This window comes from Salmo salar, chromosome ssa14 (genome assembly GCF_905237065.1).
Source record: "Salmo salar chromosome ssa14, Ssal_v3.1, whole genome shotgun sequence".
Taxonomy (NCBI): Eukaryota; Metazoa; Chordata; class Actinopteri; order Salmoniformes; family Salmonidae; genus Salmo; species Salmo salar.
In genome coordinates this window covers 57,388,852-57,533,030 of record NC_059455.1, presented here as the reverse complement: position 1 = coordinate 57,533,030, position 144,179 = coordinate 57,388,852, and the positions used below count along the sequence as shown (strand labels likewise).

The 144,179-nt window shown below is 42.6% G+C and overlaps 1 protein-coding gene across 1 annotated transcript; it reads right to left on the bottom strand.

Moving 5' to 3' along the window:
• Nucleotides 1-30,489: 30,489 nt before the first annotated feature.
• LOC106570106 (ephrin-A3) lies at nt 30,490-125,939 on the bottom strand. Its single transcript, XM_014142114.2, has 5 exons — nt 125,185-125,939; nt 49,546-49,847; nt 45,565-45,630; nt 40,927-41,001; nt 30,490-32,837 (listed from the first exon to the last, which is right to left on the bottom strand). The coding sequence occupies exons 1-5, from the start codon at nt 125,289-125,291 to the stop codon at nt 32,719-32,721; spliced, it is 669 nt and encodes a 222-aa protein (XP_013997589.1). The 5' UTR covers nt 125,292-125,939; the 3' UTR covers nt 30,490-32,718.
• Nucleotides 125,940-144,179: the final 18,240 nt, after the last annotated feature.

Genomic DNA, 144,179 nt, shown 5'->3' with positions numbered 1-144,179 from the left:
TCCAGTTTTGACTCATCTGTCCAAAGAACATTCTCCCAGAATGATTGTGGCTTGTCAATATGCTTTTTAGCAAATTCTAGTCTGGCTTTTTTATGTTTTTCTTTCAAAAGGATCTTCTTCCATTGAGCCCACTTTCGCTCAAAAAAGCGACGGATGGTGCGATCAGAAACTGACGTACCGTCACCTTGGACTTCAACTTCTATCTCTTTGGCTGTTATCCTTGGTTCTTTTTCTACCATTCACACTATCCTTCTGTTCAATCTGGGGTCGATTTTCCTCTTGCGGCCGTGCCCAGGGAGGTTGGCTATAGTTCAATGGACCTTAAACTTCTTAATAACATTTGCAACTGTTGTCACAGGAACATCAAGCTGCTTGGGGATGGTCTTGTAGCCTTTACCTTTACCACGCTCATCTATTATTTTCTTTCTAATCTCCTCAGACAAATCTCTCCTTTGCTTTCTCTGGTCCATGTTCAGTGTGGTGCACACAATGATACCAAACAGCACAGTGAATACTTTTCTCCATTAAATAGACTGAATGACTGATTATAAGATTGGAGACGTGTGATACTAATTAAAGAAACAAATTAGTTTGAAATATCACTATAATCCAATGATTTATTATCTTTTGTAAGGGGTACCAACAAATGTGACAATATCTTTGTAGAATAAGCAATAATTAATCTCTTTTCACAGCTTCTTTGCTTTATTCTATGACATACCAAAGGTGGCAAGTATACATGATAAAATAGCTTTTAATTTAATCACTTTTCAGGAGGAATGAAGCATTATTTCAATGAGCTGTAAGGGTACCCAACAAATTTGAGCATGTCTGTATGTTACCACTAGGCTTGTCATTTTCTACCGAGCGCTGATCTTGAATCAGTCTCTGATAGACATGTTTGAGTAAGTCAAACTCCCATGAGCACAGTTTTAATGCTAAGTAGCTTTCCTTTTCTCATTTTCTCTTGTCGTTTCCCTTTATCACAACTTTGGACTACCTTCCATTTATTTCCGCTCTACTTCAATCTTAACCTTCTTTTTTCATTTCTGTCTCTGGCTTCCTTTCTCACATCGCATCACTTCTTTCTCTCTCCTTTCATCTTTGCCACTTGCAAAATCATTCCCTTTAACCTTTCTCACTTTTCCATAACGTTTTTGGGCTCTCACCCTCTTTGTCTGTAATCATCTCTGCTTCTTTCCATATTCCCTTTCCCATCTATTTCCCTTTTCCACTCTCCCATCGCTGCCTTTTCTCTCGCAAACTCTGCCTTTCTCCCTCCCTCTCTGGGTTGCTGTGTGAAAGGGGGCTTTATCAGTGTGGCTGAATGGTGCAGGTCCAGTGTAGGCTGGGACAATACGTCCATCATCAGAGGAGAGCAGAGCACATGAATGAGGAACAAAGACCCCCAGCCCTAGAGAGGCCCCACGTTCTACCTCACACAACTACACATCAGCCCCAACTGAACCCTGCTCTGTACACAGTACTGCACACCCTGCTCCATTGTGTGGTTGTAGTGTGTGTGTGTGTGTGTGTGTGTGTGTGTGTGTGTGTGTGTGTGTGTGTGTGTGTGTGTGTGTGTGTGTGTGTGTGTGTGTGTGTGTGTTTGCATGTGTAAGTGTGTCTGTGAGCAGGTGTTAAATTGAGATTGAGGGAACTGTTCCCAAAATGTATTGTCTCTCAGGTTCAGCTATCCATTTTTTAAACAGGCACTTTGATATTCACTGATGGCACTATGCACATATTATTGTCTCGATCCATCATTTGACTGCATTACCTCCAGTGTATTCGTACCACTATGCATTATGTACTATTGTTTGTCAGTGTGCATATGCCACTGCACTTTGCCTGATGTCTGTGTGGATATGCGATTTCAAGTGACAGCCGTGATAATGCAAGTGACAGCCATGAATATGCATACTACGCTTTGTGACTTCGTGGCTGCCTAGCAGCAGGAAAGAAAGGGAGCACTTCAAAACAAATTTGTTTGTGCATAGAAAGCAGCATGTGTGTGACTGGAATTTGACATGTACTACAGTGTGTGTGTGTGTGTGTGTGTGTGTGTGTGTGTGTGTGTGTGTGTGTGTGTGTGTGTGTGTGTGTGTGTGTGTGTGTGTGTGTGTAGCAATGGTATTCAAAATTGTTAAAGGTTTTAAAAACAACTAATATATGCAATAGTTGGACAATGGATGAAGATGCTCCAAACGTTTTGAATTTGTATAATCCATCAGATATTGACTGAATTATAGAACATAAAACGTTTTACTGGCACAGACAGTTCAGGGATTTGTGGGAATTCAGGTATTTGATTTATTTTCAAATATCACTTTTCTTATTTAGAATTCCCTTTGCTTGTGGACTTCAGTGCACAACACATCAGCTGTCTGTGACCAAGCAACAACAAAAAAAAACTTTGCAAGCCAAACCTTCAAATCATAACCGCTAACCACTACACACAGCCTACATCGTTGTCACCATATTAGCTAATGTCATAGTCAACATAGCTACTAGAACTACGTGTTAGTAAACCCGCTACAATCATGCAGTACAGTGTACAGTCAACAAGCAGTTTAGCAGTTAGTGAAAGTGAAAAGCTTTGTGAAAGTGAAAAAATACAAAATATAGCTAGTTCTCTCGCTCTCTTGCTTCTCCTTCATTTTTAAAGAAAATAATTTGTTCAAAACTGTTAAACTATTGTCTTTCTCAACTATTCACCACATTTTATGCCCTGCAGTGCTAGCTAGCTGTAGCTTATGCTTTCAGTACTAGATTCATTCTCTGATCCTTTGATTGGGTGGACAACATGTCAGTTCATGCTTTTTATGAAATTCACGGAGGAGTATAGTTCTCCCCTTCCTCCTCCGAGGAGCCTCCACTGATATACTTTACATACTTTACATTGTTTGCGAGATCAGACATAATTTCACTATAATCCAAGTGTTCATTTTTTAAGTTGCTTTCATTTCAGCTAATCTAATTTGTAAACATTTCAACTGTATTGAATTGCTACTTTTTAAAATTACACAAAAAAATGAACTCCCATCAATATAAAGTTATCTTTTTTCTCTTTCTTGTGATGTACAGTTGAAGTCGGAAGTTTACATACATAAATACATTTAACTCAGTTTTTCACAATTCCTGACATTTAATCCTAGTAAAAATTCCCTGTTTTAGGTCAGTTAGGATATCCACTTTATTTTAAGAATGTGAAATGTCTGAATATTATATTTCCAGTGGGTCAGAAGTTTACATACATTCAATTAGTATTTGGTAGCATTGCCTTTAAATTATTTAACTTGGGTCAAATGTTTCGGGTAGCCTTCCACAAGCTTCCCACAATAAGTTGGGTGAATTTTGGCCCATTCCTCCTGACAGAGCTGGTGTAACTGAGTCAGGTTTGTAGGCCTTCTTGCTCGCACACGGTTTTTCAGTTCTGCCCACACATTTTCTATAGGATTGAGGTCAGGGCTTTGTGATGGCCACTCCAATACCTTGACTTTTTTTGTCCTTAAGCCATTTTGCCACAACTTTGGAAGTATGCTTGGGGTCATTGTCCATTTGGAAGACCCATTTGCGACCAAGCCTTAACTTCCTGACTGATGTCTTGAGAAGTTGCTTCAATATATCCACATAATTTTCCTTCTCGTGAAGCCATCTATTTCGTGAAGTGCACAAGCACCCCCACAACATGATACTGCCACCCCCGTGCTTCATGGTTGGGATGGTGTTCTTCGGCTTGCAAGCCTCCCCCTTTTTCCTCCAAACATAAAGATGGTCATTATGGCCAAACAGTTCTATTTTTGTTTCATCAGACAAGAGGACATTTCTCCAAAAAGTATGATCTTTGTCCCCATGTGCAATTGCAAACCGTAGTCTGGCTTTTTATGGTGGTTTTGGAGCAGTGGCTTCTTCCTTGCTGAGCGGCCTTTCAGGTTATGTCGATATAGGACTCGTTTTACTGTGAATATAGATACTTTTGTACCTGTTTCCTCCAGCATCTTCACAAGGGCATTTGCTGTTGTTCTGGGATTGATTTGCACGTTTCGCACCAAAGTACGTTCATCTCTAGGAGACAAAACGCGTCTCCTTCCTGAGCGGTATGACGGCTGCGTGGTCCCATGGTGTTTATTATTGCGTACTATTGTTTGTACAGATGAACGTGGTATCTTCAGGCGTTTGGAAATTGCTCCCAAGGATGAACCAGACTTGTGGAGGTCTACAATTTTTTTCTGAGGTCTTGGCTGATTTCTTTAGATTTCCCATGATGTCAAGCAAAGAGGCACGGAGTTTGAAGGTAGGCCTTGAAATACATCCACAGGCACACCTCCAATTTACTCAAATCATGTCAATTAGCCTATCAGAAGCTGCAAAAGCCATGACACCATTTTCTGGAATTTTCCAAGCTGTTTAAAGGCACAGTCAACTTAGTGTATGTAAACTTCTGACCCACTGGAATTGTGATACAGTGAATTATAAGTGAAATAATCTGTCTGTAAACAATTGTTGGAAAAACTACTTGTGTCATGCACAAAGTAGATGTCCTAACTGACTTGCCAAAACTATAGTTTGTTAACATGAAATGTGTGGAGTGGATGAAAAACGACTTTTAATGACTCCAACCTAAGTGTATGTAAACTTCTGATTTGAACTGTATGTGTCGAGACGGTGCATTAAATCCCAGACGAAGCTTTATCATTCTTATATATTCAACGGAAAGCCAATGTATCCCATTGAGCCCATTTCAGCCATTACCGGGTTGTGTTTGACAGGTCATTAGAATCATTTCCGCGGTGGTAACGTTAATGGGGAAAAACGCAGGCACAAGAACGAGTATGAAAGAGTCACAGGAGTAAAATGAAAGCAATCAATCCAGCGAGATTTAAGTGACAAGTGGGTTTTGTACCTCTCAAACACAGAAAATACGTCTGAAAAAGTCAGATTCTCAGGTGGGTGGGGCATGGCGCGTTGCTAGTGTGTGTGTGTGTGTGTGTGTGTGTGTGTGTGTGTGTGTGTGTGTGTGTGTGTGTGTGTGTGTGTGTGTGTGTGTGTGTGTGTGTGTGTGTGTGTGTGTGTGTGTGTGTGTGTGTGTGTGTGTCTGGGCTCTTATTAGAGAAAGACCGTTGCTGTAAGAAACAACGGAGCCCATCTGTTCATAAATTTGTCATCATTTACTTTTCACGTCTCCCCAGACATCAAAAGCACAGCGATCAAACCCAAAGCGACTTAACATATGACAAAAACTAAGAATACATATAATGCGCTTAATAGCAAAAGAACATCTAATGCGTGCTCTAAGCCTGTATTCCACATATTAATGTTGTGCAATACTGTAGCTGTTATATATCCGAGGTGAAGCCAGTTCATATTAACCTGACCTTAAAGAATCAACTGTAGTTATGAGTTGATGAAACAAAATGTCTGCTCATTAAATCCCATTACACTTGCAGTAGCCTCTGCTGAGTCCCCAACAACCGGATGTTCCGGTTTTTAGGGGAAATGGAAAGAGAGCCTGTGATGGATGTTAATAAGGCGACACTGCATCTTAACCTTTCCACCACATTTATTGGATTGGTTGAACAGTGCAGAAGAGAACCTCCCCTGCCAGGAGTGTATTGGGATTGTGTAACTGAGTTGTCAGGTAACCCATGTTGAGACTTGTTTACATGCACTGCAGTTGGACAACATATCGTGACCTGAGCATGACACGTATACACACATGCACGTCCGCATGCACCAACACACACATGCATGCACGCACGCACTCATGCACAAACCCTACATACTCAAGACCAGTATGTAGGGGATCTAGTTTCAGGTGTTTCTTTATGCCTGCTAAGTTAGGTTACACCTGCGGAGACCTGGGATGACCTAGTGTGAATATACATTCTATGAAGCTCTTAAGAGTGGCTCAGTTGGTAGAGCATGGCGCTTTGAATGCCTGGGTCGTGGGTTTGATTCCCATGGGGACCAGTATGAAAATAGATGCACTCACTACTGTAAGTCGCTCGGGATAAGATTGAAATGGATGTGTGGTGGTTGTGCTGTTTAAGGTTAGGGAGGACAATTTTTTTAATGATTATGGCTTATTTCTATTACAGCATATTTGATGTCATTCATATTCCATTCAACCTGCTCAATGTAACATTGATAGGTTTAAGCTACTACATGAAACAAAAATGTTCTCTTACCCATCATGAATTGCTACAACCTAGCCTATGAATAACGTAGGTGCACAGGTCAAGAGACAAATTGGAGTAATCAAGGTGACAGACAGTGACACAACAAATCAATTCTAAAAGCTTTAACAAGAGCAAGGTATTGTGTTTCATTTTAAAACAGCATCACATTTTGTAAAAGCAGAATATTTGGCTCGTGGCTGCATCTAGCTGATCTAGGGTTTAATCATTAGTCCAACAGTTGCAAACAAGAGTTTCTATTAGAGAAATTCAGGTAGGTTTCTCCCCGTTTCGTTCACTCACATTTAAGACACATTTTTCAACAGAATCGGCAGAATGAATCCACCCCTGATCACCCGCACATACAGTTCACTTCCATAGCAGCCACATACAAATGGCATTGTCACTTTGCTCATTGTATAATTCCTTCTTGCGTCTATGTGCTCGACTCCTTTCACCTTTCCTTTAGCTTGTGGACTTCAGTGCACAACACAACAGCTTCTGTGACCAGACGAAAAAAACCATCCCAAGCCAAACCTTCACACCATAACCGCTAACCACTACACACAGCCTACATCGTTGTCACCATATTAGCTAACATAGACAACATAGGCACTAGAACTACTATGTTAGTAATCCCACTCCAATCACGCAGTACAGTGTACAGCAAGCAGTTTATCACCGGCAGGCCCCAGTGGCAATAAAAAAATGTAATTGCTTACCTTGACTTGGTAGAGTGCCAGTGTTGGATAGCTTTAGCCAGCTCGCTAACATAAATAGCATTCCTCTCTGTTTGAGCCGGGAGGTTGAGTAGGCTAAATTAGCTAGCTGCATTAGCTAGCTAAGTAAGTGAGAAAAAAACGAAATATAGATCTCGAAATATAGCTCTCTCTATCTATCTGCTGCTTCTCCTTAATTTTATAAGAAATGTATTTGTTCAAAACTGTTCAACTATTGCCTTAGTACCTCTTTTATGTCAATTACTCACCACATTTTATGCACTGCAGTGCTAGCTGGCTGTAGTTTATGCTTTCAGTACTAGATTAATTCTCTGATCCTTTGATTGGTTGGACAACATGTCAGTTCATGCTGGCAAGAGCTCTGACAGGTTGGAGGACGTCCTCCAGAAGTCATCATAATTACTGTGTAAGTCTATGGAAGGGGGTGAGAACCATGAGCCTCCTAGGTTTGTATTGAAGTCAATGTACCCAGAGGAGGACAGAAGCTAGCTGTCCTCTGGCTACACCATGGTGCTACCCTACAGAGTGCTGTTGAGGCTACTGTAGACCTTCATTGCAAAACAGTGTGTTTTAATCTATTATTTGGTGACCTGAATATATTTAGTATAGTTTTATCTAAAAAGGATAGATTTTTTAATGTTTCACTATTTTTATGAAATTCACTGAGTAGGATGGTTCTCTTCTGAGGAACCTCCACTGGTGCTCGCATACATGGACATACGTAAGCATGTTTGCACGTATGCCCTCTCCATTAGTCCTGTGTGACAGTGTACACTTAGAAGTCAACACACACAGACAGATTAGAAGGGAACTCTATTCACATTGGCCGGAAAGGGGAACATATTGCAGTCCACAGGACAGGGCACAAGCAATCAACCTCTGACCTCTCTTCCATTAGAAATCATTATCTCTGAGCTTAAGAGCACAGGGAGGACTAATCCTACACTGTAAAAAATATAGTGCTATTTCTTACTTAAAGAAAATTGAACTATTTGCATCAAGTTTTTATTTGTATTTCCAACCTGAGGTATTCTTATGTATAGTAAACATAACTTTTGGTGTTTCACAAACACTAATACGGTGTAAGTCCAGCATCTACAAAATGGCTTAGATTCAACTTAATTTAATCCATTCCAAACCTATTATTATTCATTAGATCTACTTCCTCGTTTTGATTAGTTAATGTCAGTGAACGTTTCTTATTGTTTAACATAGTTTATGTTGATTATTAGCTTAATCCACTACCAGTAGCCTAAGTGGAGGTAGAGCTGCAAGCATTGTATGTTGCTGCATTTATCTTGGCACAACACGCTTCTTAATACTACCGTAATTTCCGGACTATTAAGCGCACCTGAATATAAGCCGCACCCACTGAATTAAAAAATATATATTATTTTGAACATAAATAAGCCGCACATGTCTATAAGCCGCAGGTGCCTACCGGTACATTGAAACAAATGAACTTTACACAGGCTTTAACGAAACACGGCTTGTAACAAAAATAAATAGGCTTTAACGAAACACGGCTTGTAACAACAACAAAAAAATTTGCAGTAAGCTTTAGTTGTCTTTTTGCACTGAGTCAATTCCTCACGCTGCTGTTTCCAACGTCTTATCATCGACTCATTAAGACCAAGCTCCCGTGCAGCAGCTCTATTTCCTTTTCCAACAGCCAGATCAATCGCCTTCAACTTGAAAGCTGCATCATATGCATTTCTCTGTGTCTTTGCCATGAGGGTGACAAAATGACTACCGTAATCAGAATGATGGGAAGTTTGAGAGCGCTCGATTTAATCTAAACAGTAAACAAAAAAGTTGTTTGACCTTAACCCGTTCGGCAATTTCATTGGTCTAATGAAAGCTTCATGCCGCCAAAAAACTGAGCACGTCACAGAATGTGTTTTTTTGGAGAAAAAAAGTTTTTAAGTGGGAAAAATCCATATATTAGCCGCGTTATTGTTTAAGCCGCGAGGTTCAAAGCTGGGAAAAAAGTTGCGGCTTATAGTCCGGAATTTACGGTAATATAGAAATGTAATTGTCTTTCTTCAAGCAATGTATAAAAGTATCATAAAGTCAGAACATACCACAATCCCCCCCAAAAAACAGAGCCACATGGCAAGTTGTTGAATTTGCATTTGAATGTCATACTTTTTGAACACATAAAAATTAAGTAATGTAAGAGTCTGTCTGTCTGCCTGCGTGTGTCTGAGTCTTTCACCAATTTACCCATTGCAGCTTTATCACCAACTGTTTTATCTTTTCACATTGAATGCAATGTATTGACTTATGCGTCACGTTTCATCATCCATATCATTCATCATTCATATCCAAAAGCATACCAGACGGATGCTTAGTCATCTTATTATGTTGTTTTGCCCTAGCACACACGTGATATTTAACTAATCAATATTGATTAGTGGAATAAGGGTTTATAGTGCTAGGGCCAAAACAAAACCATTTTAATTTTTTATTTCACCTTTATTTAACCAGATAGGCCAGTTGAGAACAAGTTCTCATTTAAAACTGCGACCTGGCCAAGATAAAGCAAAGCAGTGTGACACAAACAACAACACAGTGACACATGGAATAAACAAACATACAGTCAATAATATAATAGAAAAGGTCTATATACTGTGTGTGCAAATGCGGTAGGATAAGGGAGGTAAGGCAATAAATAGGCCATGGTGGCGAAATAATTACAATATAGCAATTAAACACTGGAGTGATAGATGTGCAGAAGATGAATGTGAAAGTAGAGATACTGGGGTGCAAAGGAGCAAAATAAATAAATAACAGTATGGGGATGAGGTAGTTGGATGGGCTATTTACAGATGGGCTATGTACAGGTGCAGTGATCTGTGAGCTGCTCTGACTGCTGGTGCTTAAAGCTAGTGAGGGAGATATGAGTCTCCAGCTTCAGTGATTTTTGTAGTTCGTTCCAGTCACTCGCAGCAGAAAACACGAAGGAAAGGCGGCCAAAGAGGAATTGGCTTTGGGGGTGACCAGTGAAATATACCTGCTGGAGCGCGTGCTACGGGTGGGTGCTGCTATGGTAACCAGTGAGCTGAGATAAGGCGGGGCTTTACCTATCAAAGACTTATAGATGACCTGGAGCCAGTGGGTTTGGCGACAAATATGAAGCGAGGGCCAGCCAACGAGAGCATACAGGTGGCAGTGGTGGGTAGTATATGGGGCTTTGGTGACAAAACGGATAGCACTGTGATAGACTGCATCCAATTTGCTGAGTAGAGTGTTGGAGGCTATTTTGTAAATGACACCGCCGAAGTCAAGGATGGGTAGGATGGTCAGTTTTACGAGGGTATGTTTGGCAGCATTGAGTGAAGGATGCTTTGTTGTGGAATAGGAAGCCAATTCTAAATTTAATTTTGGATTGGAGATGCTTAATGTGAGTCTGGAAGGAGAGTTTACAGTCTAACAAGACACCTAGGTATTTGTAGTTGTCCACATATTCTAAGTCAGAACCGTCCAGAGTATTGATGCTGGATGGGCAGGCAGGTGCAGGCAGCGATCTGTTGAAGAACATGCATTTAGTTTTACTTGCATTTAAGAGCAGTTGGAGGTCACGGAAGGAGAGTTGTATGGCATTGAAGCTCGTCTGGAGGTTAGTTAACACAGTGTCCAAAGAAGGGCCAGATGTATACAGAATGGTGTCGTCTGTGTAGAGGTGGATCAGAGAATCACCAGCAGCAAGAACGACATCATTGATGTATACAGAGAAGCGAGTCGGCCCGAGAATTGAACCCTGTGGCACCCCCATAGAGACTGCCAGAGGTCCGGACAACAGGCCCTCCGAAAAAAGTGCAACCCTTTGGGTCCCCAGGACTAGGATTGGGAAACACTCATCTATTTGAATGCTCACTACACTGACTATTACCATTAGAGAGCAGACATCTCCCTAATTTTCCTGTGTAGCATGAACTTTACCAGTCCAAACCCAGAATCTGTACCTTACCCACAACAATACTTAAAAGTCCATGTCAATAATATCCACAAAATTCCTGAAGAACTTCAGGTCTTTGGGAAGGTGAGTTCACTGTGTGAGGTCTAAGCTAGCTTTGAATAGCGCCCATGCACAACACCTGTACTAATAATAGATCAGTGTGTGCGTCCCAAATGACACTGGTCTCTGGTCACCAAGGTTCTGGTCAAAAGGGAATAGGATGCCATTTGGGACATTTACCCGTTGTTTGATCACTCTGTCCCTTTTTTATAGTGTGTGAGAGTATTGTCTGTGTTTTGTTTTGGAGTGTATTGGGATTGTGTACCTGAGTTGTCAGGTAACCCATGTAGAAACTTGTTTACATGCACTGCAGTTGGACAATATACCGCGCCCTGAGCATAACACACATACATATACGCATGCACCAACACATACATGCACGCACTCACTCATGTATATACCAACACACACACACACGCACTCCAATATATAATTTCCTGTCCGGCTTTTGTCTGCGTCTGTCCGTCTCTCTATCTCTGTCTGTCTGTGAGTGGATATGTCTGTCTCTTTTTTCAATATCCATTTATGAGACAATCTATCTATAGCACAGATGAGCACTTTTGTATTTATCCCACTCCAAATATACAGTACAATCCTATTTCATAATGTGTTGGTCTACTACAGTAAGTGGGCTTAGGCTAGTCTGGACAAGGGCCAGTATTGGTGTCCTCGCAAATGGCACCCTATTACCTACATAGTGCACTGTTTGACCAGCGCTCTATGGGCCCTGGTCAAAAGCAGAGCACTATATAGGGAAGAGGTTTCTATTTGGGACATGGACCTTGTTGAAAAAAAGACAGCCAAGGTCTCGTAATGGTACTGATTACAACCAGGCTTTTATTTATAAAGTCAGGAGGTTTTGGCCTTGTTATGTGAGGGCAGGTAAGGATAGCTAGCTGCCATCACAGAATGAGTACGTGCCCACTGTTCAATACCAGAACAATGACACTTTACCGCATTACACAGGTGTGATATCCTTTTTTGGGGCCCTAGGGTATGAATGATGCGATGGAGAGAGTCTAAGAACACACATGCACACACATATTATGTGATTTCATTTGTATCCATTGCGATTGCTGCAAAATGAATTGGTTCATTGAGGACAAAAATCGGAATTGCACGCACGCACATACACACACACACTCCGAGGCCCTCCCTCCTGTCAATAGGTCTACATAGGGACGGACAGCCGTCAATATCTAGGCTTGTTAAATCTCCTATTATGACCATGGAATTAATAGACCACTAACATGGAACACAGAGTGTGTGAGGGAGGGAGAATAAACCTAATGGAGAGATTATTTGAGATCATTTGAATGGGTACATATATGGATATAACACCGATAGAGGGCATGGCCTCTGTCCTGCCATCACCATGTTTACTAATGGATGCAAAGCCAATCCAGGACACAGACAAAAGGCTCTCTCTATTCAATCCGTATCGTGGAAGTTAAGCTTTACAACGTGATTGAAATGTAAAGGCAATGTTCCTACGTTAGCGGAGACTGCATTCACGGTAAACGCTGTATATGTTGGCTCAATCACAAATTACCTTTACATTTCTATTGCACAATCCGTAACGCTTCAGCAATCCAGACTGAATACAGCCCAGATACTCAATCTGTGTCCCAAATAGCACACTATTCCTTATGTAGTCCACTACTTATGACCAAAGCCCTATTGGCCCTGGTCAAAAGTAGTGCACTATATAGGGACTAGGGTGCCACTTGGGATGTCACAGTCAGACACTCCGATATGGGTTTGCCCATTTGACCATGTGGGTCTAATCCTGCATTTTCGATCTACTTCTCCATCTGCATTAGCAACTCATCTGTAACCAGTCTTGACCATTAATACCACAATCTGTGCTATAGGCTTGGTTTTATATAAAACTCTCAGTATGTGCTATATGTTGTCTACATCCCAAATGACACCCTATTTCCTATATAGTGCACTACTTTTGACCAGAGTCCTATGGGCACACACTACAGATGAGGAATCTTAATTTTTCCAGTTTCGATTTGATTATATAAAAAAGAAAAGTGACCATTTCTAAAGAGAAAATAGTTTTGATAGGCTACGGTAGGCTATAGTTTAGGTGTGAGATCTAGTGAGAGAACAAACTGTGGTTTTTCAGCGAATTTATGTCAATCACAAGGCTCATTTAAATTTCCGGCAGCGCAGGGAAATCCTCTGTGACAACAGAGAGATCAAATTAAGATACCATATCTGTACGTAGGCTTCGACTATAGGATTATATAGGCATTATGGATCATTACAGGGCAGTTTTTCAAAGGTCAAGGAGAGTTTAATGGCATTTCTAATGAGTCCAGCCAGCTGACTCGGATGTGATGATAGTGAAAGTCTGGTGAATATTTATAGTTTGTTTAACTTGTGTGGCTCATGACTTCTTTAATGATATGCTTTTGTTTCTGGATGACGTGTGTTTATGGCTGATGTGTATATTACGGCAATACTTATAGGTTTTCACATAAAATTCAATTATTTATAATTTTAATTAAATGTGCTACAAAGTGGAAAGTTCTTACTTTAGGTCCACTGTCTGTAACTTTTATTTTGTGTGCTACAAAGCTTTTGTGTTCGTCTGTTAGAGGCATTGACAGACTGGAACTGCTTCTTTGATCAGAATGATGACAAGTAGCAATGCGCAACCTCCAATGGAGATTATAGTTCAATTAATGCTTTAATAGCCACTTTCACTATCAGTCACATAAATTAAGTTAAGGATTACCCCCCAAATTAATAATTGAATCAATCAACAAATCCTTTCCCATCACTGATTAACAGGGGATTAGTTACCTGATGATATACAAAGGTCAGGTGAGGTGCTGTTTGTTGGGTTAAGTGGATTTGACACATGAAAACTGATTCACACAATAAAGCAAAACAATAAGCAGCAACACAACGTATTGTGTTCAGTGGAGCCCGGGTTAAGGAAATGTATATTTTGGGTAGGTCATTGTCAACCATTGACTCACAGTTGTCTAAAGTGAGGGCTATTTATACTTTATAAATACTTAATAAATGTTTTGAGTGTGTTATTTCTCACAAAAATACATGAAACATTTTATTCACAAAAACTGTTGTAAAACAACTGCTGCATGGACGTTTGGAAGAGTTGTAATGTGAATGTTTTGCTAATATTGTCGACCTAATTATAACTCGAACTAATCAGTACTAATCCTAAAACAGAGAGATCTAGCCTAGACACAACAGCTGGCTGGACCGGCAAGTTTTTCTTTAGTGGATTTTTATTCCTTCCTTACTACTGATATGTGATTGAGGTAGAAATGATTTGCAGGTAGAAATCAGCATTAGATTAAACAGCACCACTGGTCACCCCAGGCACATTTGTTATTGCTTTTGTTATGTTTATGAAAATAGGAGAGGAGCATCCAGAATCTTGGTAAAACAAATTTGTACTACATACTCTGCTGCTCTATTGTGCGTTCAATGATGTGCAAAAATGGTCAGAAGGGAAAAAACTATATTTATTGTTTTAAGTAACGTCTTTGTTGTTGTAATATCGCAAATAACATGGCAGTTTCAACGCTACGGATTCCAGCTTCAAGTGCTTCAGTCTTCTAGTGCAGAAAATAGTGCAGACTATTTTCACACTTTGCTTTGTTTGGTGACCCATTTAAAGGGTCAATTAAGGTAGTATCTCTTTAAAATATAATGGAAAAGTTCAGCAAAATTATGTATTCAGATATTTGTTTTCTTACCTTGTAAGTAGACTGCTCTAAGGAGTGACTGCAATCCACATTGGTTTTGGTAGAAAAATCACTGCCAAGAAACACTAATGTTTGAATTTTAGGACGGAAAACATTACTTTAATCAGTATATAGTGTTTCTGAAGTTACACATCACACTATTACAACAGTGTGGCTGTTTTGGAATAAAATGGTCAATATTTTTTCATAAACATCCTCTGTATTGTGCGCTTATTGTTTTAACCATTGATTATGTTCTAGGGGCTATTTTGAGACCTTAAAGTGATAGTTCGGGTCTTTGGCAATGATGCCCTTTATCTACTTTCCTAGAGTCAGATGAACTCGTGGATACCATTTTTATGTCTCTGCGTTCAGTTTGAAGGAAGTTGCCAACTAGCGTTAGCGCAATTGCTGACTTCCAGTCATTGCGCTAACGCTAGTTAGCATTGGTTCACAAAACCACCTCTAACTTCCTTCATACTGGACGCAGAAACATAACAATGGTATAAACAAGTACATCTGACTCTGGGGAAGTCAAAATCCCAAACTAACGTACGCTAACCCCATTCCGTACAAATGTGCTCACCGCGACATTCAAACGGGGCTGCAAAGAAAACGAATGGGACTGTAGCAACTGTGTTGACATCAAAATCTGGGGTGTGAACTACATTTCTATTCAAGCGTTGATTGACATGGTAATGGCTCTATAGTATTGGAGAAAAGTTTAAAAAACTGACCCCGCCGATGCTGTATGTTAAATCGTGACGTGTCATGGTGTAACGTACAGCACGCATGAAGCAACTAATGTCTTACAGCCTCTCTCCACCAGGTGTAGCACTTCTCTCACTGTTTAAAAACAAGAAAGGGACAGGGTAAGGGGGATACCTAGTCATTTTTTGCATCATCGCGGCAAGCTATCATTACTCTCAAAAGCCGCTGTTTACTTCTGAAGATTACTTTAGCACCACCCTAAAAACCTGATTCAAATTCGACACAAACCTTCAAATAGGTATGCAATGACACATTATATAAACTCTTTATAGTGTCCTATTTACATTTTAGAAGCGATAAGGTAATAAGTTGGACAGATCATCCTATTTTTCCAACTTAATTGAGGAAAATAAGAACAATCCGAAATGTATTTTTGATACTGTCGGAAAGCTAACTAAAAAGCAGCATTCCCCAAGAGAGGATGGCTTTCACTTCAGCAGTAATAATTAATGAACTTCTTTGAGGAAAAGATCATGATCATTAGAAAGAAAATTATGGACTCTTTAAATCTGCGTATTCCTCCAAAGCTCAGTTGTCCTGAGTCTGCACAACTCTGCCAGGACCAAAGATCAAGGGAGACACTCAAGTGTTTTAGTACTATATCTCTTGACACAATGATGACAATAATCATGGCCTCTAAACCTTCAAGCTGCATACTGGACCCTATTCCAACTAAACTACTGAAAGAGCTGCTTCCTGTGCTTGGCCCTCCTATGTTGAACATAATAAACGGCTCTCTATCCACCGGATGTGTACCAAACTCACTAAAAGTGGCAGTAATAAAGCCTCTCTTGAAAAAGCCAAACCTTGACCCAGAAAATATAAAAAACTATCGGCCTATATCGGATCTGTCATTCCTCTCAATTTTTTGGGAAAAAGCTGTTGCGCAGCAACTCACTGCCTTCCTGAAGACAAACAATGTAAACGAAATGCTTCAGTCTGGTTTTAGACCACATCATAGCACTGAGACTGCACTTGTGAAGGTGGTAAATGACCTTTTAATGACGTCAGACCGAGGCTCTGCATCTGTCCTCGTGCTCCTAGACCTTAGTGCTGCTTTTGATACCATCGATCATCACATTCTTTTGGAGAGATTGGAAACCCAAATTGGTCTACACGGACAAGTTCTGGCCTGGTTTAGATCTTATCTGTTGGAAAGATATCAGTTTGTCTCTGTGAATGGTTTGTCCTCTGACAAATCAACTGTACATTTCGGTGTTCGTCAAGGTTCCGTTTTAGGACCACTATTGTTTTCACTATATATTTTACCTTTTGGGGATGTCATTCGAAAACATAATGTTAACTTTCACTGCTATGCGGATGACACACAGCTGTACATTTGAATAAAACATGGTGAAGCCCCAAAATTGCCCTCGCTGGAAGCCTGTGTTTCAGACATAAGGAAGTGGATGGCTGCAAACTTTCTACTTTTAAACTCGGACAAAACAGAGATGCTTTTTCTAGGTCCCAAGAAACAAAGAGATCTTCTGTTGAATCTGACAATTAATCTTGATGGTTGTACAGTCGTCTCAAATAAAACTGTGAAGGACCTCGGTGTGACTCTGGATCCTGATCTCGCTTTTGACAAACATATCAAGACTGTTTCAAGGACAGCTTTTTTTCCATATGCGTAACATTGCAAAGATCAGAAATGTTCTGTCCAAAATTGATGCAGAAAAATTAATTCATGCTTTTGTTACTTCTTGGTTAGACTACTGCAATGCTCTACTTTCCGGCTACCCGGATAAAGCACTAAATAAACTTCAGTTAGTGCTAAATACAGCTGCTAGAATCCTGACTAGAACCAAAAGATTTGATCATATTACTCCAGTGCTAGCCTCCCTACACTGGCTTCCTGTTAAGGCAAGGGCTGATTTCAAGGTTTTACTGCTAACCTACAAAGCATTACATGGGCTTGCACCTACCTACTGTATCTTTCTGATTTGGTCCTGCCGTACACACCTACACGTACGCTACGGCCACAAGACGCAGGCCTCCTAATTGTCCCTATAATTTCTAAGCAAACAGCTGGAGGCAGGGCTTTCTCCTATAGAGCTCCATTTTTATGGAATGGTCTGCCTACCCATGTGAGAGACGTAGATTCGGTCTCAACCTTTAAGTCTTTATTGAAGACTCATCTCTTTAGTAGGTCCTATGATTGAGTGTAGTCTGGCCCAGGAGTGTGAAGGTGAACGGAAAGGCACTGGAGCAAATAACCGCCCTTGCTGTCTCTGCCTAGCCGGTTCCCCTCTCTCCACTGGGATTCTCTGCCTCTAATCCTATTACAGGGGCCGAGTCACTGGCTTACTGGTGTTCTTCCATGCCGTCCCTAGGAGGGGTACGTCACTTGATTGGGTTGAGTCACTGACGTGGTCTTCCTGTCTGGGTTAGCGCCCCCCCTTGGGTTGTGCCGTGGCGGAGATCTTTGTGGGCTATACTCGGCCTTGTCTCTGGATGGTAAGTTGGTGGTTGAAGATATCCCTCTAGTGGTGTGGGGGCTGTCATTTGGCAAAATGGGTGGGGTTATATCCTGCCTGTTTGGCCCTGTCTGGGGGTATCATCGGATGGGGCCACAGTGTCTCCTGACCCCTCCTGTCTCAGCCTCCAGTATTTATGCTGCAGTAGTTCATGTGTCGGGGGGCTAGGGTCAGTCTGTTATATCTGGAGTATTTCTCCAGTGTCCTGTGTGAATTTAAGTATGCTCTCTCTAATTCTCTCTTTCTCTCTTTCTCTCTCTTGGGGGACCTGAGCCCTAGGACCCTGCCTCAGGACTACCTGGCATGATGACTCCTTGCTGACCCCAGTCCACCTGGTCGTGTTGCTGCTCCAATTTCAACTGTTCTGCCTGCGGCTATGGAACCCTGACCTGTTCACCGGACGTGCTACCTGTCACAGACCTGCTGTTTTCAACTCTCTAGAGACAGCAGGAGCGGTAGAGATACTCTCAATGATCGGCTATGAAAAGCCAACTGACATTTACTCCTGAGGTGCTGACCTGTTGCACCCTTGACAACTACTGTGATTATTATTATTTGACCATGCTGGTCATTTATGAACATTTGAACATCTTGGCCATGTTCTGTTATAATCTCCACCCGGCACAGCCAGAAGAGGACTGGCCACCCCTCATAGCCTGGTTCCTCTCTAAGTTTCTTCCTAGGTTTTGGCCTTTCTAGGGAGTTTTTCCTAGGGAGTTTTTCCTAGCCACTGTGCTTCTACACCTGCATTGCTTGCTGTTTGGGGTTTTAGGCTGGGTTTCTGTACAGCACTTTGAGATTTCAGCTGATGTAAGAAGGGCTATATAAATACATTTGATTTGATCGAGTGAAAAATGACGTTTCCCCACACGACATCACTCCTTCTCACTATCACGCAATAGGTTTTGCTTCCCCACCTGCAATTTTTAAAAAGACCCTACCGAGCTCATTGCCTTCTGGAATCATGCAGAGACAGGCATCATGAAGGTCTCGTCATTGATTTTGTTGGAAAGGGGAGAAATTGTGCTTTACAATCGTATTGATATTACAGTTGACCTGGAAGTATTACGTTTTTTGGGCGCTAAAATAAGGTCAATTGTACGGACCAGCGCGATGTACAAAAGTGAGTTAGTTGACGTTATCTCTTTAAGGAGCGTCAGGGTACTTCTGCAATGTCTACAAATGGCATGTCCATCTTTTTGTGAGAAAAAGCATTGGTCACTCACAACATTTATAAATTATAAATAGCCCTCACTTTACATTAGGCCATGCAAAAAGACTGAACTAATGATTAGTGAATGGTTTATAAGGACCTAAATTAAACATTATGGTTGATCTTATGAACTATTAAATACTTGAAAAGTTGTTTATACATGTGTGAATAATTAGCCTACTAACATTTACACATGTGGGCTGTTTATGGGCTGTTTGTGTAAATATATCCTGAGCTGTTGAGTGTTTTGCAGATGCAGTACCCAGAAAAAGGGGAATACAACTAAATATAGAGTGAGGGAGAGAGAGACCAAGAGAGGGATGGGGAGTAAGGGAGATGAGTGGGGGACAGTGCCTACTGAAAAGCAGGGGAAAAACAGGCTGGAAGTAAATTGGCAAGGGTTAAAGGGGACAGACCGCATAAAACCAACGTGATTAAGGAGAGATTCTAAATAAATTAGAGTAAACAACAGACTGACAGGAAGAGAAATGAATAAAATTTGTGTGAGAGATAGAGAACACGACAGAGAGACAGAGAGAGAGAGCGAGCGATTGAGAGAGATAAATACAAGGTGACAGATGGACAGACTTCTAATAATTGATTTACAGCTGGAGTGAGAAGAATAAAAAGAGATATACTGTAGTCTGAGTTAAAAAAAAGGAATGATCAAAAAAAAATATTTATTTTGCACTGGCTGTTACACAAACAATGTTTTTATTACATTTTTAGGTATGCTTGCAAAGCAAAGGACTATATATTTCTACGTACTCATATTATTATTTGATTTCTTTAGGGCACGTAGAAATGTCATGTTTTAGGTCATTAAAATGTACTGCGACTGGATAATCCCTATTAAATGTCCATGTGGGCTCTGCTATGTCGGTAAGACATCCCGCTCTCTCAAACAGAGAATTAGTGAACATAAAAGTTCAATCAGGCGAAACGACAGGGATTATCCAGTCGCAGTACATTTTAATGACCTAAAACATGACATTTCTACCTTTAAATTTTGTGGCATAGAGAAAGTCAAGATATCAGACAGGGGAGGTGATATTAATAATACTCTGAGCAAAAGAGAATGTTTTTGGATTTTCACCCTCCAGACATTATTTCCTAAAGGACTTAATGATGAAATGCCTACGTATATGTTATGTTGTGAATTTGAACATGAATTATGTGCCTATTTAAGATAATTCTGATGTTTTTTGTACGATGTACCCAATGATTAATGAAAACTTGCTATGTCCTCATTGTGGTTTTATGGACGTGTTTAATGCGTCTTATTTATACACGTTTGTAGTGTTTGTGAAATGCATATTTTTATGTTTGGTAGCACTTATTTATTTTTCCTTTGCCTCCAATCCCTTTCCATGCGTGGAACGGATGTGGGTGGGGCTAGGTCTACATAGAGGTGCTGTTTTCAGAAAATTCACAAAAGCTCTGACGAAGGCCGTTGGGCCGATACGTAAAGCTTATTAAATATCAGTGATACTATCAAGAGCAGTGTGCGGTTTCCTTTTTCCTTCAATAATTAGCTTTTAAAAATGTTACTGGGCTCATAGAGTCTGCATCTGACACTGACCAAAAAGGGATACCGACTTCAAGATGATGGCGAAACTCAAGTCAGACCGCATTATTTCTGCCTCATGCACAAATGAATGTTGTTACTCCTATGACCAGAGAAAGTGAAAGATTCCTTGATATTAAAATTACCCAAGCTGTTAATAATCACAATAACACAAGCCTATCGAAACACTTTCCTAAACTCATTCATTACAGCTGCAGTGCTGGTTGGTTTTAGCGTGAGTGGAAGTAGGGAGAACGCGCATTTTATGGTTTACATAAAAAGTGTTGACAGCGCTGAATTAAAACACGAACTCACTCATAAAAACAGCAGCTCTTTGCTGTATTTGTTGACAGTCTCTCTCTAGTCATGGTTTTAAAAATGTAGAAATCTCACAGTATCAACTTCGCTGTAGCTTTCTTTTACACATGCTACGTTACTGCAGACACTGAAATCTGAGGCATCCAATTGGTCAGTGGTAAGCCTATAGTGAACTTGATTTGATCCCCCGGGCCCACCGGCAAGGCAGTTTGTACCTTTAGAAATATGAAATGGTTCAAACTGGGAACACGTCGCCTAACTATATAAATTGGCATACATTTGCGTAATATAACTCACCAAAAGTAACTCTTGAACTGTTCAATCTAGACAACCAAACCAACTTCATCATGTTCAGGTTATCCTAAATTCAAAATCTTAAAAACTTTTATCAACTATAACTATAAAAAAGTTGTATCAATTAGCACAAATTGACTCACCAACAGTAACTCTTGAACCGTTCAAGCTAGAAACACCAAACCAACTCTCACGTTCGAGCTATCCTAACCTATTTTCTACGTTCTAGAATAATTGTGAAGACATTGGTATTTTGTATTTTTATTAAGATCCCCATTAGCTGTTGCAAAATCGGCAGCTACTCTTCCTGGGGTCCACACAAAACATGAAACATAATACAGAACATCAATAGACAAGAACAGCTGAAGGACAGAACTACATGTATTTTTAAAAAGGCACACGTAGCCTAAATATCAATGCATACACTATCTAGGTCAAGTAGGGGAGAGGCGTTGTGCCATGAGGTGTTGATTAATCTGTTTTTTGAAACCAGGTTTGCTGTTTATTTGAGCAATATGAGATGGAATGGAGTTCCATGCAATGATGGTTCTACATAACACTGTACTCTTTCTTGAATTCGTTCTGGATTTGTGGACTCCGAAAAGACCCATGGTGGCATGTCTGGTGGGGTAAGTGTGTGGGTCAGAGCTGTGTGTAAATTGACTTTGCAAACAATTTGGGATTTTCAACACATGAATGTTTCTTATAAAAAGAAGAAGTGATTGTGACGTGGTGAGGTTGGATCCAGGTGCAGAGAAGAGACCAGACAGGGAATCACAGGTTAAGGATAAACATAACACTTTCTTGAGAAACGGTAGCCCCAGGATCACAGTACACTTGCAAAACAACAAATACTTAGTCTTGAAACCTCATTCAGGAAATGACTGCACACGGTAAACAATTCAAGCTTCTGCAAAGCACAACATAAAAACACACCTCTTTTAACAGGGAAATCATAATGAGTAAATAGGACACACCTGAGTGTCGTTAATGTCTCTAGGACGGTCTCTGCCACCCTCTGGTGACAGGTGGAACTTCGACAGTGATGCGGTCAGTCTCTCCTCATCTCTTAGCCAAGAGAGACTGGTATGCATAGTATTTATATCACCCCTCTGATTACAATGAAATAACAAATATGGAATCATGTAGTAACCAAAAGTGTTAAACAAATCTAAATATATTTTCTATTTGAGATTAGCCAACCTTTGACTTGATGACAGCTTTGAACACTCTTGGCATTCTCTCAACCAGCTTCATGAGGCAGTCACATGAAATGCATTTCAATTAACAGGTGTGCCTTCTTAAAAGTTAATTTGTGGAATTTCTTTCCTTCTTAATGCGTTTGAGCCAATCAGTTGTGTTGTGACAATGTAGGGGTGGTATACAGAAGATAGCCCTATTTGGTAAAATACCAAGTCCACATTATGGCAAGAACAGCTCAAATAAGCAAAGAGGAACAACAGTCCATCATTACTTTAAGACATGAAGGTCAGTAAATCGGAAAATGTCAAGAACTTTGAAAGTTTCTTCAAGTGCAGTCGCAAACACCATCAAGCTCTATGATGAAAATGGCTCTCATGAGGACCGCCACAGGAATGGAAGACCCAGAGTTACCTCTGCTGCAGAGGATAAGTTCATTAGAATAACTGCACCTCAGATTGCAGGCAAATAAATGCTTCACAGAGTTCAAGTAACAGACATATCAACATCTACTGTTCAGAGGAGACTGGATGAATCAGGCCTTCATGGTCGAATTGCTGCAAAAAAAACACTACTTAAGGACACCAATAATAAGAAGAGAATTGCTTGGGCCAAGAAACACGAGCAATAGCTTGGGCCAGCAAACACGAGCAATTTAAAATGTATGAAAACTTTTGTCAACTATAACTATATAAATAACCCAGAAATTATCATGAAATAACTCCCCAAAAGTAACTATTGAACCATTCAAGCCAGAGACTATAGTGGTAATTAGCATAAATTAGTATGGAACTTCATGGATTCACTGGCAAAAATAAGAACACAGTGGGACATTGTTTATGCTACCGCTCTTTAACCATTTCAGCTACAAACTTCAAAAAACATTAAGGTTTTCAAAACCATAAATACTTTAAAACAAGCTAGCAAGCACACCACATTTTCTTCGGGAAATGTACATTTCCAGTTATTATTATTAGTATTATTATATTTATTCCGCCCAGTCTAGAGCATTAAATGATTTAAGCTATTAAATGAAACCAACTTCCAAATGTCCATACTACCCCAACTTAAATTGCTTGAGAAAATATTTTTGATATAGTTTAAAAACTATAAATGCTAACAATATTTAAATGAGATCTCAAATATGTTTTAATGGGGGGAAAAGGGCCATAGACTTGAATGTAAAAAAAAATAGCAACAATTATACAACTCTCCCCTCTTTTACCATTTCAGCTATCAACTCCAAACCAAAGTTGAAATGTTCAGAATGGCCCAACTTAGATTGCTTGACAAAGAATTTTTGATACTATTTATACTTTTTGACTATAGTGGTAATTAGCATAAATGTGTATAAAACGTCATGGATTCAATGCCAAAAATAAGAACACAGAGAAAAAAAATGTATGCTACCGCTCTTAACCATTTCAGCTAAAATCATTAAAACAACATTAAGATTTTCAAAACCATAAATACCTTAAACAAGCTAGCAAGCATACCACATTTTCTTCAGTAAATGTACTTTTCTAGTTATTATTATTATATTCTGCCCACTCTAGAGCTTCAACGATTTAAGCTATTCAATGAAACCAACTTCCAAATGCCCAGACTACCCCAACTTAGATTTCCTTGAGAATTTTTTTAAATAGAATTTATACTTTTTAAACTATAACAATATTTAAATGAGATCAAAATCTGTTTTAATGGTCAAAAAAGGGCCATAGACTTGAATGCTAAAAAAACTCTTTCACCCTTTCAGCTATCAACTCCAAACCAACGTTGAGATGTTCAGAATGGCCCAACTTAGATTGCTTGTCAAAGGATTTTTGATACTTTTTGAACTATACCCATTTTAAATATACATAATTTGAAAGAGAGATATAGGAATACAGTGTTAGCCTTTCAACATGATCCTGCTCCCTGGCCAACTAATCTACAAGACGAACTTTAAAACATTCAGCCTATCCTAATTTCAAAATCTTGAAAATCTTTATAAACTATAACTATATAAATGTGCATACATTAGCATAATACAACCCACCAACAATAACCCTTCAACCGTTCAAGCGAGAGACACTAATTCTACTTTCACATTTTCATGCTATTCTAACTTCACATTGTTAAAGACTTTGATCAACTATAACTATACACATTCCAATAAATGTGAATAAAATAACTCACCAACAGTAACTCTTGTACGGTTCAAGCTAGAGACACCAAACTAACTTTCACATGTTCAGGCTATCCTAACTTCAAATTCTTAAAAACATTTATCAACTACAGCTATATAAATCTGCAGAAATTAGCATAATATAACTCACCAACAGTGACTCTTGAACCGGTCAAGCTAGAGACACCAAACTAACTTTCACATGTTCAGGCTATCCTATCCTATCCTATCCAAGCAATCAATCAGCCAATCAATCAATACATGTTTAAATAAAGCTGGATAAAGCATACTTACTTTCATTTATATATTCACAAGGGGGAAGTATTTTCTTATTATGAGAGGAAATAGGGGTCTTTCAGAAATGTTGAAATGTGTTTGTCTTTAATTTATAAGGTGCTTTGGCCACACAAATGGGGACATATTATGTATTATATTCTAAAAAGGAGGTGATCCATGTGAGAGACCCTTTAATGATCAATTATCCCTGTTTTCAGAGAGCTGAAGAGACATCTGATTTGATGAGTTGTGAAGGTGTGAAAAGCCCCCACTCTCGTTTAAACAAAGACTTAAGGCGATTCACTGTTTTATATGTTGATTTCGAACATTATGGACATAATCATAGCAAACTGTAGTTGGTGGCTGGTGACAGTAGTTCCATTTGATATTCTGTGATAAGGGTCTTCCGCTTTTCAACACATTGGGATCAACTGATCCAGAGAGGATTGTCAGGAACCCAAATTAATGCGCACAAAAGCCATCGAGGAATTGAGCTTAACGCCTTTCTAATTAAGATACACATTGATATTTCCCCGCTCCGAGCTTCCAGACGATAGGCACTTTACAGCAGCATTTCCTTTAAGAACCTAGCTCTACAAATAAAGCCCTAAGTTTAGCAACAGATGCCATGCCTACCTGGCTGCTTCCGCCATGTCAGCTGTTCTTGTAGTCCACTGCCTCCATCATCCATTCATCCTGAATTGTGCCACTCAGAGGATTGGTATCTGTCCAAAGGGTCAGGCACCTCAGTCTGTGACCATGTGTGTGAACTAGCTAACAAGGAAACGAGCATTAGACAAAGCATGAAAAACATGATCATCCAAACATGATAACCCCCACCATTCCTACACATGTATTGTGTGAAAAGACTCAAGAATTAGCAAGTGTCCTTTTTCTGTTTTGAAAGTGCTTTTGAAATTGAGTGTGTTGTCACTCTCTATAATAGCCTACTGGTATGGTTTAAGATTGATGCTCGAGGTTGAACAGCCAAAACATTATAAGGTTTTACCTCAAAGCGTTTGTCATGTAGATGGATGTTTGCTTTGATAAGCGACTCATGCTTCCTGACGGACTATGGGCGGGAAGCACGAGTCGCGTAGCCTAGGCCAACATGTAAAATAAATGAGAGGGATGATGGAGGCTGATTTTTGACAGTTAGGTTCTAAATTCTGTCCAGTTGACAATATATTATCACAACAGTGATACAGTAGGCTAGGGCTATTTGGTTAACCACCTATGAATAATTAGCACATTTTTCCTGTTATAAAAAAGAAATACATTTGAGCAGTTGCCAAATAAACAACAGGCCTACCTACAGCTGGAACCAGCCTTCCATCCGACCATCCACATTCTGAAGCATGCTGACGAGATTCTTCATTGATGTCATACGCTCTTACAAGTTCTCAGTGGAACTAGAGTCGGCATCTGTTCCATTGTCGGGACCAGACGGTGCAGGTTGTCTAGGGAATTCTACCCGGCGTCCGCCATGCACCCAGTAGGCTAGGTTACAGATGGTTCATTTCACAATAAATGACTCAGAAAACAATAAATGTGTCCAATCACCTAAAGGTTATCTCCCTTTACTAATGGAATACCCTTCTTTTAAGGAGGAGAATGTCAATGGATTAGGCTATAGCACTCCCTTGGTAAGCTTTTTTGAAAATCAAACTAACATTAATCATCATTTCCAACATTGTCCAAACATGCAATCCTCAGGCTAATGTCAAGCAATAACTGATGGTGGCACACACATGAGCTATCATGTTACTTACTCGCAGATGGCGATATTGAGTCGTTTCATCTTACTGTCCAAAGGGAATGTATGCAGCCGGCTATACACTCGTATCCCACGTGGATCGGTTTGTACATCTCCATTCAGGCTGCAAAGGCATCGATGTCCTCTTTAATTAGATTTAATGGCAAAAAGGTGGAAAGAAACTGAGGAAATATGCATAATTTCTCTGGCTAATGCTACTTCCTGACATTGCGTACAGCGTTCAGACCAAGGGTAAACAACAGACTGTTGCAACTTGACTGGCTGAACGCGATACACAACATCCAGGACTAGCATTTAGACGTTAGCATGGTGGAGGAAAATGGTGTTTCATAAAGATAGCATGGATAGTTTCCATGTTTTTTTCCGCCTTCTCACTATTAAATTGAGTTAAGGAGGAAATCGACACCTTTGCAGCCTGAATGGGGAATGTTTTCTGTACGAACCGGTCCACGGGGGATATGAGTGTAAAGCCGGCTGCATACATTCCCTTTGGATGGTAAGATGAGGCATTTATTCATGAAGTGATGATTTATCTTATAACCCGTTTAGCCCAAAGAGCTACAGCACATCCTACCTCTACCCCCAGAAAACATAAATAAATCATACAAAATGTAAGTATTAAATTAATGTACAAGTCTAAAGGAGACTGACTAAGATCCCAAAAGCCTGTGCATGCAGAGAGCCAAGGTGACAACTATCTATCTTTTAATTATACCCATAAATGCCAGATATAATCAGGTTTTAATATCTATAATTGCCACGAGACACCAGTTAATGTTCCTCTGCACCTCTTTCACCTCCAGCTAAACAGCTTTGTTATTGGAGTGAAAAGCAGGAGAGAAAGAGAAAGAGAGAAAGAAAGCTAGAAGCACAATCATTCCCAATCCTCATCCTGAGGACACAAAGGGGTGCACTTAGCACTAAGTAACACTTGATTCAACGAATAAACTTATCATCAAGCCTTTAGTTGAATCAGGTGTGTTACAGTAGTCCTAGGGAAAAAAACAAACATGCACCTTTTTGGGTCCCCAGGACCTGGATTGGGATGCAGTGACGTAAAACATGAAAGAGAAATCTAACTTGCCCTCTTTTCTCTCTGATGTGGACATTACTGCATCTGATATACAGTTGAAGTCGGAAGTTTACATACACCTTAGCCAAATACATTTAAACTCAGTTTTTCACAATTCCTGACATTTAATCCCAGCAAAAATTCTAGCAAAAACAAAAACAGTTAGGATCATCACTTTATTTTAAGAATGTGAAATGTCAGAATAATACTAGAGAATGATTTATTTCAGCTTTTATTTCTTTCATCACATTCCCAGTGGGTCAGAAGTTTACATACATTCAATTAGTATTTGGTAGCATTGCCTTTAAATTGTTAAACTTGGGTCAAACATTTCGGGTACCCTTCCACAAGCTTCCCACAATAAGTTGGGTAAAATTTGGCCGATTCCTCCTGACTTTGCTGGTGTAACTGAGTCAGGTTTATAGGCCTCCTTGCACGCACACGCTTTTTCGGTTCTGCAAACAAATGTTCTATAGGATTGAGGTCAGGGCTTTGTGATGGCCACTCCAATACCTTGACTTTTTTGTCCTTAAGCCATTTTGCCACAACTTTGAAGTATGCTTGGTGTCATTGTCCATTTGGAAGACCCATTTGCGACCAAGCTTTAACTTCCTGACTGATGTCTTGAGATGTTGCTTCAATATATCCACATCATTTTCCTTCCTCATGACGCCATCTATTTCGTGAAGTGCACCAGTCCCTCCTGCAGCAAAGCACCCCCACAACATGATGCTGCCACCCCCATGCTTCATGGTTGGGATGGTGTTCTTCGGCTTGCGAGCTTCCCCATTTTTCCTCCAAACATAACGATGGTCATTATGGCCAAACAGCTCTATTTTTGTTTCATCAGACCAGAGGACATTTCTCCAAAAAGTACGATCTTTGTCCCCATGTGCAGTTGCAAACCGTAGTCTGGCTTTTTCATGGAGATTTTGGAGCAGTGGCTTCTTCCTTGCTGAGCGGCCTTTTAGGTTATGTCGATGTAGGACTCGTTTTACTGTGGATATAGATACTTGTGATCCTGTTTCCTCCAGCATATTCACAAGGTCCTTTGCTGTTGTTCTGGGATTGATTTGCACTTTTTGCACCAAAGTACGTTCATCTCTAGGAGACAGAACGCGTCTCCTTCCTGAGCGGTATGACGGCTGCGTGGTCCCATGGTGTTTATACCTGCGTACTATTGTTTGTACAGATGAACGTGGTACCTTCAGGCGTTTGGAAATTGCTCCCAAGGATGAACTTGGCTGAGGTCTTGGCTGACTTTTTTTGATTTTCCCATGATGTCAAGCAAAGAAGCACTGCGTTTGAAGGTAGGCCTTGAAATACATCCACAGGTACACCTCCAATTGACTCAAATGATGTCAATTAGCCTATCAGAAGCTTCAAAAGCCATGACATAATTTTCAGCAATTTTCCAAGCTGTTTAAAGGCACAGTCAACTTAGTGTATGTAAACTTCTGACCCACTGGAATTGTGATACAGTGAATTATAAGTGAAATAATCTGTGTGTAAACAATTGTTGGAAAAATTACTTGTGTCATGCACAAAGTAGATGTCCTAACCGACTTGCCAAAACTATAGTTTGTTAACAAGAAATTTGTGGACTGGTTGAAAACCGAGTTTTAATGACTCCAACATAGGTGTATGTAAACTTCCGACTTCAACTGTATGTGTCAGTCCCTTTGGTAGACTTCTCCAGTTAGCGTACCAAGATTAGAGAGAACCTGATAGGGGCACAGGGAGCGAGGGGTGGAGGGACGGGGAGAAAGACTGAGGGAGATAGATGTGTGGAGACATGAATGGCTTGCAGGTGTTTTGTGGAGAGCAGAGCGAGAGAATGGGGGATGGAGAGAGAGACAGAGAGATGGAGCAGTAGGTTGGTTTTCCCCACGTTGTCATTATGTTTTATGGGTGCTGCGTTTGTGCTCTCAAGTGGAGATATATTACTGTAAGCACAGGCCATGTGATGAAGGTGTTAGTGTGGATGAGTGGGTTGTGCGTGTCAGTATGTAGGATGGAAATAGTTCAAATGAGTATGAGAGAGGGAATGGGGGAGCAAGATCTTAACAGGAAAAGACAAGGACCAAACAGAAAGGGAAGATAAACACACAAACTGTAAGAGAAAGAGAAAGTTTAGGGCAAGGTAAGGTGGAGGTGAGATAGAAGATCAAAGAAGAAAAAGAAACATAAATGGAGACCGAAAGGTCGTGCTAAATCCAACAAGCTCTCACAGTCTCATGTCAGAATTAGACATTCATCCCTGTTTCTCAAACGTCAAGTGTTTAGTAACTTCTCCGTATCATTCCAAGGTTAAGTTTAGGCATTAACTCATAATTCTTAAGGTTAGGCATTAACTACAAATCGTTAAGGTAAGGGTTAAGGTTAGGGATAGGCTTAAAACAATAATATATAAACAACTTTCTATCGCTGGATTCGAACATGGAACCTTTGGAACCGCCCTAGCAAAACCAAAGCCTCCTTGAAGGTAACAACACTTACTGCTGCTCCTAGGGGCCGGTTTCCACGTCATCTCCCGACGTCCTCAGACATGGATGGACATCGAATACTGACTTGTATCACGGGTGACGTGCCTGGCTAAATCATTCTTATAAAGAACGTTCCTGACAAAACAACTTAGCAACTGAATAATTTAACTTAGGATATAGATGTATAAAGACTTTTGCTAAAAGTATGATTTTTATTGTCATCATTTTAATCATTGTCATTCTTAGTTCAATTTACATGTTTTTAAATTGATTCTTGTCAAAGGTAAACACAATTCTTGTTGTTGTCTCCAACATTAGTAAATGCTTTTTTTAATCCCCCCGGCCCCTAACATAAACTAACATTACTGAAGCACATACTCTCTATCTATCTCTCATACACTCCTGCATATTCAGATCCTACAAACAAGTCCCTCAACAAATACGAAAAGTCTAAAATGCACACATACTCGAAAGCGCAGACAAGCACACTCCTAATACATACATACACACAATAATGTGCACGCATATGCCTTTTATCTCTCACTCTCTCTGACACACACACACACACACACGAATTCAGCCCCTACCAGCATGTTTATAAAGTTATATTACAATGCACTATCGTCATTTCTCGTGTCAAGAATTTTAAGTGCAGCACTGGAGGAGTGATGTTTTTTATCCAGTCTCACCTCTCCTCTTATTTCCCCTGTGCTGCTGGCATAAATGCTATGGTTAAATGTAATGCTTTATAACATGTGAGAAGAATAGTTACACCTCTCCTCAAAAGTCTTAACTGGCATACATCCATGTACTGTACTTAACAGAAGCAAATGCTTTAGCAAAAATAAAAAAGTAAAAATAATTTGGTACAATAGCTTAATGAAATAATACTTTGAAATGTACACGAATAAACAAGCAAATCAATAAATAATGTAAACAAATGTGTAAATAAATGTTAATAAACCATACAGCATTGTCATCGAAAATGCAATCCTAATATTGTCAGACTTTATAGTATAAAACAGTAAATCTGTGGACTGCTGTCTGTTTGCACATTCACCCATGTTTACAAAATGGCGACTAAAGTAATCTGTGACACAAATCACAGTTTCCTCAGGCACTGTGACTACTGTATTTGGTAGTTACCACAGTGACTGAGATTGCAATAATAAACAGCCCTGATTCGGTAACCTTTGAAAGTGATGGGGAAAAAATAATAATAATCAGGTCTGGATTTGTAGGGTATTTGTTGTTATGAAATGTTTAATATTGTAATTTGTGGCAATAGAAACCATTCTGTTGACTATTGATACAAGATTGCTACCTGGAACCCAGACAAAGTGTTATGGGTAGATGCATCAGGCAAAAACAGATCTGTGCTTCTGGAAATGCCCTCAAAGCACAGGTGCAGAGTCTCTTTTATTCCAGTTAATAAGGTTTGAAGGCAGATATGAAAACAGATCTAGGACCAGTTCTTGAAGGGCACTGTCTATTTTGTCCTTGACATGTGGGCTTTGGACCTTTTTATGCACCACAAAGCCACAGTTAGAGAACATCTAGAGGAGATGGATAAGGGCTCTCAAAAGCCTTATAGAGATTCTCTTAAAATATTTCTGTCTTCCGGTCAACACCATCAACACCTGGGCCTTGGTGTGACCAACTCGTATCTATGACAGTAAAAGATGGGTTAACATCCGGTAGAATGGCAGCAGTGTAGAAAAATGACTGCAAGTATATGGCACAGCACAGTACAGTGAATCTTGTCAGAGTTCAGCATGGTCCACAGTACTGCAGCACCGCCAAGTCCAGTTGAGTCCCGTCCATCAAAGCCCATTCGACAGTCCATTGGTCAGGCTCAGTGGAGCCCAGTCCAGTTATGTCCATCCTACTCCACAGAGCTCAAAGGTCCTCCATATTGGGACTAGCTGAAGACAATGTCATGCGAGTTCCTTCGCAGATAGACAGGCAGCCATACTCCCATTACAAATCCCACTGCACATGTCCTACTTTAACGGTGTGTGTGTAGCCAGAGGCAGCCTAGGCATGATGGCAGTATCATGCCTAGGCTGAATGCCATTTTCTGCTTTTGGTCTGTGTGGTGGCACACCAAATGCATGAAATGCAGTGGCACATATGCAAGTAGTGTATGTCCGACAATGCATGAACCAAAGACGTCATGTCGCACAAACTGTGTATCAACAGTGACTACAGGTGAGTTAAGATAGAATTGAGTGAGTACGATTTGAGAGTAAGTCCTGTTTTTTATGGTTGTGTCAAATTGATTGTAATTCTGGCTTTTGATTGGTTGAATTGTGTGACCTTTACTTGGGTCCCTCTCACTTTCTAATTGAACCTAGGGTCAATGGATACAGAGCCCTTCAGTCCAAGCGGTTCAGGTATCCATGTGATGTCACTCGGGGACACAGTCGCTAGGAAACCAGGAGGGCGGAGATGAGCAGTGTTGCCACGGTGAGCAGAAGGCGATCGCGTGATCGGCTGCTGCCACTGACGCTCTTCTCCAGTTTGGGAATTTCAGGGTTAAATTCATCTGTGGAGAGAGAGAAAAAGAGAGAGAGAGAGACAGAGGGAGTGAGAGAGACAGACAGAGACAGACCGAGAGAGTGCGAGAGAGAGAGAGAGAGTGAGAGAAACCATCAAATGACACATTAACTCAATAAATCTACAGCCGATGTTGTGCAATGCATACAAATAATGCACATCCACATGTAGAGAACAAACAGAGAAATGTAACAAAAAAATCGGCAATTATCACCGGTGCTGCTACATATGATGCCGTATTCCCTCTTAGGAGGAGGAATAAACACACTTTGTTGTTCATCTTTTAAAATGTACGCATATTTTTATTCTAATGATTCGGCTTCATCTAGCAGGATTTGCAATTAAATGAAATTAACATAGAACAAACCCATTGATTAGGCACAATCCTGCATTAGCTGGAGAGCAAGAGAAAGAGAGAACAGGGAAAAAATACATCTCGTTCTCAAAGTAAGCTTGGGATGTGTGACCAGAATCCTGAGCCTCCCTATAGGTGATAGATTGTGGCTTGGGGTGGCAGGTAGCCTAGTGGTTAGAGCGTTGGGCCAGTAACTGAAAGGTTGCTGGATCGAATCCCCGAGCTGACAAGGTAAAAATCTGTCGTTCTGCCCCTGAACAACACTTTAACCCACTGTTCCCTGGTAGGCCGTCATTATCAATAAGAATTTGTTCTAAATTGACTTGACTAGTTAAATAAAGGTGAAAAAATAAAGAAATAGGCCCCTATGGGGACAGACACTGAAGAGAGACACACACACAAGATATGACACTTGGCGGCAGATTCCCCCCCGTTGACTCAAGAGAAAGAACAACATCTAACTCGACCGGTTTGTCTGTGCTTCTGCCACGTCAAAACCATTCTTAGAAATATTAGGAAACCTGTCTGTCGGCTACGACGATGACACAACACTGACATCTACACCAGTGACATGGTCAAATAAGTCTAGTTGAGTACATGTGGTAAACTGAGACTGTTCCAGCTGACAGCCCATAAAGTTAGATAGAGGACTCCAGATGGATATAACCCATTTTACCATGCCATTGAGGGCCTCTACCATTTTAAAGCAGTCAACTGGGTGGGGATTCCTATGGGTTTTGAGCGATCAGCCAATGATCAGAGCATGGTCTTCTTGAAATTGGATGGCCTATGGTCAGTTAATGGCTTTAAGCTAAATCACCACCATCTAGTCTCAATAATAAACACACAAGATTTGATTCAGGACTCCAGCACTGCAGGTGGTGGTAAATCACTAATATTAGCTTTACACTTCTTTGAAACACAAAAGAAAAAGAACATTGGCTACTTGGAGATAGCGTCAATAGCAATGCCCATGCTGTCACAGATGCCATAATTGCACAAATACAAAGATGAGTTCTTTATTGAACTCTATGAGAATGACAAGGTATTCATCAGTACGTTATCTCAGACAGGGAGGGGCGTTGAGTGAGTTTGTTTCATAGAAACTGTGAGTGTTAACCTGAACAGGAAGTTAGTATGCTGCAAAGTTAGAGAATATTGACACTGTATTAGGTGGAATAGTGTCCCTGATTGAGTAAAGCAGTGTTTAAAACATTTTTTTTACAGGGTAGATCAGCTTTAATATTGAAGATAGATTGTGACTTCTATCAATGTAATTCTCTGCATCACTTCCAATACCCCACATATGTTTTTGTAAATATATATTGAACAAAAACATAAAACGCAAAACGCAGCAATTTCAAAGATTTTACTGAGTTCATATAAGGAAATCAGTCAAATGAAATAAATTCATTAGGCCGTTATCTATGGATTTCACATGCCACAGATATGCATCTGTTGGTCACAGATAACTTTAAAAGAAAAGGTTGTGGTGTGATCAGAAAACCAGTCAGTATCTGGTGTGACCACCATTTGCCTCATGCAGGGCAGCACATCTCCTTCTCATAGAGTTGATCAGGCTGTTGATTGTGGCTTGTGGAATGTTGTCTCACTCCTCTTCAATGGCTGTGCAAAGTTGCTAGATATTGTCGGGAAATGGTACATTGAGTATGCCGGCCATTGAAGAACTGGGACATTTTGAGCTTACAGGAAATGTGTACAGATCCTTGCGACATGGGGCCGTGCATTATCATGCTGAAACATGAGGTGATGGTGGCGGATGAATGGCACAACAATGGGCCTCAGGATCTCGCCACGTTATCTCTATTGACATCGATAAAATGCAATTGTGTTGTCCGTAGCTTATGCCTGCCCATACCACAACCCCCACCGCCACCAAGGGGCACTCTGTTCACAACATTGACGTCAGCAAACTGCTAGCCCACACGACGCGGTTGTGAGGCCGGTTCTCCAAAACGATGCTTATGGTAGAGAAATTAACATTCAATTATCTGGAAACAGCTCTGGTGGACATTTGCACGCTCCCTCAAAACTTGAGACATCTGTGGCAAGGCTTCTACTTCCAGCTTATACATACCATATACATTTTATGGACACAATATATTTTACATTAGTTATATTTTTTGTTTGTTTTTAGTCCCACCCTCCAGCTACCCTCAACCCCTCCCATTTATCTCTGAAGGCCATCCAGTTTTGATTTATAATTGCAATATATTTTTCCACGGTGCTGTGATGTTTCACAACATTTGTGAACCTTTCTATTCTCATAGTTTCTACAGATTGTAAATTAAAGACAAACATTTTTTTTTCTAAGAGTATTCTTATGTTATTGATCAATTGACTATGACTTTTCAAATCACGCAGCAGTGCTATATGCAGAGTTAGCTCCAGGTAAATGCTACAATTCTTCAGCCATTCCTGAACCTGCGACCAAAAACAAGCTACATATGGGCAGTACCAAAACAAGTGACCTAATGATTCCATCTTGTCGCAGCAAAATCTGCAGAGCTGGGATGATTGTATCCCCCATATACATACAGTGCATTCGGATAGTATTCAGATCCCTTGACTTTTTCCACATTTTGTTACGTTCCAGCCTTAATAAAACATTTTCTCATCAATCTACACACAATATCCAATAATGTCAAAGCAAAAACAGGTTTTTAGAAATTTTAGCAAATGTATTAATAATAAAACAGAAATACCTTAAGTATTCAGATCCTTTGCTATGAGATTCGAAATTGAGCTCATGTGCATCCTGTTTCCATTGATCATCCTTGAGATGTTTCTACAATTGATTGGACATGATTTGGAAAGGCCCACATCTGTCTCTATAAAGGTCCCACTGTTGACAGTGCATGTCAGAGCAAAAAACAAGCCACGAGGTCGAAGGAACTGTCCGTAGAGCTCTGAGACAGGATTGTGTCAAGGCACAGATCTGGGGAAGGGTATCAAAAACTGTCTACAGCATTGAATGTCCCCAAGAACACAGTAGCCTCCATCATTCTTAAATGGAAGAAGCTTAGAACCACCAAGACTCTTCCTAGAGCTGGCCGCCCAGTCAAACTGAGCAATCGGGGGAGAAGGGCCTTGGTCAGAGAGATGACCAAGATCCCAATGGTCACTCTGACAGAGCTCCAGAGTTCCTCTGTGGAGATGGGAGAACCTTCTAGAAGGACAACCATCTCTGCAGCACTCCACCAATCAGGGCTTTATGGTGGAGTGGCTAGACTGAAGCCACTCCTCAGTAAAAGGCACAAGCTTGGAGTTTGCCAAAAGGAACCTAAAGGACTCTCAGACCATGGGAAACAAGATTCCCTGGTCTGATGAAACTAAGATTGAACTCTTTGGCCTGAATGCCATGCGTCACATCTGGAGGAAACCTGGCACTATCCCTACGGGGAAGCATGGTGGTGGCAGCATCATGCTGTGAGGATGTTTTTCAGCAGCTGGGACTGGGAGACTTGTCAGGATGGAAGGAAAGATGAACCAAGCAAAGTACAGAGAGATCCTTGATACAAACCTGTTCCAGAGCGCTCAAGACCTCAGACTGGGGCGAAGGTTCACCTTCCAACAGGACAACTACCCTAAGCACACAGCCAATACAATGCAGGAGTGGCTTTGGGACAATGCTCTGAAAGTCATTGAGTGGCCCAGCCAGAGCCCAGACTTGAACTCAATCGAACAGCTCTGGAGAGACCTGAAAATAGCCGTGCAGCGATGCTCCCCATCCAACCTGACAGAGCTTGAGAGGATCTGCAGAGAAGAATGGGAGAAACTCCGCAAATACAGCCGTGCCAAGATTGTAGCGTCATACCCAAGAACACTCGAGCCTGTAATCACTTCCAAAGGTGCTTCAACAAAGTACTGAGTAAAGGGTCTGAAGACTTAGGTAAATGTGACATATGTTTTTTATTTTTTAATAAATGTGCAAAATGTCTAAATACTTTTGCTTTGCCATTATGGGGTACTGTGTGTAGACTGATGAGGGATAAAAAAAAAAATCTATTTTAGAATGTGGAAATGTGGAAATAGTCAAGGGGTCTGTCACGCCTACTCCCACTCCCCCGCTCGATGTCGCCGGTGTACTACTAACCACCAGTCCTGGCAATCCTCATTACGCACACCTGCTCCCCATCGTTACACACACCTGGACCTCATACTCACCTTGATTACTCTCCCTTTATTTTGCCCTCAGTAGCCTCAGTCATCAGGCAGTATTGGTTTTGTTCACATTCAGTACACTCCTGTTTTGTTTATCTGCCTTTTCTTATCATTAAACTTACCTTCTGCACCTGCTTCCTGACTCCCAGCGTATACTTTACAGGGTCTGAATAATTTCCAAATGCACTGCATACACATATATACACTGCTCAAAAAAATAAAGGGAACACTTAAACAACACAATGTAACTCCAAGTCAATCACACTTCTGTGAAATCAAACTGTCCACTTAGGAAGCAACACTGATTGACAATAAATTCCACATGCTGTTGTGCAAATGGAATAGACAACAGGTGGAAATTATAGGCAATTAGCAAGACACCCCCAATAAAGGAGTGGTTCTGCAGGTGGGGACCACAGACCACTTCTCAGTTCCTATGCTTCCTGGCTGATGTTTTGGTCACTTTTGAATGCTGGCGGTGCTTTCACTCTAGTGGTAGCATGAGACGATGTCTACAACCCACACAAGTGGCTCAGGTAGGGCAGCTCATCCAGGATGGCACATCAATGCGAGCTGTGGCAAGAAGGTTTGCTGTGTCTGTCAGCGTAGTGTCCAGAGCATGGAGGCGCTACCAGGAGACAGGCCAGTACATCAGGAGACGTGGAGGAGGCCGTAGGAGGGCAACAACCCAGCAGCAGGACCGCTACCTCCGCCTTTGTGCAAGGAGGAGCAGGAGAAGCACTGCCAGAGCCCTGCAAAATGACCTCCAGCAGGCCACAAGTGTGCATGTGTCTGCTCAAACGGTCAGAAACAGACTCCATGAGGGTGGTATGAGGGCCCGACGTCCACAGGTGGGAGATGTGCTTACAGCCCAACACCGTGCAGGACGTTTGGCATTTGCCAGAGAACACCAAGATTGGCAAATTCGCCACTGGCGCCCTGTGCTCTTCACAGATGAAAGCAGGTTCACACTGAGCACGTGACAGACGTGACAGAGTCTGGAGACGCCGTGGAGAACGTTCTGCTGCCTGCAACATCCTCCAGCATGACCGGTTTGGCGGTGGGTCAGTCATGGTGTGGGGTGGCATTTTTTGGGGGGGCCGCACAGCTCTCCATGTGCTTGCCAGAGGTAGCCTGACTGCCATTAGGTACCGAGATGAGATCCTCAGACCCCTTGTGAGACCATATGCTGGTGCGGTTGGCCCTGGGTTCCTCCTAATGCAAGACAATGCTAGACCTCATGAGGCTGGAGTGTGTCAGCAGTTCCTGCAACAGGAAGGCATTGATGCTATGGACTGGCCCGCCCGTTCCCCAGACCTGAATCCAATTGAGCACATCTGGGACATCATGTCTCGCTCCATCCACTAACGCCACGTTGCACCACAGACTGTCCAGGAGTTGGCGGATGCTTTAGTCCAGGTCTGGGAGGAGATCCCTCAAGAGACCATCCGCCACCTCATCAGGAGCATGCCCAGGCGTTGTAGGGAGGTCATACAGGCACGTGGAGGCCACACACACTACTGAGCCTCATTTTGACTTGTTTTAAGGACATTACATCAAAGTTGGATCAGCCTGTAGTGTGGTTTTCCACTTTAATTTTGAGTGTGACTCCAAATCCAGACCTCCATGGGTTGATAAATTGGATTTCCATTGATTATTTTTGTGTGATTTTGTTGTCAGCACATTCAACTATGTAAAGAAAAAAGTATTTAATAAGATTATTTCTTTCATTCAGATCTAGGATGTGTTGTTTAAGTGTTCCCTTTATTTTTTTGAGCAGTATATATATATATATATAAAACATTCTATTGTTTGCAAGTTTAGAGTCAGGCGTCGTTTTGTGTATCAGCAATGTGCCATGGAATCGGTCAATCGAAAATCTCTTCCCAACTATTTTTCAACCTGTTTGGCGCAGCTGTCGTTTTTTTGGTCCTTAAATGCTATACTTTTTTATTTATCACAATTTTCTTTAACCAATTTTGGTCTTTAATGCAGGGCCAACAGACAAGTTCATTACCGCCTCCCCCTTCCATTGCGGTAATGCTGCAATGAGTTGGTTGTAATTTTAGATAGAGCAGACTGTTCAAAAGTTTGGGGTCATTTAGAAATGTCCTTGTTTTTGAAAGAAAAAAAGAAAATAGTACATTAAAATAACATAAAACTTATCAGAAATACAGTGTAGACATTGTTAATGTTGTAAATGACTATTGTAGCTTGAAATGGCTGATATTTAACGGAATATCTACATCGGCATACAGACCCACATTATCAGCAACCATCACTCCTGTGTTCCAATGGCACGTTGTGTTAGCTAATCCAAGTTTATAATTTTAAAAGGCTAATTGATCATTAGAAAACCCTTTTGCAATTGTTAGCGCAGCTGAAACTGTTGCCTGATTAAAGAAGCAATAAAACTGGCATCCTTTAGACTGGTTGAGTATCTGGAGCGTCAGCATTTGTGGGTTTGACTACAGGCTCAAAATGGCCAAAAACAAGGTACTTTCTTCTGAAACTCATCAGTCTATTCTTGTTCTGAGAAATGAAGGCTATTCCTTGCGAGAAATTGCCAAGAAACTGAAGATCTCGTACAACGTTGTGTACTACTCCCTTCACAGAACAGTGCAAATGCTGATGCTCCAGATACTCAACTAGTCTAAAGGCGGCCGGTTTTATTGCTTCCTTAATCAGAACAACAGTTTTCAGCTGTGATAACAATTGCAATAGGGTTTTCTAATGATCAATTAGCCGTTTAAAATGATACACTTGGATTAGCTAACACAACGTGCCATTGGAACGCAGGAGTGATGGTTGCTGATAATGGGCTTCTGTACGCCTATGTAGATATTCCATAAAAAATCTGCCGTTTCCCACTACAATAGTCATTTACAACATTATCAATGGCTACACTGTATTTCTGATCAATTTGATGTTATTTTAATGGACAAAAATGTGCTTTTCTTTCAAAAACAAGGACATTTCGAAGTGACCCTAAACTTTTGAACGGTAGTGTACCTCCACAAGTCCTATTTCTTTTTTAATGTTGAAAACAATTATGCTTTTCTTCAACCAATTTGTTAATTCTGGAGCTTAAACTGAAATTGCAACCAGATTTCTATAGCTTCAACATGGCCAGCGAGGCAATCAGGGTTACACAAGTGTTTATGGGTTATGACTTCTATTTTGTCCTCTTTCTGTTGATGCCACTAATCCATAAAGTACAGATGCATCAGGAGGCCCCAAGGCATTTGGGTTGTTTGGACTATGTGCGTTTACTTTATTTATTAATTTATTTTCCTCCATAAACTCGGTCATGAGCCATCCGGCCACCATTGAACAACTGTGTATGTGTGTGTGTGTGGTTGTATGGGTTTGTGACAGAGAGAAAGAAAGATAAATATAATGATGTGTGTGAGTGTGTACCTAGCAAGGTGGTATTTAGAACCCATATAAATAATATTATGCCATTACTAAGAGAGAAAAAGAGAGGGGGGGGGGGGGGGCAGCAAGATCGGGGGAAAGCGTCAGAGAGAGCACTCACCAATGTTGTGTATTTTGATATTGGGCCTGACTGTGTAGTCAGGTGGAGTCTGACTGGAATCATCACCATGGGAGACTTAGAGAGAGAGGAACACAAATACGCAAAGTCATTAAAATGCCCACACTACTTATTTTACACAGAATCTTCCCTATAAAGTGCACTACTTTTGACCAGAGAGCGGGTTCCGTATCAAATGGCATCCTATTCCCTATATAGTGCACTACTTACAGTGCCTTCAGAAAGTATTCACACCACTTTACTTTTTCCCAATTTTATTGTGTTACAAAGTGGGATTAAAATGGATTTAATTGTCATTTTTTTGTAAACAACTTACACAAAACTCTGTAATGTCAAAGTGAAAGAAAAATGTATACATTTGTAAAAAATGTATGAAAAATAAAACACTAATACATCTTGATTAGATAAGTATTCAAGTCAATACATGTTAGATTCACCTTTGGCAGCGATTACAGTTGTAATCAGTCTCTCTGATTACAGTCTTTCTGGGTAAGTCTCTAAGAGCTTTCCACACCTGGATTGTGCAACATTTTCCCATTACTCTTTTCAAAATTCTTCAGGCTCTGTCACATTGGTTGTTGATCATTGATAAACAACTATTTTGAGGTATTGCCAACTCCAACGTAGTTGGCCTTGTGTTTTAGGTTATTGTCCTGCTGAAAGGTGAATTCATCTCCCAGTGTCTGGTGGAAAGCAGACTAAACCAGGTTTTCCTCTGGGATTTTGCCTGTGCTTAGCTCCATTTAATTAATGTTTTATCCTGAAAAACTGCCCAGTCCTTAAGGATTATAAGCATACCCATAATATGATGCAGCCACCACTATGATTGAAAATATGGAGAGTGGTAAGCAGTAATGTGTTATATTGGATTTGCCCCAAACACAACACTTTGTATACAGGACAAAAAGTGAATTGCTTTGCCAAATGTTTTGCAGTACTTTAGTACCTTGTTGCAACATTTTTATTCTGTACAAGCTTCTTTCTATTTATTCTGTCAATTAGGTTAGTATAGTGGAGTGACGACAATGTTGTTGATCCATCCTCAGTTTTCTCCTATCACAGCCATTAAACTTTGTAACTATTTTAAAGTCCCCATTGGCCTCATGGTGAAATCACTGAGTGTTTTTTAAATTTGTATTTATTTAACTAGGCAAGTCAGATAAATTTACAAAGAAGACTTACCCCGGCCAATCCCGGACGACGCTGGGCCACTTGTGCGCCGCCCTATGGGACTCCCAATCACGGCCGGATGTGATAAAGCCTGGATTCAAACCAGGTACTGCAGTGACGCCTCTTGCACTGAAATGCAGTGTATTAGACCACTGCGCCATTCAGGAGCCCACTTCATTATTTATTTACTTATTTATGCTTGCCATAACAAAGGATTTTGTTTTACATACATTTTTACAAATGTCAAAAAACAATTCCACTTTGACATTATGGGTTATTGTGTGTAGGCCAGGGACATTTTAAATTCAGGTTGTTCCACAACAAATGTGGAATAAGTCAAGGGGTTTGAATACTTTCTGAAGGCACTGTAAAGTATTCAGACCCCTTGACTTTTTCCACATTTTGTTAAGTTACAGCCTTATTCTAAAATGTATTAAATTGTTTTTTTCCCCTCATAAATCTACACACAACACTCCATAATGACCAAGCAAAAACAGGTTTTTAGAAATTCTTTCTAATTTAAAAAAATAAAAACCGGAAATCTCACATTTACATAAGTATTCAGACCCTTTACTCAGTACTTTGTTGAAGCCCCTTTGGCAGCGATTACAGCCTTGAGTCTTCTTGGGTATGACGCTACAAGCTTGGCACACCTGTATTTGGGGAGTTTCTCCCATTCTTCTTTGCAGATCCTCTCAAGCTCTGTCAGGTTGGATGGGGAGCATCACTGCACAGCTATTTTCAGGTCTCTCCAGAGATGTTTGATTGAGTTCAAGTCCGTGCTCTGGCAGGGCCACTCAACAACATTTAGAGACTTGTTCCGAAGCCACTCCTCCGTTGTCTTGGCTGTGTGCTTAGGGTGGTTGTCCTGTTGGAAGGTAAACCTTCACCCCAGTCTGAGGTCCTGAGCGCTCTGGAGCAAGTTTTCATCAAGGATCTCTCTGTACTTTGCTCCGTTCATCTTTCAGTCTATCCTGACTAGTCTCCCAGTCCCTGCCACTGAAAAACATCCTCACAGCATGATGCTGCCACCACCATGCTTCACAGTAGGGATGGTGCCAGGTTTCCTCCAGATGTGACACTTGGCATTCAGGCCAAATAGTTAAATCTTGGTTTCATCAGATGAGAATTTTGTTTCCCATGGTCTGAGAGTCCTTTAGGTTCTTTTTGGCAAACTCCAAGCAGGCTGTCATGTGCCTTTTACTGAGGAGTGGCTTCTGTCTGCCCACTCTACCACAAAGGCCTGATTAGTGGAGTGCTGCAGATCTCGTTGTCCTTCTGGAAGGTACTCCCATCTCCACAGAGGAACTCTGGAGCTCTGTCAGAGTGACCATTGGGTTCTTGGTCACCTCCCTGACCAAGGCCCTTCTCCCTCGATTGCTCAGTTTGACTGGGCAGCCAGCTCTAGGAAGAGTATTGGTGGTTCCAAACTTCTTCCATTTAAGAATGATGGAGGCCACTGTGTTCTTGGGGACCTTCAATGCGGCAGACATTTTTGTTACCCTTCCCCAGATCTGTTCTTCAACACAATCCTGTCTCGGAGCTCTACGGACAATTCCTTCAACCTCATGGCTTGGTTTTTGCTCTGACATGCACTGTCAACTGTGGGATCTCACATAGACAGGTCTTTCCAAGTCCATTTAATTGAATTTACCACGTGGACTCCAATCAAGTTGAAGAAACATCTCAGGATGATCAATGGAAACAGGATGCACCTGAGCTCAATTTTGAGTCTCATAGCAATGGGTCTGAATACTTATGTAAATAAGATGTGTTTTTATTTTGATTAAATTTGCAAAAAAATCTAAAAACCTGTTTTCGCTTTGTCATTATGGGGTGTAGATTGATGAGGAAAATGTTTTATTTAATCAATTTTACAATAAGGCTGTAACATAAGAAAAATGTGGAAAAAGGGAAGGGGTCTGAATTCTCTCCGAATGCACTTTATATAGTGCTACAGTTTATAGCACACTGTATAGGCCTAGGTCAGATGTAGTGCACTATAAAAGGAATACGTGCCATTTGGGACACATCTTGTGTGAATGCCAGGATACTCCAGTCCAGTACATAAAGATGTACTATGAGGTGAAGCTATCGAGCAGAAGATGAAGGCATATTTACTGAGAGGGAAAGTATTACACACACTGATAGTCTAGACTTGGCATTACATTAACATCAGCTCAGTGAGATTTTAAATGAGAATGCACATTGCTTATCTATATTCTATTGCACTGCAAAGAGGGATGTAACATATGGCATAAGATACGAGGCATATGGTAAGTATGTGTATTTTTAGAGATAAATGGTCTCAAAACAAAAGGGATAGGGCATAGATAAAATGGAATGAAAATAGCAGATAGCAATTGGGTTCAGATGATAGCTAGGCTATTAAGCAGACCGTGCAGAGTAATGGTTGTCGTTTGTAAAGGTAACACTATCACACATTGGAAAACACACGGACACGGAGACACTTTATATCCACTTTATACCCCAAAACACACACACACACACACACACACACACACACACACACACACACACACACACACACACACACACACACACACACACACACACACACACACACACACACACCCCAAGTGGACACTTCAATAGATTAGCCCTGACACTCAGAGAGGAGGTTAAGGTGATGTGTACACAGAAGCTGACACTGGCCTGAGTGTGGGATGTATTAATGCTGACAAGGTTAGAGAAGTAGGGAGAGCTTTCAGCACAGGGCTTTGATCAAAGGCCTGCAGGGGAGAGAGGCTACTGGAGTAAAAATAACACAGAATGTCACTATCAGAGAGAGAATCAACTATCAGAGAGATGGGGAGAGGAGAGGGGGGCAAGAGAGGAGAGAGCGAGAAACCGAGAGAGAGAGAGAGGGGAGTGGGGGAGAGAGAGAAAGACATAGAGAGAGATAGAGAGGGAAGTTGAAGAGAGAGGCAGAGAGAGAGGATAGAGAGGGAAGTTGAAGAGAGAGGCAGAGAGAGAGGATAGAGAGGGAGAGAACGAGAGAGAGAGAGAAAGCAGAGCGGCTGAGAAAGGGGGAAAGCATCAGAGGGAGAGAGCACATCAGGATAGAAGAGAGATTTCCTATCAAACACTTTTAGAGCACTGAGACCCAGAATAACACTGTACATTACTACCAATGCCCTGGAACACAGACTAACATAGATCATCATACAACCCTGGAACACAGTGAGATAGAAATAACCTCACTATAAGAACACTGGGAAATCACTGTCAAAACCTGTAGCCTCAGGTCTCCAGTGTCAACTGTGTGTGTGTGTGTGCATGTGACTGAGTGTGTGTATACCTGAGAGAGGGAGAGACAGAGAGATAGAGGGAGAGAAAAAGAAAGAAAGAAAAAAAAAAGGCAGAACATCAGAGAGAGAGAGAGAGAGAGAGAGAGAGAGAGAGCGAGAGCGAGAGAGCGAGACCCACCCGTGGAGCAGCAGACGTAGACTCTCAGTCTCAGGCAGCTGTGGCCGTGGTGATGGGTGGGCGTGGCTTCAACAGAACACAGATACAGGTCAGCCATGTGCCATCTAGAGGCCAGTCTATGAACTAACATGACTTTGGCTTTTTTGGCACAATATGGTTTTGTCCCATATGGCACCATATTCCCTACATACTGCACTACTTTGACATATATGCCCTGGACAAAAGAAGTGCAGTACATAAGGAATAGGGTGCCAAATGGGATGCAACCAAAGTGAAATGGTCATTATAGTTTATTACAGCAGTTTAACACAGTTACTGTATAGTGGTACATTTAAGCAAACAACAAAGTATATTTAGGAGTGTGGTGTAAGAGTTAAATGACCTAAAGTAGTTTAATGACTCACAAATTGAATGCTGTAATAGTCCAACTCTAACTTACTAAGCGAATTCCCACTTACGATGTAAAGTACCTGCACTTGGGAAAGCGCTATATAGATAGCCCATGCAACCTGTTGTCATTACTCGACTATAACACTATGTAGAGAACGAGTATCTCAGCTCCTTACAAATGTAGTAGTACAATCATCATTACATAGTTATTATACACTACCGGTCAACATTTTTAGAACACCTACTAATTCAAAGGTTTTCCTTTCTTTTTACTATTTTCTACATTGTAGAATAATAGTGAAGACATCAAAACTATGAAATAACACATATGGAATCATGTAGTAACCAAAAAAGTGTTAAACAAATTAAAATAGATTTTAGATTCTTCAAAGTAGCCACCATTTGCCTTGATGACAGCTTTGCACACTCTTGGCATTCTCTCAACCAGCTTCACCTGGAATGCTGTTCAAACAGTCTTGAAGGAGTTTCCACATATGCTGAGCACTTGTTGGCTGCGTTTCCTTCACTCTGCGGTCCGACTCATCCCAAACCATCTCAATTTCGTTGAGGTCAGTGGATTGTGGAGGCCAGGTCATCTGATGCAGTCTAGGACACTGCATCTTAGTGAAAGAGGCATCAATACAGTCCCTGGTTCGTATCCAGGCTGTATCACATCCGGCCGTGATTGGGAGTCCCATAGGGCAGCGCACAACTGGCCATCATTGTAAATAATAATTTGTTCTTAACTGACTTGCCAAGTAAAATAAAGGTACAAAAAAAAATGCAGCACTCCATCACCCTCCTTGGTAAAATAGCCCTTCCACAGCCTGGAGGTGTCCTGGGTCATTGTCCTGTTGAAAAACAAATTATAGTCCCACTAAGCCCAAACCAGATGGGATGGCGTAACACTGCAGAATGCTGTGGTAGCCATGCTGGTTAAGTGTGCCTTGAATTCTAAATAAATCAGACAGTGTCACCAGCAAAGCACCCCCACACCATAACATCTCCTCCTCCATGCTTTACGGTGGGAAATACACATGCGGAGATCATTCGTTCACCCACACCACATCTCACAAAGACACAGCGGTTGGAACTAAAAATCTCAAATTTGGACTCCAGACCAAAGGACACATTTCCACCGGTCTAATGTCCATTGTTCTTGTTTCTTGGCCCAAGAAAGTCTCTTCTTATTATTGGTTCCCTTTAAAACCTGTTGGGGCTAGGGGGCAGTATTTGCACGGCCGGATAAAAAACGTACCCGATTTAATCTGGTTACTACTCCTGCCCAGTAACTAGAATATGCATATAATTAGTAGATTTGGATAGAAAACACTCTAAAGTTTCTAAAACTGTTTGAATGGTGTCTGTGAGTATAACAGAACTCATATGGCAGGCAAAAACCTGAGAAGATTCCATGCAGGAAGTGGAAATCTGATTTGTGGAATCACCTTCAACACTTTGCCTATGAAACAGTTAGGATTCATTTAGCACTTCCTAAGGCTTCCACTAGATGTCAACAGTCTTTACAAAGTGGTTTGAGTCTTCTCCGGTAAAAACTGACCGAAAGAGAGGCTTGGAAAGTTGGTCATAGGGGGAGAGCCATTACTACTATGACGCGGGCGCCCATGGGTACTCTTTCATTCTGAAACGTTTAGTAAGACAATGCAATCGTCCACCTTGAATATTATTGAAGCTCTGATTGAAAAAGGCCCTAAAGATTTATGTTATACAACGTTTGACATGTTTGAACGAACGTAAACATTCATGACGACAAGTCCCGTGCGCCTCGTACATTATGAGTAGCCTTCGGAATGCGCTAACAAGAAGAAGCTATTGGGACATAAATTATTAACTTTTTCGAACAAAACTACATTTGTTGTGGACCTGGGATTCCTTGAAGTGCCTTCTGATGAAGATAATCAAAGGTAAGGGAATATTTACAATAGTATATTTGATTTTAGATGGTTCCAAGATGGCGCTAACCTGGATCGCCTAGCCTATTTTTCTGAGCATAGCACCTCGTTTATTGCAAAGTGTGATTTCCCAGTAAAGTTATTTTTAAATCTGGCAATGCGGTTGCATTCACGAGATGTTAATCTATAATTCTTTGAATGACAATATTCAATTTTAACAATGTTTTCGAATAGTAATTTTGTAAATTGTAGCGCTGATTCACCGGAAGCATTCGAGGGAAAATATTTTCTGAACGTCACGCGCCAATGTAAAATGCTGTTTTTATATATAAATATGAACTTTATCGAACAACAAATGTATGTATTGTGTAACATGATGTCCTAGGAGTGTCATCTGATGAAGATTGTCAAAGGTTAGTGCTGCATTTAGCTGTGTTTTGGGTATTTGTGATGCATGCTAGTTGCTTTGAAAATGGCAGTGTGATTATTTCTGGCTGGGTACTCTCCTAACATAATCTAATGTTTTGCTTTTGCTGTAAAGCCTTTTTGAAATCGGACAACGTGGTTCGATTCAGGAGAGGTGTATCTATAAAATGGTGTAAAATAGTCATATGTTTGAGAAATTGAAGGTATTGAGGTATTTGTATTTCGCGCGACGCGATTCCACTGGCTGTTGACTAGGGTGGGACGCAACCGTCCCAGGTTCCCAGACAGGTTAATAGTGGTTACTTTGCAGCAATTTGACCATGAAGGCCTGATTCACGCAGTCTCCTCTAAACAGTTGATGTTGAGATGTGTCTGTTACTAGAAGTCCGTGAAGCAATTATTTGGGCTGCAATTTGAGGTTGGTAACTCTAATGAACTTATCCTCTGCAGCAGAGGTAACTCTGGGTCTTCCATTCCTGTGGCAGTCCTCATGAGAGCCAGTTTCATCAAAGCACTTGATGGTTTTTGCGACTGCACTTGAAGAAACTTTAAAAGTTCTTGAAATGTTCCGTATTGACTGACCTTCATGTCTTAAAGTAATGATGGACTGTTGTTTCTCTTTGCTTATATGAGCTGTTCTTGCCATAATATGGACTTTGTCTTTTACCAAATAGGGCTATCTTCTGAATACCAACCCTACCTTGTCACAATACAACTGATTAGCTCAAATGCATTAAGGAAAGAAATTCCACAAATTAACTTTTAAGAAGGCACACCTGTTAATTGAAATGCATTCCAGGTGACCACCTCATGAAGCAGGTTAAGAGAATGCCAAGAGTGTGCAAAGCTGTCATCGAGGGAAAGGGTGGCTATTTGAAGAATCTCAAATATAAAATATATTTTGATTTGTTTAACACTTTTTTGGTTACTACATCTTCCCTGTGGCTCAGTTGGTAGAGCATGGTGTTTGCAACGCCAGCATGGTGTGTGCAACGCCAGGGTTGTGGGTTCGATTCCCACAGGGGGCCAGTACAAAAAAAAAAATCTATATATATATATGAAATGTATGCATTCACTACTGTAAGTCGCTCTGGATAAGAGCGTCTGCTAAATGACTAAGATGTAAATGTAATTTCATAGTTTGTCTTCACTAATATTCTACAATGTATAAAGAATGAATGAGACGGTGTTCTAAATCTTTTGACCGGTAGTGGACTTCTATACAAACTTAGAATAGAAATATTCCACTCACATATGTAGTAGTACTCGTGGCCCACGTTGAACTCGTAGCCCAGGGAGAAGGCGCTGTAGCGCTGGAACTTCTCAGAGAATTTGATGGGTGCGTGGGGTGCGTGTGGCCGGTTGCACTCCCAGCGCTTGAAGCCCATCTGGGGGTCGCAGGTGCGGTAGCCGCGGTAGCTGACCATGTAGAGGACGTACTGCTCGGCCACAGTGCGCTCCAGTGTCCCCCGCTGGCTGGTGTTGTAGTGTGGGCAGTAGATGTCCAGGTAGTCGTTCACCGCCACCTGCACCGTGTAGCCCTCCCTCCGTAGACTGGCGAGAGAGAGAGAGAGGGGGGAGAGGAGACAGTAGGATGGAGGGAAGGACAGAGAGAGGGAGAGCGAGTGGGGGAGGGAGGGGGAGAGGAAGGAGAGAAAGGTGGAGGGAGATGGAGGAAGAAGAAATAAAGACAAAAAGAAGGAAAAAGAGAGGAAATACAATGATGAGTAACAGCATAGTATAAAACTCTTATCAGGGAGGGACTACTTTACAAATAGTAATGTTCTCACTCTATTCACAGTCCCAAAACCAACCAGGGTTGCTGCAGAAAATAATACCCAATCCTTCAAGCCTACTGTCATTCCCATGAGCATGACATAGTCTGGGTCAGTGAGGCAGAAGGAGAACATGTCATTGGAGACATGTAGCTCATGTAGCTCTCCTACCACAGGAAGGAGAGATACACTGACATGTGAAGGGTCCCATGCACCCACGGCGACCGAACACAGTGTACCAGTGTGTTAGCAGGTACCGAAGGTTAGTCTAGGGTTGGGACATGTGAAGTGTGTGTGTGCGTGCGTGCGTATACAGTCAAAGCTTTAGCCTTAGGTGAGGAAATGAGGTGACATGATTTAACATCCTACCCAATAACATCATACTATGTACAGTTGAAGTCGGAAGTTTACCTACTCTTAGGTTGAATTCATTAAAACTTGACTTTTCAACCACTCCACAAATTTCTTGTTAACAAACTATAGTTTTGGCAAGTCAGTTAGGACATCTACTTTGTGCATGACACAAGTAATTTTTCCAACACTTGTTTACAGACAGATTATTTCACTGTATCACAATTCCAGTGGGTCAGAAGTTACCATACACTAAGTTGACTGTGCCTTTAAACAGCTTGGAAAATTTCAGAAAATGATGTCATGAGGGTACCACGTTCATCTGTACAAACAATAGTACGCAAGTATAAACACCATGGGACCAAGCAGCCGTCATACCGCTCAGGAAGGAGATGCATTCTGTCTCCTAGAAATGAACGTACTTTGGTGTGAAAAGTGCAAATCAATCCCAGAACAACAGCACAGGACCTTGTGAAGATGCTGGAGGAAACAGGTACAAAAGTATCTATATCCACAGTAAAACGAGTCCTATATTGACATAACCTGAAAGGCAGCTCAGCAAGGAAGAAGCCACTGCTCCAAAACCGCCATAAAAAAGCCAGACTACGGTTTGCAACTACACATGGGGACAAAGATCATACTTTTTGGAGAAATGTCCTCTGGTCTGATGAAACAAAAATAGAGCTGTTTGGCCAAAATGACCATTGTTATGTTTGGAGGAAATAGGGGGAGGTTTGCAAGCCGAAGAACACCATCCCAACTGTGAAGCACTGGGGTGGCAGCATCATGTTGTGGGGATGCTTTGCTGCAGGAGGGACTGGTGCACTTCACAAAGTAGATGGCATCATGAGGAAGGGAAATTATGTGGATATATTGAAGCAGCATCTCAAGACATCAGTCAGGAAGTTAAAGCTTGGTCGCAAATGGGTCTTCCAAATGGACAATGACCCCATGCATACTTCCAAAGTTGTGGCAAAATGGCTTAAGGACAACAAATTCAAGGTATTGGAGTGGCCATCACAAAGCCCTGACCTCAATCCTGTAGAAAATTTGTTGGCAGAACTGAAAAAGTGTATGCGGGCAACGAGGCCTACAAACCTGACTCAGTTACACCAGCTCTGTCAGGAGCAATGGGCCAAAATTCAACCAACTTATTGTGGGAAGCTTGTGGAAGGCTACCCCAAACGTTTGACCCAAGTTAAACAATTTGAAGGCAATGCTACCAAATACTAATTGATTGTATGTACACTTCTGACCCACTGGGAATGTGATGAAAGAAATAAAAGCTGAAATAAATCATTCTCTCTGCTATTATTCTGGCATTTCACATTCTTAAAATAAAGTGGTGATCCTAACTGACCTAAAACAGGGAATTGTTACTTGGATTAAATGTCAGGAATTGTGAAAAACTGAGTTTAAATGTAATTGGATAAGGTGTATGTAAACTTCTGACTTCAACTGTATACTCATTATCATAATTGTACAAAGAATTATTATACAAACTTATTATGCTTATCTTGAAGGGATGGAAAGGACAATTGATGAGATGTGAGGTATCCTTAGCTGTGTCAGGATAAATGGCAGGGGAAATCTGCAACTGGAGCGGTATTTACTACTTTGTACCATTAGGCGGCAGTATTGCGTTGCATTCAGCCCTAGGGTTTCCTCTCTCACCCTCTTCTTTCTCGCACTCTTTCTCTCAATTACAATCTCTCACACACACACACACACACACACACACACATACACACATACACACACACACACACACACACACACACACACACACACACACACACACACACAGGGAAAATGAGCAAACGCACACGAGTGAACGGTCACACACATGCACGCACGCACAGACACAATACTAGGTCAGATCTCAAGGGAGATTATTATTCAATTACAAAATGAGGATCACCTCGCTCTCTCTCTCTCTCCCACTCTCATTATAGTGTAGTAACATTGCTCCTTTTCTGGGTATTTTTCTCTACCACAATCGATACCTCTGTCTTTTCCCTTCTCTTTGTTTGCATTACACACATGTAGAGACAGAAGAATATCATATCCCTTAACCACTGTTCTTTTCCTGGCATCAATCTTATCTCATCGCTCATACCCCACTCCTTTCTCAGATGTTGGATGACAGATTTTTGTCTCACAGTGTTGTAAAAAGAAACACAGCCATGCTTCAAAGGGACTACATTTAGAGAGAGTGGGAGAGATGGGAGGGAAGAAAACGAGAGGGGAAAGAGAGAGAAAGAGGGAACGAGATGGAGAGAGGGGGGGAGGAGAGAGAGGAGAATAGAGTAAGAGATAGTAAAAGAGGGAAAGGTAGAGGAATGATGGAGAATGTGATGATGGGGAAGCTTGGATGCAAATGGGATATAAATACAAAGGGAAAGGAGCTTCTGTCATTGAGAGAGTAGGCGGAAAGGAATGAGTGAGGGTGTGCATTTACAAGTGGGTGTGTATATTATGTGTGCACGTGGGTGTGTGTGAGTGAGTGTTGAACACTGAGGCTTTAGTAGCACACTCTACGCATAATACATAACACGAGGACAGAATGTTAGATCACAGTTCCGTCATAAAGGCACAGAAAGTGTCAGAGGAGGATGCTCTGTAGGTGTGTGAAATCATAGACTTATATACAAAACAAAAATATGAACGCAACAATTTTATAGATTTTACTGAGTAACAGTTCATATGATGATATCAGTCAATTGAAAAATTCATTAGGCCCTGATTTCACATGACTGGGAATACAGATATGCATCTGTTGGTCACAGTTACCTTAAAAAAAAAATTATCCTCACAATGGGCCTCAAGATCTCATCACGGTATTGTTATTCAATCGATAAAATGCAATTGTGTTTGTTGTCCGTAGTTTATGCCTGCCCATACCATAACCCCACCGCTCACCCACACAACGCCATGCACGTGGTCTGCGGTTGTAAGGTCGGTTGAACGTACTGACAAATTCTCTAAAACGACGTTGGAGCCGGTTTATGGTAGAAAAATTAACATTCAGTTATCTGGCAACATCTCTGGTGGACATTCCTGCAGTCAGCATGCCAATTAGACGCTCCCTCAAAACTTGAGACCTCTGTGGCATTGTGCTGTGTGACAAAATTGCACATTTTAGAGTGTTCTTTTATTGTCCCCAGCACAAGGTGCACCTGTGTAATGATCATTCTATTTAATCAGCTTCTTGATATGTCACACCTGTCAGGTGGATGGATTATCTTGGCAATGCTCACTAACAGGGATATAAACAAATTTGTGCACAACATTTGAGAGAAATAATCTTTATGTGCATATGGAACATTTCTGGGGATCTTTTATTTCAGCTCATGAAACATGGGACCTACATATTTTATATTTTTGTTCAGTGTATAAGCAGTCCACTTAGTGACCCATGACACATTAGGTGGTGGGGCAAGGAAGGGTGGGGAGAAGGGAGGAAGATTTAACAACAGAGAAAGGGAGAAAAGGAGGAAGAGGAGGAGGGCTAGTGGGGGAATCTAAGCAGGACAAAGAGAGGAAAACACAGTGAATGATGACAAACAAGTGAATAAAATGGAGAGTAAGTGAGGCAGAGGGAGAGACAAAGATGTAGTGCACCCCAGGGATACACATATATGTAGTAGTGCAGGGAAAAAAGAGTGATGGTGCCTTTCTTTCTCATCCTGTCTCGCTCTCTCTCTCCCCGCTGTGCATTGTCTCTGTGTCGTTTCTGCTGTATCATCATCATTTTCCTATGAGTGGGAAAGCACTGCTCGTTAGTACAGCCAGCAGAAGCTGGTGAAGACAGCCTAGCAAGGGGGGAGCGAGGGAGAGAGAGGAGTGACAAAGACAAAGATAGCACCACTGTACCTTGCACCACAAAAACAAGTATTTTGAGAATACAGCCGCTATCAATAAATAACAAAGATACTGTAAAAGAGACCGTGGACAGAAACTAGCGGTCTGTTCTGCAGTGGAAGATCTAAACAAAATCCAATTTCCAACCAAACCAACCACCATTGTGAATGAGCATAAACAAAATGTCCATTACCGTTACATCACAGACAATAATACTGTTAGAGTAACAGCATTGACTGTTAGTAATAGTAGATCTACATGCTGTTTACATGCAGGCTGCTGTCTGACCATCATATCCAACCAATCCTCTCCATTGTGGATGAGTATAAGCAATATGGTCATTACCTTTACATCACTGTCAATACCATCACAGTTAAAGCATTGACTGTTAGTAATAGTAGATCTCTAGATCTACACGCTGTTTACATGCACGATGCTGTCTGACCTAGCCTGACAACTCACACTAAATTATTCCGCTGCTCTATAATTCACTTCATACTTTAGTCTGAGATTGCCATCGCACACATAAAATGGTCAATACCGTTACATGATTCATTATGTTACATGGTTCATTATAGTTACATTCATGTCCCTGCTGTTACAGTAACAGCATCGACTGTATTAGTAGTGTTAGTGTATCTACACTGTACAAAAATATAAAGGCAACATGTAAAGTGTAAAGTGAGCTGAAATAAAAGATCCAAGAAATGAAAGAAATGTCCCACAAAAAGCTTATTTCTCTTAAATGCTGTGCACAAATTTGATTACATCCCTGTTAGTGAGCTTTTCTCCTATGCCAAGATAATCCATCCACCTGACAGGTGTGGCATATAAGGAAGCTGATTCAACAGCATGACCATTACACAGGTGCACCTTGTGCTGGGGATAATAAAAGGCCACTTTAAAATGTTCAGTTTTGTCACACAACATAATGCCATACATGCCTCAAATTGAGGGAGCGTGCAGTTGACATGCTGACTGCAGGAATGTCCACCAGAGCTGTTGCCAGAGAATTTAATGTTAATTTCTCTACCATAAGCCGCAGCCAACATCATTTAAGAGAATTTGGCAGTACGTCCATACCATTCCTGCCAAAATATGATCAAAGAACAGAACAAGACCATGTTTTGGTGTGGTTTGCATTCAGCAGTGAGCAAATGTTAAAAGAAATTTAAGAAAATGAAGATAATATGGTCCAAACGGCCTCACAACCGCTGACCACGTCTAACCGTGTAAGCGCAGGACCTCCACATCCGGCTTCTTCACCTGCGGGATCGTCTGAGACCAGCCACTAGGACAGCTGATGAAGCTGAGGAGTATTTCTGTCTGTAATAAATGCCTTTTGTGGGGAAAAACTCAATTCTGATTGGCTGGGCCTATGCCCTCCCAGGCTCACCCATGGCTGCGTCTGTGATATCAATAGATTAGGGCCTAATGAATTTATTTCAATTGACTGATTTTATTATATGATCTGTAACTCAGTAAAATCGTTGAAATTGGTGCATGTTGCATTTCTATTTTTGTTCAGTATACATGCCGCTCACATTCAGGTTGGTTTCTTAGTCTGACCATCAAACAACCTTCATTCAATCCCAATACAAGCATCATGACATCTTAAATCATCTCCCTCAAGGTCACCATTAAGGATTTACAGTTGAAACACAGGTGCAATCATGGAATAAATGTACAAGTAACATAGTGATGCACAATCAATTTCTTCCTCTGATTTCTCCAAATGTCTAACTAATAGAAGACCGACAGGCTCCTCTAGCTGCGGACGAGACAGGGACAGGCTCTGCTGCTTTCCCCGTACCTTAGCACCAAAAGTCATTACATCGTCTCCAAGTAAAAGTACACACAGTCTCCAGCAAATCTTCCCTCCGCTGATTGGGTTAGCCTTGTAATTAGCGCACGGTTTACTGTGTTCCGATCCAAAATGGAGGCTGAAAATAAATGCTGAGGCGTGGGGGGAAAAAATAGCTAGATGCTACAGCCTTTCAGGTCTGGGATTACCCCTGGATCTGATTGGAGTATACTGTAGTGATGATTCAGAGATGACTCAGAATAGTGGTGGTGGGTGCTGCTCTACACACACACACACACACACACACACACACACACACACACACACACACACACACACACACACACACACACACACACACACACACACACTTCTGGGTAATTCAGTCTGACTGCACACATTAAGGAAACAGGTCCCCATAGTGGAGCCAGGTCTGGCTGCAGATTGGAGCTACTACATGAATACCATCCAATGACTGTAGTGATTCCAGCATGTGACAGTCTCTAGCTCAGGCAAAACAGCCAATAGAGGGAGCAGGTGGAAACTGTCCACTCTCCGATTGGTGGAGAGCTGATAGTGAAAAACCACCAGGTGATGTCACACAACAACAAATAAATACCAGACTTTGAAGTACATTCTTTACAGTGTACTTTAGAAGTACAGAACTACTAGCCTATAATAATTTATGTTCTATCAACAGAGGTATGAAAGGAGAGTGTGCCAGCATCCTAAATGGCACCCTATTCACTATTTTGTGCACTACTTTTGAGCAGGGCCCGGTTTCCCAAAAGCATCTTAAGGCTAAGTTCATTGTTATAACATAGGATCCAATAGTGATGAACTTAGCCTTAAGATGCCTTTGGGAAACCAGGCTCTGGTCAAAAGTAGTGCACTGTATGGAATGGGGAGCCATTTGGGACACAGCCCCATCTCTGAAGGTGAGTCTCTAATTGTGAGTGGATATTAAAAGGCCTCTGGCTCACCTTTATTCATTCTCAAAGTGCCTCCTGATGAAAAGCAGATCTCATTCTCTCTTTCTTCATCTAATACCTCGTTCTCTGAGAAGAGCTGTATTGATACCAATACAAAAGCTGTGGTGCGGACGAGCCTCGCTCTGCTCGCTCTCTGAGAGCGCACTCTAAATGGGTTCTGTCAGAGAATGGAGACTCTCATCACAGTGAATTCTTCACAGTGCCCATCTCAGTGGGAATGTCAGGCACATGTGTTGCGGCGAAGGCATACGAGAACACAGTGCTTATCTTGTAGACATGCCTCCTCTCAGGCTACAGGCCACATTGATGAGACAACGGTGTAGAAGAGCCAAGAGCCTATTGTGAGCACAGACACGTGTACACAATAGGACACACAGACGCACTCTAGCAGCACTCACGCATGCAAACACACACACAAATATGAAATACTTTATTTGAATCCACAAATCACATTACACTCGAGAAGGATTCCAACATTTCTAAGGACACGGATATTTGGACACTTATGGCTACAGATAGCACCTCCTTCTCCACAGAGATAGGCTGCCCATGACTGCTGACACAGAGCAGAACCTCGTTAGCTGCTTTGCCTCGGTCTTATGCAGGACTGCAATCTGAAGACCATGTACTGTCAGCCTATGTAGATGGCCGAGAAGCTTGCACTGATAACCGAGGCTGTTCAGGCGTGACACGAGGGGCTGGTATTTCAGTAACTTGTCAGCAAAAGGCCTGTTCCATGTAAGACTGAAAAGAGCAACTCACTTCCAAAATGAGCACCTCCCTCTGGCGTCCCCCCTCAACAACAATATCTGCCATAGTTGGTATACAAGAAAACACATCATCGTCAACATCGAACCAGCCTCCAATGACAAGAGAATGTTTGTGAATGTGTGCTGTCGGTGAGGCTACCGGTCTCACCTCAGTACCTATCAAGTCGACAATGCAGTCATGTCTAGCTATGTACAGGTCTTGTACGAACGGCAACCATTAACAACATGTGCAACAGACTCCATTACATTTGACTTGAGTAAGAGACACACACACACACACGCACACACACACACACACACACACACACACACACACACACACACACACACACACACACACACACACATACATTGTCAACAGACAAACACAGAAATAGAAGAACAAAGATTGCCAGCGAACAGCCCGAGGAATAAAAAAGTAAACCCAGGAAGAAACACACTGAAGCCATAAGACAACAGAACCATACCTACTTCTAAGGTTTCAAAGAGCAGTGTCTGAGCTTTGAAGTGTGGGGTGTGAGAGCCTCAGCAGCTCTCATAGGAAGTCTGCTACAGTGGGGTGTTAGCTTTCACAAACCTAACTCTTTAAGCCTCTCCTTTGGGTTCGCACAGAGAGCGAGAGAGAGGATGGAGGGAGAATGATGAGAGAGAGTATGAGAGAGCAAGAGAAAGGGAGAGAGGAAGAGAGAGAGTGAGAGAGAGGGATAGAATGGAAGAGAGGAAATGGAAGAGAGGAAATTGGAGAGAAGTAGAAAGGGAGAGAGAGAGGAGAAAATAATGCTACTCATATTGTCTGGGCCTTCAACAGTGCCAACCTCAGCAAGCCCAATAGAGTAAGGTGGACTTTTATGTCTGAGCCAGAGTAACTGCAGCGATTTATGCAAACGTACACACACACACACACACATACGGACGCACACAAATCCACGGTATGCAAATTTGGCTCCATTTTGTTTATTATTTGTCCTGAAACTCCCCAGTCCTTAATTACAAGCATACCCATAACATGATGCAGCCACCACTATGCTTGAAAATATGGAGAGTGGTACTCAGTAATGTGTTGTATTGGATTTGACCCAAACATAACATTTTATATTCAGGAAATAAAGTTAATTTCTTTCAATATTACTTTAGTGTCACGCCCTGACCTGAGAAAGTCGGTTTATTTCTCTATTTTGTTAGGTCAGGGTGTGGGGTGGGCATTCTATGTTTTGTATTTCTTTGTGTTGGGCCGAGTATGGTTCCTAATCAGAGATAGCTGTCTATCGTTGTCTCTGATTAGGAATCATACTTAGGCAGCCTTTTCCCACCTGTGTTTTGTGGGTAGTTATTTTCTGTTTTGTACTTCGTTACCTGACGGAACTGTTTGGCTTTTCGGTTTGTTTCTTTGTTCTAGTGTTTTCATTGTTTAATAAATATAACACACTTACCACGACACTTACCACGCTGCGCTTTGGTCCCCTCTCTACGACAGCCGTAACAGAACTACCCACCACCAAAGGATCAAGCAGCGTGGTCAGGAGGACTGGACCTGGGAGGAAATCCTGGATGGGGCAGGACCCTGGACGAGGCCTGGGGAGTATCGCCGTCCGCAAGAGGAGATAGAGGCAGCGAAAGCGGAATGGCGATACTATGAGGAACAAGCACGGCAACAACGGAAGCCCGAGAGGCAGCGCAAATTTGTTTGGGGGGGCACATGGGGAGATTGGCGAAATCGGGGTTGAGACCTGAGCCAACTCCCCGTGCTTACCGTGGGGAGCGAGTGACCGAGCAAGCACCGTGTTATGCGGTGATGCGCACTGTGTCGCCAGTGCGCACTCACAGCCCGGTGCGCTCGGTGCAAGCTCCTCACAGTTGCCGTGCTAGAGTTGGCAGTCAGCCAGGAAGAAGTGTGCAGGCTCAGCATTCCTGGTCTCCAGTGCGTCTCTTCGGGCCAGGTTATCCTGCGCCAGCTCTACGCACGGCACCCCCCGTTCACCAGCACAAACCAGTTCGTCCTGTGCCAACGCGCCGCCATTGCTGGGCTAAAATAAACATCCAGCCAGGATGGAGTGTGCCAGCCCTAAGCTCCAGACCTCCAGTGTGCCTCCACGGCCCAGTATACCCTGTGCCTGCTCTGCGCACCCAGTCTCCTGTGCGTCTCCCCAGTCCGGTGAGACCGGTTCCAGCTCCACGTAGGAAGCCTCCAGTGATGATCTATGGTCCGAAGCCTCCAGTGATGATCCATGGCCGGGAGCCTGTAGGGATGATCCATGGCACGAAGCCTCCAGTGATAATCCATGGCCCGGAGCCTGTAGGGATAATCCATGGCAAGAAGCCTGTAGGGATGATCCATGGCCCGGAGCCTGTAGAGATGATCCATGGCACGAAGCCTCCAGTGATGATCCATGGCCCGGAGCCTCTAGTGATGATCCATGGCACAAAGCCTCCAGTGATGATCCATAGCGCGGAACCTGTTCCCAGTCCGGAACCTACAGCGATGGTCCCCAGTCCGGAGCCTCCAGCGACGCTCCCCAGTCCGGAGCCTCCAGCGACGCTCCCCAGTCCGGAGCCTCCTGAGACGGCCTGTAGCCCGGAACCTCCTGAGACGGCCTGCAGCCCAGAGTCTTCAGCGGCGACCTGCAGCCCAGAGTCTTCAGCGGCGGTCAGCAGTTCAGAGCCTCCGGTGATGATCCACGGTCTGGTTCCTCCGGCGACACAGAAGCGGGGGGGGATCAGCGGGCGGTGTGGGGGCTACGCCCCGAACCAGAGCTGCCGCCAAGTATAGATGCCCACCCGGACACTCCCCTATAGGTTCAGGTTTGCGGCCGGGAGTCCACACCTTTTGGGGGGGGGGGGTACTGTCACGCCCTGACCTGAGAAAGACGGTTTATTTCTCTATTGTGTTAGGCCAGGGTGTGGGGTGGGCATTCTATGTTTTGTATTTCTTTGTGTTGGGCCGAGTATGGTTTCTAATCAGAGGCAGCTGTCTATCGTTGTCTCTGATTAGGAATCATACTTAAGCAGCCTTTTCCCACCTGTGTTTTGTGGGTAGTTATTTTCTGTTTTGTACTTCGTTACCTGACGGAACTGTTTGGCTTTTCGCTTTGTTTCTTTGTTCTAGTGTTTTCATTGTTTAATAAATATAATGAACACTTACCACGCTGCGCTTTGGTCCCCTCTCTACGACAGCCGTAACATTTAGTGCCTTGTTACAAACAGGATGAATGTTTTGGAATATTTGTATTCTGTACACGCTTCCTTCTTTTCACTCTGTCAATTAGGTTAGTATTGTGGAGTAACTACAATGTTTTTGATCCATCCTCAGATTTCTCCTGTCACAGACATTAAACTCTGGAACTGTTTTAATGGTGAAATCCTGAGAGTGGTTTCCTTCCTCTCTGGCAACTGAGTTAGGAAGGACGTCTGTATCTTTGTAGTGACTGGGTGTATTGATACACCAATCAAATGTAATTAATAACTTCACCATGCTTAAAGGGATATTCAATGTCTTATTTTGACCCATCTACCAATAGGTGCCCATCTTTGCGAGGCATTGGAAAAACTCCTTGGTCTTTGTGGTTGAATCTGTGTTTGAAATTGACTGCTGGACTGAGGGCCCTTACAGATAATTGTACATGTGGGGTATAAAGATGAGGTAGACATTCAAAAATCATGTTATACACTATCACACCCTTTGCCATAACAAAGGGGTTGAATACTGATTGAATAAACACATTTCAGCTTTTCATTTTCTATTAACTTGTAGAACATTTTTAAAACATAATTCCACTTTGACATTATGGGGTATTGTGTGTATACCAGGGGTGTGAATACTTTCTGAAGGCACTGTATATCCCATATAGCAAACCGTGTGAAAATAATTACAACATACACACACACAGAAACAGCAGAAAAGAAAAACACTATGTATGCTCCAGAGAAGGCCTCTTTCTGCCTGGAGCAGTACTGAGGACACTGGAGCAGTGCTGAGGACACTGGAGTAGTGCTAAGGACACTGGAGCAGTGCTGAGGACACTGGAGCAGTGCTGAGGAAAATTCAAGTATCGGCTAAATCTGTATCCTGATATGAGGTGAGTCCCTGCCATATAGGTTTAGAGCAGCAAGAGCAGAGCGGCGGAAGATGGACCATATCTTGCTTCCTGAATAATTGACTGGCACAAGAACATTTGGTATCTCTCTCTGTTTATTCCATCTCTCGCTCTCTCAGGGCCATGACTTGGGCGGCAGGTACATAAAGACCTTACTTAACAGGAGAGAATACATACGTTCAAGGTATTCTCTGTGATAAAGCATTGAAGTGAGTGAACCTATGTCAAGGTCTTCTCCAAAGTAAGTTCCTTATTCTGACTGTCTATGTAATACCCAGACAAAGACGGTCTGCATGTCACGTCCTGACCAGTAGAGGGAGTATTTGTTTTTTATTTTGGTCAGGACGTGGCAGAGGGTATTTGTTTTATGTGGTTCGGGGTGGTGGTTTATTTAGTAGGGTGTTTGATTTATTATTTCTGGGTTTTTGGGTACTGTTCTATGTTAGTGTATTTCTATGTTCTGTCTAGTCTTTTGTATTTCTATGTTTTGTTTATTGGGGTTGGACTCTCAATTGGAGGCAGGTGTTTTCTCGTTGCCTCTGATTGAGAGTCCTATATATGGGTATGTGTTTGGTTTAGTGTTTGTGGGAGATTGTTCCATGTATAGCTTATGGCCTTACAGGACTGTTTATTTGTTGTTGTGTTTAGTTTGGTTTTTCCTTCTTTCCGTAATAAAAGAAGATGAGTACACATATACCCGCTGCGTTTTGGTCTCAATCCGACGACAACTGTTACACTGCAAGTTTACTTAAGCTGCAGGATGACAATTTTTCTTCTAATATGGAGTCAAGGTTCTTATGAATGGAAATAAGGGACCTCAATGTAAATAAGTAATTGACTGTCGTCCCTGACAAGTGTTAAAATGTGTGTGTTTTGACAAGACAATAACCAAAAATGTTAAATTGTCAAATAAAATCAATGAACAGTTCATTGGCTGGCTCGTCAAGGACCGCCAACTATACTGAGAAGACAAAAATGGGCATTAGCTGGAATTACATGGCAGAGGAAGTAAACTCAGCAAAAAAAAAGAAACGGCCCTTTTTCAGGACCCTCTCTTTCAAAGATAATTCATAAAAATCCAAATAACTTCACAGACCTTCATTGTAAAGGGTTTAAACTCTATTTCCCATGCTTGTTCAATGAACCATAAACAATTAATTAACATGCACCTGTGGAACGGTCGTTAACCTGTTGGGGCTAGGGGACAGTATTTGCACGGCCAGATAAAAAACGTACCCGATTTAATCTGGTTACTACTCCTGCCCAGAAACTAGAATATGCATATAATTAGTCGATTTGGATAGAAAACACTAAAGTTTCTAAAACTATTTGAATGGTGTCTGTGAGTATAACAGAACTCATATGGCAGGCCAAAACCTGAGAAGATTCCATGCAGGAAGTGCCCTGTCTGACAATTTATTGTCCTTCTGTAGCCTCTCTATCAAAAATACAGCATCTGTGCTGTAACGTGGCATTTTCTAAGGCTTCCATTGGCTCTCAGAAGGTGCCAGAAAGTGTAATGAGATGTCTGCAGTCTCTGGGCAAAGAACAGCAGCAGAGTTTGTTACTGGCCTGCCTGGGGACAGTGACACTGGAGATGCGCGTTCATGTGAATTCTCCATTTTGTTCTTTCAGTCTTTCTATGAATACAACGTCGCCCGGTTGGAATATTATCGCTATTTTATGAGAACAATCGCATAAAAATTGATTTTAAACAGCGTTTGACATGCTTCGAAGTACGGTAATGGAATATTTTGAATTTTTTTGTCACGAAATGCGCTCGCGCGTCACCCTTCAGATTGTGACCTGAACGCACGAACAAAACGGAGCTATTTCAATATAACTATGGACTTTTCGAACCAAAACAACATTTGTTGTTGAAGTAGAAGTCCTGGGAGTGCATTCTGACGAAGAACAGCAAAGGTAATCCAATTTTTCTTATAGTAAATCTGAGTTTGGTGAGGGCCAAACTTGGTGGGTGTCAAATTAGCTAGCCGTGATGGCCGGGCTATCTACTCAGAATATTGCAAAATGTGCTTTCGCCGAAAAGCTATTTTAAAATCTGACACCGCGATTGCATAAAGGAGTTCTGTATCTATAATTCTTAAAATAATTGTTATGTATTTTGTGAACGTTAATCGTGAGTAATTTAGTAAATTCACCGGAAGTTTGCGGTGTGTATGCTAGTTGCTAGTTCTGAACATCACATGCTAATGTAAAAAGCTGGTTTTCGATATAAATATGAACTTGATTGAAAAAAACATGCATGTATTGTATAACATAATGTCCTAGGAGTGTCATCTGATGAAGATCATCAAAGGTTAGTGCTGCATTTAGCTGTGTTTTTGGTTTTTGCGACATATATGCTTGCTTGAAAAATGGCTGTGTGGTTATTTCTGGCTATGTACTCTCCTAACATAATCTAATGTTTTGCTTTCGCTGTAAAGCCTTTTTGAAACCGGACAATGTGGTTAGATTAACGAGAGTCTTATCTTTCAAATGGTGTAAAATAGTCCTATGTTTGAGAACTTTGAATTATGACATTTTGTGGTTTTAAATTTGGCGCTCTGATGTGTCACTGGCTGTTGAATAGTGCGGGACGATTTCGTCCCACCTACCCTAGAGAGGTTAAGACAATAACAGCTTACAGACGGTGGGAAATTAAGGTCACAGTTCTGAAAACCTAGGACACTAAAGAGGCCTTTCTACTGACTTTGAAAAACACCAAAAGAAAGATGCCCAGGGTCCCTGCTCATCTGCGTGAACGTGCCTTAGGCATGATGCAAGGAGGTATGAGGACTGCAGATTTGGCCAGGGCAATAAATTGCAATGTCCGTACTGTGAGACGCCTAAGACTGCGCTACAGGGAGACAGGATGGACAACTGATCGTCCTCGCAGTGGCAGACCACATGTAACAACACCTGCACAGGATCAGTACATCTGAACATCACACCTGCGGAACAGGTACAGGATGGCAACAACAACTGCCCGAGTTACACCAGGAAAGCGCAATTCCTCCATCAGTGCTCAGACTGTTCACAATAGGCTGAGAGAGGCTGGACTGAGGGCTTGTAGGCCTGTTGTAAGGCAGGTCCTCACCAGACATCGCCGGCAACAACGTCGCATATGGGCACAAACCCAAGGTCACTGGACCAGACAGGACTGGCAAAAGTGCTCTTCTCTGACGAGTCACGGTTTTGTCTCACCAGGGGTGATGGTTGGATTCGTGTTTATCGTCGAAGGAATGAGCATTACACCGAGGCCTGTACTCTGGAGCGGGATCGATTTGGAGGTGGAGGGTCCGTCATGGTCTGGGGCGGTGTGTCACAGCATCATTGGACTGAGCTTGTTGTCATTGCAGGCAATCTCAACGCTGTGCTTTACAGGGAAGACATCCTCCTCCCTCATGTGGTACCCTTCCTGCAGGCTCATCCTGACATGACCCTCCAGCATGACAAATGTTTACACGTTAAGTTTGCTGAAAATAAACGCAGTTGACAGTGAGAGGACGTTTCTTTTTTTGCTGAGTTTGTGTGCTCAACCAAGTGCAGCATAATAATAAACAATCTCATACTTTCCAAATTCACAGAACTCACAATCATTGAAATCCCACTCCAGAACTGGTTGTTACGTTCCCCACCTAGAAAACCAAATAATGTCGCTCAAACAGAAGGGGAAACTAACAGAGTCACTGACAACAACCAGAACAGGTGGGGTTATAGGAGGGGTTCCAAACTTAATGACCGGAAGCAAACCAAAAAGTCTAGCAAAACTAAAACAGGGAAAATCAGACAAATGGATGTTTTCGACACCAACTAAAGGTGTCGACCATCCGCATCTCTCAAGACAACAGGAGCAGGACCTGTACACTCTCATTGGCTGGCCCTCGCTTCATACTCGTTGCCAACCCCATTTGCTCAAGATCATCTACAAGTCTCTGCTAGGTAAAGCCCCGCCTTATCTCAGCTCACTGGTCACCATAGCAGCATCCACCCATAGCACGCGCTCCAGCAGGTATATCTCACTGGTCACCCTCAAAGCCAATTCTTCCTTTGGCCACCTTTCCTTCCAGTTCTCTGCTACCAATGACTGGAACGAACTTCAAAAATCACTGAAGCTGGAGACTCATATCTCCCTCACTAGCTTTAAGCACCAGCTGTCAAAGCAGCTCACAGATCACTGCACCTGTACATAGCCCATCTGTAAATAGCCCATCCAACTACCTCATCCCCATACTGTATTTATTTATCTTGCTCCTTTGCACCCCAGTATCTATACTTGCACATTTATCTTCTGCACATCTACCATTCCAGTGTTTATTTGGTATATTGTAATTACTTCGCCACCATGGCCTATTTATTGCCTTACCTCCCTCATTTGCACATGCTGTATATAGCCTTTTTCTACTGTATTATTGACTGTATGTTTGTTTATTCCATGTGTAACTCTGTGTTGTTGTATGTGTCGAACTGCTTTGCTTTATCTTGGCCAGGTCGCAGTTGCAAATGAGAACTTGTTCTCAACTAGCCTACCTGGTTAAATAAAGGTTAAATATTTTTTATTTTTTTAAATTGGGCCAGACACTCTTAAATATCACATGGGCCAGCACAGGTGAAACACCTTCCCACTAACGAGATGGAAACCAACACAGGTGGAGCACATACTGACTAACAAGGTGCGCCCTACGTGCTAATGAGCTATACGTGCTAAAGTCCAACCTCAAAACATACATGAAAAAACCAAAGCCTGTAACACTGGTCATAGAGCACAATGTATAATCTTGTACTATTCTAAAATTGAATGTATTAAGTCCATGTTGTAGTGTGTAGCCTGTGCCTATGGTGATCATATTAATGAATGTGTATGCTTTGCCATCTCATCATGGAAATGTCCGGCCCCCAAACTACAGCACAGTGGCTGTATCCGAAATGGTACACTATCCCCTATATAGTGCACCACTTTTGACCAGAGCCCTATGGAGCTTTATTCACTATAAAGGGAATAGGGTGCCATTTCAGACATACCTAGTGACATCAACTGAGAAGCAGCAGATTACAGAGAAGATAAAAATGATAGACCACGGCAAGTGCCCAGCAGAGATAGAGGCGAGAGAGAGAGAAGCATCCTCCCATCTCTCCTCTCTAGTTGTTGGAAAGTGGCTGGAATGGTCGTGGGCAGCAGATTCTTGCCTGGCGCGTTGTCACACCTCGGTATCGAGGAGTGTTTGAAGACGATTGCAACAAAGCCTTGGCTGTGTCGTCTGCCTTTGCTGTGGGGCCCAACCTGTGCTGGCCTGGCCTGGGCTGTAGTACTGTGGCCCAGACAACACAAACACTTTAGATAGGATAGCCATATCTGTCTGGCTATATTTGGGATGATACAGCTCTGAGCTCTCCACCCCCATCTTCTGTGTCTCCAGCTCTGTCTCTCTTCCACTCCCTCCCTCACTCACTCTCTCTCCTCCGCTCTCCCCCTCTCTCTCAACCCCCCTTCTCTCTCTCTCTCTCTCTCTCTCTCTCTCTCTCTCTCAACCCCCCTTCTCTCTCTCTCTCTCTCTCTCTCTCTCTCGCCCTCTCTCCCTCCCTCCCCCTCTCAGAGTGGTAGGTACTGCAGCTCAGCAACGTGCTGGTGCCTTTTCATAATTAATATAGTTTTTCTTAGATTTGGGTCTGAATCTGTGCAGCTGAAAGAGTCACTTAACCCAAAACACCCCATGCAGTCAGGGGCTAGGTGTGGCTGAGGGCATCATGCTCAATCCACCATACAGTGGATGTGTCCCAATCGACACCCTATTCCCTATATAGTGCAATAATTTTGACCACAGCCCATAGGGTGCACTATGTAAGTATTAGGGTGCCATTTGAAATGCAGCCAGTAAGACTACATCAACACCTTCAATGGGCAGAATAAATACTTTAATGTAGCCTAATATGGGCCCATACGTATTTCGAAGGACAAAATAGCATAGTAGAAAAAGATGGAGGAGGTTTTTTTACAGACTGCAGATTGATATCGCACTTCTGGGTTAAAAACTGGGGTTGTGTTCATCTGTGAAGGTGGTGTTTATGGAAACAAGACAAGGTGAGAATAAGACTAAGGGGAAAACACACATCACACGGAAGTGAGTGAGCACGCACACAAGAACAAACATACACACAGAACCATCTCAACTGCCAAGATCCCACAGCTGTGCCTCTCCCTACTCTGACACCCTGGCCAGATGATTGACACTTTCACAGTCTAACACACACCCAGTCTCACATGCACACATACCCACCCTGTGTTTCTCACACACACACACACACACACACACACACACACACACACACACACACACACACACACACACACACACACACACACACACACACACACACACACACACACACACACACACACACACACACACACACACACACGTCTTACTACTGTATACTAGTGAGGAATTTTAGGGAACCAACTATTGATTCCCATTCAAAATCCTATTTTCCCTAACCCCTAAACCTAACCTTAGCCCCTAACTCCCAACTCCTAACTACTAACCCCTAACCCTAATTCTAACCCGAATTTTGGGGACCTGCAAAATGTTCTAAATTCTCTGAATTTTTTGCTGGTTTACTATTCTTGTGAGGACTTTTGGTACTAGTAAAATGTCTACACACCGTCACACACACACTGAATGAGAGAGCCTTGTTAACTACTTTAATCAGTGTTAATCACTGCAGACTCTCGTCTCACTGTCAGACCATATAACAAAGAGAGAGAGAGAGGAAGAGAGGGGGGGTGAGGAAGAGAGAGAAGGGAGAGGAAGAGAGAGGAAGGTGGAGAAAAAGAGGCACAGAAACAGCTTGTAAAAATGTGGAATGGTATCTAAAAATATACAGTGCCTACAGAGCCGCGAGTCTGTGGCAGTTTTGATGTACTTTATCGTATACTTCAAGGTTTATTTCTTAGGCCCATATTGCCGGGCCTTGGCGGGAGAGGTGGACAGGCCAAGCCATCATGGTCAGGTTTTAATTTCAGTCAGGGCCAGGGGGACAGCACGGAGGGTGGGGAGCGAGCGACCACGGAATGCAGAGCGAGCCAGGCGGAGAGATAGAGAAGAGGGGAGGTAAAAAAGGAGAGATGAAGGGATATAGGGGGAAGAGATAAGGGGAGAGGGGGAGGCAGTGGGGGGATGAGAAAGGAACAGCAGCACAGAAATGGAGATAGAGGAGAGGTGATGTGCTTTACACAGAGGAGAAGAAAGAGAGGCCGAGACGGAGGGAGGCAAAAGGGGAAAATTGAAAGATAAGAGAGATTATTAAGAAAAGACGGGTAATGTATAAATAAACTTGGAGCGAAACGGAGAAAGGCAGCCAAAGAGAGAGAGGTGGAGGGAGAGAGTTGAGATTTGTATTATTTGTGGATAAACACAATGTGTTTTTTTTAAGAAATAGCTTTGGCCTTCACGGTTTAACCTAAACTTTGTAGAAAGCTTAGCTGCCTGCATAGCAGAAATAGTCATCATAATAGTAATGCCTGTGATTAGAATTTCAGATAGCCTGAGCAGCCGGAGTTCAGGGAGAGACTATTTTGCAATGCCCTAATGCAGCCAGTTTGTTTAGTGGAGCATGCAGGAACTCAATGTGACCTTATGTGTGTAAAGATAGAAACACAGTTGATGTTGTATGCTATTTTAACGAGCATGTGAGCGTACGAATGGCATGTTTAGGCGTGCATTCATATGTGCAGCTGGAGCATAATGGAGAGGAGGGCGTCAACGTAATCGTGTGTAACATAGGCTACCCGACAGAACACACTGGAGTGTGTGTGGCTCGAGACTTGCCAAACAGCACTAGTGAGGGTTAAGTGTTTCAGATTTGTGTGATCTGCTAGCCAACATGCTTTGTGCTCTGGTGGGCTAGTGTAAATACAGTACAGGGCACTTATGTGAGGTAGTGCCTAGCGGATACATACAGACACACACACGGACAGCCAAACACACACACACGTACACACACAGGTCACAACAACTCCCTGCTGCTGCTACCTTGGCAGTGTGTGTGCACGTGTGTGTGTGTGTGATTGACATCTGTCAAACGACAGAGCACCAGGAGGAGGAAAAGAAGAGAGGGAGAGGTGTCAGAGAATAAGTGAAAGCCAGATGGAAGGACAAAGATAAGGGAAGAAGAAACACAGAGGGGAAAGATAGGGATGAGGGATGGATAGATGGATAGATGAGGGATAGATGGATGGATGGAGGGAGGGAAGAAGGGAGTGCCCCCCTTCCCTCTGTCAGTGATCATCTATTCCTACTGTTCTGTATATGAGTGACTTAGTAACCCTCAGCACAAGACCCAAGTTGAGATGATGAATTGAGACACATACAGGAGAAAGGACAGAGATTAGGAAACACAGACAGATGATGAAAAATGACAAACAGAGAAAGGAGCTTGGAGAGGAGTAGAGAGGAAAGTGGAAGAGAGAGGGCAAGGTGACATTGAGAGAAGTGTAGAGGTGACTGCTCCTGGCTTTTAGCTGGAGGACGGACACAGGATGACTGTCACGTCCTGACCAGTAAAGGGGTCATTTGTCATTGTAGTATGGGCGTGGCAGGGGGTGTTGCATTTTGGGTGTTTTGGGGTTTGTTTGTTTCTTGGGGATATGTTCTAGTTTTCCTTTTCTATGTTCGTTTTTCTTTGTGTGGCCGAGTATGGTTTCCAATCAGAGGCAGGTGTCGTTAGTGGTCTCTGATTGGAAGCCATACTTAGGCAGCCTGTTTTTTCCTGTGGGTTGTGGGTGGTTGTTTCCTGTATAGTCCGTGAAACTTACGGAACTGTCATTTTTTCGTTTTGCTAATTTTGTTTAAGTGTTCACTTTAAATAAATATAAGAAGATGAGCACTATACCCGCTGCGCTTTGGTCTGACTCCTACGACGCTTATGACAATGACATTAGTGTAACACACCGACGGCTACACATGGAGAGAGGCCCACACACACATGCACAGACAGAGACGCACATACACACAGGTAAAAACAAGCATTTTAGGCAGATTCCACACTTAACCTGTGGGGATCTTGCCTCCCAATCACCTCTATTCTAGTTTAACTACCTTGATAAACTTCCCATGTGCAGTACAATAGATGGTCCCCAAAAACAGTGATGGTAGTTTCTGAAATGAGTAACCTGATTAAATAATATCATTACTCTTTGGGGTGGTTTTCCATACAGATTAAGCATAATCCTGGATTTAAAATTATTTTCAATTTAACTTGCTTTTTAGTCCAGGACTAGGCTTAATCTGAGTCCGGAAAACCGTCTCCGTATGTGGTTATAGCCAATACATGGACATTCTTATTGGCCATTTTATCTTCATGTCGGTCACATTTTAGTGGATGTGTTGTTGAAACAGTTTAAAACACAAAAAACAGCCATATCAGATAATGTCATCATCTTCTACTGTTTACCTTCACAGGCTCAATAAAACTGGGATTGATAGTAAATGGCAGTGAAGACGCTGGTGGCCATACAAAACACGTGGTCTACCGATGAGGCTGAAAATGGAATTTAGAACGTCCTCTAAAAAACACAACACTACCAAAACAACATTTTCTGAGGGGTACCCTGTAATGGCGACCATGCTTGGTGAAAACCAAATACCTGCCACAAGTCACATGCCAGAGTTTACATGGAGCAGAAATAGAGGGGGAGTAGAAAGATGGGAGGGAGGCGGAAAAACGAGATGGAGAGGACAAAGGAAAAGGGAAAATGAGGAAGCGGGTGGAAAAAAGATGCATTCAATGATGAAAAGAGCATTATTGCCCCCCCCCCCACCCCACACACACACAAACACAGTGGCCTTTACCTCTCCCTCGGAGCGAGACATAAACGAGTGGAATGACAGACAGAGAGAGCCAACGGGCCCCCTCCCCAGAGGGTAAACGCACTCATCCATACTGATCTTAAAACAACAGCCTCACCCCCTCTCTCTCTCTTTCTCGCCCCTCTCTCTCCCCTGACTCACGACCTCCCACCCACTCTCTCTCTCTCTGTGTATCCAACACCCTTTCATTCATCCTCCCTTCTCTTCTCCCTTTGTCTCTTTCGTTGATCTATTTAACCACTTTTTTGCATTTGCAATGCTTTCTCATCATCCTTCCATGATGTCTCCTTCTACTGCTGTGCTTTACCCCAAAGTCAGTCTGAATTATCGTCTTCCTCCCTCATATCCTATCTTTACATATACCCATTTTTCTGATTCTCTTTCTCCACATTCTCATCGATCGATCATTCTGCGATACACTTTTCAGTCTCATAAGACTTTGACCCTGTGTCATCCGACTCTTTCACCACAAGCTTCTCTGCCTCCTTTATCGTTCTCTTGAGTTTTCCTCTTCCACTTCAGAATCAATTTGTTACATGAGCTCTCCAATGGTGAACTTAGTTTTCATTGTAAAGCCCACATTTAAAACGGAGCACAGTCAATCTCCTCAACCTTGATTCACATCTATACTCAGAGTAAATGAGAAAGCATTTCTCGACTCTGACGCCGGTGAAATGCTGCTGATGTATTTCAGCGGTAGACAAATGAGGCGACAAATTGACTTCTCTGAAGCATTCGGAAACAATAAAACACCCAAAGCAAATCTCACTTAACTAAACACGGGAAGAAATCGCACAATAAGACTGGGGGCTTATCACACATTATTTATTTCTCTCCCTTCCTGTCTTTCCTCCTAATCCCCCTATCCCCTCTTTCTCTCTTACCCCTCTCTCTCTTCCCATCCCCGTTTCCAGTGGTTTGTGGCCAGACGTACATTGACCCTAGCGCTGTGGACCCAGTAGGGGGCCTTGTTCCTCTGCGTCGCTCCACTGCACATGACTGACGTACTTGGTAAGGGAGGGAGAAATGAAGGGAAGGAAGGAGGGTGGGAGGAAGATGGAGGGAGGAAAGCATAGCAGAGTGCTAGCTGCGCTGAGGGAGGAGAGGGAGCTGAATGTGATTTATGATCAATGGTGCTTCTCCAATTACATTCCAATTAAAGTAGCGTCTCGAGCATGGCTCTAGTACACCGTGTCGGCAGAAGGGCTTTTGACAGTCTTTGTATGGGCATGCTACTATGCCCATAATAATGGGCTACTGCACACAGTCATACATACACACAAATGTACGCTCGCACGCACCTACGTATACACACATGCCCCACATGCACCCCCCCCCAGAATAAGTCTCTCTCCAATAGTGTTGGTTTGCGTGCGTGTGCATGTGTGTGGGTGCCTACGAGAGATGAGTTTATTTAAAGTCAGATTAAGGGCAGTTCAGAGGGCTAATACCCACTATTACATTGATGCTAGTTTAACACCACCTTACACTCTACAGTCAATAAAGAACAAGGGAGAAGGAGGGGAGAGGGCAGCCGACCAGATCAAGGCTGGCTGGAGACTGGAAGTTAGACTGGAGAAAATAAATGGATGTCGAAGACTGTTACATAGCTTCAACCTGTTTTTTCTGTCTCTCTCTGATTTCAACATGCTACTCACTAAATGTTGCAGTGCATTTAGATTTTAATTGACATGTTGAATGCATGCGTATCCAGTGGAAATAATCACTCCAAGTTTACCGTGGTACATCTAACCAAAAAAGCATTAGGGAATGCACTATTACGTGGTAGAAAGCAGTAATTATTTGTGACAACAGGTTAGTCATCACAAACGTCCTCTTGGCAATTTGCACTCTAGCATATTGGCATTAGTAACACATAATCATTGGCGTTAATTACAACAAGCAACCTGTAATAATGTTCCAAGATGGCACCAACAGAGGGCTGCCTCGCTTCAAGTCCTAATAAAACTTTGCAGTATTTCGTTTTTAAATGTATTATTTCTTACAATGTTAGCCCAGAAAATCTTAAGTGTTATTACATTCAGCCGGGAAGAACCATTGGATATCAGAGCAACGTCAACTTACCAGCACTATGATCAGGAATAGGACTTTCCCGAAGCGGATCCTTTGTCTGAACGACCCAGGGCATCTGAACTGATTCCAGAGGCTGACACAAATCAACGCTGTAGGAGAAAAGGAAGATGGAGCGATCTTCTGGTCAGACTTCGGAGGAGTGCACAGCACCCACCGCTTCCGAGTATATTACTCGCTAATGTCCAGTCTCTAAATAATAAGGTCGACGAAATCAGGGCAAGGGTTGCTTTCCAGAGAGACATCAGGGATTGTAACATACTCTGTTTCACAGAAACATGGCTCTCTCAAGATATGCTGTCGGAGTCGGTACAGCCACCTGGATTCTTTGTGTGTCGCACCGACAGGAATAAACATTTCTCCGGGAAGAAGAATGATTAACGACTCATCGTGTAATTGCAACAACATACAGGAACTCAAGTCCTTTTGTTAGAATTCCTCACAATCAAATGCGGAACGTATTATCTCCCAAATGAAATATCTTCAGTTGTTGTCACAGCAGTGTATATCCCATTTTGCTCCTCCCTTCCAAAAGGCAGAAACTCAAACAGGATGTACCTGTGACAAGGACTATTCAACGCTGGTTTGACCAAATCGGAATCCACGCATCAAGATTGTTTTTATCACGCGGACTGGGATATGTTCCAGGTAGCCTCAGAGAATAACATCGACGTATACGCTGATTTGGTGAGTCAAATCAAATCAAAGTTTATTTGTCACGTGCGCCGAATACAACAGGTGTAGACTTTACAGTGAAATGCTTACTTACAGGCTCTAACCAATAGTGTGAAAGAAGGTATGTGTGTGTGTGTGTGTGTGTGTGTGTGTGTGTGTGTGTGTGTGTGTGTGTGTGTGTGTGTGTAAGTAAAGAAATATAACAACAGTAAAAAGACATTTGAAAATAAGAGTAGCAAGGCTATATACAGACATCGGTTAGTCAGGCTTATTGAGGTAGTATGTACATGTAGATATGGTTAAAGTGACTATGCATATATGATGAACAGAGAGTAGCAGTAGCGTAAAAAGAGGGGTTGGCGGGTGGTGGGACACAATGCAGATAGCCCGGTTAGCCAATGTGCGGGAGCACTGGTTGGTCGGGCCAATTGAGGTAGTATGTACATGAATGTATAGTTAAAGTGACTATGCATATAAGATAAACAAAGTGTAGCTGCAGCGTAAAAGAGGGGTTGGGGGGGGGCACACAATGCAAATAGTCCGGGTAACCATTTGGTTACCTGTTCAGGAGTCTTATGGCTTGGGGGTAAAAACTGTTGAGAAGCATTTTTGTCCTAGACTTGGCACACCGGTACCGCTTGCCATGCGGTAGTAGAGACAACAGTCTATGACTGGGGTGGCTGGGGTCTTTGACAATTTTAAGGGCCTTCCTCTGACACCGCCTGGTGTAGAGGTCCTGGATGGCAGGCAGCTTTGCCCCAGTGATGTACTGGGCCGTACGCACTACCCTCTGAAGTGCCTTGCGGTCAGAGGCCGAGCAATTGCCATACCAGGCAGTGATGCAACCGGTCAGGATGCTCTCGATGTTGCAGCTGTAGAACCTTTTGAGGATCTCAGGACCCATGCCAAATAGTTTTAGTTTCCTGAGGAGGAATAGGCTTTGTCGTGCCCTCTTCACAACTGTCTTGGTGTGTTTGGACCATTCTAGTTTGTTGTTGATGTGGACACCAAGGAATTTGAAGCTCTCAACTTGCTCCACTACAGCCCAGTCGATGAGAATGGGGACGTGCTTGGTGCTCCTTTTCCTGTAGTCCACAATCATCTTCTTAGTCTTGGTTACGTTGAGGGATAGGTTGTTATTCTGGCACCACCCGGCCAGGTCTCTGACCTCCTCCCTATAGGCTGTCTAGTCGTTGTCGGTGATCAGGCCTACCACTGTTGTGTCGTCTGCAAACTTAATGATGGTGTTGGAGTCGTGCCTGGCCATGGGTGAACAGGGAGTACAGGAGGGGACTGAGTACGCACCCCTGGGGAGCTCCAGTGTTGAGGATCAGTGTGGCAGATGTGTTGCTTCCTACCCTCACCACCTGGGGGCGGCCGTCAGGAAGTCCAGGATCCAGTTGCAGACGGAGGTGTTTTGTCCCAGGATCCTTAGCTTAGTGATGAACTTTGAGGGCACTATGGTGTTGAACGCTGAGCTGTAGTCAATGAATAGCATTCTCACATAGGTGTTCCTTTTGTCCAGGTGGGAAAGGGCAGTGTGGAGTGCAATAGAGAGTGCATCATCTGTGGATCTGTTCTGGCGGTATGCAAATTGGAGTGGGTCTAGGGTTTCTGGGATAATGGTGTTGATGTGAGCCATTATCAGCCTTTCAAAGCACTTCATGGCTACGGACGTGAGTGCTACGGGTCTGTAGTCATTTAGGCAGGTTGCCTTTGTGTTCTTGGGCACAGGGACTATGGTGGTCTGCTTGAAGCATGTTGGTATTACAGACTCAATCAGGGACATGTTGAAAATGTCAGTGAAGACACCTGCCAGTTGGTCAGCACATGCCCGGGGCACACGTCCTGGTAATCCGTCTGGCCCCGCAGCCTTGTGTATGTTGACCTGTTTAAAGGTCTTACTCACGTCGGCTACGGAGAGCGTGATCACACAGTCGTCCGGAACAGCTGATGCTCTCATGCATGCCTCAGTGTTGCTTGCCTCGAAGCGAGCATAGAAGTGATTTAGCTCGTCTGGTAGGCTCGTGTCACTGGGCAGCTCGCGGCTGTGCTTCCCCTTGTAGTCTGTAATAGTTTGCAAGTCCTGCCACATCCGACGAGCGTTGGAGCCGGTGTAGTATGATTCAATCTTAGCCCTGTATTGACACTTTGGCTGTTTGATGGTTCATTGCAGGGCATAGCAGGATTTCTTGTCAGCTTCCGGGTTAGAGTCCCGCACCTTGAAAGCGGCAGCTCTACCCTTTAGCTCAGTGCGAATGTTGCCTGTAATCCATGGCTTCCGGTTGGGGTATGTTCGTACAGTCACTGTAGGGACGACGTCCTCAATGCACATTGATAAAGCCATGTGGTGTATTCCTCAATGTCATCGGAAGAATCCCGGAACATGTTCCAGTCTGTGATAGCAAAACAGTCCTGTAGTTTAGCATCTGCTTCATCTGACCATTTTTTTATAGACCGAGTCACTGGTGCTTCCTGCTTTAATTGTTGCTTGTTGCTTTAATTTTTCTTCCCTCTGGTTGCACATTTAACATGTTGATAAAGATTTGGTAGAACTGATTTAAAGGGGCGCCGCCTCTGGGTGAGTGGTTTCCTGTTTGCTTATTTCCTTATACAGCTGACTGAGTGTGGTCTTAGTGCCAGCATCTGTTTGTGGTGGTAAATAAACAGCCACGAAAAGTATAGCTGAGAACTCTCTAGGCAAGTAGTGTGGCCTGCAATTTATCACAATATACTCTACTTCAGGCGAGCAAAATCTAGAGACTTCCTTAGATTTCGTGCACCAGATATACCCTGCACCAGCCCCCCCCCCCATCCCCATCTTACCGGAGTGTGCTGTTCTATTCTGCCGGTGCAAGGTATATCCTGCTAGCTGAATATCCATGTCATCATTCAGCCACGATTCCGTGAAACACAGGATATTACAGTTTTTGATGTCCCGTTGGTAGGATATTCGTGATCGTACCTCATCTAGTTTATTGTCCAATGATTGCACGTTGGCGAATAATATTGACGGTAACGGCAGCTTTCCTACTCGCCTTCTGCGGGTCCGGACGAGGCATCTGGCTCTTCGTCCTCTGCGTCGCTTCCTTTTGCGATTAATTTGGATGTCTGCCCTGTGGGGTGTTTGGAGAATATCGTGTGAGTCCTGCTTGTTGTTGTTGTTGAAAAAAACGTTGTCTAATCCGAGGTGAGTGATCACTGTCCTGATATCCAGAAGCTCTTTTCTGCCGTAAGGTACGGTTGCAGAAACATTATGTACAAATAATTTACAAATATCGCGTAAAAAAAAACACATAATAGCACAATTGGTTAGGAGACCGTAAAACGGCGGCCATCTCCTCCGGCGCATCTTCATGAGTTTATGAGGAAGTGTATAGGAGATGTTGTACCCACTGTGACTATTAAAACCTACCCTAACCAGAAACCGTGGATAGATGGCGGAATTTGCACAAAAGAAAGCTCGAACCACCGCATTTAACCATGGAAAGGTGACTGGGAATATGGTTGAATACAAACAGTGTAGTTATTCCCTCCGCAAGGCAATCAAACAAGCAAAATGTTAGTAGAGACAAAGTGAAGTCGCAATTCAACAGCTCAGACACGAGACGTATGTGGCAGGGTCTACAGACAATCACGTACTACAAAAGGAAAACCAGCCACGTCACGGACACCGACGTCTTGCTTCCAGACAAACTAAACACCTTCTTTGCCCGCTTTGAGGATAACACAGTGCCACCGACGTGGCCCGCTATCCAAGACTGTGGGCTCTCCTTCTCCGTGGCGACGTGAGTAAGATATTTAAACGTGTTAACCCTCGCAGGGCTGCCGGCCCAGACAGTATCCCTAGCCGGGTCCTCAGAGCATACGCAGACCAGCTGGCTGGTGTGTTTATGGACATATTCAATCTCTCCCTACCCCCGTCTGCTGTCCCTACATGCTTCAACATTGTTCCTGTACCCAAGAAAGCTAAGGTAACTGAACTAAATTACTATCGCCCCATAGCACTTACTTCTGTCATCAAGAAGTGCTTTGAGAAACTAGTCAAGGATCATATCACCTCCATCTTATCGGTCATCCTAGACCCACTTCGATTTGCTAACCACCCCAAATAGGTCCACAGACGATGCAATCGCCATCACACTGCCCTATCCTATATGGACAAGAGGAATACCTATGTAAGAATTCTGTTCATTGACTATAGCTCAGCATTCAACACCATAGTACCCCCCAAGCTTATCAGGTGGTCCTGGGTCTCAACCCCACCCTGTGCAATTGGGTCCTGGACTTCCTGACGGGCCACCCCAGGTGGTGAAGGTAGGAAACAACAACTCCACTTTGCTGATCCTCAACACTGGGGACCCACAAGGATGCATGCTCAGCCCCCTCCTGTACTCCCTGTTCACCCATGACTGCATGGCCATGCACGCCTCCAACTTAATCATCAAGTTTGCAGATGACATAACAGTACTAGGCTTGGTTACCAACAACGAAGTGACAGCCTATAGGGAGGAGGTGAGGGATCTCGAAATGTGGCGTCATGAAAACAACATCTCACTCAATGTCAACAAAACAAAGGAGATGATCATGGACTTCAGGAAACAGCAGAAGGAGAACCCCCCTATCCACATCGACGGGACAGCAGTGGAGTGGGTGGAAAGTTTTAAGTTTCTCGGCTTACACATCACAGACAAACTGAAATGGTCCACTCACACAAACAGTGTGGTTAAGAAGGCGCAACAGTGCCTCTTCAACCTCAGGAGGCTGAAGAAATTTGGCTTGTCACCTAAAACCCTCAAACTTTTACAGATGCACAATTGAGCACATCATGTCGGGCTGTATCACCTGGTACGGCAACTGCACCGCCCACAACCGCAGGGCTCTCCTGAGGGTGGGGTGATCTGCACAACGCATCACTGGGGGTAAACTACCTGCCCTCCAGGACACCTACAGCACACGATGTCACAGGAAGGCCAAAAAGATAATTAAGGACAACAACCACCCGAGCCACTGCCTGTTCATCCCGCTACCATCCAGAAGGCAAGGTCAGTACAGGTGCATCAAATCTGGGACAGAGAGACTGAAAAACAGCTTCTATCTCAAGGCCATCAGACAGCCATCACAGAGGCTGCTGCCTACATACAGACTTGAAATCATTGGCCACTTTAATAAATCACTAGTCACTGTAGTAATGCCACTCTAAAAAATATATTTTTTTAGCTTTATTTAACTAGGCAAGTCAGTTAAGAAGAAATTCTTATTTTCAATGATGGCCTAGGAACAGTGGGTTAACTGCCTTGTTCAGGGGCAGAACGACAGATTTTTACCTTGTCAGCTCGGGGATTCGATCTTGCAACCTTTCGGTTACTAGTCCAACGCTCTAACCAATAGGCTACTTGCCGCCCCCTTTAATAATGTTTACATATCTTGCATTACTCATTTCATATGAATCTACTGTATTTTATACCATATATTGCATGAGTCTTTATTGAAAACTCATGTCTCCAGTAGGTCATATGATTGAGTGTAGCCTGGCCCGGGAGTGTGAAGGTGAACGGAAAGGCACCAGAGCAACGAACCACCCTTGCTGTCTCTGCCTGGCCGGTTCCCCTCTCTCCACTGGGATTCTCTGCCTCTAACCCTATTACAGGGGCCGAGTCACTGGCTTACTGGTGCTCTTGCATGCCGTCCCTAGAAGGGGTGCGTCACTTGAGTGGGTTGAGTCACTGACGTGATCTTCCTGTCCGGGCTGGCGCCCCCCTTGTTGTTGTGCATGCCGGAGATCTTTGTGAGCTATACTCGGCCTTGTCTCAGGATGGTAAGTTGGTGGTTGAAGATATCCCTCTAGTGGTGTGGGGGCTGTGCTTTGGCAAAGTGGGTGGGGTTATATCCGGCCTGTTTGGCTCTGTCCGGGGGTATCGTCGGACGAGGCCACAGTGTCTCCCGACCCCTCCTGTCTCAGCCTCCGGTATTTATGCTGCAGTAGTTTATGTGTTGGGGGGCTATTGTCAGTCTGTTATATCTGAAGAATTTCTCCTGTCTTATCCGGTGTCCTGTGTGAATTTATGTATGCTCTCTCTAATTCTCTCTCTCTCTCTCTTTCTCTCAGAGGACCTGAGCCCAAGGACCCTGCCTCAGGACTACCTGGCCTGATGACTCCTTGCTGTCCCCAGTCTACCTGGCCGTGCTGCTGCTCCAGTTTCAACTGGTCTGCCTGCGGCTATGGAACCCTGACCTGTTCACCGGACGTGCTTCCTGTCCAGGACCTGTGGTAGAGATACTCTGAATGATCGGCTATGAAAAGCCAACTGACATTTACTCCTGAGGTGCTGACCTGTTGCACCCTCGACAACCACTGTGATTATTATTATTTGACCCTGCTGGTCATCTATGAACATTTGAACATCTTGGCCATGTTCTGTTATAATCTCCACCCGGCACAACCAGAAGAGGACTGGCCACCCCTCATAGCCTGGTTCCTCTCTAGGTATCTTCCTAGGTTCTGGCCTTTCTAGGGAGGTTTTCCTAGCCACCGTGCTTCTACACCTGCATTGCTTGCTGTTTGGGGCTTTAGGCTGGGTTTCTGTACAGCACTTTGTGACATCAGCTGATGTAAGAAGGGCTTTATAAATACATTTGATTGATTGATCTTGCCTATGCCTCTCTGTCATTGCTCATCCATATATTTATATATTCTTATTCCATTCCTTTACTTAGATTTGTGTGTATTAGGTAGCTGTTGTGGAATTGTTAGATTACTTGTTAGATATTGCTGCACTGTCGGAACTAGAAGCACAAGCATTTCACTACACTCACAATAACATCTGCTGACCAATACAATTTGATTTGATTTGATGCAATATTAATGTGTTTAATGATCACAAACAACCTGAGTCATCCATCAGCAGTGTTGCAAAAGGCACCCTTTTCCCTACATAATGCACTACTTTTGACCAGAGCCCTATGGGTCCTGGTCAAAGGTAGTGCACTATATAGAGATTAGGCGCCATTTGGGATGCAGACAAATCAGACCTGACCAGGCCAGGGAGTTTGTCGGTCTGAATGCGTAGGTTCCATCCCAAATGACACCCTATTCCCTATATAGGGATATCCATTAGAAATACCTTAGTAACCCAACTGCTGCTTCCTATTCTAGACTATGGTGACATCTATTAAAACACCTATTAAAACCTTACTTTGCGAAATAGATGTAATTTATAACAATCTTTGCAGATTCAATTTTTGGAAGCTATAATAAGACACATAAGTGCACAGTGTATGGATCCCTAAATTGGCTGTCACGCCCAAACAGAAGACAACTGCATTGGTATTAATTTATTTTTTAAATGTATGAACTTAAATGTCCCTATATATACAGTACTAAGGAACACCTAACTTTAAAAAAAAAATCACACTACTACTTTCAACAACAGCACACAAATACACATTCCAAGTGTACATCATGAGGTGAGAGTAAGATGATTCAAATACAAAAGGCCCAAATGACTGGAATCATTTACCTACAGAAATCAGGGCATTAAAATCACTCAATGAATTCAAGAAAGCCCTTTTTCAAATGTTAAGAACAAAATATTTGTAGAAACATCACCATGTGAAGACATTTGTCAATATGGATGTATGTACAGTACCAGTCAAAAGTTTGAACACCTACTCATTCAATGTTTTTTCTTTATTTTTACTATTTCGATATTGTAGAACAATAGTGAAGACATCAAAACTATAAAATAACACATTTGGAATCATGTAGTAACAAAAAAAGTGTTAAACAAATCAAAATATATTTTATATTTGAGATTCTTCAAAGTAGCCACCCTTTAGCTTAATGACATCTTTGCACACTCTTGGCATTCTCTCCACCAGCTTCACCTGGGATACTTTGCCAAAAGACTTGAAGGATTTTCAACATATGCTGAGCACTTGTTGGCTGCTTTTCCTTCACTCTGCAGTCCAACTCATCCCAAACCATCTCAATTGGGTTGATGTCGGGTGATTGTGGAGGCCAGGTCATCTGATGCAGTACTCCATCACTCTCATTCTTGGTCAAATAGCCCTTACACAGCCTGGAGGTGGCTTGGGTCATTGTCCTGTTGAAAAACAAATGAAAGTCCCACTAAGCACAAACCAGATGGGATGGCATATCACTGGAGAAATCACAGCCAGTGTCACCAGCAAAGCACTCCCACACCATCACACCTCCTCTTCCATGCTTCACGGTGGGAACCACACATGCAGAGATCATCCGTTCACCTACTCTGCATCTCACAAAGACACGGCGGTTGGAACCAAAAATCTCCAATTTGGACTCATCAGACCAAAGGACAGATTTCCACTGGTCTAATGTCCATTGCTTGTGTTTCTTGGCCCAAGCAAGTCTCTTCTTATTATTGGTGTCCTTTAGCAGTGATTTCTTTGCAACAATTCAACCATGAATGTCTGATTCACGCAGTCTCCTCTGAACAGTAGATGTTGAGATGTGTCTGTCACTTGAACCCTGTGAAGCATTTATTTGTGCTGCAATTTCTGAGGCTGGTAACTCTAATGAACTTATCCTCTGCAGCAGAGGTAACTCTGGGTCTTCCTTTCCTGTGGCAGTCCTCATGAGAGCCAGTTTCATCATAGAGCTTGATGGTTTTTGTGACTGCACTTGAAGAAACTTTCAAAGTTCTTGAAATGTTCTGGATGGACTGACCTTCAGGTCTTAAAGTAATGATGGACTGTCGTTTCTGTTTGCTTATTTGAGCTTTTCTTGGCATAATATGGACTTGGTATTTTACCAAATAGGGCTATCTTCTGAATACCACCCATACCTTGTCACAATACAACTGACTGGCTCAAACGCATTAAAAATTAACTTTTAACCTGTTAGGGCTAGGGGGCAGTATTGACACGGCCGGATAAAAAACGTACCCGATTTAATCTGGTTACTACTCCTGCCCAGTAACTAGAATATGCATATAATTATTGGCTTTGGATAGAAAACACCCTAAAGTTTCTAAAACTGTTTGAATGGTGTCTGTGAGTATAACAGAACTCATATGGCAGGCCAAAACCTGAGAAGATTCCATGCAGGAAGTGGCCTGTCTGACAAGTTGTGTTTCATCTTAGCTCTTTTATTGAAGACTGAGGATCTTTGCTATAACGTGACACTTCCTACGGCTCCCATAGGCTCTCAGAGCCCGGGAAAAAGCTGAACGATATCGAGGCAGCCTCTGGCTGAAACACTTTATCGCGTTTGGCAAGTGGCCGATCAGAGTACTATGGGCTTAGGCGCGTGCCCGAGTCGATCCCATGCTTTATTTTCTTTCGTCTGTTTACCTAAACGCAGATTCCCGGTCGGAATATTATCGCTTTTTTATGAGAAAAATTGCATACAAGTTGATTTTAAACAGCGGTTGACATGCTTCGAAGTACGGTAATGGAATATTTAGAAATGTTTTGCGCCATGCTCATCACCCTTATTTACCCTTTCGGATAGTGTCTTGAACGCACGAACAAAACGCCGCTATTTGGATTTTACTATGGATTATTTTGAACCAAACCAACATTTGTTATTGAAATAGAAGTCCTGGGAGTGCATTCTGACGAAGACAGCAAAGGTAATAACATTTTTCTTATAGTAAATCTGACTTTGGTGAGTGCTAAACTTGCTGGGTGTCTAAATAGCTAGCCCTGTGATGCCGGGCTATCTACTGAGAATATTGCGAAATGTGCTTTCACCGAAAAGCTATTTTAAAATCGGACATATCGAGTGCATAGAGGAGTTCTGTATCTATAATTCTTAAAATAATTGTTATGCTTTTTGTGAACGTTTATCGTGAGTAATTTAGTAAATTCACCGGCAGTGTTCGGTGGGAATGCTAGTCACATGCTAGTCACATGCTAATGCAAAACGCTGGTTTTTGATATAAATATGAACTTGATTGAACAAAACATGCATGTATTGTATAACATAATGTCCTAGGGTTGTCATCTGATGAAGATCATCAAAGGTTAGTGCTACATTTAGCTGTGGTTTGGGTTTATGTGACATTATATGCTAGCTTGAAAAATGGGTGTCTGATTATTTCTGGCTGGGTACTCTGCTGACATAATCTAATGTTTTGCTTTCGTTGTAAAGCCTTTTTGAAATCGGACAGTGTGGTTAGATTAACGAGAGTCTTGTCTTTAAAATGGTGTAAAATAGTCATATGTTTGAAAAATTTAAGTTTTTGCATTTTTGAGGAATTTGAATAACGCGCCACAGGATTACACTGGCTGTTGAGTAGGTGGGACGCAAGCGTCCCACCTAGCCCATAGAGGTTAAGAAGGCACACCTGTTAATTGAAATGCATTCTAGGTGACTACCTCATGAAGCTGGTTGAGAGAATGTCAAGAGTGTGCAAAGCTGTCATTAAGGCAAAAGGTGGCTACTTTGAAGAAGCTCAAATATAAAATATATTTTGATTTGTTTAACACTTTTTTTTAGTTACTACATGATTCCGTATGTGTTATGTTATAGTTTATGTCACTATTATTCTACAATGCAAAAAAATAGTAAAAATAAAGAAAAACCCTTGAATGAGTAGGTGTGTCCAAATCTTTGACTGGTACTGTATATTTTATAGATTCTTAGTCTTATTAATTGTATTAGTAGTTGTAGCAGTAGTTTGTATTAGTTGTAGGACTATTAGTAGTTGTACATCAACTTTTTTATGCTGTTAATGTAATAAAAAATAGATTATTTTGATTAGACAGTTGTTGACATATTATTCTTGTTATTGTTTGTATTTTTTAAACATTCTTGAAAACAAGACGGTGCAAGACGGTAATCTTGCAAAATGTCAAGCTTTAAAAAAAAATATATAGTGCAATACTTTTGACCAGGTTCTATAGAGCACTGATCAAAAGTACTGCACTATAATAGTAAATATAGTTATAATAGTTCTCCATGCTCCCATCTGGCAAGGCTCAGACCAACAGACTCCTAAACAGCTTACATTTAAGCCTGTTAAATGGCTAACAACTACACAAGGTACTAAGTAGAAACATACAGGGTTCTCTGGTTTGGCCCCATAGGGGAACCATTCTATGGTATATGGTAAATGGTTCTACCTAGAACCCTGTATGAAGGTTGTTAGGAATCTCCTGGTTTACAGGCCACATCAGGCCTGCAAGTCACATTATGCTAGCTTGCAAAGTGATGTGTAATTCCTATTGAAATCCAGCCCGAGTTAGGATATCCAACAAGTGGACGTGATCAAGACAAAGGAGATGATTGTGGACTACAGGAAAAGGAGGACCGAGCACGCCCCCATTCTCCTCGACTGGGCTGTAGTGGAGCAGGTTGAGAGCTTCAAGTTCCTTGATGTCCACATCACCAACAAACTAACATGGTCCAAGCACACCAAGATAGTCGTGAAGAGGGCACAACAAAACCTATTCCCCCTCAGGAAACTAAAAATATTTGGCATGGGTCCTGAGATCCTCAAAAGGTTCTACAGCTGCAACATCGAGAGCATCCTGACTGGTTGCATCACTGTCTGGTATGGCAATTGCTCGGCCTCTGACCGCAAGGCACTACAGAGGGTAGTGCGTACGGCCCAGTACACCAAGAAGGCCCTAAAAATTGTCAAAGACCCCTGCCACCCCAGTCATAGACTGTTCTCTCTACTACCGCATAGCAAGCGGTACCGGAGTGCCAAGTCTAGGACAAAAAGGCTTCTCAACAGTTTTTACCCCCAAGCCATAAGACTCCTGAACAGGTAATCAAATGTCTACCCGGACTTTTTGCATTGTGTGCCCCCCCCCCCCAACCCCTCTTTTTACGCTGCTGCTACTCTTGGTGTATCATATATGCATTGTCACTTTAACTATACATTCTACCTCAAATCAAATCAAATGTATTTATAAAGCCCTTCTTACATCAGCTGATATCTCAAAGTGATGTACAGAAACCCAGCCTAAAACCCCAAACAGCAAGCGATGCAGGTGTAGAGGCACAGTGGCTAGGAAAAACTCCCTAGAAAGGCCAGAACCTAGGAAGAAACCTAGAGAGGAACCAGGCTATGAGGGGTGGCCAGTCCTCTTCTGGCTGTGCCGGGTGGAGATTATAACAGAGAACATGGCCAAGATGTTCAAATGTTCATAGATCACCAGCAGGGTCAAATAATAATAATTGGCCGACCAACCAGTGCTCCCGCACATTGGCTAACCGGGCTATCTGCATTGTGTCCCGCCACCCACCACCCGCCAACCCCTCTTTTACGCTTCTGTTACTCTCTGTTCATCATATATACATAGTCACTTTAACCATATCTACATGTACATACTACCTCAATCAGCGTGACTAACCGGTGTCTGTATGTAGCCTCGCTACTTTTATAGTCTCGCTACTGTATATAGCCTGTCTTTTTACTGTTGTTTTATTTCTTTACTTACCTATTGTTCGGCTAATACCTTTTTTGCACTATTGTTAGAGCCTGTAAGTAAGCATTTCACTGTAAGGTCTGAACATGTTGTATTCTGCACACGTGACAAATAAACTTTGATTTGATTTGAAGAGTATGGTGGAAGGAGGAAGAGGCAAGAACAGGTTGGAAAGAGCAGAGGGAAGAAAGATATTATTGGGTTCATCATACTAGTTAAAGACCCCTGTCACACATAGTTTCATTATAGGGATTGAGATTCCTTGTTTGAGTATTGTGTGGTCCAGACAAAATGGTTTTAGAAAAAACATGATTAGTTTGAACTACCAGCTTTAAAAAAATCTGCTGTAGAGTTAGAGACTCAGCATGTAAAATCTTGAGGTCCAGAGTCAAAGACTAGATTGGGTCACACACAGGAATAGAGCTGAGGAAAGAAAATTGGCTGACTTCAACTGCAGAGAGAGAGAGTGGTAACTTTGTTTCAAATGTTCTAAGAGAGACTAGTGCTTTAAGATTCCACATTCAAATTGGACTCAAGCTGTGTATCGAACCATCCCTAGACTGCTGTTGCACTTAATCAGTTGACTGACTCCGACATAACCACATCATTACTTAATGAAACCTGTCTGATAGCACAGGTGTTTTAAATGATGTGTTGGCATGGCAGAATTGGCAGAGGTTCCTAAAATCTCCTTTCCCCGTCTGGGTGACGAGGGCCAATTGTGACTGTTAAGGAAGTCTGTGGGGAAAGGCGGTGCGCGGGAGGCCAGAGGACGGAGAAAGGAGGGAAAGAGGATGAAAGGTTAAAGCAGGTGGCAAGAGAAATGTGCAACAGTTTGATCCAAGGCCATTATCATGTCCCTTAACCCCCCCGTCCCCTCTGCTCCGCCGCCCCACTGCCCCCCGCGTACTAGCAGTGAATAGAACAGAATTAAATTAGGCCGGTCTGACGTATCTTGAAAGCTCCCGGACCCAGGACGCCGCTGCCATTCAAATAAAGCCCATTCTGTGAGGCGAGCTGGAGTGACCGGTGACGCGACGGGGGTCAAACGGGAGAAAGCGAGAGAGAGAGCAGGCGGGCACTCTGCCACTGTTCAAAAGCACACAGGAGGGTGATAGAAGAGTGGGCTACAGTAGCACAGTGGAGGCTGATAAGGCCTTAATGGCCCTGGTCACAATGATTCACACCTCTAAGAGGTGTTGGAGGTAATTTCGGGGCCCAGGGCAAATTCGCATTAGCAGCGAGTCTCTATTTACAAGTAATTTCATTTCTCTCCCTTCTCAGAATTCTGTGCCTCAGAAAGTAAAACGAACACCCAATTGTTCCAGACGTCCCGCGAAGTTCCGCAACAAAAGTTTAGCTGGAAACCTTCATATGAATGCAGATTCATATGGTAGGTTATTACTGTAAACCTGGGGTGCCTGCCAATTCCCGTCTCTGCCTGGTCCTTGAATGTACGTAGTCATCCAGCGCCCACAGCTTTTTCTTCAAAACGCAGAACTGGTTCAGCCTTCTAGTCCCAGTGAGTCAATTTTGGCAAATCATTGACTTTAAATTGATCAATTAACTCCAAGGGGCACAACAGAAATCGGTAGCCTACGTACTATGTGCCCAGTAAGGTTGAACAAAGAGGCTCCATTGACAATCAACATTAATTGATAACTTATAAATTGTCGTGATAACCGACTAATTCTTCATGCTTGTAGTATCTCAGAATCCTCACGGGAGTAGGCCCGACCAAACCAAAACATTACTCAAAGTCACGAGAGAGAGAGAAAGTGCGGCAACTGTGAAATATATCCTATTTAGTGCCACTCGACTGATCAAAGGGATGCTATTGAAATCATTGGGGGGCTGAATGTCTGACTATCTAGATGCACGCTCATTCAGGGAAAAAGGGAACGGGCTGGGAAGAGGGGATCAGCGGAGTACTACCATAAAGGAGTGCCTCACTTAATCCACACATGGCTAAACTGCAGACACAGGGTGCGGCGCCACGTGCACAAAAATCAATTGACCAAAGCAATTCCTTTAATGAAACACCACATCCAAACTCTCCCTGACAAATGCCAAAGCAATTGGCTACAGCTGTACCTCTTTTTGCCTGTTTGCTTTTTTTCTTTCCTAAGCCTATAGAAAGATCTGTGCCTTATTAGCTACGAGTGACTAGCCAACAATGTGAAACGGCTTGCAATATTTCATATTCCTCAAAATGCCTATTTGCTGTGCTCTTTGTGTCTGTGTTTCTTGCTTGTTACAGCATTATGCTTAAAGCATCTTACCTTCATGTGACAATTCCAGTTTCCTTATTTCCCCGTAATCACAATAGCCACAAAGAGTGTGTGTGTGTGTGTATATGTGTGTGTGTGTGTGTGTGTGTGTGTGTGTGTGTGTGTGTGTGTGTGTGTGTTTAGATGAGTTGTGTGGGGATGACGTGCCATTGTTTACATATTGTGGCTGTAGTGTAGGCGTTATTTATTTGTCCCTATCTGTCAGCCGCACAAAGAGGATGATTTGCCCCTCGCCGAGAACAGTGGCTGTGCTCAAACTGCAAATAACTGTAATATGAATTTATCACTAATTCCCAAGCTCTCTGGAGAGGGGGTATAGAGGTGTGCTGGAATGGCAGCATAGCACGCAGCCACCTGTCACAACCTGAAAAAACAGCAGGTAGCGCAAAAACAGCCGACTTTTCGGGACCTTTTTTCCACTGTAATTGTCGTATACCTCATTCATTTGATTACAGCTTTAATTGGGCCTCATAATTACCACTTATTGTTCTCACTTATTGTTTCTGAGCTCAATTTGTTTGTTTCTGTTCACGCTTTGGCAACACAAAATGTTCTTTTGTCATGCCAATGAAGCAATTTGTGTTCAATGCAATTGCATTTAATTTAATTCAAGGAGAGCAGAGGAATAGAAATCAGGAGGGCAAGAAGTAAAAAGGCAGCGAGCATGAAAGAGGCACCTGCGGACATAGGAAATGAAATGGGAGGGTTTTGAAATGAAATGGAGTTTTAATCATTCTCTCTCCGTTTGAAAGGAACGTTGGTTTCAACTGACAGACAAAACCTGCAAAGAGTCTTGGATTGTTAACCAAAAATAATAGATATATTATAATCTCTAAACAATATCAATCTTAATTATATAATGTATCAGTCTGTTTGTAGGAGTCCGAGCTAGAGATGTGTACTCTCTGTTGGTGGTGGTGAATGGTGACGGTCTGTAAGAATACAGAATAAATATTCTCCTGGGCAGCAGTGAGTAAATAGATTATCTTCAGTGCCCTAGGTCACCTCCATATCAATATAAAGAGATTAATGTGGTCCGGGATCCAATAATCCAAGATAGGATCTGAGATTCATTACAGTTGCCTTAGCCTTGGATTATGTGTAAATGTTTTATCCAACACTCAATAATCAGAGATTGAGGGAACACTTTCATTGCTGTGTCTCCACACAAACACTTGCTAATGCAAAGAGGTAAACTCAACGGCGATTGATTTAATTAATCGGCAGGCATGGAATTAATTGGTCCCCGTAATCCCCATGACAATGGCCTATATCACTAGTGTTGGGTTCGACATTTTGAACATTGAGATATTAAATAAATGATTGAGATAGAAGCCTAGAATCAAAGGAGAAAGTTAAGGGTTCTCTGTAGGACAGATAGCTGTGGAATGTGTTGGGGGACGGGAGCAGAGCACCGTGTTGATATAGGGAAGACAGATGGATATCTGTGGATCAGGAGGTGAGGGGTGAGGTCAGTTCCCCTTAAGGGAGTAATCAGGGTTAGTATCAGGTTACCTTCTTTCTCTTGGGCATAAACTAAGGATTGGAGAGAGGGAATGTCTTAAGTAGGATGTATATAACTGTGATGTGAGAAATGTTTTGCTGTCTGATCACAGCTGTACAGAACCTTTGGGAAGAATTAAACTTGGTTAACCTGTCTGGGCTAGGGGGCAGTATTTTCACGGCCGGATAAAAAACGTACCTGATTTAAACTGGTTACTACTCTTGCCCAGAAACGAGAATATGCATATTATAGTAGATTTGGATAGAAAACATTCTGAAGTTTCTAAAACTGTTTGAATGGTGTCTGTGAGTATAACAGAACTCATATGGCAGGCAAAAACCTGAGAAAATTCCAAGCAGGAAGTGGCCTGTCTGAGAATTTGTAGTTCTTCTTTCTAGTCCCTTTCAAAACTACAGTATCTCTGGGGTTACGTAGCACTTTCTAAGGCTTCCATTGGCTCTCTAAAGCCTTCAGAAAGAGGATTGAGGCGTCTCCTGTCTCTGGGCAGAGTATGGTAGCTCAGTTTCTCAGTGGTCTGCCTGGTGACTAAGAGATTGGATATGCGCGTTCACGAGACCACGCTATTTTTTCTTTTCCTCTTTGAATGAATACACTATTGTCCGGTTGGAATATTATCGCTATTTTAAGAGAAAAATACCATAAAAATTGATTTTAAACAGCGTTTGACATGCTTCTAATTACGGTAATGGAACATTTTGATTTTTTTTGTCTCGAAATGCGCTCGCGCGTTACCTTTTGGATAGTGAACTGAACGCACGAACAAAACAGAGGTATTTGGATATAACTATGGATTATTTGGAACAAAAACAACATTTCTGGTGGAAGTAGCAGTCCTGGGAGTGCATTCTGATGAAGATCAGCAAAGGTAATACAATTTTTCTAATACTAATTCTGAGTTTAGTGTGTCCAGAAGTTGGCGGGTGTCAAAATAGCTAGCCGTGATGGCTGAGCTATGTACTCAGAATATTGCAAAATGTGCTTTCGCCGAAAAGCTATTTTAAAATCTGACATAGCGATTGCATAAAGGAGTTCTGTATCTATAATTCTTAAAATAATTGTTATGTATTTTGTCAACGTTTATGATGAGTAATTTAGTAAATTCACCGGAAGTTTTTGGTGGGGATACATTTTCTGAACATCACACGCCAATATAAAAAGCTGTTTTTTGATATAAATATGAACTTGATTGAACAAAACATGCATGTATTGTATAACATAATGTCCTAGGAGTGTCATCTGACGAAGATCATCAAAGGTTAGTGCTTCATTTAGCTGTGTTTTGGGTTTCTGTGACATATATGCTTGCTTGGAAAATGGCTGTGTGATTATTTTGGGCTATGTACTCTCCTAACATAATCTAATGTTTTGCTTTCGCTGTAAAGCCTTTTTGAAATCGGACAATGTGGTTAGATTAACGAGAGTCTTATCTTTAAAATGGTGTAAAATAGTCGTATGTTTGAAAAATTGAAATTATTGCATTTTTGAGGTTTTTGTATTTCGTGCCACGCTGTTCCACTGGCTGTTGAATAGAGTGGGACGGTGACGTGCCACCTAGCCCATTGAGGTTAAAGCTTCTCTAGTACCGTGGGTTATTTACTCTGAAAAATAAGAACCTAACACTACTCAACACAATATTGTGATATCACTTACCAAATAGTCAAAAAAACGACCTAGTTACCAGTCATTAAATATTACATTTCACTACTACAGTATTTGCTACATATTTATCACGTACATAATATATCTAACAGACCATGTCCAACTCCTATTCGGTCCAGAGATTCGTGGCCCCCATCTATAGCCCCGAGGTTATATAGTAGCTACTCTACTGTTTCCCTACTGTTACTCTACTGTGACCAACCGGCTACAACTGGCTGCAATTTCCCCTTGAATCAGAGCCCTGTTCACCTTAGTCATCAGTAATGACTGGCCAGTAAACACTACAGTACTCTGAGCGACCAATAAATTCAGCCTCTACACAATCCATCTCTGGACCAGCCATGGCTGATTTAATCTGTTTCCCAAATTACACTCTATTCCCTATTCAAGTTTCAAAGTTTATTAGCCATGTGCACAACAGGTGTAAAACAGTACAGTGAAATTCTTACCTTGAGAGTTCTTTCCCAACAATGCAGTGATAATAATATAGATAATAATAGAAAGTATAATAAAAAAAACACAATAACTACAATGTGAGTTAAAGAAACATGAGAATAGTATATACAGGTCAGTACCTTATTTAATGTGCAGGGGCACTGGAGTGGCTGAGGTGGGTTTATACATAAAAAGTACAAAGTACATGTAAACAGGGCTGAAAAGTGATTGGTGGCAGGAATATATCAATACTTTTTATGTAATATAATATTTCCCAGCATGCTCTATTGAAGGGAGATTTTCTAAAATATTTTTTTGAATGTAATCTGTGTTTTTACATTGATTGGTTGTACATTAATGGATTGATAAATGTTATGCTACACATACATTTTTCAAAACTAATTAAATCTGTTAGTAATTGGATTTATTGTACCAGTTACTGAGATGGTTGTTCCAGTTTAGGTCAAATCAAATTTTATTAGTCACATGCGCCGAATACAACAGGTGTAGACCTTACAGTGAAATGCTTACTTACAAGTCCCTAACCAACAATGCAGTTTTTTAAAAATGAATAATTAAAGAGCAGCAGTAAAATAATAATAGCGAGACTATATACAGGGGGTACCGGTACAGAGTCAATGTGCGGGGGCACTGGTTAGTCGAGGTAATTGAGGTAATATGTACATGTAGGTAGTTATTAAAGTGACTATACATAGATAATAAGAGTAGCAGTGACTTAAAAGGGGGGGGGATGCAAATAGTCTGGGTAGCCATTTGATTAGATGTTCAGGAGTTTTATGGCTTGAGGGGTAGAAGCTGTTTAGAAGCCTCTTGGACCTAGACTTGGCGCTCCTGTACCGCTTCCCGTGCAGTAGCAGAGAGAACAGTCTATGACTAGTGTTGCTGGAGTCTTTGACAATTTTTAGGGCCTTCCTCTGACACCGGTTGGTATAGAGGTCCTGGATGGCAGGAAACTTGGCTCCAGTGATGTACTGGGCTGTACACACTACCCTCTGAAGTGCCTTGCGGTCGGAGGCCGAGCAGTTGCCATACCAGGCAGTGATGCAACCAGTCAGGATGCTCTCGATGGTGGATCTGAGAACCTATGCCAAATCTGTTCAGTCTCCTGAGGGGAAATAGGCTTTGTCGTGCCCTCTTCACAACTGTCTTGGTGTGTTTGGACCATTCTAGTTTGTTGGTGATGTGGACACCAAGGAACTTGAAGCTCTCAACCTGCTCCACTACAGCCCCAGTGATGAGAATGGGGGCGTGCTCGGTCCTCCTTTTCCTGTAGTCCACAATCATCTCCTTAGTCTTGGTTACGTTGAGGGATAGGTTGTTATTCTGGCACAACCCTGCCAGGTCTCTGACCTCCACCATATAGGCTGTCTCGTCGTTGTTGGTGATCAGGCCTACCACTCTTGTATCATCTGCAAACTTAATGATGGTGTTGGAGTCGTGCCTTGCCATGCAGTCGTGGGTGAACAGGGAGTAGAGGAGGGGACTGAGCACGCACCCCTGGGGAGCTCCAGTGTGGAGGATCAGCGTGGCAGATGTGTTGCTACCTACCCTCACCACCTGGGGGCGGCCCATTAGGAAGTTCAGGATCCAGTTACAGACGGAGGTGTTTAGTCCCAGGATCCTTAGCTTAGTGATGAGCTTTGAGGGCACTATGGTGTTGAACGCTGAGCTGTAGTCAATGAATAACATTCTCACATAAGTGTTCCTTTTGTCCAGGTGGGAAAGGGCAGTGTGGAGTGCAATAGAGAGTGCATCATCTGTGGATCTGTTCGGGCGGTATGCAAATTGGAGTGGGTCTAGGGTTTCTGGGATAATGGTGTTGATGTGAGCCATTATCAACCTTTCAAAGCACTTCATGGCTATGGACGTGAGTGCTACGGGTCTGTAGTCATTTAGGCAGGTTGCCTTTGTGTTCTTGGGCACAAGAACTATGGTGGTCTGCTTGAAACATGTTGGTATTACAGACTCAATCAGGGACATGTTGAAAATGTCAATGAAGACACCTGCCAGTTGGTCCTGGTAATCCGTCTGGCCCCGCAGCCTTGTGTATGTTGACCTGTTTAAAAGGTCTTACTCACGTCGGCTACGGAGAGCGTGATCACACAGTCGTCCGGAACAGCTGATGCTCTCATGCATGCCTCAGTGTTGCTTGCCTCGAACCGAGCATAGAAGTGATTTAGCCCGTCTGGTAAGCTTGTGTCACGGTGCAGCTCGCCGCTGTGCTTCCCTTTGTAGTCTGTTCTACTTTGCAAGCCTTGCCACACAAGACGAGCATCGGAGCCAGTGTAGTATGATTCAATCTTAGCCCTGTATTGATATATAGCAGGATTTCTTGTAAGCTTCCGGGTTAGAGTCCCACACATTGAAAGCGGCAGCTCTACCCTTTAGCTTTGTCCTCTGTACCTGCGCCGCTTCGTCTTGCAAATAACGGGGATGTCGGCCCTGTGGGGTGTTTGGAGAATGTATTGTGAGTCCTCCTTGTTGTAGAAAAAATCTTTGTCTAATTCGAGGTGAGTGATCGCTGTCCTGATATCCAGAAGCTCTTTTTTGCCGTAAGATACGGTTGCAGAAACATTAGGTACAACATAAGTTACAAATAACGTGAAAAAACCCACATAATAGCACAATTGGTTGGGCACCCGTAAAACTGCTGCCCTTTCTTCCGGCGCCATTTTAACTCTTTGGATAACACCTTTATGTCTTCCTTCCCTTCACTTTCCTATCCTTCAACATCTCTCCCCATCTCATCTCTCCTCTCTCACTCTTTTTCATCCTCCCTAAGCCTCCCTAAATCCATCACTCATTCACTTCATCCCCTTCCACACAAACAGTCCTCCTTTCAGATCTCTCTATCCTCCTCGGTTGTGATGGACTACAGCACCGTCACATGTGAGTGATATCAGTGATTACTCTCTTGAAGGCCTGGCTGCAGCCCGGTGCCATGCTTCATATTTCACTGTGATGATCGTCTCCGTTATTAGAGAGAGAGACTGGCCTCGGGGACAGTGAGGTACAGTGACAGCGGCGGTATCAGCCCTCCATATTGGGTCTGCATCCCAAATGGCACCCGATTCCCTACGTAGGGGCTCTATGGGCTCTGGTCAAAAGTAGTGCACACTGTAGGGAATAGGGTGGCATTTGCGACGCACCCTCTGATAGCAGCTTAATGTGATTTCCAATAGGCATCCATTATGTTGTCCCTGTTTCAGTGCCCCATCACTGGATGCTGTAGGATTATAGGGGAGATGGTTACAGCCTCGATTCCTCAGACATGAAGTACTTTTTCTCCATCTTGACATCTGTGCTGCTTGGAAGGATGGCAGGACTGTAATTTAGCTGAAAATATCTATTGATCGGGCCGTTTCGCTCGTTAGTGAATCTTTTCTCTCATTCTCTTGTTTTATGTCTTTTTCCACATGCTGGATTCCTTCCAGGCTGGTTGGTTTGTAGCATGAGCTGTTCTTAGGTTAGTATTAGGGCTTATCATTGAGAAATGCACTTGTATGGTACCACTAAATCCATTATGAATTTCACGCTTTCTGTGCATATGGGTAGTAGATTTTATGCTGACACAATAGAAACGAGCCCAAAACATCCTCTTTCTATCTCTCTATTCACCATAATGGACAACACAAGTCACGTATGCATTTTCTGATTGTCAGTATCAGCCTACAGTATTCATGCCAGCCATCATGGCGGGGTCATGTATTTTTGAGAGGCTGATGAGGTGCCTTCACCACTCCCTCTCATTTACCATTTTCCTCATTACCTGTCAGTCAACAACTTCTCGTTTGTCTCCCATAGTATACCGGAATATCAGTCAGCCCAAATCTTTGCATATTTTTGCACGATAATTAAGAGAAGACGATCAATCTGCAAATCAACAGACCAGAATTAATCCAAATTCCAACTCTGTTCGCAGATGGCAAACTAAACAGCCTAAACTGACAGGGCTGCATTCGGGTGGCAGGAAGGACCCCCCCTGCCAGGAAGAGAGGCCCATGTCAGTGCCTGTGTGTAATTTGGAATTAATGGGACGGTAAAACTTTTAATTCAAAATCCCAGCCTTGGGGACAAACACATTTGCATACAAATGAACACAATTTCCTGTTTGTTCGGTATGCAAATGAAAAACAGAAGAAACTTACAGGGGGCTGCCAGCCGATGCCGCAGCTCTTGTCGAGTGCAGAATGCAGGCACCCAACCGAGCACTTCAAACACAGCCCTGTTTGAGATATAAGGCTGGGGCAGAGGGTGAGCAGTGCTCCTCCTGGAGGACCACAGCATCCTGTGGGGTTCGGAGAAACCGTTCTCTCTTCAAATAATTTACACCTGGAAATAACAGGTGAGGTGACTTCCTCTAAACATGGAATCCAATTATATGACTACCAATTAGAGGTGGGAAAAAAACTATTTTAAAGGCGTTACTTTCACAGTGTAATTACCGAATTACACTATGTTGCGTTTTTTGCTTTGATACCCTATACGACGCTCTACTCAAAATACACTGAGCGTACAAAACATTAAGGACACCACTTTCCATGACATAGGGTGACCATATGAATCCAGGTGAAAGCTATGATCCCTTATTAATGTCACTTGGATAGGTTAAAGTAATCCTTCTACCCCCCCCCCCCCCAAAAAGATTTAGATGCACTATTGTAAAGTGGCTGTTCCACTGGATATCATAAGGTGAATGCACCAATTTGTAAGTCGCTCTGGATAAGAGCGTCTGCTAAATGAGTTAAATGTAAATTTAATTGTAAATCCACTTTAATTAGTGTAGATAAAGGGGAGGAGACAGGTCAAAGAAGGACTTTTAAGCATTGAGACAAATGAGACACGGATTGTGTATGTGTGCCATTCAGTGGGTGAATGGGCAAGACAAAAGATTTAAGTGCCTTTGAACGGGGTATGGTAGTACAGTAGGTGCCAGGCGCACCGGGTTGTGTCAATAACTGCATCGCTGCTGGGTTTTTAAAGCTCAACAGTTTCCCGTGTGTATCAAGAATAGTCCGCCACCCAAAAGACATCAAGCCAACTTGACACAACTGTGGGAAGCATTGGAATCAGCATCCCTGAGGAACACTTTCACCACTTTGTCGTCAATGCCCCAATGAATTGAGGCTGTTCTAGGGGCAAAGGGAAGGTGTTCTTAATGTTTTGTACACTTAGTGCATGTCTGTTGCTATTTCTGAGTTTTCACACAAGCCACGCTGAATAATGATCATATCACATCAAATGCTACTAGTTTCTGAATCTTTTATTCAAAGCCTCAGCTATGCCCTGAATCAAAATAGTACAATTGGGAGAAAAGGGCACCATTTGATAGAAAAACAGAATTCATCACAACCAACATGGAAGAGACTGTTGAGACAAAACATGTTTACATTAAGATGCTGTAAGTGACTGAAGTGTTCAATGGGACACAAAACAACAGCTTATTGAAAAATTACAGGGAGAGGGCTGCCAGCTTGGAATTGATTTAGAGACTAAACTGTGCACTTAATGCTGCCGAGTGTTTACATTGTGTGAGATGTGGGTAATCAAGGTGATATTTACAGTACATGAGAAAGTGCCATAATGTCATTTTCACAGCAATCACACATACACATAAACATAGCCCACCAAGCTATATCAAATTGCAACATTTGTAATCAATGCTTTCCTCGTAATTTAAAACAACCCCACGTGTCAGGATAAGTTGAAATACAGCATCTCCAACAACCACTTATTAATAGGCCTAGCAGCATCTAGCAATTCTCCCCAGAAACTCTGAAGGTGACACAGCACTTTCAGAGGACCTTGATGGGCCACCGGGGAGCTGTATTTCAGATCACATAAGTGCTTCTCCACGGTGGAGGATGCTTTCACAATCAGCCACAACCATTACGGACGGGTCTCTCTCTGGCACAGAAAGGGTGTTTTCTGTCCATTCTACGTTCTAAACCGGAGAGGCTTGTGTTGTCTGCCAGTAAATTAAAGATGAAACTCTTCCAGACCGTTTCAGCCCTGCTGCACATATAATCCAATCACTAAATCATTCATTAATCAAGTGTTTACATCAACAGTAAATCACGCCGCTCTCCCAAAGGAACGTCCTTGTGTCTCAAGCCTCCTCAGCAACTTAACGCACTAAATCAGCGGGTTAGGGGATGTTTGAAGGGGCTTCACCGTCTTCACACAGAAAGGGAGAAGAAAATAAGAAATCAGAAAGTGAGTGAGAAGGGTAATCGCTCATTAAAAAGCTAACTGTCCAGGAATATTTGTATGGACTCCGGCCCAATTTACAAGTCAGAATCAGGGCCTCCCTCTGTCTCGCCAACAAGGCCAATCCTCTATTACCGGGCTGGAAACCCACGGCAACCCGGCCCACGCCGACGAGCCTTCAGTTAACAGACGGATCGCATTCCGTATTCACATCCCGACTGCCGGCCTGATTAAATCTGTATTTAATTGGATAAAATGTAGTCGTGATGGAGCGCTCCCCCCAGTGTTTAACCCACAGTCCTCTGTCAAGCAAAATATAAAAAAAACACTACTGGGGAATTAAGAGCGAGAAATGAATACCAATGATAGCAGTTGCTAATAGTAAGCTGCTCTGGAGGTGAGGACCACACCTGCAGGTTGGTGCTGGGAATCAGAGGCACTGGATTCTTGGAATCAGAGGTAACTGCATCGAAAAGATACCCTTTGCATTTATAGTGCTACATGGAATCAGAGGTAGCTGGCATCTTGGAGTGTGGTCTGGAGTCTTGGGGTAAACAGCTGGATATGTATTGGCGCGAGTCCCACTAAATTGCTCCAGTGATTGCGCCTGGATGCTGTGTGGAAAGACGGACAGGACTAAAAAGTGTGAAGGGACTGATGTGGTTACTAAAGAGGTGTTGGGTCTGGATGGAGATCAGGGGTAGCCTAGTTCCTCCCACAATGACTGACAAATCTAATTCAAGATTTCAGCAAAAGGAATCAGAACAGAAGTCAAATTGTGATGTTACATGCTATCTACTTAATGCTTTGTTTTGTGCTTCTACATATAAGCCCAAGCCCAAGTCCAAGTCCATTGTGTTCAGTTTCTCTAAATCCAGTGGTTGACAGAAGTAAACCTAGACATACTGGAAAAATAATCCAAACAGTAGCATTAGCTACAATACAGCGGCTAGCTAACGTGGGCCTCTGTCACTCCACCTGGGTCCATGCATGAGCCTGGAGTTGAGTGATTAAACGTGTGATTCCATGAGGTCACCTTGGTGGTCAATGGAACCCTGGGCAAGGCTGAGGTATCGAGTGCCTGTGAATGAACACAAGGTTGATTGAAAAATTGACATTTGCATACAAGGCTATTGAGTGGCTGACAGCGAACTAACCGTCTCTGTGCAGTAGTGGGAATGAGGCCCTTATTATGAAGTAGAAAAGCATAATTTGCTTAGGCACCGAGCACTTCTACACAATAGGCTGACACTAAGGCTCCAATGTACTGAAAACTAAATAAGGAACCTGCAGTGTGTTTAAAATTAATGTAGTTCTGCTAATAAATAATACATGTGCTGATAGATTGCTGATGAGCTGTCTAATGAGGTGGGGGGGCTTGTTGCTTAAGAACTGCAATTACATTTTTTGGGTGGGGGGTTAAAAACTGGAACCTTGTATGCAAAGCACGAAGCAAGAATACTAATGGTGTTGACATTTTATAATGAGACTGGTATCTTCCCCGTGTCATGTATTAGATATGTAATTTATTCTACTGAGAACTAGCTGCACTGCATATACTGTATATGGCATCTAGGGATGCACATTTCGGTACATTTTGCTGCCAACTAACCGACCTGCATTAACTGGTCAACAAACTGTAAAAAGATTTACAAACCATAAAATGACGTGATTAACATAAAACACTATGCATGCATACAAGGAATGGACATTTTTTCATTAAGAGTTTAATGTATGCAACAACAACAAGCCTATTGTCTTACAGTCAAAAGGCTATAGCCTATTATTAAACATGCAACTGCTTTAATGAAGCAACTAATGTAAAAAAACATAACTTTCAAATGGTTGCCAAAATGCAACCGTTTCGTGGGAAAACACCATTCTAAACATCGTACCTAACGTGACACAGATGAAAATCTGTTAGAAACATAGAAAGAGAGGAATCTAAAGATACAACAACTAGGATGGGATGTTAATATGACTAGAATTGAGACTTTGGCTTCTGGACAACGAAAGAAAGTTGATATGAGAAAATGTTGTTTAATGGCATGAAGAAGTCTTTATAAAATAATTGCTTCCATATTTCTATGGTTGGATTTTGGCTACGCTACTTTGAAGCAAGGAAAGACAATCATCATTATTTGAAGTAAAGTAAATCGGTTAGGTTTCAAACAATTATACTGCCTCAAGCTCATATTGTAAAGTGGTGGGTGTCGCGCCCACCAATGTACTTGAATGGCGAATGGGAAGCCAATGTACTTGAATGGTGAATGGGAAGCGGGTTTTAATTAATAATTAATAAATTAATAAGTTGAGATTGAGAAATAAAAATAGAAGCTCTTTTTAATCAAGGCCATCAAAACAGTTTTAACATGTGATTGCATTTAGAATGGTTATTTGTTGCGCAATGACTGGGCTTATAAAAGCATGTTTCATTCCAGTACCAGCTTTTTGAGGAGCTGCTCTCACGCCATCTGACAGGTGATACATCAATCCGCTCCTCAACCAAGCTTTGTATGCTGTGAGCGTGTGATAAATAAGATACATGACGACTAACGAAAATACAAACGCAACCAATTTAATTCCACAAAATTATGCAAATTAACCTTTAGACCGATAAGCATGAATGGTAAAATGTATTTTCAGCAGCTAACTGATTAACGGTTAACCGTTAAGATCCCTAATGGCATCACATGATATATCACGTGCATAGAAACGACTGCTAGAATAACAGAACAGTTTGAATTATGGAACTAGTACAGACCTAATTAATGTTGATTGAAAATTAGTTTGTTTAATTAGATAACTAAACAAACTGGTCCCGTGTGGCTCAGTTGGTAGAGCATGGTGTCTGCAACGCCAGGGTTGTGGGTTCGATTCCCACGGGGGCCAGTACGGAGAAGAAGAAAAAATGTATGGACTAAATGACTAAAATGTAAATGTAAAATACACAACATCAAAAGTAGAGAAAAATTGCAACTGTAAACAGCAATTAAGCATCATATGGCACATCATATGCACAGAAACAACTGTTGGAATTCAACTGTAATGTAACTACTGATTGTAATTCATGTTGACTGGAAATTAATTAAGTTTTAGTGGGATAAACACCACAAAAAGACACAATATGTGTAAAATAATGAGAAATAGCAACTGTAAACAGTATTTCAGCAGTATTATGATACATTGCACCAGGAGTGTCCTATACTGGCATATACAGCTTCCATAGTGATTTATGGATATTGGCAGAAATGTACAATGTTGCCAGGAGTTTTTACAAATTCAGCTAGATTTTAATAGAGACTTGACTGTGAAGTGGGGCTTGTGTTCCAATCTACTAAATGTAACATCAAACAAAGACAATCATGTAAATTCAGCAAAAAAAGAAACGTCCCTTTTTCCGCACCCTGTCTTTCAAAGATAATTAGTAAAAATCCAAATAACTTCAAGCGCTTCATTGTAAAGGGTTTAAACACTGTTTCCCATGCTTGTTCAATGAACCATAAACAATTAATGAACATGCACCTGTGGAACGGTCATTAAGACACTAACAGCTTACAGACAGTAGGCAATTAAGGTCACAGTTATGAAAATTTAGGACACTAAAGAGGCCTTTCTACTGACTCTGAAAAACACCAAAAGTAAGATGCCCAGGTCCCTGCTCATCTGCGTGAACGTGCCTTAGGCATTCTGCAAGGAGGCATGAGGACTGTAGATGTAGCCAGGGCAATAAATTGCAATGTCCGTACTGTGAGACGCCTAAGACAGCGCTACAGGGAGACAGGACGGACAGCTGATCCGTCCTGTCTCTTCCCCCCCCCGTTCAGGGACACATTATTCCATTTCTGTTAGTCACATGTCTGCGGAACTTGTTCAGTTCATGTCTCAGTTGTTGAATCTTATGTTCATACAAATATTTACACATGTTAAAAAAGTTTGCTGAAAATAAACGCAGTTGACAGTGAGAGGACATTTCTTTTTTTGCTGAGTTTACATAGAATTAGTTTGGGGATTTTTCCTCAGCCACAGACCTCTTTGTTGCTAATACTAGCCTACTAGCTTCTGCGTACAAAGGGCTTGGTGGTATATATCAGGCTTGACCAATTTTCACAAGGAAAACCTCATTGCTTTAATATGCTACAGTTGCTTATCCATCATGAACAACCACCCTAACCACCATATGTTATTTTTTCCCTGCATCATTTAACAGAATATATTCCACACATCTTCTACCCTTCGGCAGTATACATACTCTCTCCCACCATATTAATTCTGGTTTCACCTTCTCTCGTTCCCTTTCTAGACAGCAGTGTGCTTGAGCCTGTCTGTTTGGCTGTCACCCGTGAATGAGAGGGTGTCTCTCCCTCACAAACCCGCCCCTGCTCACATCCTAACTGAGCATGTGTGTGTGTATATATATATATATATATATATATATATATATATATATATATATATATATATATATATATATATATATATATATCCAGACGCTGGGTAACTGGTGTATGTGGGAGTGAGTCAACGTTCGAAGTCGGCCAACTGAGCAGGTGTTCAAGGCCAAAGTTGTAGCACAGGTAGAAGATGGGGAATTAAGGAACGGGTCACCTCTCAATTAGTTAAGAATACATCATGCGTTGAATTATTAGGTGTTTGCATGCTAGTTTTGTCTGGTGTAGTGAGTCATTTTGGAAGGACTACAGTATGTGAACATTTCTCTCTCCAAGCTTTGTGTTTTAACATTTTGCTACCTGTGGACGATTATTGTGTTTCTGGAAGCATTCCCAATGTGAATTGTCAGTGTCTGATTAGTTAGTCTGATCCAAGTAGCTGAGTACCCAAGTATTGTGCTTATGCGATGTGCTTATGTTGTTTGTGTGTACAAAGATACCATGAGTGCGAGCGAGTGAGTGAGTGAGTGAGTGAGTGAGTGAGTGAGTGAGTGAGTGAGTGAGTGAGTGAGTGAGTGAGTGAGTGAGTGAGTGAGTGAGTGAGTGAGTGAGTGAGTGAGTGAGTGAGTGAGTGAGTGAGTGAGTGAGTGAGTGGGGTGCTGGTCTGTGAAGAAACTCCACTCCCTGACACAGGGACATTAATATTCTCTATGCCAACTCTCCCTCCCCCTCCATCTCCTATCTTCCTTTACATCTCTGCCTTGGCTTATAGCTACCTCCTCTACCTCTCTTCCTGCCATTCTTCCAATCTTCCTATCTTTCTTTAGCTGGTTATTTCTGCCTTACCTTGTTCTACCTCTTTCTGTTGCTCTCCCTCTCTAGAGAAATGGCACAGAATCCTTTAACTGCTGTAAAAGCAAATATATTTATCATAACCATGTATCTCCTATATTTACTAACAGAAATGCACAAAAAACACACACATACACAGCCTGCAGCTAGCACAAATAGATTTTAGCCAACACATGCGCACGCACATACACATTACTGTAGCATGGTAAATGAAAGGGGGTTAATGTGCGGCAGTGTCCGCTCTCCTCCAATGCACGGCAATGCGGTTTAGTGTGGTCTTCTGGGACTTCCCATTGTCTCCACACAAGGTGAGAACAGAAAAGCAACAGAAGGCTGGGCAGAACCACTTCAAATATACCACCGAGAGTGAAGACAGAAGAGAAGGGCTACCCTCCATGCAGGAACATCCCCACATAGCAGCAGCCATGGCCTGCCGTGTACTCAGTCAGAAAGAAAAACACACATCAGGTAGGAGAAAGAGCAAGAGAGAGCAAGACATTGAAAACAGGCTGAATCAGTATTCTGCACTCCCAGACAATCACAAAGATAGGCTAGATATTCACCCCCCCCCCCCCCACACACACACCCAATCATAGACATACAATGTCCCTTCCATGCAAAGTCTTACACACCAAGACTCAAGACACACACGCACACACTCATATACACGTTAATACATTGAGAGAGAAAGAGAGAGTGCAGCAGGACATTGATATTCAGCACACCCACACACAACGTGGTGAGGATCTGGAATCTAGGATCTGGGCTCATCTCTCTGTGTGTCTCCCAGTTTACATACTGAACTGTTCTGTTCTGCACAATCACTTGACACACACACAACACTGCACACTATCGTCTACACAAACGCACCCAACTATACATTAAGTGCAAAATCTGAAAAAGACACTAAAGTAACAATTACAGTAGCCATTACACAGACATAAGGACATAGGCACACAGGCAAAAATAACATACACATACTGCACTATCCTTGAAATAGAACAGCAAACAAAGCCAGCCACACACCGGACATAAGATACTTTTACACACATCCTCACCGCATCGCTTGAGACATACCCACACTCGTTTTCGAATACACAAACATTAAACACACACACACTACTACTACACACACTAGTGAACCAGAGAGAGCACGTCCATTGATAGAGGACACTATGAGTGAGATTTGAGTCACATATATTCCAGTATACATCAATGACAATAACACAGAGATTACAACATGTGCATGTGTGTGAAGAGAAAGGCATGATTATGCATGTGCTGTAGCTCATGTATTAACCATAACCAAATGTATTTCATTTAAAAAAATAATAATTTAAATGTTTTAACCTTTTATTTAAATAGGCAAGTCAATTCTTATTTACAATGACGGCCTACCCGGCCAAACCCAGACGACTCTGGGCCAATTGTGCACCGCCCTATTGGACTCAAAGTCACAGCCAGATGTGATACAGCCTGGATTCGAACCAGGGACAGTAGTGACGCCTCTTGCAATGAGATGTAGTGCCTTAGACCGCTGCACCACTCGGGAGCCCAGAGGGGAGGCGAATTAGGTCAGCAGTTTGGGAGTTGCAATCTATGCAAAACACAATGACACAAACTTCTTGTCTTGCATGTCAAATAATACTATTAGCTTTTCTGGGCTGCTTCTAGGTTAGTCTTTTGGCTTGGCAAAGGTGGGACTTCTTCCATCAAGGTTCCCAGTCCTATATGGCTTACTAACAAGAATTCTTCTTCCATCCATGCCTTGAGGTAGTGGCCTCCTGTCCATTCCACTTATTTGACTTTCAAGCTCTAAAGACTTCCCCTATCATATTTGTAATAGAACTGTTTCGCTTGAAGTTGTCCCCCTTCAATATAACCGGACACATTAAACTTCTGGAGGCAGCAGTGGCTGCCTGCTGCCGTTGAAGGAGGTCAAATTACATTTAGTCATTTTGAATGTGCAAAGCACTGGAGAGAGATTTCAATTTTCTTTAGATGTTCTCATTACAGAGTCGACGGCTGCCAAAGGGTCTCAGACCTTCCTATAATTACAGCTTCAATAGGCAAATTCTCAATTATAACAGAATACCTAATTATTACATCCATATTCAGAATTGGCCCCCTTGATAGATAGACTAAAAAGCACTCCCATCCAATGAACTCCAGGAGAGCTTCCGTTCCGCTGCCTGTTCATGTGACTGCATTGTTGTAAAATACTCAGCAGTATTACAGCAAAGACATGGCTTAAGGCCTGTAGGGGGATGTTAAGACAGCAAGATATGTGACCTGATTCAGGAAACTAGGCGTATGTCGCAACTCACGACTTCACAGGAGAGCCGTTTGAACGTAAAAAAAAAAAAGAATTGGGCAGAAATGCCTTCTCGAAAGTTCACATGTTCATGTGCCTTAATAACAAACTTGTATGCCATCTGCAAATACGAATAAAATTGTTAAATTACGAGCCTTGTTGGTTAAGCCACAGAAAAAGCAACCTTCCCACTAGACATGATTGGCTGAGATAATGAGTGGGCTGGACATGCCGAGAGAGGAGTTTGGATTGGTCTGCCATATAGAAAGCTTTGGTTTATTTTAGCTGGTTAGTCTGTGCTGGTAATCCTGTCGAACGCTGCTTTTTAAAAAAGTTTACAATGTAGTGGAGCTGCATAGCTAAGTGTTGCTCTCCACTCTCTGGAGGATCAAGTTTTGAAATCAGTGGAATTAGAGTATGATAGCTAAAGAGATGGCGAAAACACCTGTCTCCGGATTACATCCTCAAACTAAGGGCAACTGTGGCATGGCATCCACGACAAGGAGAAGCGTCCATCATGCATGATGAAGTATACAGGTAAGATGGCTAGCTACATTTTCAGATATTAAACTCTTCTAATTTTGACAAAGTGGTTTCATTTCAAGCTAAAGTGTACTGTTAGCTAGCTAGCTAACATCAGCTGGCTGGCTCCCTAGCTGACGTTATAATTTGTACCCCAGAGGTGTTTGCTTTGCTAGTTAGAGCCTAATGTTAGCTGGTTGGTTAACCTCTCTGGGCCAGTGGGACGTTAGCGTCCCACCCTAGTCAACAGCCAGTGGAATCACGTGGCGCGAAATACAAATACCTCATAAATGCTATAACTTCCATTTTTCAAACATCTGACTATTTTACACCATTTTAAAGACAAGACTCTCGTTAATCTAACCACATTGTCCGATTTCAAAAAGGCTTTACAGCAAAAGCAAAACATTACATTATGTCAGGAGAGTACCCTGCAAAAATAATCACACAGCCATTTTCAAAGCAAGCATATATGTCACAAAAACCAAAACCACAACTAAATGCAGCACTAACCTTTGATGATCTTCATCAGATGGCACTCCTAGGACATTATATTATACAATACATGCATGTTTTGTTCAATCAAGTTAATATTTATATCAAAACCCAGCTTTTTACATTAGCATGTGATGTTCAGAACTAGCATACCCACCGCAAACTTCCGGTGAATTTACTAAATTACTCATGATTAACGTTCACAAAATACATAACAATTATTTTAAGAATTATAGATACAGAACTCCTTTATGCAATCGCGGTGTCAGATTTTAAAATAGCTTTTCGGCGAAAGCACATTTTGCAATATTCTGAGTACATAGCCCGGCCATCACGGCTAGCTAATTTGACACCCACCAAGTTTGGCCCTCACCAAACTCAGATTTACTATAAGAAAAATTGGATTACCTTTGCTGTTCTTCGTCAGAATGCACTCCCAGGACTTCAACAACAAATGTTGTTTTGGTTCCAAATAATCCATAGTTATATCCAAATACCTCCGTTTTGTTTGTGCGTTCAGGTCACCATCCAAAGGGTGATGCGCGAGCGCATTTAGTGAAAAAAAAAAATCTAAATATTCCATTACCGTACTTCGAAGCATGTCAAACGCTGTTTAAAATCAAGTTTTATGCGATTTTTCTCGTAAAATAGCGATAATATTCCAACCGGGCGACGTTGTATTCATTCAAGCCTGAAATAAAAAAATGGAGAATTCTCATGAACGCGCTTCTCAGTCTCACTGTTCCCAGGCTGACCACTCACAAACAGAGCTGCTGTACTTTGCCCAGAGACTGCAGACACCCCATTACACTTTCTGGCGCCTTCTGAGAGCCAATGGAAGCCTTAGAAAATGTCACGTTACAGCAGAGACGCTGTATTTTCTATAGAGATGCAACTGAAGGACAACAAATTGTCAGACAGGGCACTTCCTGTATGGAATCTTCTCAGGTTTTGGCCTGCCATATGAGTTCTGTTATACTCACAGACACCATTCAAACAGTTTTAGAAACTTTAGAGTGTTTTCTATCCAAATCTACTAATTATATGCATATTCTCGTTTCTGGGCAAGAGTAGTAACCAGTTTAAATCGGGTATGGTTTTTATCCGGCCGTGCAAATACTGCCCCCTAGCCCCAACAGGTTAACTCCCAGCATATTCATGCAGTGTAGTAATGACATGATTTGGCACTATGTTCATTGTTGTTTAACTAGCTCAAGTTAGCTGGCTGGCTCGTTAGCTAACGTGTGATTTTACACATTGTTTACCTAACTAGGTTCATTGTTTACCTAGCTAGCTACATGTTTAAAGCTAAAGTGTACTGTTAGCTAGCTAGCTAACGTTGTCTGGCTGGCTCCCTAGCTGATGTTGTTATTCGTATCCCACAGCTGTTTGCTTCGCTAGTTAGAGCCTAATGTTACCTAGCTGACATTGAACCTGGATGGGTAGCTCCCAGCATATTCATGCAGTGTAGTAACAACATGATTTGGCACTATGTTCATTGTTGTTTAACTAGCTAACTTTAGCCTGGTTTAAGGCACTGCATCGCAGTGCTAGCTGTGCCACTAGAGATCCTGGTTCAAGTCCAGGCTCTGTCGCAGCCGGCCGCGACCGGGAGACTCATGGGACGGCGCACAATTGGCCCAGCGTCGTCCAGGTTAGGGGAGGGCTTGGCCAGCAGTGACATTCTTGTCCCAAAGCGCACTAGCAACTCCTGTGGCGGGCCGTGCGCATGCATGCTGACACAGTTGCCAGATGTATGATGTTTCCTTCGACACGTTGGTGAGGCTGGCTTCAGGATTAAGCGAGCAGTATGTTAAGAAGCAGTGCGGCTTGGCTGGGATGTGTTTCGGAGGACGCATGGTACTCGACCTTCGCCTTTCCCAATTCCATACGGGAGTTGCAGCGATGGGACAAGACTGTAACTACCAATTGGATACCACGAAATTGAGGAGAAAAAGGGGTAAAAAATAATAAACTAGCTAACGTTAGCTGGCTGGCGCGTTAGGTAATGTTACGTGTGGGATTTCACACGTTGTTTACCTAGCTAGGTTCATTGTTTACCTAGCTAGCTACATGTCTTAAGCTAAAAAGTGTACATCACGTGTTGAATATGGTTGGTGTTAGTAAATGTCTGCAAAGAAGCGTAATGAAATTTTTGCCAGCAGAGCGGGTTAGGCTGTTTTCATGTTATCCATAGGTAAACAAATTATCGGCCGGAGCGTCAAGTGTGCGCTCTGAACGCGAAATAAGATGGGTGGGGCTAATGCTTTCAGAGGGTGTGAACGATACTGAATGGGTGTAGACATAGAAGAGCTCTTCACTAGATACCAAAACATTCAAAGGTCATTTTCTCAAAAGTTAGCTAACAAGTTTATCAACTTTCAAAGCAGAATTACTTTCCCATTGTTCCTCAACAATACACTATGATATACCATTTTGTAGCTCTGTGTCTCTACTTTTATCCAATGTAAAAAACACAATTTCAAATGTTGCTACATAAGACCAAATCCAGGTGGTGAGTCACATATGACAAAGCACAGGCTTGTGACTAAGTGCTTTTTCCCACCAAAAATGTTAAATTATGAAGTATAGTTATCTATTGAAGAGGTACTGGCTAACAAAAACTACAGACCCAATCTTCACACCAGAGAGGTTTTCTTATCGACAAACGATAACGTATTTTCCAGGCCCTGTAGCAAAGTCCATGACAAGATACTATGGCCAGTGACCATCCATTGATCAATGGCTTTGATATTTTTCCACGTGGGGAACAATTTGCTTCACAAGAGCAATGCAATTTCCTGGCAGCAACCTAACAACACTGGTAGCATAATACACTCCAGAGACGAACTGGCTATAGAGCAGTACTGGCAAATGCCAGAAGAGCTGGTCCATCTTAAGCTTATTTGGGCCTGTCTAAATTGGGGGTTTTGTGCAGAATTATCATTATTTGGCTATTAATGGCCTTGAGGGGGAAAAAATGGGCAGAAGTAATGGAAATAATGGGCCGGTGTGTTAGAAATGCCTGTGCCAATTTCTAGTACGTCCCTGCTCATACCACTACTAGCATAATGTACCATACACTGTAGTAGAACTTAGAGGAGGCGGCTCAGGCTGAGAGTTGGAAGGCCTCCTCTGTAGGAGTATTTGCATTCAAATCATTGAGTCTGAAATTGGTTCTACCTGTCTGGATCAGGGCTATCTCCTGTGGGTTTACAGAGCCAGCTAAGTGCAGCCTCTATAACCTTGGAGCGCCTGGAATACTAATGACTTTTGATGGCATGTGAAGGGGCCTTGTGTGTTCTCTGTGTTCATCTGAAGAAGGCATGCCCTAACTTTCAGATTAGTCCCATGACACTTCCCCAGTAGGGCTCTTGATATGAACAGAGAGAAAATACACAGTGGGTGTGTCCCAAATGGCATCATGTTACTCAAGAGCTCTCTCCCTCATTATTGAGTGGAATTTTCATGGTGGGCATTGGGTGTGTTTCAAATGGCACCCTATTCCCTATATAGTGCACTACAATATATAGGGAATAGGGTGCCATTTGAAACACACCAATCTTATGAACCTCTTAGAGAGAAAGAGCTTTCCATACAAGAGATACGCCTCTTCTCTATAGTCTACAACGTGACCAGTCTTCTCATCAATCTATAGCTGGATCATATCTCAAGAAGTCCCTTTATTGTATAATACAGTAACTGGAAATACACTACATGATCAAAAATATGTGGACACCTGCTCGTCGAACATCTCATTCCATAATTATGGGCATTAATATGGAGTTGGTCTCCCCTTTGCTGCTATAACAGCCACCACTCTTCTGTGAAGGCTTTCCACTAGATGTTGTAACATTGCTGCAGGGACTTGCTTCCATTCAGCCACAAGAGCATTAGTGAAGTCAGGCACTAATGTTGGCGATTAGGCCTGGCTAGCAGTCGGCGTTCCAATTCATCCCAAAGGTGTCTGATGGGGTTGAGGTCAGGGCTCTGTACTGGCCAGTCAAGTTCTTCCACACTGATCTCACAAACTATTTCTGTATGGACCTTGCTTTGTGCACGGGGGCATTGTCATGCTGAAACAGGAAAGGGCCTTCACCAAACTGTTGTTACAAAGTTGAAAGCACAGAATAGTCTAGAATGTCATTGTATGCTGTATCGTTAACATTTCCCTTCACTGGAACTAAGGGGCCTAGTCCGAACCATGAAAAACAGCCCCAGACCATTATTCCTCCTCCACCAAAGTTTACAGTTGGCACATTATGCATTCAGGCAGGTAGTCTTCTCCTGGCATTTGCCAAACCCAGATTTGTCCATTGAATTGCCAGATAGTAAAGCGTGATTCATCCCTCCAGAGAACGCGTTTCCAATGCTCCAGAGTCCAATGGCAGCGAGCTTTACACCACTCCAGCCGATGCTTGGCATTACGCATAGGGATCTTAAGCCCGTGCGTAGTTGCTCGGCCATGGAAACCCATTTCATGAAGCTCCCGACGAACAGTTTCTGTGCTGACGTTGCTTTCAGAGGTAGTTTGGAACTCGGTAGTGAGTGTTGCAACCAAGGATAGACAATTTTTAAGCGCTTCAGCACTCCGCGGTCCCATTCTGTGAGGTTGTGTGGCCTACCACTTTGCAGCTGAGACGTTGTTGCTCATGCACATTTCCACTTCGCAATTACAGTTGACCGGGGCAGCTCTAGCAGGGCAGAAAATTTGACGAACTGACTTGTTGGAAAGGTGGCATCCTATGACGGTGCCATGTTGGAAGTCACTGAGCTCTTCAGTAAGGCCATTCTACTGCCAGTGTTTGCCTATAGAGACTGCATGGCTGTGCTTGATTTTTTACACCTGTCAGCAACGGGTGTGGCTGAAATTGCCAAATCCACTAATTTGAAGGGGTGTCCACATACACTATATATGCAAAAGTATCTTCATAGTGTGTGAATACAATAGCGACACATTTCTTAGGAAATGTTGAATAATTTGGCTTTTTTGAACTGCATTGTCTTGCTGACATGTGTTTTGCAGACTTTGAGAGGAAGGCAATCGATAATAAGCATTGAAAATCTCATCATCGTGCATTGCCTCTGAGTTCTTGCTATACTTTTCATCGGTATCCAGCAACATTTTTACTTTTCTCTTCCCTTCAGCCACAACAGTATGTCAAAGCTGAAGGAGTATTGAGGAGTATTTCTGTCTGTAATGTAGTCATTTTGTGGGGAAAAACTAATTCGGATTAGCTGGACCTGGCTCCCCAGTGGGTGGGCCTGGCTTCCAGGAGGGTGGGCCAATGTCCAGGGCTCACCCATGGCTGCACCCCTGCCCAGTCATGTGAAATCCATAGATTAGGGCCAAATTAATTTATTTCAATTGACTGATTTCCTTACATGAACTTGAACTCAGTAAAATCTTTGAAATGTGTGTATGTTGCATGTAAATACTTGTTCAGTATATATTGATTCACACACCCACCCTCAGCATCCATACGGACCACTAAGGTTGCGTCCCAAATGGCGCCCTATTCTCTACACAGAGCACTATTTTTGACCAGAGCCCTGTGGATGAAAGTCAAAAGGAGCGATAAAAAAAAAAGACACCATGCCACAAATACAAACAGTATCCTTTCAGCTTGCTTTCTCCAGCCATTTTGCAAGACTCATACCAGCAAATAGTAAAAATACTGTAGAAAACAGCTTTCCCATCCCAAGTTCGTTGTTTATGTCTGTATTTCTTTTTATATACCTGTGCCAACCTATTGCAAAAAGAGAACATTTGAAAATTATTAAATCACTTAACTAACAGCTCTCTGGGTCTGCAGTGGCTTAGGAAAATCAATAGAATGTGAAGACACAGATGATAAATGTTTTTAATTTGCATAATGCTATATTATTTCAGAAATACTTCTGTGGGACTGTAATTGGATGAACTTATTGTGATACCAGATGCTATTGCTCTGGGTTTAAAGAGCAGAGGATGCTGGGACAGGTCTTCAGTCTAGAGTTTGGTGCCAAGGTGCCAGCTCTCTGCTCATATTATTTATTCTTTATTTTATTTGTCCCTTGAAGTTGTGTGGTTGCTCTAATTAAACCGTGGGAGTCTATCTGAAGTCGCAGTGTCCATGGATAATCATTCTTTACCACAGCCTTTACATCAGGAGGCTGAAAAGGCCCTCAGATCCTCAAAAAGTTCTACAGCTGCACCATTTAGAGCATCTTGACTGGCTGCATCACCGCTTGGTATGGCAAATGCTTGGCATTCGACTGCTATAGAGGGTAGTGTGTTTACCGGTGCCGAGCTCCCTGCCATCCAGGACCTCTATGCCAGGCGGTGCAGCTGAAGAGTGCTGTGGTAGCCATGCTGGTTAAGTGTGCCTTGAATTCTAAATAAATCACAGACCGTGTCACCAGCAAAGCACCCCCACACCATCACACCTCCATACTCCAAGGTGGGAACCACACATGCGGAGATCATTTGCTCACCTACTCTGCGTCTCACAAAGACACGGCGGTTGGAACCAAAAATCTCAAATTTGGTCTCATCAGACCAAAGGACACATTTCCACCGGTCTAATGTCCATTGCTCATGTTTCTTAGCCCAAGCAAGTCTCTTCTTCTTATTGGTGTCCTTTAGTAGTGGTTTCTTTGCAGCAATTTGACCATGAAGGCCTGATTCACGCAGTCTCCTCTGAACAGTCGATGTTGAGATGTGTCTGTTACTTGAACTCTGTGAAGCATTTCTTTGGGCTGCAATTTCTGAGGCTGGTAACTCTAATGAACTTATCCTCTGCAGCAGAGGTAACTCTGGGTCTTCCTTCCTGTGGCAGTCCTCATGAGAGCCAGTTTCATTCATCATTCATCACTTTCATCAAAGTTCTTGAAATGTTCCATATTGACTGGCCTTTATGTCTTAAAGTAATGATGGACTGAATTGTTGTTTCTCTTTGCTTATTTCAGCTGTTATTGCCATAATATGGAAATGCAGGAACAGGGACAAGGTAGAGTCGTAATTCAATGGCTCAGACACAAGACATATGTGGCAGGGTCTACAGGAAATCACGTACTACCAAAACAGCCACGTCACGGACACCGACGTCACGCTTCCAGACAAACTAAACACCTCCTTTGCCCGCTTTGAGGATAATACAGTGCCACCGCCGCGGCTTGCTAACTAAGACTGCGTCCCCACATCTCCTTCTTAGTGGCTGACGTGAGTAAAACATTTACATTTGTTAACCCTCGCAAGGCTGCTGGCCCAGACGGTATCCCCATCCTCAGAGCATCCTCAGAGCATGCACAGACCAGCTGGCTGGTGTATTTACGGACATATTTAATTGCTCCCTATCCCAGTCTGTTGTCCCCACATGCTTCAAGATGGCCACCATTGTTCCTGTACCCAAGAAGGCAAAGATAACTGAACTAAATGACTACCGCCCTGTAGCACTCACTTCTGTCATCATGAAATGCTTTGAGGCTAGTCAAGAATCATATCACCGCCACCTTACCGGCCACCCAAGACCCACTTCAGTTTGCATACCGCCCCAACAGGTCCACAGATGACGGAATCGCCTTCCCACTCCCCTATCCCATCTGGACAAAATGAATACCTATGCAAGAATTCTGTTCATTGACTACAGCTCAGCATTCAACACCATAGTCTCCTCCAAGCTCATCATCAAGCTGGAGGCCCTGGGTCTCAACCACGCCCTGTGCAACTGGGTACTGGAATTTCTGACCGGCCGCCCCCAGGTGGTGAAGGTAGGAAACAACATCTCCACTTCACTGACCCTCAACACTGGGGCCCCAGAACGGCGTGTGCTCAGCCCTCTCCTGTACTCCCTGTTCACCCATGACCGCATGGCCATGCACGCCTCCAACTCAATCATCAAGTTTGCAGACGACACAACAGTAGTGGGCCTGATCACCAACAACGACGAGACAGCCAACAGGGAGGAGGTGAGGGCAATCGGAGTATGGTGTCAGGAAACAACCTCTCCCTCAACATCAACAAAACAAAGGAGATGATCATGGACTTCTAGAAACAGCAGAGGGAGCACCCCCCTATCCACATCGAAGGGACAGCAGTGGAGAAGGTGGAAAGTTTTCTGTTCCTGGTTTACACATCACAGACAAACTGTGACAGTGTGGTGAAGAAGGCGCAACAGCGCCTCCTCAACCTCAGGAGGCTGAAGAAATGTGGCTTGTCACCCAAAACCCTGACAAACTTTTACAGATGCACAATCCAGAGCATCCTATCGGGCTGTATCACAGCCTGGTACGGCAACTACACCGCCCTCAACCACAAGGCTCTCCAGAGGGTGGTGCGGTCTGCACAACGCATCACTGGGGGGCAAACTACCTCCCTCCATGAGACCTGCAGCACCCGATGTCACAGGAAGGCCAAAAAGTTCATCAAGGACAACAACCACCCGAGCCACTGCCTGTTCAAACCACTATCATCCAGAGGTCAGCGTGGTCAGTACAGGTGCATCAAAGCTGGAACCGAGAGATTGAAAAACAGCTTCTATCTCAAGGACATCAGTCTACTAAACAGCAATCACTAACTCTTAGAGGCTGCTGCCTACATTGAGACCCAATCACTGGACATTTTAATAAATGGATTACTAATCACTTTAAACAATGCCACTTTAAATAATATGTTAACATTATTAAAGTCGCATCTTACATTACTCATATAACATGTACATACAGTATTTTATACCATCTACTGCACCTTGCCTATGCCGCTCGGCCATCGCTCATCCATATGTACATATTCTCATTCACCCCTTTAGATTTGTGTGTATTAGGTTGTTGTTGGGGAATTGTTAGATTACTTGTTACATATTACTGCACTGTCGGAACTAGAAGCACAAGCATTTCGCTACACTCGCATTAATATCTGCTAACCATGTGTACGTGACCAACACAATTTGATTTGACTAGTTTTTTTTTACCAAATAGGGCTATCTTCTGTATACCACCCTTACCTTGTTACAACACAAATTATTGGCTCAAACACACTAAGAAGGAAAGAAATTCCACAAATGAACTTTTAACAAGGAACACCTGTTAATTGAAATGCATTCCAGGTGACTACCTCATGAAGCTGGTTGAGAGAATGCCAAGAGTGTGTAAAGCTGTCATCAAGGCAAAGGGTGGCTACTTTGAAGAATCTCAAATATAAAATATATTTTGAGTAGTAACACTTTTGGTTACTACATGATTCCATATGTGTTATTTCATAGTTTTGATGTCTTCACTATTATTCTACAATGTAGAAAATAGTAAAATTAAAGAAAAACCCTGGAATGAGTAGGTGTGTCCTAACTTTTGACTGGTACTGTACATATCTATCTCAATTACCCCTTCACATCGGCTAGGTACTGGTACCCCGTGAATATAGCCAAGTTATCGTTACTCATTATGTATTTTGCTTTATATTGGCCAGGTCGCAGTTGTAAATGAGAACTTGTTCTCAACTGGCCTACCTGGTTAAATGAAGGTGAAATAAAAAACAATTATAAAAAAAATATTGCTTGTGTTGATATATATTTTTTTTAATTATATTATTTGTCTTTTTTTTCTCTGCATTGTTGGGAAGACTTTCACTGTTAGTCTACACCTGTTGTTTACAAAGCATGTGACAACATTTTATTTGATTTCAAGAATGAAAGCTAATTAACTCTGCTGGATTCGCACTGGATTTTGTATTCTCCTGATTCGGAGCACCTCCCTACCTAGCTTGTTGACGTGCTGGAGTTTTCCTAACTGTTTGGTGTTTATTAAAGAGGTTAAGAGTTTTATCACAAGTGCCATCGGCAATACTTATGACTGCAGGGTTTCAACGTTGGTTACTGTGACTAATTCAAGCAACTTCGGTTCCTTATATATATATATATATATATATATATATATACATACATACATACATACATACATATAGAGTTGAAGTCGGAAGTTTACATACACCTTAGCAGAATACATTTAAACTCAGTTTTTCACAATTCCTGACATTTAATCTAAGTAAAAATTCCCTGTTTTAGGTCCGTTAGGATCACCTCTTTATTTTAAGAATGTGAAATGCCAGAATAATAGTACAGAATAATAGTAGAGAGAATTATTTATTTCAGCTTTTATTTCTTTCATCACATTCCCAGTCGGTCAGAAGTTTACATACACTCAATTAGTATTTGGTAGCATTGCCTTTAAAATGTTTCACTTGGGTCAAACATTTAGGGTAGCCTTCCAAAAGCATCCCACAATAAGTTGGGTGAATTTTGGCCCATTCCTCCTGACAGAGCTGGTGTAACTGTGTCAGGTTTGTAGGCCTCTTGCTCGCACACACTTTTTCAGTTCTGTCCCCAAATTTTCTATAGGATTGAGGTCAGGTAATGGCCATTCCAATAACTTGACTTTGTTGTCCTTAAGCCATTTTGCCACAACTTTGGAAGTATGTTTGGGGTCATTGTCCATTTGGAAGACCCATTTGCGAACAAGCTTTAACTTCCTGACTGACGTCTTGAGAAGTTGTTTCAATATATCCACATAATTTCCCTTCCTCATCATGCCATCTATTTTGTGAAGTGCACCAGTCCCTCCTGCAGCAAAGCACCCCCACAACATGATGCTGCCACCCCCGTGCTTCATGGTTGGGATGGTGTTCTTCAGCTTGCAAGCCCTTTTTCCTCCAAACATAACAATGGTCATTATGGCCAAACAGCTCTAATTTTGTTTCATCAGACCAGAGGACATTTCTCCAAAAAGTACGATCTTTGTCCCCATGTGCAGTTGCAAACCGTAGTCTGGCTTATTTATGGCGGTTTTGTAGCAGTGGCTTCTTCCTTGCTGAGCGGCCTTTCAGGTTATGTCGATATAGGACTTGTTTTACTGTGGATATAGATACTTTTGTACCGGTTTACTCCAGCATCTTCACAAGGTCCTTTGCTGTTGTTCTGGGATTGATTTGCACTTTTCGCACCAAAGTACGTTCATCTCTAGGAGACAGAACGCGTCTCCTTCCTGAGCGGTATGACGGCTGCGTCATCCCATGGTGTTTATACTTGCGTACTATTGTTTGTACAGATGAACGTGGTACCTTCATGCGTTTGGAAATTGCTCCCAAGGATCAATCAGACTTGTGGAGGTCTACAATTTTTTTCTAAGGTCTTGACTGATTTCTTCTGATTTTCCCATGATGTCAGGCAAAGAGGCACTGAGTTTGAAGGTAGGCCTTGAAATACATCCACAGGTACACCTCCAATTGACTCAAATGATGTCAATTAGCCTATCAGAATCTTCTAAAGCCATGACATCATTTTCTGGAATTTTCCAAGCTGTTTAAATGCACAGTCAACTTAGTGTATGTAAACTTCTGACCCACTGGAATTGTGATACAGTGAATTAGAAGTGAAATAATCTTTCTGTAAACAATTGTTGGAAAAATTATTTGTGTCATGCACAAAGTAGATGTCCTAACCGACTTGCCAAAACTATAGTTTGTTAACAAGAAATTTGTGGAGTGGTTGAAAAACAAGTTTTAATGATTCAAACCTAAGTGTATGTAAACTTCTGATTTCAAATGTACAGTCGTGACCAAAAGTGTTGAGAATGACACAAATACTAATTTTCACAAAGTCTGCTGCCTCAGTTTGTATGATGGCAATTTGCATATACTCCAGAATGTTATGAACAGTGATCAGATGAATTAATTGCAAAGTCCCTCTTTGCCATGCAAATGAACTGAATACCAAAAAAACATTTCCACTGCATTTCAGCCCTGCCACAAAAGGACCAGCTGACATCATGTCAGTGATTCTCTCGTTAACACAGGTGTGAGTGTTGATGAGGGCAAGGCGGGAGATCACTCTGTCATGCTGATTGAGTTTGAATAACAGACTGGAAGCTTCAAAAGGAGGGTGGTGCTTGGAATCATTGTTCTTCCTCTGTCAACCATGTCTACCTGCAAGGAAACACGTGCCGTCATTGCTTTGCACAAAAAGGGCTTCACAGGCAAGGATATTGCTGCCAGTAAGATTGTACCTAAATCAACCATTTATCGGATCATCAAGAACTTCAAGGAGAGCGGTTCAATTGTTGTGAAGGTGGCTTCAGGGCGCTCAAGAAAGTCATGGCAGCAGGCAGGTGTGAGTGCATCTGCATGCACAGTGAGGCGAAGACTTTTGGAGGATGGCCTGGTGGCAACAAGGGCAGCAAAGAAGCAAATTCTCTCCAGGAAAAACATCAGGGGCAGACTGATATTCTGCAAAAGGTACAGGGATTGGACTGCTGAGGACTGGGGTAAAGTTATTTTCTCTGATGAATCCCCTTTCTGATTGTTTGGGGCATCTGGAAAAAAACTTGTCTGGGGAAGACAAGGTGAGCGCTACCATCAGTCCTGTGTCATGCCAACAGTAAAGCATCCTGAGACCATTCATGTGTGGGGTTGCTTCTCAGCCAAGACAGTGGGCTCACTCACAATTTTGCCTAAAAACACACCCATGAATAAAGAATGGTACCAACACATCCTCCAAGAGCAACTTCTCCCAACCATCCAGGAACAGTTTGGTGACAAACAATGCCTTTTTCATAACTAAGTGGCTTGGGGAACAAAACATCGATATTTTGGGTCCATGGCCAGGAAACTCCCCAGACCTTATTCCCATTGAGAACTTGTGGTCAATCCTCAAGAGGCGGGTGGACAAACAAAAACCCACAACTTCTGACAAACTCCAAGCATTGATTATGCAAGAATCGGCTGCCATCAGTCAGGATGTGGCCCAGAAGTTAATTGACAGCATGCCAGGGCGGATTGCAGAGGTCTTGAAAAAGAAGGGTCACTGCAAATATTGACTCTTTGCATCAACTTCATGTTAATTGTCAATAAAAGCCTTTGACCCTTATGAAATGCTTGTAATTATACTTCAGTATTCCATAGTAACATCTGACAAAAATATCTAAAGACACTGAAGCAGCAAACTTTGTGGAAATTAATATTTGTGTCATTCTCAAAACTTTTGGCAACGACTGTATACATAGCAAAGACACCAAGAGACAACAAAAATACTATTTACACACTATTCATATATACATTCTTATTCAGTTCAATTAGATCTTTAGAAAGATGAGAGGTGCAGTGATACAAGATGTTTTTTAAAGCTAAACTTGCTTTTTGCCTGAGTAACCTCTGGTGGTAGAGCATTCCACGATGACATGGCTCTATACATAACTGAGCGCCGCATTAAATCTGTTTTTGGTTTGGGTACCGTGAAGAAACCCATAGTGGCATGTCTGGTGGGTTATGCATGTCTGTTTGAAGTGTATGCAAATATACAACTGGTTAGGCATTTTCAACACACAAATGTTTCTTGAAAAGACTAGAAGTAGTACATTTCTCCTAAACCCTCAACCATGAAAGATTATCATGAATGTAGTTCATGTTAGTTCTGTGTGTGCTGTTAAGGGCAAGGCATGCTGCTTTGTGCGATGTGTAGGGGTACGAGGTGACTAGGCAACAGGATAGACAATAAACAGTAACAGCAGCGCATGTGATGTCTTTCGTCTCTGACTCATTGAAGTAGAATCCCTCATCCAAATTGAGGTTAGTTATAGCTGTTCTGATGTCCAGAAGCTCTTTTCGGTCATAGGAAACAATGACGGAAACATTATGTTAAAAAAGTTACGATCACTGCAAAAAAATACACAAAATAGCACAATTGGTCAGGAGCCTGTAAAACAGCTGCTATTCTCTCCAGCACCATTCTCTTTTTCATTCACTTTGGAATCAGTGTTGCACACAGATTCCCATTCAGCACAATAGCCATCAACTACAAGGCAGGAAAGAAGGATATAATGCAGTTTGAGACGGTTGCGTGTCACGGTGGCATGACGAATGTGGAAAAGAACAAATTGAATGTCAGTGAGTAAGATGCATTTGTATGCAAAATTGGCGAGACTGTTCAGTGAGCAAGCCAGACAGACAGCCTTGCATGTAATCAGCTAGCAAATCCACTTGTGTCTCACGCGTTGTGCTGCACAGTATTGCATAGGGCCAGGCCTCTGCTATTGTCTCCGAGCACTGGTCCACATGAATAACCCTGCATGTCCACATTAGCACGGGTCACCTCCCATAAGTATAATCTCTCCATAAACAGCAGCAGCAGCACATTCGCCAAATAAATGTAATTTCCACAAAAGCTCACTGCCTCGCTCTCCCTCCCTGTCTTTGGGCTCTCTAAATCATTCTCAAAATATCCTCTGCCTCACTCTACCTTCTTGGCACACTTTCCATTATTCTATCAGCACTCCATATTCTCCATCACTACTCCTCACCCCTTTCTTTCAATACCGTTCTCCACATTTTTATTTTTCTCCATCTCTATTTGTCTCCCTCTGTGTGTTTATCTATCTATTTATCTATCTATCTATCTTCCCTATAAATAATCTCACAGAGAAGATCAGAAATCTCTCTACCCAAAGTGTGTTGGGGCTCCCCTCTCCTCCGCCACCACACAGTGCCACCACCTCTGAGTTGCTGGTCCTCCACCCACACATCTTCAGTGGGGCGGTTGAGTAAGACAGCAGCTCCGCTCCGCATTGATCATGAGGAGCCCCCATGCCTCTTACTCTCAGGGAAGCTATTTGTCAAGGTGATCATTTATTTTGTAACACCGGATATGGTGAGCCAACCAGGCAGGCAGGCAGGCAGGGAGGGAGGGATGCATGCAGGCAGTGTTTTCTTTATTTGGTTTGGAAGCCTGACAGACTCAATTTCATGTCTCAAATCGGGTTCACAATATGTCATACTATGAACGCACATAGCGCAATAACACACTGAGGTTCCACCTTTCATCTTGTTTAGGAGGCAATGGTAGGCCGATTTTACAGTAAGGTGGGCAACATTTTCACACCATGGGTTCCTTGCTATTCTCTCCCACACCTGTGCAAAGTACCTGCATGCCCTGATCTCCTGCTAAGTTATGATCCTTAGGAGCGACATTGAGAGTGATTGAAAGCCACATTATTGTTTTGATCATGTTGAACATTCAATTAAGACACTACAGTTTGTGGTTGTGTCCCAAATGGCACCCTCTCCCCTACATAGTGCACTACTTTTGTGTACTATATAAGGAATGGGATGCCATTTGGGATTCAGCCTGTGTCACTGGCAAGGCCAACACCACTCACATGCGCTCCTCAAGATGTTCCACATCTCCCCTCTCTAATTGGCAGATGGCCTCAGATGCGAGATGATTTAATGGCCTGCGTGTGTGTTTTTTCCTGCTTCAGTCAGCCATTAGCAGGGACATTTTTAACGAGTTGGCTTAGGCATGCCGCTGTGAGCCGAAGCTGGGAGCAACTCTTTCTAAAGGAGATGGAGGTAGATAACTGTGCTGCAACTCCGACTGCTGCAATCAGGGCACTTCTTGTATCTCCAACTTTTGTTAACGGTATCCTAGTCTTTCCTTTTCAAACTAGTCTTCTCTTTTAAAGCCGTGCTGGAGTGGCCTAAAGCCTACGGCCTATAAGGCTTGATGGCCTATCAGTATTCCTGCCATAGCCTCTGTGGATTTGTCTGCTACCTGCAAACTGGGTCAATTTTTGCATTATTCTACAGATACTTATCTCAGTGTAGGAAGATATTACAAACAAACACACACATGCATACACACACACACACATCCCACACTGAGGCACTCATTGGAGTATATTAAAATAAAAATATATTCATATAAATGTTATATTAAGGTACCGATGTGCCAACACTTGATGAATGATTACACCATACAATGCCTAGGCATACTCCTCACGCTGTGCAAGTCATTCTGGATAGAACACACGCCAAATTAATAATGAACAATGATAGATAATACTAATACAGAATGTGACGCTCACAAACCTGCAAAATCCTCAGAGCACTTTGAACATGCACTAGCGATGCTAATGAGTCTCCTCTAATATACCTCTCCTCTATTCAGATTCACACTGACATACTTAATTGCTATCGCAACCAGAGCTGGTTGGAATTTTTACGAGGCGTTCGTTTGCACTGTTTGTTGTGTGATTGAGATACCTTGATTATAAAAAAACTGTCTGTAAGCCTCACATGCTCAGAATCCTTAATTGATTATCTTTCAGGTGCATTCAAACAACTTTATCCTATGTAATTATCTTTCTGTACCTTTCAGTCTGGGTATGTGTCCCAAATGAGACCCTATTCCCTATATATAGTGTACTACTTTTATCAGAGCCCTATGGGCCCTGGTCAACGGTAGTGCACTATAAAGGGAATAGGGTGCCATTTGGGGCACAACCTGGGTTTTGGAGGTGAATGATGAAACAGGAGCAGATGGGGGGTGGTAATGAGATGCACACAAAAAAGGAATTGAGGGGGACAGGCTGGCCATCAGAGACAGTAGAAAAATAAGAGAGAGGGTGGAAAATAACCAAGTATGAGATCGAGAGAGGCCATACAGGGGAGAAGCCAGTGTCTGAGGTGAATATAAATGGGCGAAAGGAGGAGGAAAACAAATAGAGAGAAAAAGAAAGAGAGAGCAAGAGAGAGAGAGAGAGAGAGAGCAAGAGGTGGGGTGAGGGGAGAAGATAAAACAATGTGAGAATGATGGATTCAATGTAAAATAATGAGAGGACAGAGGCACCAGATACCCAATCGATCTCTGCTGCAGAGGTATTGAGTTAGAGGTATGGAGAGCTTACCTACAGTATTGTAACATACTGTAGTAGGATGGAAGGGGGACAAAGATGGCAGACAATATCAGAATGGATTGCATTCAAATACGTAGGATTGTGTGTAAAATGGAGAGAGAGAGAGAGAGAGAGAGAGAGAGATAGGGGTTCATTGATGACAGATACGAGTCATGGTGGAGGAAGAGATGGACAGTGAGAACTGAGTTGGCCATATTAAATATTCATATAGAACACCAGGGTACCCACTAACATGGTGGAAAGGAACATTACAATAACACAGCTACCTGTTATTGGCTATTATACTGTGTGTGTGTGTGTGTGTGTGTGTGTGTGTGTGTGTGTGTGTGTGTGTGTGTGTGTGTGTGTGTGTGTGTGTGTGTGTGTGTGTGTGTGTTATTGGCAATAGGCAAAATCCGTAATTCACTGTGGAAATAGCTTACAATTTGTGGAAGGGGAAAATAAAGTTATGGCATAAACATAAAGACTACTTTTTATGCTTATTTTAAAAAGGCAGTGGGCATTAATCACACAATTGACAGAATGATTTATACATAGGCCTATCAATTCACATATGAATCCTGTAAAATAGTCACACTTCATGATTTAAATTTGGAATATTTTCGTTTCACGTTTTTAGAAATTTGGGATGATCAATTCCTAATACTGACATAATACTGTCGTCAAATTAGGTCCACAGCAACAAATAAAACAAAGATGATAGTCTGTCCTACTGTATTACGCCCATATCTGTAGGCTAGTTTACTTACTGTAAATTTGAGCTGTTCCAATAGACGGCATGTCGGTCGTTGGCTCGCGTCAGGTGCAAATGTGAAAAGGCGAGCGCTATTAGACAGAGGTTGGTTGCGAGAGCCATAATCCCACTGTTCCTCGTTCTCTCTAGCCTACCTTCTTCGCTCTCAGTCCCTCCGTCCCAAACAGCAGGTCGCTGTCAACATCCCAGCGGTAACACAACCTAGTTGAAGTTTCCAGCGACGTTTGGAACGGACGAATACTTCTTCAGCACTAATTCCATTGCGACTACAAACCCCAATTCGGCATCCTCCCCAACCCTATGTTTACTTACTTTGCCTGCTGCGCACTTTGAAGTCACTGTGCTTTGAGTATTCCTTTTATGTTCCCTAATCCTCTCAACAGACTGAAAACAATAGTGTTCACAAGGAGAAGTGATAAGGCAAATTAGACTGCAATATTTGACAATGACAACTGAAGTCCCGTGTTGATGAAACGTTGCAAATCACCTCAATGTAGCCTCACATCAAGACAACCTTTCGTCTTGGACAGGCACTGCTGGCGTTGAAATGGTATCATCAAAGTTCGTCAAAAATGTGTTTACATTATCCTCCTGTTGCTAGGTTTCCTTTTTCTTTTCGACTGTAAATGTAATTGTCTACATTGTCATTTGAAATGAGTCTCGACTCAGTCAGTGTCCGTTGAGACTTTTCGGTTTCTACCTGCCGCCGCTTCCAGAAGGGCCACACGCTGCGCACCCGTTGACTCTACAATCCCGCTTTCTGATAGACAAGACGCGCTCGCTCTGTCCATCCAGCAGCCCCGCCCCACCACCACCACCGTGTGTGCGCGTGTGTTCAATATCCTAAAGAGATTTTAATGAACCTGTTCACTTTCATCAATGGTGGATTTTAAACCACACTTTTTGGCCAGTGAAGTAATTACTATTCATTTAACTATTTTAGTCATCACTGTGTTTGATTAAATATGCACATTCTGTAGGCCTATTCAAACAGATTTGATCATATCTTTGGTGTAACTTTCATAAAAGTGGTTTTGGTGATGTGAGGCTTGATTTAGTCGCCTTAATGTGGGTGTCTATAAACTGTCCTTGAGTATAGCCAACTAAATCATTTGTATCTTGTGTTTAGTTCTCACTGAGGTTCAAGTTTGAAATACTTCATTGCAGAAAATTCTAAATGCCAAAAGCACAGTAGGTCTACAGCCCTACTTTCCTACTCACACCCCTTCTCTCATGCCCACACACACAAACACACACACACGCGCGCACGGACAAACGCACGCACACACACACTGTCTATTTTGCTCTCGTTTCCCTTCACTCACTCTCCCCCTCTCTGTTGTTTTTGTCAGTGATGACGCCTCTCGTGAGTGCCCTCCAGGCATGTTGCCGTGGTGACTGGGAAAGGGGGATGAAAGAGAAAGAGAGAGTAGGCTACTAACACTTTTCCCTAACTCTCCCTCTTCTCTGTCGTTGCCTCTGTCTGTTCTTACTATGCCAGATCACTTGCTACTACCATTTGCATCCCTTCACCCCTCACTGCATCTCCTTGGCAAATCCCTCCATCTATTCACCAACATTCTCTTTTGTATGTTCTACACCTCATATTGTATATACTGTCAATGGCGATCCGAAAATATTGAAATTGATATATTTAATATTCACATATTCCTATTTGAGAAACATGAACCCTATAGTAGCCCCTATACATGGAAGGGTAGGCCTATGTATGCGTTTGAGACTGAATTTCTCAATGTAGGCTTTGTACGTACATAGTATGGGAGAGGGAGGCATGGTCTCTAGTGGATTTCTTCATGTCATCAATAATCAAATGTGATTAAATTTGATGTGTTGGGATGTGTTGCGGATGTGCACATAGCATGTTGTTCTTTCAACGATGCTAGGCACTGTAAGGCAGACATTTGTAGCCTTACACTAGAGTAGGTTGTTACCTTGTTTACTCTATTTGCATAATGATTAATTCATGAATGGTACCGGTATGGACACATTGATTATTTAGATAATATATTATCATCACTCTATCTCTTCGCATTCATATATCCTCATTGGCTTATTATTAATTTACTAACATAATTAATATACAGAGAAATATATTTTTTAAATGTTTTCCTTTGTTTCTCATCCATTTTGTCCTATCTCTATTTACCACTCTTTTTTTCTCTATTTGTTTCTTTCATTTCTTATCTCACTAAATAATATTCATATTTTAAATTCAAACACCAAAGACCCACTTTGAATGAAGTGTTCACAGAATTCTGGGTATGAGGGGATCCAAAATAAACACATTTAATGAGTGTAACCAACCATTATTCATAAGACAAACAACAATATTTGGTCAAAGAAAGTTTAGGGAGGAGGAGAGAGAAAGACAAAGGACACCATAGCGTGGCTGTTATGATTATTGGCAATTAGGAGGATGGCAGGTCTGAACTCCAGGTGGGCCTTATTGCTCAAATCAAATCAAATGTGCCACATGCGCCAAATACAACAGGTTCACCTTACTGTGAAATTCTTACTTACAAACCGTTAACCAATAATGCAGTTTTAAGAAAATAAGAGTTAAGAAGATATTTACTAAATAAAAAAAAAGTAATTCAATAAAATAACAATAACGACCCTATATACAGGGGGTACCGGTGCTGAGTCAAATGTGCGGGGGTACATGTTAGTCGAGGTAATATGTAGGTAGGTAGGTGAGGGTGGTGCTTAACCTGATTTGCTCCAGCAAGTACCCAGCTGTACAAAGGGCTAATGTGATTGTGAAGATATCGGCCAGGGATAATGGCATCTGCCAAGCCATCAAGAACAATGTTCTGTATTGTCAGGACATGGTGAAAAGAGAGAAAGAGAAAGTGAATGAGTGGATGAAGGGTGAACCTTCAGGGAATGAGCTGGGGATAGGATTGTGGTGAATGAAAAAGAAGGGAGAAGGGGAATGGGGGCAAGCTGTATGTCCTAACAATATTGATGAGAGATATCATAACAGAGGCACGAGACACATGAACAATAAGTGATTGACTTTTGTGTGTGTGTGCATGTGTGTGTGTGCGTGCAAAATGGTGGTAGCGTGTTTGCGAAATTGAGGTAGAGACAATAATGGAACAATGGCATACAAACATGGGGAAAAAATGAAATAAAGGAGGGCAATCATTGCAGCGAGGGTCATCATCACCAAAACATGATGGTCCCAACGGAGATGATTGAGAAGCAAGGGGGATGAAAGAGTCAAGGAGAGGGATGTCTAATGATAGCAAATCATGTTTTAACAGTCAGGAGGTGGTAGGGCATGGGAAAACGCCAGAACAGATGCACTTTCAATGGCATGAAATATTGAAGAGAGGAGAGGAACAAACAAGAGATGGAAGAGCAGCATGGGTCTGATGAAAAGACAAAAAGTATAGTGTGGTTATTAGCATGAGTGACGCATGGAGTATTACAGTAGAAAGAAGGGGGGAAGAGAAAGGAGGGAGATGAGGGGGGATGTTCTAAGGTATTGTGGAAAGTCTTAGTGCTCGCTTACCATTGACTAAAAATCAATAGAAATAATACCACATCTCATTGCTAGCTGGATGTATAACGGGGCGGCAGGTAGCCTAGTGGTTAGGCCAGTAAGCGAAAGGTTGCTTGATCCAATCCCTTAGCTGACCAGGTAAAAATCTGTCGTTCTTCTGAACAAGGCAGTTAACCCACTGTCCCTAGGCCATCGTTGTAAATAAGAATTTGTTCTTAACTGACTTGCCTAGTTAAATAAAGGTTACATTTAAAAAAATATTTTAAAAAATGGAGCAGTACCTTGAAAATGTGATGACGCTTACATAAGCTATATACAACAACACTTGACAGGTACAGGAACAAATATTGACAAGCATGATGACAGGCTGTAGCCTGGAAGCCATAACATCTACTTGAGAAAACTGTAGGGTAAGCAAAACAACTTTAGGAGATGATAGTTGACTGTACCGTACCTCAAGTATTTGGTAGAGCCAAGCGTGCATTTCTTTTTATAGTGCTTCTCTCGTTAAGCCTCTGAGAATTTGTTATGTATAAAGGAAATGCACAATCAACGACAGGGTCAATATCTAGCTCCTCCCAAATCAGCAGTCTCAACTGACCAAGGTTGTGTACCAAATGGCACCCTATTCCCTGTATAGTACACTACTGAGCCCTATGGGCCCTGGTCAAAAGTAGTGCACTATAAAGCATAAGGTTGCCATTTGGGACGTCGCCCAAGCAACGGGACGACAATCGATTACGGAAGCAATTAAGTATGGTGCTCAATGAATCCATAGCTGTTTCTCTTTCCTTTTCACCTCCTTCCATCACTCTCTTTATTTCTCTCTCTCTCTTTCAAATTCTCTCTTTTCATCAATCGATAACTGTGGTGTGTAAATATACTGTAATAGTTTGATAGTGAGCATCCTCATTTCATTTGGCATGCTTCTCATTGTCTTGAGGTGTTGATGGTACAGTGGAGTACATTTTGGATTGGCTGAGTTGCACTCTACATCCTCTTGTTTCACCACCCAACACTAATGAGAATCTATGAGAAGAAAACTACGCTGGCGGAGTGAACTCACTGGCAGAGTGAATCAGAGTCAAAGGCAATATTAGTCTAAGTCTTCAGCATCACAGCCTTAGGGCCTGACTGGAACCTGGTTTACTCCCTTGGACACTGAGTTATAGTGATAGAACATCAGCACCAAACAAGAATAGAGACAGAATAGAAATAGTCACCTAAATGTAGATTGTCTCTTAATAATTTGAGATATTTTTGTTATCCATTCACAACCTGTTAACATCCTATGTCTAAAATAAAATAATGATATTCCTGTAGCATCCATTCAAACAACAACATGCCGACTAAACTCCAAAGTGTCACGTCGAGGGTTATTTTTCGCCTCTTCTCTCTGTAAATATTAGGTCAAAAGTTGAGTTTGAAATAATGGAGCATGTGACCATTTTCTCTGTGAGGAGGAGATATTGCTCCTTAGGAATTGGAGCATTTTAGACGTCGATGGGTGTGAGGTGCATTGAGGCCCTCAGGTAGGAGAGGAAATGTCGCAATCCCTATCAAACTGGGCTTGGCATGGACATCAACCTTTCCCCGTGTGCTTTTGGAAGGGGGACACTGACAGAATTATGGCCTTACATTTGGAAAATAAACAGCTTATTGGGCTTTAGTAAGAGAGATTATATAAGAATATGACACAGCAGGTTTTGGATCCAACCACTAAATCACGATTTGAGAAGACATGCCTTGAAGGGCAGCAGTTCACTGTCACCTCCATCAAGGCTTAGTCCATTAACCCTGTCAGAGCTGATAATCAGGTTTGATATGCAAGGTATAATAAAGTTATAGTCAGTATGTAAGATGTGCAACTTCCAGTAAGTTACTATCTATATGTTGGTGGTTAGGTAAGGTTGCCATGAATATCTAGCACAAAAGCCTGTGGAATCTATGGCCTTTATAACCCTGCTCTAGATCAATCCATTCCCCTCAATCGGATGTCTGCATGCCATCAGAGAAAAATGAAACCCAGTCCAATCCTTCACGTGGCCCATGGTCGTACCACGTCATATGCCTGGGAACATCGCAGGGTGGGCTGGCAGGTCTACAGTACAATGGAGGGTCAGGAGTTTAATCATGAATTTGGTTAGGTCAACCATCCCTAGGTGCTGGACCAATTACAGCCAGCGATGTTCAGACACTCCACCGAAGGAGAGTCAGTAGGTCAGTCTCGGCCGTCTTGCACATTGTTCCTCCTGCGGGGCTGGAGGAGCTGACTGACCTAATTAACTGTCTGAATAATTGCCGATGGGCTGGCGTGGGGGCAGGGTATGGGGGCGCAGCAGCCAAGGACGGGTGGTCAATGGCCTGACCGATATGAGGAGTTTGCAGCCCTGCCCTCTCAGTCTCGCTCATTGCTCAGCCGACCGGTCAATGAGTGGCCCAGGCGGACGGCCGTGCGGACACTGGTCCGCTGTAATGAGGTCTCGTGCTTTTTGTGCTGCCTGGCCTGCATGGTCCCTGTCTGATGGATAGATGGCTCACCCAGCCTCTCCTCTCCGACAGGGATATTGACCCTACTGGCTGTCTGTGGGCCAGCCGGCTGAAAGCCACAGTGCAATATCTGCCTCTATTTAATCCCCTTTCATCTACCATCTATTGTGCTGGTCAGGGTGAACGACAGGGGGGATAGCCGAGCCGATGCTCAGAGAGCTATTTTAGGCAGGGGACCAGGATCTCTCAATTGTAAGCACTTGTAAAGGGGCAAGTGCAATGCCTTGGAGGAGCATTATTAGGCAGTGGTCTAGTGGTATATAGCAATGAGGCTATCAGAGGGGTTAAGTGTTCACCAGTGACACAGCTTGTATGCCCTATCAGGCACCACATTGCCAATGACTTCAGTAGTATATAAACATCTGCAGAGATTCAGTACATAGACAAATAGGCTGTCCCAAATGGTACCCTTTTCCCTATATACAGTAGTGCACTACTTTTGACCTGGTCAAAAGTAGTCCATTATAAAGGAAATAGATGCCATTTGGGATGCAGCCATGGACTTAAAACTATGACAGCCATCTTGGTTGAGCATGTTCTCTCCTCTAATGAACTAATATCTGCAAGAGCAGCACTTAATACAGTAAAGCCCTTCACACTTCATTGTTCTTTTTCGCTTTATCGTTGTACCAAATTGAATCGCTAATAATGTGATGAGTTTGCTAATGCTAATTAAGGTTTTGAAAGAGAGCATGGTAAAAGAGTGAGAGAGGATTAAAATAATGTATGAATAAAGAGGATAAGATGTAGGATGAAAAGAGATATTCGAGGAGATATTTGAGGAGATACATTTACTTTGCAACTCTCCTGTCAAACCTTTCTGAAAGATAAAGGTTGTCAGGGTTTTTTCTCTGATTGAGGATGTCTAATCATTAGAGGTGTTGTGAATCGCACCGAAGCCGCTTATTACCATCATCAGCCCTCGATAATTGAGATGGAGGTGATCCACTTCTGAGCCCTGGGCAGAGCGGTTGTGTGCTTTTGATTTGGCTGTGAAGAGGTGCTTGTGTTAAAGGCCACATTGCAGTCTTTCATTAAGACAATTACACTTTCTAGCCCATTTTGCACACCAATGAATACATTTTCTGATAATGAAGTTGCTTTTCTGTTGTTGTTGTTTCTGAGACAGCTCCAGAAGTTAAGTAGCTATGTGCCTCGCTCAGGGCTTACTAGATAGTTAAAGAGAAATAAATAATTTTCAGCCTGAAGAGAAAAAAAACAGTATTAATCATAAAGTCTTGGCAAGAGACTTGATTGATTTTGTAACTTGCCCCGACAAATTGCAAAAGTTCTATTTTAAACTCAGAAACTACTCTGAGTTTCACATGTTGTTTGAATTTATAATGCTTGGAGGCTTTTGAATAGTGGCTCAAAAACATTGTGGCTGCCCTATCGGCCCTGGTCAAAAGTAGTACACTATATCGGGAATGGGGTACCATTTGGGACACACTTTAGGACAATGAATACACTTGGTTCTGGATCAGTTAGAGCTATGACCCCAAACTTCACTCACTGCTTCCTGGAAAGTGGTACTCTAGAACCCTTTTTTGTTTTTGCCGAGGGCCCGTTTTATGGCAAACCATTCAGTATTAGCATTTTCGAAAGGGCAATCGAGTCAGAGCGTCAAAAACAGTGAAAGGTCACCAGGTTTCCTGCCTGTTAGAACCTCCACACTCTATCAAACTCTGCCTAGCTGCCACTGAAGGGCTCCCGCCAAATCGAGAGATGGCTCTGTGTTCTTGCCAGTGACATTAAAAGGGTCATTTATAGCACTTCAACTGGAAAGGCCTGATCACGCTGAACAAGGGCCTTTACACTGAAACCTCACGGACTCACACACAGTCTACAGTGGAAACGAGTTGGAGAGGCTAAATCCCAAATGGCCCCCTATTCGCTATATAGTCCACTACTTTTGACCAGGGCTAATAGGGCTCACCAGAGGGCCCTGTAGTTCACTATGTAGGGAATAGGGTGCCATTTGGCACACAACCATATGTTGCCATTTGGAACGCAACCATCATACGCCTCCAGACAGCTGCAGGACTTGGCTGTGACCTGGCTGACTGGCACCGAACCTCGAGGGTAGAGAGATGGGTGGGTGGAGGGTGGTAGTGGTGGTGGTGCTGGGGGGATTTCTCTCTAAGCGCCTGTCTCCCTTCCAGTGAAATCGGCGATGCATGCCTCTTCGCTCGTCGTGTGCTGTGTGGCAAAGCTAGCTTGGGGCCCCCACGGAGGCTAGTTCCAACAGTCGGGAGAGATGTGCTTACACGGATCAGTTAGCTAAGCCTGGAGATCCAAAGGGGACCCAGGTGTTGGTTGGGAGAAAGAGGGAGCGCTTCTGCGACTCGCATGGCACTGGCTGAGGATAAAAGTGATGGCTCAAAGGTCCTGGGTTGACCTTGGCAAGCTCCTGCTGGCTGTCACCCTGTCAACTTGTTATAAAGATGTTATAGATATGGAACAGCCACATTCTCTCATATCTGGTTGCTAGGAAGTGTTCACTGAGCTTTGTAGTGTATGAATGGAGAGAGTCAGAGTAATGTGGTTTGTCATCTTTTTGACTCGAGAGTGATTTTCCCAACTTTGTATGATTAAGTCATGTCTCGATTCTAACTAAGCTCAAGACACAAATGTGAATGAGCACATTGAATCTTGGTCGACAATTATTTCCCCTAACTCTTTGCCTCTATTTCAATCTGTAAATATGAACATAATGTTTCCATCTGTTACACTCATTGTCAGCATGTTATCATCGCTTAAACACCTCTCTTTCTCTTTCATCGCCCTCTTCTCACCTCACACTCCCAATCACTCTTTCTCTTCCACTCCCTCTTTCTCTCTCTCTCTCTCTTTCTCCATCGCCCTCTCCTCACCTTGCTTCCCCAGCCTCTCTCTCCCTTCATCACCCTCCCCTCACCTCGCTCACCCAGTCTCTCGCTCACTCTATCGCCCTCTCCTCACCTCTACTCGCCCAGTCTCTCTCTCGCTCTCGCTCTTTCTCTCTCTCTTTCTCTCTCTCTAACTCTTTGACTTTTGCCTGGGCATCATACGGTGAGCAGGTAAATAAATCACTAAGCAGCTCCAGCTCAGATAATGAGGCGATGGGGGATACTCCACCACTGCAGATGTGTACAGATGCTTCGCCTCAGGCCAAATGGAGAAGGACCATGACGCCAGAGACATTATACACCACTATACTGTATATTGACTGACTACACCACCAGAAAAACACATGGTACTTTTTATTTTTTATTTATTTAACCTTTATTTAACCAGGTAGGCTAGTTGAGAACAAGTTCTCATTTTCAACTGTGACCTGGCCAAGATAAAGCAAAGCAGTGCGACCAAAACCACAACACAGAGTTACACATGGGATAAACAAACGTACAGTCAATAACACAATAGAAAAATCTGTATACAGTGTGTGCAAATGAAGTAAGGAGGTAAGGCAATAAATAGGCCATAGTGGTGAAGTAATTACAATTTAGCAATTAACACTGGAGTGATAGATGTGCAGATGAGGATGTTCAAGTAGAAATACTGGTGTGCAAAAGAGCAGAAAAACTAAAACAAATATGGGGATGAGGTAGGTAGTTGGATTGGCTATTTACAGATGCAGCGATCGGTAAGCTGCTCTGACAGCTGATGCTTAAAGTGAGGGAGATATTTTTTGATTTTACCTTTATTTAACTAGGCAAGTCAGTTAATTAAGAACAATTCTTATTTTCAATGATGGCCTAGGAATAGTGGGTTAACTGCCTTGTTCAGGGGCAGAATGACAGATTTGTACCTTGTCAGCTCGGGGATTCGATCTTGCTGTAAGGGGTGAGTAACCGGTGGCAGGGAAGTCAGACGCAGGAGAGCAGAACTTGGTAATAGCCGGAGCAGTTTAATAGCAAAACCAACGGGTACAAAAACCCGTCGCGCACCAATCAACACGTGCACAAGCACATACAATAAACAATCCCGCACAAAGACATGGGGGGAACAGAGGGTTAAATACACAACAAGTTATTGAGGGAATTGAAACCAGGTATGAGGAAAAACAAGACAAAACACATGGAAAATGAAAAGTGGATCGATGATGACCGGCGACGCCGATCGCCGAGCGCCGCCCGAACAAGGAGAGGACCCGACTTTGGCGGAAGTCGTGACACTTGCAACCTTTCGGTTACTAGTCCAACGCTCTAACCACTAGGCTACGCTGCTGCCCTGAAGTCTCCAACTTCAGGGATTTTTGCAATTCGTTCCAGTCATTGGCAGCAGAGAACTGGAAGAAAAGGCAGCCAAAGAGGTGTTGGCTTTGGGGGTGACCAGTGAAATATACCTTCTGGACCGCGTGCTACGGGTGGTGTTGCTATGGTGACCAGTGAGCTGAGATATAAGGCAGAGCTTTACCTAGCAAAGACTTATAGATGACCTGGAGACAGTGGGTTTGGCGACGAATATGTAGCGAGGACCAGCCAACGAGAGCATACAGGTTGCAGTGGTGGGTAGTATATGGGGCTTTGGTGACAAAACGGATGGCACTGTGATAGACTGCATCCAATTTGCTGAGTAGAGTGTTGGAGGTTATTTTGTAAATGACATCGCCGAAGTCAAGGATCGGTAGGATAGTCAGTTTTACGAGGGTATGTTTGGCAGCATGAGTGAAAGAGGCTTTGTTGCGAAACAGGAAGCCGATTCTAGATTTAATTTTGGATTGGAGATGCTTAGTATGAGTCTGGAAGGAGAGTTTACAGTCTAGCCAGACACCTAGGTTTTTATAGTTGCACACATATTCTAAGTCAGAACCGTCCAGAGCAGTGATGCTAGTCGGGCAGGCAGGTGCGGGCAGCGATCGGTTGAAGAGCATGCATTTAGTTTTACTAGCATTTAAGAGCAGTTGGAGGCCACGGAAGGAGTGTTGTATGGCATTGAAGCTCGTTTGGAGGTTAGTTAACACAGTGTCCAAAGAACGGCCAGATGTACACAGAATGGTGTCGTCTGCGTAGAGGTGGATCAAAGAATCACCCGCAGCAAGAGCGACATCATTGATATATACCGAGAAAAGAGTCGGCCCGAGAAATGAACCCTGTAGCACCCCCATAGACACTGCCAGAGGTCCGGACAACAGGCCCTCCAGCAGGTACTTCAGCAGGTACTTGTATGAAATATGAAAAAAGCGTCCAGCAGTGCACTCACTGCTTAGCTCTATCATCAGCAGTCACAATGGACACATTTTGGCCATCAAGCCTTCCATAACAACCAGATACAGCAACCAGAGAGATAGAGGGAGAATGGAAGAGAGTGTTGCCATTGTTCCACCTCTCTTTCACGCTCTCTGAATCCCCCACTCTTCCAAACGGATTCCTCATTTCCCAACAGGGAGAGATCGAGAGAGAAAAAGAGTGAAAAAAGCACAATATGTATGCACAGCAATATCTGCAGTACTTTATACATAAAGAAAATACAAAAGGTATCATTGCAGAGAGAGGGAAAAACCAACACTGACAATAAAGTAAGGGGGAGATAAAAAAAAAAGGAATATAAAAAAAGAACAAATAGAGTGAACATAAGATCTCAGGTCTGGATGGATCCACGGTCGTTTGTAGACAATTGGGTGAGGCAGGAGAACAGTAGAAAAAGGGATAAAAAAAACATTGAACGTACAATTAAATCCCCTAACATACAGCCCGATTATTCAGAGCGCCCATTAGAGAAAGATATATTTTCCTCATTTCTCATTTGCTATGAGAAGAAGGAGGGGGAGGGAGAGGGGGGATAAAGAAAGCCATCAGAGAGATATCCATTTACCAAATGACACTAATGAGCAATGAAGAGAACAGAGGAACACCGAGACAAATAGATCGACCAACAGCCAGTTTGGTGGGTAAAAAAGATACATGAGTGAGGAAATATTATCTGAGCACATTATACACCAGCACATTGTCATATGATTACATTATACTGTTATAATGAATGTAATAGTGAATGCTTTGATATATAAAGGATCTAATTATGAAGTGATGCAGAGTGTGTGTATGTGTGGATGTGTGTGAAGAGCAGGCAGAGGTTACTGCATGACATTGAAGACTTTTGTGCATGTTGATGAGACAGGTGAAGTAGTACAGTTCGTTAGGATTTGCTCTGCTAAATGGTTCATTGCATCTACACAATGATTTATTTATTAACTCTTCTGCCAGCCAGCCATTGGGAGACCAAAAGGAGGCTCAATTAAGGCAAATAAATTAGGATTAAGGCAGAAATGTGGCGCATTTTAATTGTAATTAAATGTGTTTATTATTCATTTTTTGTAGATACAAATTATAGCAAGGGGAACAAGGGAGAATGAAATGCCCGGCTAGTCTCTAATGCCATGGCACACAGACTCTGACTGGTGAAGTTAACCAGATAAGAAGTTTGTATGGCAAAAAAAGTAAATGGCTACACAGCACCATAACCGATAAATAGGACATGATACATGGTATGATTGTTTTAAAGCATTGCCACATATCCATCCATATCAAAATGTTAGTCCCTGTGATCATAACCATGCTGAATACATTAAGCAAGCCCTGCAATGCGATAAGGGTATCAACACCATATCTTTACACAAATCATATTAGAGTTGCCACCGAGTCAATTCTTAATATTATTGCTGAGTCTCTGTGATATTTGTCCCGAGAAGGAACGGAGCAAGGCCTCACACTACGATTGAGAGACATGCCGCTAAATGCCAGTAATACAGAGGAGGGGTGACACACATTGTGTCATCGATGTCACGGCAACCCATCCCTGCTGTCTTGCTCTGTTCATTAGCCAGTTTTGGCATCAGCCGAGCCTTTTCTGCCATGCCAATATGGCTGCTTGGTGTATGGTGCCCAAAATCTGTCTCGCTGTACTATCATGCTAAAGAAGTTAGAAAAGAGGCAATCTCTATTGCAAAACCAAATGTGTCAAATGTAGAATGAGCTTCAGTCATGAAGCTGAAAGCTCACTGTAACAGGCGTCATATAAAGGGGACCAAGGCGCAGCGTGTTGAGTGCTCATCTTGAACTTTAATGAAAAATCGAACACTTTACAAAATAAACAAAATGACAGCCGACAGTTCTGTCAGGTACTTAAACGAAACAGAAAACAACTACCCATGAAAGCAAAGGGAAAAACAGGCTGCCTAAGTATGGCTTCCAATCAGAGACAACGATAGACAGCTGCCTCTGATTGGAAACCATACCCAAAACATAGAAAAACAAAACAAAGAAAGCCCACCCACCTATCACACCCTGACCTAACTAAACAGAGAAAACACAGCTCTCCTAGGTCAGAGCGTGACACTCACAGTACTTTCTGATTATGATCTGAATCACCTCATGTGGCAATATCACAACACAAAGACCCATATACATATTTTGTGAAGCAGGGGATTAAATCATTACCTCTTTAAGTGTAGCTTTGGAGTTGGTGGCAGGTCTAAACATTGCATAATTATTCCCATAACCATTTGTCCTGCATTAGCGCCCTCTCTGAATGCAGTAGGAGTAACATGGTAGGTTTTTGGAAATGTTTGCAAATGTATAAAAAAAAAATTCAGACCCTTTGCTATGATACTCGAAATTGAGCTCAGGTGCATCCTGTTTCCCTTGATCAGCCTTGAGATGTTTCTACTACTTGATTGGAGTCCACCTGTGGTAAATTTAAATTGATTGGAAATTATTTGGAAAGGCACACACCTGTCTATGTAAGGTCCCACAGTTGACAGTGCATGTCAGAGCAAAAACCATGCCATGAGGTAGAATGAATTTTCCGTAGAGCTCAGAGACAGGATTGTGTCAAAGAACAGATCTGGGGAAGGGTAACAAAACATTTCTGCAGCATTGAAGGTCCCCAGGAACACAGTGGCCTCCATCATTCTTAAATTGAAGAAGTTTGGAACCACCAAGACTCTTCCTAGAGCTGGCCTTCTGGCCAAACTGAGCAATCGTGGGAGAAGGGCCTTGGTCAGGGAGGTGACCAAGAACCTGATGGTCACCCTGACAGAGCTCCAGAGTTCCTCTGTGGAGATGGGAGAACCTTCCAGAAGGACAACCATCTCTGCAGCACTCCACTAATCAGGGCTTTATGGTAGAGTGGCCAGATGGAAGCCACTCCTCAGTAAAAGGCACATGACAGCCCGCTTGGAGTTTGCCAATAGGCACCTAAAGGACTCTCCGAACATGAGAAACAAGATTCTCTGGTCTGATGAAACCAAGATTGAACTCTTTGACATGAATGCCATGTGTCACATCTGGAGGAAACCTGGCACCATCCCTACGGTGATGCATGGTGGTGGCAGCATCAAGCTGTGTGGATGTTTTTCAGCAGCAGGGACTGGGAGACTAGTCAGGATCGAGGGAAAGATGAACGGATCATAGTACAGAGAGATCCTTGATGAAAACCTGCTCCAGAGCGCTCAGGACCTCATACTGGGGCGAAGGTTCACCTTCCAACAGGACAATGACCCTAACCACACAACCAAGACAATGCAGGAGTGGCTTCGGGACAAGTCTCTGAATGTCCTTGAGTGGCCCAGCCAGAGCCCGGACTTGAACCTGATCCAACATCTCTGGAGAGACCTAAAAATAGCTGTGCAGCGACATTCCCCATCCAACCTGACAGAGCTTGAAAGAATCTGCAGCGAAGACTGGGAGAAACTCCCCAAAAATACAGGTGTGCCAAGCTTGTGGTGTCATACCCAAGAAGACTTGAGGCTGTAATCACTGCCATAGGTGCTTCAAGAAAGTACTGAGTAAAGGATCTGAATGTAAATGTAAATGTGAATGTTCTTATGTAAATGTGATATCTGTTTTTTTGGCACTGTCATGCATCATGCAAAATTCTAAAAAACTGTTTTTGCTTTGTTATTACGGGGTGTTGTGTGTAGATTGATGAGGGAAAAAAACTATTTAACCAATTTTAGAATAAGGCTGTAACGTAACAAAATGTGGAAAAAGTCAAGGGGTCTGAATACTTTATGAATGCACTATATGCCTCATATTCTCATTTTCTACTTGGGTGCATACAAACATGAATCAGACCTTCATTAGACTTTCATGAGGGTCCAGAAAGACAACCCACTGCTTTTACTGTATCTACTTTACATTAGATCCCCAGTCACAAAGGTATAGAGAAGTGTTTGGCAAACAATGATGTATGGCACATTCCCACAACCATGCATTATCATAAAGAGCAGCACAATGGTTAGATAATAGGAGAGAAAATCATTTTTCAGCCCCTGAGCCAGACAATGCACCTAGATTGGGAAGCAGCTTTTAGAATGTAACTACTAAATATTGGGTGTAAATTAGGCATTAATTCTCTGGAATGAGACTTGCATAGCAATTCACTGAGTTGATGGAGGCAAAGAAATTAGAGGGATAATGAGAGATTGAAAATATATGAGGGAAAGAGAATGAACAACAGACAGGGATCATAGCCTAGGAAAATGAAGTCAGGTAAGAAGAAAGAAAGAAAGAGACGAAACAAGTCCATTAGGAAGCTAGGCAGAGAAATCCGAGGGAGGAGAGGCAGTGAGAGAGAGGGCAGATTGGGAATAATAACAACAGGAGAGTGCATTTATAAACATGTATAGTAACCAGCTGGTAATTTGGCTGGTGGGAGAGAAAGAGGGGGAGATAGCGGGATTTATCCGCCACCAGAATCAGACTGGTTATTATAGTGAGAGAGGGAGAAAAAAGATAGCGTGAGAGAGAAAAAGAGAGTGAAAAGAGAAGGAGGAGTTAGAGGGTGAAAGAAAATAAAGAATAGATCGAAAGTGAGAGACAGCAAGATACAGACAAAGAAGTAGAAGCAGAGGTGAATGAAAAAAAAGATAGAGGGGATAAAACATGCAGATTTGCAGAAAAACAAGAGAGGATTGTCCTCCTTCCCCAGAACAAAATAAAAAAGGAGGTAATCTTCCCTTGGGTTCCATAATTCTGGTGATAGTGCTGTAGTTTGGCCCTGCTGTGGGAGTGGTTCCATCTCACTGTCTGCGTCTGAAAGGGCACCCTATTCCCTCTGTAGTGCACTACTTTTGACCATGCGGGCCCTGGTCAAAAGTAATGAACTATATAGGGAAAAGGGTGCCATCTCGGACACACCCTCTCTTTACTGCACTGTTCTCAGGGTGCTTTACCCTGGCTGTGTAAAATCACAAGCATTTACAGCCAACCTATACTAGGAGGCAATAATGTTGTTAGGGAGAGACAAAAAGGGGTGAGATTGGGCATTTAAGATAGAGGTCATTTGTACTGTATTGCTACGTGCTCAACATACTACACCATTTCCCTTGTGAGGACATTTCCCAGGTCCCCACGAGGACAAAGGCTATTTTAAGCTTAGGGGTTAGGTTTAGGGTTAGAATTAGGGTTAGGGCAGTGGTCACCAACCTTTGCTGAGTCTAGATCACTTTCTGGATAAAAATGCAAGCGGAGATCTTACCGCTCAGAGTTTTTTTAAGCATGACTTAACAAACGTAAGCCTATGCAACATTTACCAATTAAAAACAGTTCTGTAGCAATGAGGTTCGTGCATTAGGCTATAGGCCCAATACATTATCACTTCATATTGGCTATGCTTCAATTGCCCTGCCAATGTTGTTCTTCTCAGATCATTCCTATGACCAGAGAGAGTGAAATATTCCTTGATATTAAAAGACACAAACTGCTAATAATAACAATGCAAGCTTATCGGAACACTATACCCATTCATTGCAGCTGCAGTGCTGGATACGCTTATAAAGCTTATATGGCTTATAAAGGTGTTGAACAAAATGAAAGAGGGATACCTAGTCAGTTGTACAACTGAATGCATTCAACTGAAATGTGTCTTCCGTATTCAACCCAACCCCTCTGAATCAGAGAGGTGCGGGGGGCTGCCTTAATCGACATCCACGTCATCGGCTCCCGGGGAACAGTGGGTTAACTGCCTTGCTCAGGGATAGAACGACAGATTTTACCTTGTCAGCTCGAGATTTGATCCGTAAACCTTTCAGTTACTGGTCTAATGCTTCTACCTGCCAGGCTACCTGCACTGTCACCAAAGTGTTGACAGTGCTGAATAACAACTCAAACATGAACTTACACATACAAACAGCAGCTCTTTGCTATATTTGTTGAGTCTCTAGTCATGGTTTTAAAAGTTCTGAAATTTCACAGTATCAACTTTGCTGTTCGTTCAAGGCTTCTTTTTACAGTCTATGGCTCGAAGAAACTGTGCAGACATGGTGAGCTACACTACATGAATATGTGGACACCTACTCATCGAACATCTCATTCCAAAATCATGGGCATTAATATGGAGTTGGTCCCCCCTTTGCTGCTATAACAGCCTCCACTCTTCTGGGAAGGCTTTCCACTCGATGTTGGAACATTGCTGCAGGGACTTGCTTCCATTCAGCCACAAGAGCATTAGTGAGGTCAGGCACTGATGTTGGGCGATTAGGCCTGACTCGCAGTCGGTGTTCCAATTCATCCCCAAAGGTGTTCGATGGGGTTGACGTCCTGGCTCTGTGCTGGCCAGTCAAGTTCTTCCACACCGATCTCAAGAAACAATTTCTGTATGGACCTTGCTTTGTGCACGGGGGCATTGTCATGCTGAAACAGAAAAGGGGCTTCCCCAAACTATTGCCACAAAGTTGAAAGCACAGAATCGTCTAGAATGTCATTGTATGCTGTAGCGTTAACTTTACAGTTGGCACTATGCATTGGGGCAGGTAGCGTTCTTCTGGCATCCGCCAAACATGTCTGTTGGACTACTAGATGGTGAAGCGTGATTCATCACTCCAGAGAACACGTTTCCACTGCTGAGACCAATGGCGGCGAGCTTTACAACACTCCAGCTGACGCTTGGCATTGCGCATGGTGATCTTAGGCTTGTGTGCGGCTCCTTGGCCATGGAAACTCATTTCATGAAACTCCCAACGAACAGTTATTGCTGCTTCCAGAGGCAGTTTGGAACTCGGTAGGGAGTGTTGCAACCGAGGACAGACGATTTTTACACACTTCAGCACTCGGTGGTCCCATTCTGTGAATTTGTGTGGCCTACCACTTCGCGGCTGAGCCGTTGTTGCTCTTAGACATGTCCACTTCACAATAACAGCACTTACAGTTGACCGGGGCAGATCTAGCAGGGCAGAAATTTGACGAACTGACTTGTTGGAATGGTGGCATCCTATGACAGTGCCACGTTGAAAGTCATCGAGCTCTTCAGTAAGGTTATTCTAGTGCCAATGTTTGTCTATGGAGATTGCATGGCTGTGTGCTCAATTTTATACACCTATCAGAAACGGGTGTGGCTAAAATATCCGAATCCACTCATTTGAAGGGGTGTCCACATACTTTGTATATATAGTGTATCTGATTGGCCAGCGGCAGGCCTATAGGTGCACTTGATTTGCTCTCTGGGCCTGACAGGTAGGCGGAGATCTACCATCAGACACCTGAAATGGTTCAAAATGGGAACACTTTGCCTTCCCTGGTACCAGGACTGCTGAATCAAGTGCACCTGCTGCCAACAGAGTTGGGTTTTTACAGAAATGTTTGGTGATCGACCACTGGTTTAGGAGTTAGGTTTACAGTTAGGGGTTAAGGATAGGGTTAGAGTTAAGGTTAGGGTAAGGATTAGGGTTGGGTTAGGGTTAGGGAAAATAAGATTTTGAATATAAATAAATTGTAGGTCCCACAAGGATAGTAATACCAAAAATATGTGTATGTGTGTGTGTGTGTGTGTGTGTTCCTGTTGCTATGGCTGTTCTGTCACCTCCCAGTTTCTTTCTGTCAGGGGGGTGCAATGCTTTTGTTATGTGACATGCTGCATGAGAAGCACATGCTCTTTCCGTCACACACTCAGAAACACACACACTCAGACACACAATCACATACACACAC

Excerpts from the sequence above, each read along its gene's own strand:
- LOC106570106 (XM_014142114.2), bottom strand. The coding sequence starts at position 125,291 with ATGGCTCTCGCAACCAACCTCTGTCTAATAGCGCTCGCCTTTTCACAT. Across the intron at positions 41,002-45,564 it reads CTACGTCTGCTGCTCCACGG|TCTCCCATGGTGATGATTCC; the intron begins GTGGGTCTCGCT and ends TCTCTCTCTAAG. Across the intron at positions 32,838-40,926 it reads TATCAAAATACACAACATTG|ATGAATTTAACCCTGAAATT; the intron begins GTGAGTGCTCTC and ends CTCTCTCCACAG.